General features: G+C 43.5%; 1 protein-coding gene and 1 pseudogene across 3 annotated transcripts; both read right to left on the bottom strand.

The window, feature by feature from the left end:
* Nucleotides 1-59585: 59585 nt before the first annotated feature.
* On the bottom strand, nucleotides 59586-139949 carry HMG20A (high mobility group 20A). 3 transcript variants are annotated; one of them, XM_068990852.1, is made up of 10 exons: nucleotides 139861-139949; nucleotides 88618-88710; nucleotides 81761-81908; nucleotides 78980-79192; nucleotides 76028-76160; nucleotides 74898-74929; nucleotides 67438-67513; nucleotides 66527-66742; nucleotides 64934-65076; nucleotides 59586-61991 (listed from the first exon to the last, which is right to left on the bottom strand). In XM_068990852.1, exons 2-9 carry the CDS (start codon nucleotides 88704-88706, stop codon nucleotides 64940-64942), a joined length of 1044 nt encoding a protein of 347 aa, XP_068846953.1. In that variant the 5' UTR covers nucleotides 88707-88710; nucleotides 139861-139949; the 3' UTR covers nucleotides 59586-61991; nucleotides 64934-64939. The 3 variants fall into 3 exon arrangements, with proteins under 3 accessions (XP_068846953.1, XP_068846952.1, XP_068846954.1); XM_068990851.1 differs by lacking the exon at nucleotides 59586-61991 and having other exon boundaries at nucleotides 64394-65076; XM_068990853.1 differs by lacking the exon at nucleotides 59586-61991 and having other exon boundaries at nucleotides 64394-65076; nucleotides 66564-66742.
* LOC138094979 (dnaJ homolog subfamily C member 14 pseudogene) lies at nucleotides 107253-109380 on the bottom strand (annotated as a pseudogene).
* Nucleotides 139950-144179: the final 4230 nt, after the last annotated feature.

The following is a 144179-nucleotide window of genomic DNA, read 5'->3' as shown; positions in this document are numbered from 1 at the left end:
GGAGGAGTCTGGAAGGGAGGCTGCACACTGGGGACTCTGAGGGTGGGAGTGGTTGTGTGCACACTGCCCTGCACACTGCGTGTGTTCACTCTGAAACAGCTGTGCTGAGCACTGGGCCTGCCTGTGGGTGGACAGTACACCCAAGAAGCTCACTTTGGTACTGTCCTCACTCCCGAGGGTCCAGCTGAGAGAGATGGAGCCTCTGGGATGGCTGGATGGGGGGAGTGGGCCTGTTACTAAAGGGTTGTGGGGTTGGGGAAAAGACAATGAGGATAAAAAGGACAGTGAGAGGTGATAGGGGCCAGGACCTCACTGACTTCCTTCTCAAGCCGGCACAAGTCAGCGTCATGGGACCCTCACTGCCCTACACCATACCATCGCTATCATCATGGGAGAAACCTCTTCTTGCATGTCCCCAACTCTGGGAAGCTCACCACCTCAGACAGTTCTGAGAGGGAGAAATTATCTTTGGCTCCTAAGTCTACTCTAGTCTGTATAATTGTTAGCTCTGCACCTAGGATGCCCTGAGAGTTCTGCCTGAGGGTCTTCTCAGGACATCCCCTGGCTCCTGGGGTCTCAGTACCCAGTCCCTCAAGCAGACGGAGAGTACTGCCTGTGATCATCTGTCAGTTAGCAACCCAGAGAGGCCAGGGGGATAGGCTGCATTGCTCAGCTGGCCCGGGATTTGAGGGGAGCCTTCCAGCCCTTGGCACTGTCCCTACAGGTTGGGGGAGGGAAGAAGGATGAAAATGGGGAAGCAGAAAGAGGAGAAGGAAAAGAGGGGAGAAAGGAGGACCAGGATGAGACCAGGAGCTTGGTTGCTAGGGACAACAGCAAGGCATTCAGAGATGAAACCAGATGCAGAGGAGTGTGGCAGGAAGAGAGGAGCTGGGGTCCGGATGGTACATCCAGAGCTTGTCCAGGCAGCAAGGACCCCAGGAGGCCCAGGTGTGTGGAGGCCCCTGGTGGAGGTTCCTGGCTGCTCTCACCCCAACCCACCTAGAGGCAGGCATTCGGGGTGGAAGCCAGGGTGGGGAGGGCTGGGCCTGCCATATTTGTAATCTCCCCACACTTGCTTTCACTCTTGGGGCTACAGTTTGTCTGGGACTCCAGAGTTCAAGCAGTCACCGAGGCTGGGGCTGGAGCAGGGCTGGGCAGGAATGCGTAATACAGCATTGCAGCCTTGCCCAGGGCCCCTGGGACCCACTGGGGCACCAGCCTGCCCTCGCCACCTCCCTGACTCTAACCAGGGGAAGAACAGCTGCAGAAAAAGTACAAGCTGAAGGCTCCAGACTTCTGAGGCTTCGGGATACTCTCAGCCCCTCTAGGGGCTTCATGTTCTGTGTTTATAAAATGAGGCAAATAACCTTGCCCTTAAATGTGTTTATCAACAGTTGAGTCTATACACATATGAACATTCCTTGTTAAAATTTGCTGTTTCTGTTGTTTAGTCACCCAGTCATGTCTGACTCTTTGTAACCCCGTGGACTTAGTAGCCTGCCAAGCTCCTCTGTCCATGGGATTTCCCAGGCAAGAATACCAGAGTGGGTTGCCCTCTCCTTCTCCAGGGAATCTTCTGGACCCAGGGATCAAACCCACGTCTCCTGCATTGCATGCAGATTCTTTACCATGGAGCCACCAGGGCATACACACATGAATATCCCTTGTTAAGATAAGAAATAAATGGAGAAAAATTGATAAAAGAAAGGGAAGTCACATTTACGTTGCATTTTACTCTGTGCCACGGAGGAATTTATATTCCCATTTTCCAGATCAATAAACCGAGGCTCAGAGAGACCTGGTTAGTGAGAGTACTGAGAACTAAACATAAAACTGTGAGACTCCAAAGCCCTCCCCACCTCTCACTGTTGCTCCCAGCAGGACCTCTCTGATGCCACCATTAGGGTAGCCCCCCAGGCCAAAACTATCTCTGACATTCATGTCTGGTCTCCAAACTCCAGCTTCCACAGTGTCAGCCGCTGCTCACCCTACCTTGCCTCCTCTCTCTAACCTGCCTGCAGGGTAAAGCATGCCCCTCCTTCAGATTGGAGGCCCCAGCCCACCATCCAGTCCAATCAACTCCCCATGTCCCTGCCACAGCCCCACATCCTGGCCTGTTTGCTTCCTGTTTGCTCCTGTTACTACTACTATTACATAACAAGCCACCCCAAGATATAGTGGTGTAAACCACTGACTATTTCATTATGTTCAAGGATTCTGTAGGTCAGACATTCAGACCGGGTAGGGAAGGGACAGCTTATATCTGGTCTGGGTGGTCTGGGGCCTCAGTGGCTGTGGGTGACAACATCTGGGGTCTGGAATCATCCAGAGGCTCAGCAACTCACATGTCTGACAATCGATACTGACTGGGCTGGGAGCTAGGCTGAGGCTATTGACTGCAACACCCACATGGGGCCCATCCACATGGGGCCCGTTCACATGGCCTGGGCATCTTCATAGCACAGTGGCCTCAGTCCCAGTAAGACTTCTGACACGATAGCTTGGAGCTCCAAGAGTGAATGTCCCAGCAAACACAGTGGCAGCTGTATTGCATCTTAACCCACCCTCAGAAGTCCCAGTGTGACTTCTGCTGTATTCTATTGGTCAGAGCAGTCACCAGCCTGCCTAGGTTTAAGAGGAGGGACACAGACCCCTGACCCCAGGAACAGGTGGCCAGGTCACACTGCAGAAGAGCCTGTGGGGTGGGGGAGATGGTGTGGCCATCTTCAGAAAATACAAGCTGCCCCATTGCCTCTCTGTCATCGCTGCCATGAGCTCCCTTCCTCTCTGAGCCTGGTCTTCTCGGTGCCCAGCTACTGCTTTCTATTCTCCAGAAACCCCACCTAGACTGGCAGCTACAGCTCCCACATCCTGAGGATGGAGCCACAGCCGCACGTTTGCCTCCAAAGGGGCATCTGGTCTCCCTGGCTCTTCCCTGGTTCTCCGGCTCCTTCTCTTCTCTTGGCCACGAACTCGCCCATGTTTTCCAGGGCGAGTTCCAACATCATCTTCTGAGGATGCTCCTGGGACCTCAGCTCCCCAATAGGACCTGCATTCATGTCTTTTTGCTGATGACCACTCCCTTTATTTCCAGCTCCAGCTTTCCCCCAGAGGACCAGGTGCCCTCACCTACCTACCAATTACAGGGTCTTGACCTTCCCTTACACTCAATACGGCCCAAGCTGGTCTCCCCCAGATTCCCTCCTCCCCCACAAAGGGCAGCCCAGATACCTGTCCCTCAAGCCAGAAGCCCCTCTCCCTGGGACCCTCAGCCGATCCAAATCCAGGTCCTCTCAGCTTAACTCCCAGGCCAGCAACTCCTCTCCACGGAACTCTTCCCTGAATGCTGGTACCTGCTTCCTCCCTGAGTGTTCCTGGCCTCCATGTTTGCTCCCCTCCAGGACACTCCCCAAGCAAGCTCTTCCAACATGAAAAACTGACCTTGCTACTTCCCACTGAAAATTCTTCCAAGGCTTCTCAAACGTTCAGGACCAAATCCCAGGTCCTTGCCAACACAGGCAGGCTTCAGCAGCTGTTTGAATGCTTCCCTCCTGTCTAGTCTCAGCCATCACCACCCGCCTTCCTCCTCGCACCTGTGTTTAGGGTGCCAGTCCCCTGGACCCTCTGCATTATGCTTCCTGGCCTTTACAAAGCTGCTCCCTGGAGCTGGAATATCTCTCCATGGCCCTACCCTAGGGACGATCTGTTTACCCTCACAGTGCTGTCCAACAGAACTTTCTGTGAGGAAGGAAATATCCTGTCTCTGCATTGTCCAATATAGTAGCCACTTGAACCTGGCCAGTGCTAAGGAGAAAACATTTTAAAATTGTATTTACCTGCAGTTAGGGCTTCCCAGCTGGTGCAGCGATAAAAAATCCACTTGCCAATGCAGGAGACAAAAGAGACGTAGTTTTGGTCCCTGGTTAGGAAGATCCCCTGGAGTAGGAAAGGACAACCCACTCCAGTATTTTTGCCTGGAAAATTCCATGGACAGAGGAGCCTAGCGGGCTATAATCCATGATGCTGTGAAGAGTCAGACATGACTGTGCTCACACGCATGAACCTTAAGTTAATGAAATACACAGGCTGCACGTGGCCAGTGGCCACCATTGGTTAGTGCTGCTTAAAGGTGTCACCTCTTTCAGGAAGTGCACCCTGACCTCCCAAGCTTGTGTTGCATGCCCGTCTACTCCCGTGGTGCTCTGCTCTCTAAAGTGTTGGTCTCTTTATCCCTCTGCCTGACTTGTGAGTTCCTTGAGGAGCTGCATCTTATTCATCATGGTATTTCCAACTCCTGGCTTTTACCTCTTACTCAATAACTGCAGAGTGAATGAATTTTCTAGATCCAGATCTGGGCAGAGGATAGACCTTACATAAAGACCAAATCCAAAATGAGTCTGCTGTAGATCCCGAGTAAATGAGAATGTGTATGGGTGTGTAAGTTTGCACGCAGGCGTGGGTGTAGCCCCACCTGACCTTGGCAGGACCTGGGCAGGCTCTCAGCCAGCAGGGGATGGTTATCTCATACACAGATGCTGGTGTGCTGGGCTGGACAGGAAGTGTGCCTCTGAATTGGCCTTTGTGAAAATCAAACCCTGTTTTCATCCTTGTTTCTAAGATGCTTCATCTGCATTGCAGATGAATCTTTGGGGAGTTGAAACAGAAAAGCTTCCAGTTTTCTGTGTGGGACCACCTGCACTCTCAGCTCTTTATTCTATAAACAAGGCCCTTGCAGGCACAGGGGAATTTGCCATTTAAATGATCCTTCACCTCCTGAGTCCAAAATTTGTTTCTTGGTTTATGGGGCTCTTGTTCAAGTTTTGATATTGGATTTTCTTCAGAAGGAGCCCTGGGCTTCCATTTTTTTCCCACACGCCACTCCCTTCCCATCTATTCCACCCTTCTCTAGAACCATCCACACCTCTGGCTGGGATGGGTTCTCCTACCTCACCACGCCAGAGTCAGGTTCTGAGCTAAAGAGAGGAAACAGGCGTGGTTCCTGCTGTTTAAGAGTTTGCTAGCAAAAGAGGGAGCTAGTTGTCTTTCTCTTCTGCCCTCAATTCCCTACAATCTCCTTTAAAAGGCAGAACTTCAGAAATCTGGCCCTGCCTGGAGAAGTTCTCAGAAGCCTGATCTCTTGCCCCCATTGCACCGACCGAGAGACTGAGGTCTGGGGAATGGGCTGGACTTGGCCACAGCGGAACAGAGGGAAGGGGACCACGAGTCCTTAGGCAGCCCTGGCCTGGGATTCTGGCTGCATCCACCCACCACCCCTCCCCCCACAACCATTTTCCTCCACCTGGGCTGCCACACTGGAGCTCCATGCCTCTCTCTCCTTGGCACAGGCTGCTGATGAACTGCCCCAGTTGTGGCTGTGCTCTTCAAGGAGGACACTTATTTAAAAAGTAGTGGGAGACCTCACCCTTTACAAAGCAGTAAACAGTTCCCCAACAAGGAGCACAGTAATTACCAAACCAGGCAGTGGGTGCCTCTATGACTGTTTTTGTGTTATGAGTCTCTTAAAACGGCAATGAAAGGGTGTGTCAAGATCTTGCAGCCTGCAGTGGGACCCCCACAGAGGAGTGAGATGCAGCTATGGCAGCAAAGTGCATGACTCAGCCAGAGCTTTCTGGAAAACTGAAGGGCTGGCGGTAGGTTAGGCAGAGGGCATCAGTCACTGTTTCTGTGGCCGGGATGAGTCCCTCCCACGCTCCATGCCCTCTAAGTCCCTCTTTGCCTTGGGGTGGGGACTGCCCGTGCCCTATGTAAGATGTAAAAGGTGCCCAGGGTCCTCTTCTCCCTGCAACAGGCCCCTCACCTGTGAGGCAAGCCCCAGTCCCTGAAGGCTCCAGCTGCCACAAGGAGATCTTCTTGCTCTAGAGGGCTCTGCTAGCTCTGTCCCCAAATTAGTCCTCCCCTGCATGGCCCTATGGGCTTCCCAGGTGGCGCTAGTGGTAAAGAATCTACCCACCAGTGCAAGAGCTGCTGGAGACACGGGTTCAGTCTCTGGGTTGGGAAGAGCCCCTGCAGAAGGAAATGGCAACCCACTCCAGTATTCTTGTGGGGATAACCCCATGGACAGAAGAGACTGGCGGGCTGCCGTCCACGGGGTCGCAAAGAGTCAGACACAACTGAGCGTGCACACACACTGGGCTCTGCCTTCCTTAAACGCTGAGAAGCCAAAATCAGAATGCTAGCGAAGCTCAAGAAAGGGTCAGAAGCGGCCAGTGGCTTCATCTGCTTTAACAATGAGAGCACTGGATGAGGCATTTTCCAGTCCCCGTCAGATATCAGGAAGGGTCTCCCAGCACCCAGACACACAGTGTGGCACCAGAAAAGAGATCCGTGAAAAGCAAGCTTGGGAAACCAACCAGGCAGGAATTAAAGGCTCTGGGAAGTTACACAAGAAAGCCTCTGTTTAGCATGGTGTTTCTTAAGTTTACCTGACCACACTCTTTTTCAGGGTATCGCCTTTGAATAAGTTGAAAGTTACATTTGCCTGCCCGTAACAGAGACTCAAGCATAATGGCCTGAATAAATTAGTTGTGTCTTTCACTGCTCCATAACTGGAGGCTGGCAGTCCAGGGTCGGAACGGTGGTTCCACATGTCATCAGTGTCCCGGGCTCCTTCTCTTTTTGGTTTCTTCCTCAGCACTGCTTCTATCTTCCATGTCACCTCAGGGTCCAACGTGGCTGCTGGGCTCCCTTGGGTATGCATTCCAGGCAGGAAGCAAGGAGGAGGGAAGAGAGGAATCTGCATGCTCTCTATCCATGTCTCTATTACAGAACTTTCCCAGGAGTCCCACTCGACAGTTCTCCTTCCTCATATCTCATTGACCTCTTCTGACTGCAAGGGAAGCTAGGACGTGCAGTCTTTTAGGTAGATACACTGGCCCCCAGAAGAGAATAAGCAGGCTGTCACTAGAGCAAAAAGGGGAAATGAGTACTGGGTAGACAAATGCAGTCTTCTCACTACTGTGTGTTTCTGTGTGCTAGGAACCAGTCGGAGTCTGGAAGAGCTGGGTCCAATCCCTCTTTCCTGCCTGTGTTTACAGGCTGTGTGACCTTGGATAAGCTTCTTGACTTCTCTCAGCCTATATTCTTGTCTTTAAAGTAGGGATTATTATAAGGACCAAAGATATGAGGTATATACTGGCATTTTTATAGACTATGAAACGTTACGGAAATGAAAGATAGTCTTGTTTTATTTGTTCCTCTAGGTAGCTTCTGGAAGCAGGCAGGGCAATTCTTATCTCACCATTTGACTGAAAAAGAAATTAAAGCTCAGAGATATGAACTGACTTCTATAAAGAGGAAATCTGAGCCGTGTCTTTGTTAATAGACTGAGCCTTGATCCCCGCCTGAGCCCTGAACTCACTTATCGACCAAGCCTTGATCCTGACATAAGTTTAAGTTCTGATCTTTGTTTTAGATGAACCTTAATGCTGGTTATAAACTGAACCTTGATCCCCACTTGAGTCTAAGCCCTGACCTTGATCTCTGAGCTCTAATAAACAGAAGACCTTTTCAACCATCTGGCAGTTTCCAAAGATGTCCCCTGGGCTCCAGAGGATTGAATAAGGACAATGCTTATTCCCAGGCCTGGAGAACCATCATCCCAGAAAACCAGGGGTTCTCACATGTCTCCCAGGTTTATCTACATCTTGCAAACCAGGAGATAGAACAAACCGTACCTCTGGACCCCGGGGGGAGAGCTGAGCAGTTGTCCAGAGAAACAGGAGAAGAACGAGGCCTGCTTCCCCCTAGTAATTTTCCCAGCCCAGACAGCTGTAATGGGGAAAGTATTGAAATTTAAATCAGAGCCCGGTAACCTCTCTGCCCGCCTGCCACCCGCTGCTGCTGCCACCGCTGCTGCGGTAATCTCAGGCTGGCTATCTCCTCCTGGGGAGAACGACAAACCAACTCAGGGATAGTGATAAATTTTCAATTTTATTTTAAAATATACCAGATGGGAGATTTTATTGGAGCCATAAATATGTCAAGAGCAATGTTGGTGTGTGATGGGCGATGCCCCCTCCTTGGGGCCTCTCTCTCTGTTTAGAAATTCCATCAGATTCTTAATAAGAGGCTCCAGTTCGACTGCAGCAAAATAGTCTCTATATTAAAGCAATTGAATTTCCATTTGCCAGACATCTTGTGCTTTAAGCTTCCAGGTTCCAGGGGTGTGGGGTTGCTAAGCCGATTCTAAATGAACCTAAACTAATAACTGCACAGCACGCTGGGGGCTGTGAAAAGAGTGGGAGGGGAGGGGAGGCGGGGAAGGGGAGGGAAGAGGAGGGGACACCACCAATCACAGACCTGGGGCAGGGCATGGAGGGACTACCTTCACCTCTCCGGATTCAGAGCCAGCCGGGCATGAATACCCCCGAATGACTGAAGGAACACTCCCTCTCTTCACCAAGGAGAGACTCACGTCCAGAAAGAAGAGCGATGTGGCTGAATGCTGGCCCCTCTTCTCCTATCATTGTTTTCTTTGCTGTCTTGGTTGATCTGATATTAAATTAGCCTTCTGGGGGGACACAGGGGTGGTAAGGTGACCTGGGGCTTGTTGAAACTAGGGCTGGGAGAAGACCTGGCCCTTCTCCCTCCAAACTCTCCAAGCACAGGAAAGTGTACTCCTCCCAGGGTTTTCCTTGTGCTCTCGTCCTTGCTCTCTCCCCACGCTCCATCACCCCGCCCCAACCCTGGCAGCTGGTCTCTCCTCCATGAAGCCACTCTTTGCTCTCACAGAGACCCTAACCCTTAACCGAGCCTCAAAGCATCTGGAATGGAAGAACAGCTCAGGTCACAAACTCAAGGACATCAGAGGTCAGAGGATCCAAAGAAGGGGAAAAGGAGGCTCAAAGAGGGGACACGGAATACAATTCCTCTAGAACAATCCAGGAGTGATGCCTACCCACAACCTTTCTGCCTCATCCTGCTCCAGCCAACTTGAGCCAAGGGTCTAGGTGACACCTGCCTGGGTCCACACAGCTCCAGACAACATCCAGGTAGTAAGAAACAGAGCCTCAGCAAGATATCACCTTTGTCAAAGGCAAGCTGCCTAACCTCACTGAGGCTCTTATCTCAAAAATGAGTACACACTTCTGGGTCCCAAAAGCAACCAAGAATAACAGATACAGTGCTACTTATACCTCGAAGTATCCAAGAGCTTAAATGACATAATTCATAAAAATTGTTTGGCTTAATGCTGGCCCCTAGCATAATAGCTCCCAAAATGTTGGCTATTATTATTATTATTACTTCCCTGGTCGTTTCTAGTGGGTTTTATGCTTCCCTTGGATCCGTGTCCTCCCAAGTTGTCTGACATAGGATTCTATACACAGGAGCTGCTCCATGTCAAGTTAAATTGTTGAGACTGTTCCTTCCACTGGGCTAAGACATGGACTCTAGAGGCAGTCAGAGCAGATTCAAATCCTGGTTTTTCATTTTCTTGATCTGCATGCTTGGTGTCTACTTTGAGCCTCAATTACTTATCTGTGAAACAGGTTAGTGATGCTTTCCCTGCCTTCCTTTCGAGGACCAGACCTAGAGAATCCTCTCTTAAACTGCACTCTTTCTGCTTCCCCCAGCTTGTCTTGTCACCTGAGTCTTTCTCAGCAGCCCCACATGCCTGAGCCCCAAGGTGGTCCTGAGAGAGGCAGGGCTGGGGGCGGCTCTCACCACTGCCCCATCTTCCCCACCCTAACCTGACCGTGCATGTCCAGGATGCTGTGTGCTGCCCTCCAGGGCCCCGCTGCTGAAGATGGACTCCTGGCCGATAGCACGGCAGTGACCCTCCTGGTTTTACATGAGGTGCTGGTGCAACAGATCTGATAATGCAGCTGGATGGCATGGACACATGGACTCCAGTAACAGGGACCACGGCCAGCGCCACCATGGGGGAACCCCCCGGATCATGACTAAATTCTCATTTATGGGGACAGTGGTTCTATCTTCTGAATGTGGAAATGTGCTTCTCTTTCAAGAGAAGGTCATGGCTTTCATCAGAGGGTTTCTAGAGCCCAAGACTGTTTAGAACCAGGAGTTTAATTCCCCACCCAGCGTCTTCCTCCTACCCCACCCCACACACCCTCAGCTGGTGAGGAGAAGATGTAGGGAGAGAATGCACACACGCCTGAAAGCGCGTGTATCCCAACCCTTGGCAAGCCTTGGACAGGACTGCGAGGGCTGCCTGACACCCAAAGACCCACGAAGTGAAACCTACAGGTGCTCGGGGAAGGGCTGAGTCTGAGTCTTCACAGCCTTGGACAAGCTCCTGTTCCTCTGCGGGGTCCCCCATTGACCTCCAAAGTCCCTGCTGGCTCTGTTGTCCTCTACTCTGGTGGTCCCCCTTGGCTAGGGAGGGGCGTCTGATGGCCCATTGCTCCTTGGTGAAGGTCATTCCATCCCAACAACTGAATAGAGTGAATGAAGTTTGCAGAAAGCTCACCAAATCCCAGGCTCAATGGCAGCTGCTCACAGACCTCAGTCTTCATCATCTTCCATTTTAGAAGTGGAGAAAGTGAGCCCTAGGGAAGTCAGGTGATCTGTCTAGCGTTGATGTCACATAGCCAGGATGTGGGGGGCTGCCTGGGATGGAGAGCAGCAGGGGGCCTATGGATGTGCTGGCTGCCAGGCCCCTCCTGGAAGCCATCCCTTCAGAAGCTGCAGTCCTGTGAGAGGCCAGGACACTTAGTAAGCTGAGGCTCCCTGAGTCGAGCCACATGCTCAAGATTACACAGCCGAGGACAGAGAGGAGGTTCCAACCTAAGTGTCGGAAGACTTCGTTTGCTGGTCCCCAAACAAACGAACACAGGGTTACCCTGCTTTGGGGTGTACTGTAATCTACACACTCATCCATTCATTTGTTCCACAAGTGTTCATTAAGCACCTACACTGTATTTAGATATTAAGTGCTGGGGAGGGATTTGATGTTGATCAAGACAAACAAAAGTCCCTGCCTTTTTGGAGCTTATATTTTAATGAAGGACAAAGAGGAAAACAATATAAATAAGTTAATTACAAAGTGGCAGAAGGTGATAAATCTGTGGAATGCAACAGAGCAGGGTCAGGAGGTGGGGAGGGCCGGGAGGAGGCAGTTTGAAGTCAAATGGTCAGGGCAGGCCTTGGTGAGAAAGTAGAAATCAAGAACAGACCTGAAGCAGCTTAAGCAGTGAACCAACAATGAGGACCATGGGGAAGGGGGATGGCAGAGGAGTGGTCACCTGTGCAAAGGCCCTGAGGTGGCAGTGGCCTGATGCACTTGAAGACAGCAGGGAGGTCAGTGTGGCTGGGACAGCGAACTGGGGATGAGTGGGAGGTAATGAGGTGGGAAAGGGGATCGAGAGATATCATTAGACCTTGGCATTAAAATTGTCATTGGAAGGTGGGCCTTCATGGGTTAATCTGAAGATTTCCACCAGTGATGGAGTCGTGGGCTCCTGACAGCCACATGTGGCAGCCAGCTGGGAGGAGAATGGGAGTTGGGGCGTGATCCCTCATCTCCTCTGGGGCCCCCTCTCAACCTTTCCCTTCCCCCAGCTCTGCTTGTGATATGACCTAAGGGGGGCCTGGTCGGCTGAGGTGGAAAAGGAATGTTGGTGCCTCCTGGGGAGCCTTCCTCAGCCTAGGAGGGTCTAGGTGCGAGCCCTCGAGGACTTGGCTGTTACTGGGCCCTGCAGGAGTACTAAAAACTATTAGCCGGCAGACAAAATGCTCTGGAGGCCCAGGAAGCCCACCATGGAAGGCTGCAGCTAGGTTTGCTTGGAATTTAATGAAGGGCCCAAAGCCCAGCATATCACTCTATGCTGCATATGCCTCATACTCTGCCCCCGCCCACCAGGCCTTCTGATTATCTGACCCCTGGCCCGAGGAAACACAAGCCCAGGGAAGGAAAGGGCTTGCCTGTGGCCACACAGCCCTGGAGTTTGGAGGCCCGGCTCAGGCTACCCTAGTAATCCAGACAGGGCAGCTACAGCCCAGAGGAGGCTGCTACCTGCAGCCCAGGCAAGACAGCGTGTGCAGAGTGGGAAGTGGACATCACCCTGCAGGTAAGGCTGAGACCGGTGGGTTCTTGGGTTGAGTGTCTCCCCATCTGCTTACTAGCTGTGTGACCCTGGAGAAGTGTCTAAACATTCCTGGGTCCTGGTCTTCTATTTGTAATAAGAGCATGGTCATACTTATCTCTCAAGATCGCTATAAGGGGTAATCCCCTGGTGGTCCAGGGGCTGAGACTCTGCCTTCCCACTGCAGGGGCCCGGGTTTGAGCCCTGGTCAGGGATCTAGATCCAGCATGCCACAAATAACAGTTCACGTGCCAATACTTAAGATTCCCCATGCCACAGCTAAGACCCAGCACAGCCAAAAAAAAAAAGATTTCTGCGAGTGTGTCAGGGAGTATGATCTTGTCACCTCCCCAGAAGCAGCCCAGCCAACATCAGATGCTGCAGCGATTTCTGGAGCCAGACGTCCTGGCTTCCCACTCTGGCTTGGTCACTTACCAGCTGTGTGGCCTTGAGTAAATTACTTAACCTCTCTGTGCCTCATTTTCCCAGCTGTAAAATGGAATTAATAATAGCCTCCCTTCAGTGGATTGGTGGGAAGATAAATGAATTCATCTATTTAAAGCACGTAGGCTAATGCCTGGCACAGGGTATGTGTTAAGCCTGATCACAGCACAACTCCAGGGGGCGCCTTTCACATACACATGAAGTACAGCTCACCCTGATTATTTTGTCTTCCTCCTACTGCCTGCCCTCTCTCAAGTGAGAGTGGGTGAATGGAGGCTGCCAGGCCGCCCCGTGGGCCGGGTCCCCAGGGCAGACCCTTGCCAGCTCATCCCGGCCATCGATCGGCCAGCCACCCGTGCAGGCAGCAAACCAGATGGGCACTTTTAACAGCTTTTTAATGTGATGGAGCTCACTGAGCTTAGAGAGTGGGGGCACGTCAGGGGAGGCAGAGGAAGCTTTCAAGGTCAGCCAGCGTCAGCCTGACCTTGAAGCCGCGTCCCCTCCCGGGGAACAGCCCAGCCAGCTCTGGGAACCGCCAAGCCCAAGGCTGTTGCGACTGGGACCCTGGGAGTTTCTCATCTGTCAAGGAGGCCCCAGGGGGCCTCAACTGGAGAAAAGTGTTAAAAAGAAAAAAAAGCAGCAACGAAGAGGCGTTAAATGGATTAAAGAGGCAGGTGGCTGGGGGACTAGGGGCAAAGACATGTGAGGGAGAGGAGCCACGGAGCCCTCTGCCCAAGGTTCCGATGTTGGCTTCCACTTCTTCTGTCACACGCCAGGAAAGTCCCCCAAGCAGAAGAGGCTGGCAAGATAAATGACTTCCCCTTCATCTCATCGCCTTCTCACAGTCTCCTCAGCAGGACAGCTCTGCTTGCTTTGTCCTGTAGATTAATAAAAATCAGGGTCGGCTCCCTGAGAGATGGCTCAATTATCAGCTCCCCCCACAGAGCATCTGGCTCCCTGAGGGCAGGAATCCGGTGGCCCCCGCCCTTGCAAAGTGGGGCCACTCGCCAGGCCATCCTGCTCCCTTCCCAAGGCCTGCACACTCCCTGGAGAGGGCAGGCATTCTCCAGAGACAGCTTAGCACCTTCACTGGGCTCCCCCGCAGGCCTGTCTGGGCAAGACGAGACCTTGGCCTTTCCCAGCTGCTGCTTGGAATCAGGTCCTTGGCCGTTGGCCTCAACTCCTCCGTGTGCTCCAAGCATCTTACAGCTCGCGTAGTACTTCTGCTCCTGTCGTTAGCCTCGTAAGGAGGCGGCTGTCACAAGTCCACTTTACACACAAGGAAACTGAGGCTCAGGGGTTTGGGACAATTTGATAGAGTTGCTAAGCCAGTGGGCAGGGGAGAGGGGAGTTGAAATTCAAATCTGAGGGTTGATTCCCAGGCCGGAACACAGTCCTCTCAGTGGTGGGTCAGGTTCCCAGGGACCCCAGAGAGAACAAGGGCAGGGGCGGCCCCCTCCCAACTTCCTTCTGCCCAGAGTCTGGGCCGTGGCCAGGGTACCGTGGGGAAGGAGGGCCAGGCCCCTTCCAGAGAGATGTCATGGGAAACTCAGGGCTTCAGACATCCCTGGGTGTCCACCCCACTCCAGCAAAGCCCAAAGGGATGAGGGGATTTCAGGCCCCGCAGAAGGCTCCCTGAGCTGGGAACCAGGCAGCCCCGTTCGTGCCCCAGCTCTGCCCTAGACTAGGAGAGGCCTTGAACGGGGAACTCTCTGCCCTTGGATCCCCATCTGTGAATCAGAAGGTGAGGAGTGTGAGGAGTGTGGACTAGAAGATCCCCCTGGCTCCCACACAGAGGATCTGGCCCTCCACTCTAAACTGGCCTAGGTAGAGGAGCTGAGCCCACTGCCCACAGCGTAGGAATTCAGCATAGGGACTGGGGGTGGGAATTCAGGGACTAGGGTCCTGGCAGCAGGCTGCAAGCCATCTGCAGAACCCAAACTTTCCCACAGACGCAGCCCAGCCCCCCAGAGCGGGCCCCACAGTTCCCACTGCAGCCCTTCCAAGAGGAAACCGCAATGCGTGCAGAAGCCAGGCAGAAAATAAACAGAAAGCAATGTCCCTAGGACCTTGAGGCCCTGGGCCCAGCCTGAGGCAGCCCAACAGAAGGCAGCCATGGCCAGAGTAGATTCCCACTGAACCTGTCCGGACTAGCCTGCCCACCCTCCCTCCCCCACCACCACCACTGAGAGAGGAGTCACTGCCTCCCTGCCCCCGGCTCGGACGTGCAAAATGCTCTGCTTCCCTCTATGAGCCAGAGAACAGACTGTGTATCAGCAGATGGAGTCAGCCTGGTGCTAACTCACTGGATGGGGCAAGCCTCATCCCTCCCTGGGCCTCACTGTTCCCATCTGAACAATGGGTGCAGCACATCAGCTGCTTTCTAAAGCCCTTCCTGAATTCTCAGAATTTGATCCTAGAAGCTGCCACAGGGAAGTCGGCTAAGAAGGGAGAATAGAGGGGTCTGCCTGAGGGACTCTATCAGGAGGGCCCGGCGTGGGCATTTAATCTAGGCCTCCCCGTCCACATCCTGTTGTGCAGATGAAGAGACCGAGGCTTTCCCAGGCCAGCCACACTGAGATGGAGTTGGGAGTTCCGGTTCCAAGGTTCTGAGCCCAAGGCCTTGAGGAGATTCTGGCAGGCTCTGTCAAGCACAGGGCAGGCTGGGTGGTGGGCAGAGCAGTGGGGCGTGGACCAGTTTGTCCCCGTCCTCTTCTGCCCCTCCCCCCAGCTTTTCTCCCAGGGCCTGGCCTCTGGCAGGGCTTCTGTTAAGTGGAGGAGGAAGTGAAGGGGGACAGGAAGTCAGCTGACCTCCACAGGACATATTCCCCCAGGGATGGGGTTGGGTGAGCAAAGGATGTGGGGGCATCTCTCTTCCCAAGCAGACACAGAGCCCCCAGTCCTGCCCCCCACCTCTGCCACCCGCCACCACTTGTCACTGCCCGGGTCATCCCTGGCCCTCCAAAGGACATTCACAAGCAGCCTTCTGAGTAGCAGAGTCTCAGCCAAAGTCCCTCAAGTGGACAGCACTCTCATTCCTGAGCCATCCTGTCATGGAGGACAGTCATTCCCATTTGACCACAGGGGACACCAGACTCGCCCGTTTCACAGAGCTGATGAGGCTCCAGCCTTCAAACTCCAAGTTCAGGTCTGAATCTACACAGAAGGCACCTGCTTCAGCACCCAGCCCAGGCCCAGCAGACACAGAGAAGTTCTGCCTGCATCACTCCTACCTGGGCTCAGATCTTTCCAGTGCATGTCTTTCTGCCCGTCTCTGCCCCTTCTCTCCCACCCCCCTCCCCCGACCCCTGAAAGTCCCCTTCTTAGGACTTTCATAGGACACAGATGCAGAGCACACGGACTCACCCCCGTAGGGAGGCTGTGGGCTGCCGCTCCTATTTCTTGCTGAAGTTCCTGCTGCCTGGAGTCAGGGCAGCCCTCAAGGCCTCGTGGACACAGGGTGGCATGGTCACACAGCCACAGAACTTGGAGCTAAGAGCCCTTCTCCCTGCTGAGCAGGCTAAAGCCTTAATCCCCTTACACAAAGCCTGCTGAATCCTTCCTGCGGGGAAGGAGGTGGGGGCACAAATTGGCTTATTTCACTGATGCAGAGAGGCTTGCTGCCATGAGGGCCAGAGGTTGCATCCCTGCACGTGGCTGCAGGCTCCCTCTCACCAGCACACACATCCCTCACTCCCCGTTACCCACCCCCACTCCCTGCACCCAAGCCTCCAGGGACCCTTGCAGTCAGGATTATGGGGATTCCACACTGGTGTCTTCCAGGATGGCTATCCGGGGATGGACAGGTCTGGGATTCCAAGTTCATAAATTGACCTGATGGTTTAGCCTAGGGATGGGTATCTGATAGGAACTGCTGAGGAAGACACAGTCCAAGAGTAACGTACACACTGAAAATACACACTTGCCAGAAAATGGTGACATGGGGGATGCTTCTGTTCAGTCCCTTCACCCACTTTCCATAGCCCCGTGCAGAGGCCTTCCTGGTCAGAAGAAAAATGTTTAGCAAACTCTCTTCCAATAAAATTTCAGACCAGCCGGAGCTAGAGTAGCCTCAAAGGAAGAGACAACAACGGATGGCAATTTAGGCATTCTCGAAAGAGATCATTTTTAAAAGAGAGAGAGAGATGCTTTGGGTCAGTAATCTTTTCTGGTGTTCTTAAAAGCCCAAGGTTATGTTTCTACCAATGTATGTGAGTGAGGGCAAGACAGTGTTGGTATCCACAGAGGGAGGCAGGCAGGGCCTTGGAAACATAGGTCCACACAAAGACTTGTATAGGAAGCTCCGTAGCAGGTTCATTCATAATAATGAATGAAGTAACCCCAAACTAGGAACAACCCCAGTGTCCATCAACATTGCCTAGACCGTGGTACATTGATACAGTGGAATACTACTCAGCTGTCTAAAGGAATGAACTGCTGATGGGTGTAAGCACATGGAGGATTCGCAGTCATCATGCTGAGTTTGAAAGCAGCCAGGCACCAGTGAGGAAAACTGCCTGATTCCACTGGTATGAAAAGCCGTAATGGGTTTGGTGATAGGAATAAGAAGACTGGTCACCTCAGGGTGGAAGAGGGGGTGACAGGAAGGGGGCAGGAGAGAACTTTCTGGAGCGATGTGGCAGAAGCATTCTGAATCTTGACCGGGGTGGTGGGTGTATGTACGTGGACCACTGTCTAGATACCCTTAAGGCTGCATAAAGATTTCATCCCCATAAATGAATATGTAAATAATATTACAAGCATGCTAAGTAGCATTTAGTCAGTTGAATCTTTATTTGAAATAATTGTAAATGTACAGCAAAGTTGTAAGACCAAGCCAAAGAACTCCCATTTGTCCTTCACCCAAATTCTTTAACAATTAACATTTACATTTATCCCACCATTCTCTCTGTATGTATATACACATATTATTATAATTGCAATATATGTACAAGTATACACAAATATGGGCTTCCCTGTGGCTCAGTGGTAAAGAATCCTCCTGCATCACAGGAGACACGAGAGATGTGGGTTCGATCCCTGGGTCGGGACGATCCCCTGGAGGAGGGCATGGCAACCTGCTCCAGTATTCTTCTCTGGGGAATCCCACGGACAGAGGAGCCCGGTGGGCTACAGTCCTTAGGTTTGCAAAGAGTCGGACACAAATGAAGGGACTGAACATGCACGCGCTTATACACATATACAGGGTTTTTTCTGAGCCATTTGAGAGTAGCCTGCCTAATCATTTTGAGACTCAACCATGTAGTTGCATGTATCAGCAATCCATTGTTTTTTATGGCTCAGCAGTGTTTCATTGTATCAAAGTACCAAAGTTTACCCATTGGTGATGGACATTAGGGTTGTTCCTAGCTTTTGGTTAAGCCTGCTGTGAATATTACCTCCCAACAGTTCAGTGCATACTTCCCAAAAACAAGGATATTTCCTTGTTTCTGTTATCAAAATTGGAATATTAACATTAATAAAATATTACCTAATCTATAAACCTTCTTATTAAAATTTTGCTATTTGTCCCAATAAGGTCTTCTATTAAAAATTTTTTTTCTGATCCAGGATTGGATCCAAGATCACAAGTTGCATTTAGTTGTCATGTCTTTTTAGGCTCATTTGATTTGGAATAATTCCTCAGCCTTTCTTTGTCTTTCCTGAGCTTGACATTTCTGAAGAGCACAGGCTGGTTACTTTAATGAACGTTCTCCACTTTGGGCTTGTCTGGTGTTTCCTCATGATTAGATTCAGGTTATTAATTTTTGGCAAGATTGTCACAGAAGTGACATTATGTTCTTCTTGGCACATCCTCTCAGGAGGTATCTGTTGTCTGTTTGTTCTGTTCCTAGTGATACCAACTTGGGTTGCTGGTTAAGGAAAGGTCTACTGCCATAGAATTATGACTTTTCCAATTGTATTTAGCAAATATTTTGGGGAGAATCACCTGAAGACTACGAACATCCTATGTATCAGACTTTTCATCCACTAAATTTAGTGTCCATTGATAATTCTTGCCTGAATCAATTATTACTATGATGATGGCTAAATGTGATTTTCTAATCCCATAATTTCCTCTTTATTAGTTCAAGTGTTATTATAAGGAAGAGCTTCCCCCTCCATATATTTATTTATATTCATTACATGATATTTGTATCAACTCATAAATTCTTATTTTATTCACTGGGTCATCATTCTTTCCTATCACTATTTATTTTGATGCTTCCATAGTCCCAGATTTGGCTGCTGGGAGCCCCCTCAAACTGGCACCTGTGTCTTTTTGACATTTCCTAGTTTTTTTCTGAGCATTTCCTCACTTTCAGACTCAGCGTGTACTTCCCCAGGAATCAGCCATCTGCCAAGGAGCCCTTGTTTATTTTAGCAGAGAATGGTCCAGGAAGTAGAATATCCATAACCATATCTATTCTAGTGAAAGCTATGGTTTTTCCAGTAGTCATCTATGGATGTGAGAGCTGAACTATAAAGAAAGCTGAGCGCCGAAGAATTGATGCTTTTGAATGGAGGTGTTGGAGAAAACTCTTGAGAGTCCCTTGGACTGCAAGGAGATCCAACCAGTCCATCCTAAAGGAAATCAGTCCTGAATATTCACTGGAAGGACTGATGCTGAAGCTGAAAGACCCTGATGCTGGGAAAGATTGAAGGCATGAGGAGAAGGGGATGACAGAGGATGAGATGGCTGGAGGTCATCATCAACTCGATGGACATGAGTTTGAGTAAACTCCAGGAGTTGGTGATGGACAGGGAGGCCTGGCATGCTGCAGTCCATGGGGTAGCAAAGAGTCGGACACGACTGAGCGACTGAAATAAATGGAACTGAATGGAACTAAACTGATATCTATTTTAATGTCTATTTATAAACTCATGAGCTCATATTTGTTACATCCTAGAGGAACATTCTTGTCTTCCCTGTTGCCATATTTGTAATTCACTTCTCCAATGGCAAAAACTTAGATCCATGACTTTCATCACATTTATTCATTTGTCCAGTCCTAGAACACAAAGAAAGTCATTTCGGAATTGATCACCTGAGCAGAGACATTACTTTGCCAACAAAGGTTCGTATAATCAAAGCTATGTTTTTTCCAGTAGTCATGTATGGATGTGAGAGTTGGACCATAAAGAAGGCTGAGCACCAAAGAACTGATGCTTTTGAACTGTAGTGTTGGAGAAAACTCTTGAGAGTCCCTTGGACTGCCAAGAGATCACACCAGTCAATCCTAAAGGATATCAATCCTGAATATTCATTGGAAGGACTGATGCTAAAGCTCTAATACTTTGGCCACTTGATGCGAAGACCCGACTCATTGGAAAATACCCTGCTGCTGGGAAAGATTGAAGGTGGGAAGAGAAGGGGATGACAGAAGATGAGATGGTTGGATGGCATCGCTGACTCAATGGACAAGAGTTTGAGCAAGCTCCAGGAGATGGTGAAGGACAGGGAAGCCTGGCATGCTGCAGTCCATGGAGTTGCAAAGAGTTGGACATGACTGAGCAACTGAACAACAGGCACTGTGAAGAGCAAAACTGCTAACTTGAGTCTGATGTTTTTGCAGCCCTTTCTCGTCCTTCGTCTGGGTGTGCTGTGCTGTCCTGTCCTGTGCTTAGTCGCTCAGTTGTATCCAACTCCTTGCGATCCCATGGGCTGTAGCCTGCCAGGCTACTCTGTCCATGGGGATTCTCCAGGCAAAAATACTGGAGCGGGTTGCCATGCCCTCCTCCAGGGGATCTTCCCAGCCCAGGGATCGAACCCAGGTCTCTTGAATTGCAGGCGGATTCTTTATCGCCTGAGCCACCAGGGAAGCCTTGTCTGGGAGTATGTAGTCAAAATACTGTGTTCAAAACCTTCTTAAATTATGCTTTTTTTTTCCCCTCCAGCATGGTTATGTTATTCACTTGAAATACAGTTAGGTTTGTTTATGTATGTATTTCATTTTAGGAATTTCCCCCATCTTTTATTATTGTTGCTGTTGTTGTTGTTATTATTATTATTATTTGAGTACATAAAGCTTTAACATGGTTCCAAAAGTCAATTCTAGTCCAAACAGTTATGCTGAGAGCAATACTTATAGCCCTCCCACCCCATTCCCACCCAACCTCTGAGGGTAATTGATCTCATTAGTTTACCCTTCTTGTATTTCTTTTTGAAAACTCAGTCATATAAAATTTCTTACTTCTCTTTCTTTCTGTCATGAAAATTTAGATGCTATAGGTATATTTTTGACTTTGAGTTTTTCATTTAATGTCACATCTGGGGATCACTCTGTATCAGTTTATGGAGATTGTCCTCAGTTTAAAAAAGTTCGCTTGTTTACTGAGAGTAACATACACACAGAAAATAGTGTTAGAAGTTAGGGATTGCTTTTTTAAAATTAATTAATTTATTTTAATTGGAGGATAATTACTTTACACTACTGTGATGGTTTTTGCCATACATCAACGTGAATCAGCCATGGGTGCACACATGTCCCCCACCCTAAACCCCCCTCTATCTTCCTCCCCAGAAGGTCGGGACTTCTGGAGTACTGGTTACCAGGGTGGCGGTGGGGGTTCACTTGATTAAGCTTTGCCTGGTTTGAATGCTGTGTATAAGTGGGTTCACATAATGTTCACTCTGTGGTACCTGCTTCTTCTGCTTAGCGTTATGTTTGTGACATTTATCTACCTGTTTCAATGCAGTTGTCACTTGTCCATTCATATCGCTGTTTAGAATCGCACTGTATAAATATGTTAGAATATTTTTAGCCATTATATTGTTAATGGGCATTTGGGAATTTCCAGGTTGCTTTTTGCTTTTTGGCTAGTGCTGCTGTGAACATTCTAGTACCTAGAATGTGTTTGGAACATCGGGGCAGAGTTGCTGAGTTATCAGGTATGCACAAGTTCAGCTTTAGCTGCTGCTGTTAAACACTTTTGTAAAGTGCTACTGTACCAGTTTACATTCCTGCCAGCCATGTGTAAGAGTTCCAGTTGTTCACTTCTGCTCCCAATTCTACTAACATGTGAGTTTTCTTCCTCACACCAGCAATTCTGTGACACTAGCTGGGCCATCCATAATTTAACTCAGTTCTGACACTATCTCCTGGAGATAGCATCAGATCCCCAGGGGTTAGGGGCTGAGTCTTACAAGACTGTTCCTACCACCCAGTCTCAAGTTCAGTGCTTCCGACCTGGTGACTACAGACTGGAGGAGGTTCCAATGGCCCCTCCGTGGTTTGATTAATTTCTAGAGCAGCTTACAGAACTCAAAAAATCATTTGTATTGTCCAGTTCCTAAGTCACGGCAAACTCTTTGCAACCCCATGGCTAGCCCACTAGGCTCCTCTGTCTATGGTATTCTCCAGGCAAGAATACTGGAGTGGCTTGCCATACCCTCCTCCAGGGGATCTTCCTGACCCAGGGATTGAACCCGAGTCTCCTGTGTCTCCTCCATTGCAGGCAGTTTCTTTACCTACTGAGCCACCAGGGAAGCCCCCAAAACATTTACTAACTAGATTATTGGTTTATAATGAAAAGGTTTAACTCAGGAACAGCCAGATGGGGAGAGAGAAAGGGTAGGGTGACATGGGGGAGTGCGCAGAACTCGCGTGTCCTGGGAGTGCTGCTCTCCCTGTACCGCCACATGACCGCCGTACAGAAGCTCCCTAAATCCAGTCCTTTTGGGTTTTTATGGGGATTTCATGACAGAGGCCCAGTTGGTTAAATCTCTGGCTATTGGCAATTGAACCTAATCTGTAGCCTCTTCTCTCTGGAGGTTGGAGATAGGAGAGGGCAATAGGGGTGGAGAATGGGACTGAAATGTCTAACTCTCTAATTACGTGTGGTTGCTTCCTCTGGTGACCAGCCCCCATCCTTCAGTGACCCCAGGCACTTTCCTAAAGTCACTTCAATAACATAACAGAAAACACGTGTATTCCTCTCATCCTTGGAAATTCTAAGGATTGCAGAACTCTGTCCTAAGAACAGGACAAAGATTAAATATATATTACTTATTAAAAATCTTAATATCACACTCACCAACATCAAACAAAGACCACATTTCCCCTTTATCACCACCAAACTGGCCTTCTGTGAGAAGCAGCCTGGTATGATGAAGGGGCTCTGGCCTTGAAATCAGAAGACCTGGCTCTGCCAACCCTAATTGGCTGAGTTGTGTGATCTTGACTTATCTAAGCCTTAGTTTTCTTCTCTGCACAATGGGAATAATGGCCCTCGTCCTGCTTTTGCAACAGACACCAACTGGCATCAGAAGTGGTGGAGTCTCCGGGCCACTTTTGCCCAACCCTGGCTCCCTACTTCCTGGGCACCGGCTGTGCATGAGACAGAGATATACTTACCCACATGCCAGTCCTATGCCTGTTCCTGTCCTGGGTCATTTTCTTCCATCAGTGGGATCTTGTGGATGGCTCCACCAGAAAGCTTCCCTGATCACCTCCATCTTTCTTCTTTATAATGGAGAGCCTAGACCAGAAAGAGCAAGGCTTGAACCCATTTGCCTTTGGCTGGCTCCACTGCTTGTGATCTAAGGCTGGTTTCCAGACACAAGGCTGGGGACCTGGGGACTGCCTGCAGCATCTCTGGGGCAGTTTGCAAACTGCTGCTTTTTGGTGCAGTGCTAGAGGAAGTCATCCAAGTGCGGTAGCAGATGAGAAATAGACAAGTTATCTTTGCATAACACAAGTTATCTTAGAGCGGCCAAAGAGAGAGGCAAGCAACTACCACATGCCTTCGTGTCAGTGAAGAAAACAGAACACCCCCCAAGCAAGCCCCCCGAATCCCTCAGAGAGCCCATGGGAGGAGTGTGTTCCCACCTTTCTATTCCTCAGCTCACCTGTATGTTCCGACCTGGGCCAGGCTTAGGTTTAGAAGCTCTGCCCCTGTCATCTGTAAGGAGGGATTGAGCGTGGCACTGTGCAGGCCCTAAGTGGGGTTCTGAAGTGTGTTCTTGCCACAGATGCAGAGGGCCTTGTGGGGAAGCTGAAACACAGACACAAACGACTGAAAACTACGTTCCAGCAGAGGCCCAGATGGCCTTTAACTAGAAAACTGAAAGCGAAGTCGCTCAGTCGTGTCTGACTCTTTGTGACCCCATGGACTATAGCCCACCAGGCTTCTCAGTCCATGGGATTTTCCAGGCAAGAGTACTGGAGTGGGTTGCCATTGCCTTCTCCAGGGGATCTTCCCAACCCAGGGATTGAACCTGGGTCTCCTGCATTGCAGGCAGACGCTTTACTGTCTGAGCCACCAGGGAAACCCCAAAACTAGAAGGTGGATGGCTAATGGGGATCAGCTAAGAGGGAGGAAAGTGTTCCAGGCCCAGGTTACAGCCTTAGTGCAGACACAGAGCTGGGGACCTGGGCATGTTCATGGGATGAAGGATGAAAGCAGATGGTGGTTCTATCACCAAGGGCCTTGAAAACCTGGCTGATGAGGTGAGATCTTATCCCATGGGTAACGGCCAAGATCTGCAAGGAGATCAAACCAGTCACTCCTAAAGGAAATCAATCCTGAATACGCACTGGAAGGACCGATGATGAAGTTGAAGGCCCAGGCCTCTGGCCACCTGATGAGATGAGCCAGCTCATTAGAAAAGACCCTGATACTCAGAAAGATTGAAGGCAAAAGGAGAATGGGGCAGCAGAAGATGAGATGGCAGGATGGCATCACTGACTCAATGGACATGAATTTGAGTCAACCGGGAGATAGTGGAGGACAGCCTGGTGTGCTGCAGTCCATGTGGTGACAAAGAGTCAGACATGACTGAACAATAGCAAAAAGGCCAGAGAGCTACTGGTGCTTTTGAGGCGGTGGGTATGGGGTGACATAATCAGAGGTGATCACACACGCTCACCTGTGGAAGGCCCTGAGCCAACAGTCTCCCCAACTTGCTTCCACCATTTGAGCTCCCTTCCTTAGGAAGACAAAGACTTTTCTGGCACCAAGAGGCCCTGCTGAAGGAAAAACTCTAGATATCAGTGCAGACTTTGATGTGATTAGCTACTCAGCCTGTGATCCTTGGAAAGCTGATTCCAGAGGCCAGGTCCAGTCTATGTGTTTGTGAGACTTGCTGTTGATCAGTCACCCATTTGTTTAGTCACTCAATGACTGACTCATTGTTCAGTCATTTCCAACTCTGTGACCCCAGGGACTGTAGCATGCCAGGCTTCCCTGTCCTTACTATCTCCCTGAGTTTGTGAGGGTGGGCGAAGGAAGTGTTTGTTAATCATCAGCCAGTGCCAGTCAGCACGCTCAGTGTCCTATGTTCAATATTTCACTGTTTGTAACAGCTCTGGTAGAAAGGGATTAGTCCTATTTCACAGATGAAGAAACTGAGGTCTGGGGCAGGCTAAATTATCCATGCAGTGAGTCTGTCCACACAGCCTGCCCCTGTGATGATGCCCCAGGCAAGGCGTGTGTGACTCCCTCCTCCAGAAGTCTGGTGTGGAGGGAAGTCTGGGCCTAGTGCCTACTTGGCCCCTGTAGTACAGCCCCAGAGCCTCCAAATGCCCTTCCCCAAAGAACTACCCTGGTGATCTCCCCAGCTGAGTGCGCCTGCCCAAAGGTGCAGGGTTGCAGCCTTTTCACAGCACAACACAAGACGTCAACAGGAAGAGGGAAATTGTGTTTAAATGAGACACAATCTTCTTGATGTCCCTGGGGTCCTCCCCCTAAGGGAGCACTTTCTGCAATGTTTTATGCTTTTAAAAAATGCTGCCACATAATTCTTCCAACTGCCAAGTTTGTGAAACAATATTCTCAGCACTGTCTTCAAATAGCGGACACTGGGTGTCAATTCACTCAAAGGGCTGGATTCTCTGGCAACTTGTTCAACAAGCTCTTAAATATCTGCTATGGTTGAGGTATGACAAAAACCATCACAATATTGTCAAATAATTATCCTCCAATTATAATAAATAATTTTTTTTAAAAAAAGAAAGCCTATACAGCAAGGAAAAAAAAACCCACTCTGCTATGGGCCTAGCACTGTGCTAGGATGTGAAACTCCATCTGGGTGTGCAATGGTCAGAGGGGAAGATGGACACTCTACAGGGTTAGAACAGTAGCAACAGAGGCCTGGGGTGAGCCATGATTAGCTCTTCAGTGATGGGCTGGGTAAGGCGGGAGGAAGGGTTCAGGGCCCTCGTGGGGGATTCAGACAGGTAGGTGGCCTGGACCAGGCCTTCAAGGAACATGGTTTTCTAGGACGGAGGTAAAGGGTGACAGTGGGGAAGGGAACTGTGGTCTAAAGACTTGCTTGAGTGGAGAGGAGAGGAGAGGAGAAAGGGCTAGGAAGTGTGGGAAAGTGAGATGGCCCTTCTGGATAGGCTGTGGGAAACAGCCGCAGTCCCATAGCAGTGCCCCTCCCAACGCCCTGCCTGAGTTCCCTTCGCTCACAGCCTTACTCACAACCTTTATAGACTCTTGTGGTTTCCCACACAACCAAGCTGTTTCACACCTCTGAGCCTTCGCTTGCACTGTCCCCTCTTCCTAGGATGCCCCCATCCTCTTCCCCTTCTTCCTCTAAAGACACTGTCTGATGCTCAGCCTGGTCTTCACCTCCTCACAAACCTCAAACTGAGAGCCATGCCTCCTTGGGCCCCATCCCTCCCTGGTCACGGGGTTGTTTGTTTTCTCATCTGTCTCCCTCCCTGGATGGTGAGTGACTTTGGGGAAGGAGTTGGGTGTTGGCCCCACAGTGAGTCATGAGTGGAGGGATGGCAAGCCAAAGAGCTGGGAAAATTCACAGCATTGATGATGCAGCTGTGTCCATACTCCAGCTTCTGTTTCTTCTGCCACCATGTAAAAGTCATCTATTTTTCATCAAAAGAGAAAATGAAATCAGAGAACCATCAATTTCTCTAATCTGTTTTCCTAAGCAGCATTTAGACTCTGCCGTGTTATCTAGGAAGTCCTAAGTGACCTTATGGCAGAAAGTGAAGAGGAGCTAAAAAGCCTCTTGATGAAAGTAAAAGAGGAGAGTGAAAAAGTTGGCTTAAAGCTCAACATTCAGAAAACGAAGATCATGGCATCTGGTCCCATCACTTCATGGGAAATAGACGGGGAAACAATGGAAACAGTGTCAGGTGACTGAAGCCATGAAATTAAAAGATGCTTACTCCTTGGAAGAAAAGTTATGGCCAACCTAGACAGCATATTCAAAAGCAGAGACATTACTTTGCCGACTAAGGTCCGTCTAGTCAAGGCTATGGTTTTTCCTGCGGTCATGTATGGATGTGAGAGTTGGACTGTGAAGAAGGCTGAGCGCCGAAGAATTGATGCTTTTGAACTGTGGTGTTGGAGGAGACTCTTGAGAGTCCCTTGGACTCCAAGGAGATCCAACCAGTCCATTCTGAAGGAGATCAGCCCTGGGATTTCTTTGGAAGGAATGATGCTAAAGCTGAAACTCCAGTACTTTGGCCACCTCATGTGAAGAGTTGACTCATTGGAAAAGACTCTGATGCTGGGAGGGATTAGGGGCAGGAGGAGAAGGGGACGACCGAGGATGAGATGGCTGGATGGCATCATGGACTCGATGGACGTGAGTCTGAGTGAACTCCGGGAGTTGGTGATGGACAGGGAGGCCTGGCGTGCTGCAATTCATGGGGTCGCAAAGAGTCAGACACGACTGAGTGACTGAACTGAAGTGACCGTGACACCTTAGGCTTTCCCTGTCTAGGTGCGAAGCCACCTCTTCTCTGAAGCCCCATCCTGGATGGTCCGGTCACAGATCTCTAAGCCACAGGTGGTCACCTCAGGGAACCCAGGGGCCTCAGAGCTTCCTCTTATCTTCACATCTTTAAATGAGACCCAGCATTCCCCAAACCCCGTCCCAGCTCTCTGTCCTCTAGCTCTCCACTTTCAATTTCTCAGTTTCCTCCACAACCTTGACTCCACAGACCAGCTACATGTTCCTTCTGAAACCTCCGCCTCATTTTCCAAAATGGTAGCCTCAGGTTCATGCAGATATGTTCCGTTTCGCCTGCAGTATCTTTCTTTTCTTTTCTTTCTTTTGGCCACACTGCATGGCATGTGGAACTTCCCTGACCAGGGATCGAACCCCCACCCCTGCAGTGTCAGAGAGGAGTCTTACCCACTGGACCACCAGAGAAATCCTTTAAACTTAAAAAGTTTAAATTAGTTGCTAAACATTTGAAAATCAACAGATTTGCATAAGTGAATTCACTTTATAATAATTTTTCAAACTGTACACTTAGAATTCATGCACTTTTCTGCATGTATACTTCAATTTAAAATGTTTTACTCTGCAGATTTCGTATTCAAAACCCTGATTCCCACCTCTTTTGAACACTTGGTAGGTCTGCACTGCTGGATCTCTATTCTACGTGAGCTCTGGCTACAGCTTCCTCCTTCACCAAAAACACCACTTCCCCCATTTTCCCATAGTCTCCACCACGTTATTCCACTCACAGCCACTTTCCTCATTTGTGTTCTTGCCCCTAGGCTCGGCATTCGAGCCAGTTCTCTTTGTGTGCTCCAAACTTTTATTTCTCACTGCCTCCTGGATGTTCTATGGGTACCTCAAACTCAGCACACCATGATTGAACCCACATCCTTTTCCCCTGTGCCCTAAACCGCTCCTAAATGATGAATCATAGCCCACCCAGTCACCTGAGGCAAAGGCCTGGGCATCTCCGGGACTCCTGTCTGTCTCTCATTCTACCAACAATTCATCAACAACTCTCATGATTCTGGAACCTGCCTGGGCCAAGCCTCTGTAGTCCTTGGCTGGGACCACGGGAGCTAGTGTGGCTGGATTTTCCTGCCTCCACTCCTGCCCATCAAGTCTGCTGAGCCCTTTGCAGCCAGAAAGGTCTTTAAAATACAACAGGACCATGTCACTTCCTGCTTAGACCTTTTATGATGGCTTCTTTTTCTTGTGGAAAAAATCTAAACTCCTTATAAGGAAAAGAAATCCAAACCCTACAAGGGCCTAGAACCAGGGTCTGTCTCTTTCCAGTCTTTTCCCACGCCCTCCCCTATTTTCTCTCCATACCATACATTCTCACCATATTTCAGCTCACTACCCTCCATATTTTTTTAGCTTTTTAAAGTAAGAGATATGATCTTTATATAGTAAACTGTATACATCTTATGTTACAGCCTGACTGATTTTTTTTCCTCCAATTTTTTTCATTGTGATAAAATACATAAAAATTACTATATTAAGCATTTTAAGCATATAGTTCTGTAGTATTAAATGCATTCACAATGCTGTATGACCATCACTACACCCATCTCCATGACTCTTTCATCAGGTGTAACTGAAACTCTGCGCACATTAAACAATAAGTCCCCACTTCCCTGTCCTCCCAGGCCCTGGCAACCACCGTCTGCTTTCCATCTCCATGCTTTTGACTACTCTAGGTACTTCATAGAAGTGGAATCATATGGTGCTTGTCCTTTTTTTTCACTTAGCATGTCCTCCAGTTTCATCCGTGTTGTAGCACACCGCAGAATTTCCTTCCCTTTTAAGGTGGGATAAAACTGCCCCGTAAGTGTGACTGTGGTTTGCTTATTCATTCATCAGTCAATGGACACTTGGGTTGCTTCTATGGCCTCAGCCTCATTGATTTTTACATATGTAAACAGCTATGTAATCACTACTCAGCCTGAGGCCCAGAACACTTTGGTACTCCAGGAGTCTCTTCATGTTCTTTGGAGGGAAACCTACCACTCCTGTTATTCAAACAACTTTACCATAGATTAGCTTTGCCTGTTTTTGGCTTTCATATACGTGAAAGCATACAGTCTGTATCCTTTTCTGACTGAAATGTTTGCTCAGTGTTATGTCTGTGAAATTCATCCATGTTGTTGTGTGTATTAGCAGTTCATTCTCGTTGCCATGTAGTATTCCACTGAATAAATAGCCACTATGTATGCATTCCACTGTTAATGGGAATTTGGGTACCATTATGGAATGAATTGTGTCCTGCCAAAATTCGTGAATTGAATCCCTAACTACCAACGTGACTGTATTTGGAAATTGGGCCTTTAAGGAGGTTATTAGGGTTAAAAGAGATCACCAGGGTGGGGCCCTAATCCAACAGGACTGGTGTCCTTATAAGAAGAGGGAGAAGACGTGGAAAGTAAAGTCCAGGTGAAAACAAGAAGGCGGCAGTCTGTAAGCTGGAGAGAGAGGTCTCATCAGAAACCAAGCCCACTAGTACCTTAATCTTGGACTTCCAGCCTCCAGGACTGTGAGAAAATACATTTCTGTTGTTAAAGTCACCCCGTCCATGGTATTCTGTTATGACACCCTGATTAGACTTATACAAGTAGTTTCTAATTAGGATCCATTACAGACAAAACTACTTACATATTGTTCTACATGTAAAACATACAGAACAATATTTGGTGGACATAGACTTCCAGTACGTCCCCTACACACGAACCTTCAAGTTGCAGACTTTCAGAGATGTCAGTGTGTGTTTGCATGTCCAGTCTAGTGAGTTAGCTCACGTGTCTGGTGTCCGTTGCCACCTGCGTGCATCCTCTAAAAGCGGTAGTGCTTTGATGTACTTTGCTGTGCAGTACTGGAGAGAGTGGGCTTCCTTGGTGGCCCAGTAGTAAAGAATCCACCTGCCAGTGCAGGAGACAAGGGTTTGATCCCTGGTCTGGGAAGATCCCCTGGAGAAGGAAATGACAACTCACACCGGTATTCTTGCCTGGAAAACCCATGGACAGAGGAGCCTGGTGGGCTACAGTCCATGGGGTTGTGAGAGTCAGATGCAACTTAGCGTCTAAACAACAACTGGGTAGAGTACAGTAGTACTCTACCATCTCCCCCTCCTCTTGCTCCTCTATCCAGGGAGTCTCCTCGCCTGTACACTTGATTCCAGACCCTGCATGCCAGCTGCTGTATTGTACTACTGTACTTTTCAAGGTACTGTAGTGTAAGATTAAAAGTGTTTTCTATATTTTTGTGTTTGTTTGCTTTTTATCTATTATTTGTGTGAAAAGTATTACAACCCCATTATAGTATAGTGGCATAAAGCTGATTGTGCTAGTTGACTAGCTAGGCTGACTTTGCTGGACTTATGAATAAATTGGACTTAACGAATATGTTCTTGGAAAGGAAGTTGTTTGTATGTAGGGACTTACTATAATTCGGTTGAGTATGTTTTCACAAGTGGGTAACAGAGTAGATGCATTGGTAAAGAGAAAGAGAGGAAGAAAGAAAAGAGGGAGGGAGGGAAGAAAGGAGAGAGGGAAAAAAGAACGGAGGGAGGGAAGGAGGGTGGAGGGAAAGAAGGGAGGAAGCAAAGGAGGAAAGAAAAAGAAAGAGAGCTTATTTTTTTCACAAAACCACATTAAAACCAGGGAAGTCAGGATACTATAATACTACAAACTAATCTACGGATTCAGTTTCAACAATTATCCCAATACTGTCCTTTGTATCAAAAAGGTCCAGTCCATGATCACATATTGCTTTTTTGTTATCAAGTATCTTTCGCCTCTTTCAGACTGAGACAGTCCCGCAATCTTTACTTTCATGACTTTGACACTTGTGAAGATTACAGTCTGGTTATTTTGTAGAATGTCTCTCAATGTGAGTTTATCTGATATCATTCACCTTTGGCAGGAATGTCACGGAGGTGATGCTGTGTTCTTCCCTCTGTCGATGAGTGGCACCTGGTCAATTTGTCCCATTACTGGCAACATTAACTTTCAACACTTGGTTAAGATGGCATCTGCCAGGCTTCTCCACTGTTAAATTAATTAATAAGAACAACAAGTAAATATTTTGTGGAGAAAGAGTTTAAGATTATGTAAATATTCTGTCCCTCATGATAATTTCACCTGATAACTTTAACATCCATGAATGAGTCTTGCCCACACCAAATGTTTCTACAGTGGCTGCAAAGTCTGGTTTTTCCAATTCCATTATTCCCTCTACATTTATTAGTTGGCATTCTGCTCTAAGGAGGAGGTGTCTCTTCTCCCCATTTGTTTACTGATTTATTTCTTTACATGAATACAGTCTGATAGACTGTAATCAGTATTTATTTTGATGTTCAAATTGTCTCAGATCTGGGAATTTGGAGCACTTCAAATTGATTTCTGTGTCCTTCAAAATTCTTTTAAATTAAAAAAAAATTGTGGTAAAACACACATAAAATAAAATGTATCCTCTTGCCTGGAGAATCCCATGGACTGAGGAGCCTGGTGGGTTGCAGTCCATGGGGTCACAAAGAGTTGGACACGACCGAGTGACTTTACTTACTTCCTTCAGATATTTTAGTGTGAAATTCATTGATATTAAGGGTGTTTGCATTGTTGTGCCACTATCATCACCACTCATCTCCAGAACTCTTTTTTAATCGCTGTTCCTTTTTTAAATTTTCATTTGTCTTTGGCTGCACTGGGTCTTTGATGGGGTGCACGGGCTCTACGTTGCTGCACACGAGCTTTCTCTAGTTGTGGTGTGCGGGCTTCTCACCGCGGCGGCTTCTCTCATTGCGCAGCACAGGCTCTAGGGCTTGCGGGCTCAGTAGCCGCAGCTCGCAGGCACGGGCCCAGTAGTTGTGGCTCATTGGCTTAGTTGACCTGCAGCATTTGGAATCTTAGTTCCTGGACCAGGGATTGAACTCATGTTCCCTACATTGGCAGGCAGATTCTTAGCCACTGGACCATCAGGGAAGTCCCCCAGACTCCATCCTATAAAATTGAAACTCTGTCGTCATTAAACAATAACTCCCTTTTTCCTACTCTCAGCCCCTGGAAACCACCATTCTCCCATTTCTTTGACTCTTGACTACTCTGAAAGTGAAAGTGAAGTCACTCAGTCATGTCCGACTCTTTGTGATTCCATGGACTGTAGCCCAGCAAGCTCCTCTATCCATGGGATTCTTCAGGCAAGAACACTGGAGTGGGTTGCCATTTGAAATAATACAGTATTTGTCCTTTTATGACTGACTTTTTTCACTTAACACCATGTCTTTAAGGTCCATCCATGCTATCACATATGTCAGAGTTTCCTTCCTTTTTAAGTCTGAATAACACCCAACCATATGTATGACCACATTTTGTTTATCCATCCAATCATCAATGGGACATTTGAGTTGCTTTCACCTTTTGGCTATTGTGAATAATGTTGCTATGAACGTACGTGTACAAATATTTCTTTGAGTCCCCTTCTTTCAACGCTTTTGAGTATATACCAGAAGTGAGATTTCTGGATCATATGGTGACTCTATTTTCAATTTTTTGAGGAATCACCATGCTGTGTTCCATAACAGCTACAGGGACAATCCGAGAGTGTTCCAACTTCTTTACATTCTTGCCAATACTTGCTATTTTTGTTTTTTCATAGTAGCCATCCTAATCCCAGTGGGACAGACTCTCACTGCAGTTTTGATTTGCATTTCTCTAATGAGCATCTTTTCAGGTACCTGTGGGACATTTGTGTATCTTCTTTGGAGTAAGTCTATTCAGGTTGTTTGCCTGTATTTTCATTGGATTGTTTGTTTTGTTGTTGTTGAGTGTAGGAGTTCTTTATATATTCTGGATATTATCTCATTTCCTTTTGACATGTCCCCATCATTCTTTGAGTACTTTCCAACTGAAACTGTAAGATGTTTCAGCTGTTTAACTATTTCCCCTGCCTCACCCTTGGGAGTAGCCATTTCTCCAAGGAGCCCTGGTTTCTTTTAGCGGAGAATGGTGTTAAGAAGCCTATCTGGGTTCCAGGTTTGCTCATTGCTCTTGTTGGGGAGGGCTGGGGATGCTGTTTCCAGGCCCTGTACAGTGGCCAGAGCTAGAGAATATTTGCACGTGTGTACTTACATTTATATTTATTTCTGTATCCATATGTTGAAAACTGTAAGTCATATCAATAACTCTATTTCTAATCCACCACTGGAGTCATTCTAGCTTCTTCCCTTGTCATATTTGCAACTTCTTTCTCCAACAGCAAGAACTCTGCCTCCCAACATCCTCAATATGTTAACCTCTTGCTCAGTCCCTCTGTGTATAGCCAATCTCCTGACCCCAGTGGCTGCCACTTCATTTGGCCAACTCAAGGTTGCTTCACCCCAACCCTCCTGCCGCCTTCAACAAGTATCAGGAAAGGGGTAGGGACCCTAATGCCTTTTGAGTGAATTCTGAATATTGTCATCCTGCTTATTTAACTTATATGCAGAGTACATCACGAGAAACGCTGGACTGGAAGAAACACAAGCTGGAATCAAGATTGCTGGGAGAAATATCAATAACCTCAGATATGCAGATGACACCATCCTTATGGCAGAAAGTGAAGAGGAGCAAAAAAGCCTCTTGATGAAAGTAAAAGAGGAGAGTGAAAAAGTTGGCTTAAAGCTCAACATTCAGAATACGAAGATATGGCATCTGGTCCCATCACTTCATGGGAAATAGATGGGGAAACAGTGTCAGACTTTATTTTCTGGGCTCCAAAATCACTGCAGATGGTGACTTCAGCCATGAAATTAAAAGATGCTTACTTCTTGGAAGAAAAGTTATGACCAACCTAGATAGTGTATTCAAAAGCAGAGACATTACTTTGCCGACTAAGGTCCGTCTAGTCAAGGCTATGGTTTTTCCTGTGGTCATGTATGGATGTGAGAGTTGGACTGTGAAGAAGGCTGAGTGCCAAAGAATTGATACTTTTGAACTGTGGTGTTAGAGAAGATTCTTGAGAGTCCCTTGGACTGTAAAGAGATCCAACCAGTCCATTCTGAAGGAGATCAGCCCTGGGATTTCTTTGGAAGGAATGATGCTAAAGCTGAAACTCCAGTACTTTGGCCACCTCATGCAAAGAGTTGACTCATTAGAAAAGACTCTGATGCTGGGAGGGATTGGGTGCAGGAGGAGAAGGGGACGACCGAGGATGAGATGGCTGGATGGCATCATGGACTCGATGGACGTGAGTCTGAGTGAACTCCGGGAGTTGGTGATGGACAGGGAGGCCTGGCATGCTGCGATTCATGGGGTTGCAAAGAGTCGGACACGACTGAGCAACTGAACTGAACTGAACTGATTAAATTATTGAGGAAGGAAGAAAGCAAGTGAGTGAGGACTGTGCTGGGTTTTAACGAGTGGGTGGACAGTTCCTGTGCATTTCTGCCCTGTGTAATTCAGCTGAAAGCTCGGGGACTTGCCTTTAATGGCCCCCAGGGCTGTGACTTCACCTGTGTGTCACTGTTCCTGGGAGGCTCCTGGGCTGGCCCCTGGGGCAGGGATGCCCACCAGACTGTGATGAACCAGTCTGCTCTGGCTCTGCACTTGTAAGCCTGGATGAATGCTGGCAGCTGCTGGAGGTGGTGATGCTGCCCTGGGCCCACCTAACACTTGAACCCTACCCAGAGTCCCTGGACCTGGTAGGGTCAAGCAGGTTGCTGGGGGCCTTGGGCCTCCCCCAACCAGCTAGGGGAACCAAGTAGGTCTGTCCTGGGAGATCAGGTTAGAAACTGGAAGAGATTTATAATTGATACAGAAGCTCTTAGCTGAGCACAACCTCTTCACTATATTCACCACTCCCCACTCCCATGCATTTAAGCTTCACTTATAGGTCCAAATTGTTTATAGGTTCCACTCTCATCCCAGCTACCAGAATGTAAAAGGTTTTGCCTGCCATTGTATCCAGCCGTTCCACTAACACGGCGACTTGGTAAGAGGATGCGTGCTAAGTGGCTTCAGTCGTGTCCAAGTCTTTGGGATCCTGTGGACTTTAACCTGCAAGGCTCCTCTGTCCATGGGATTCTCCAGGCAAGACTACCAGGGTGGGTTGTCATGCCCTTCTCCAGGGGATCTTCCTGATCCAGGGGTTGAACCCACATCTCCTGCATCTCCTGTATTGCCAGGCGGGGTGTTTACCACCAGCACCACCTGGGAAGCCTGGGAAGGACAGCACACCTCTGTCCAAAAGGAGCCCTGCTCAGGCCCACCACTAGGTTTCAGTCATTCTTGGCAGCCAGGCCAACTCATGCCCAGCCTGCCTCTCAGTCCAAGGAGGCCATAGGCATGAGAGCTCACTGAGACCTATCATGTGCAATGCCTTCAGGGTGCAAGGGGGAGAACCCTCACCCTCAGAGAACTCGCCACAGTCCATTGGATGTCACAGAGCCCCTCCAGTCAGGAAGCAGAAGCCCTGCCCTGTTCACCCAGAGATGCCCTACCAGGGACTAGGGCTGAGGGAGCAACACCCTCAGAGTGCTGAAAGCAGAGAAGGTGAGGGTGATAGAGAATCTGGCAGAGAGTCCGCAGAAAGGCAGATCAGGCTCTCCAACAGATGACTGAGGCACATTTAAGCAGGCCTGAACCGTATATAATTTGGGGGCCCTGAAAGGAAAATAATATGAATTCATGACCCAGAATTGATACAGAATCTTGGAAGATGTCCTGAATCTTCAGCCTCCTTGGCTGACTTGGAAACCTCCCCTGGCTAACAGCACATCCTTACCTAGAGATTTCTGGCTGTCCAGGACTCTCTGGGCCTCACCTCCTCAGGAAGACTTTCAGAGCTGCCTAAGAACCCGCCTCTCTATTCAGAGTATGTGGTTCTGTTCATTTTTCTCTCACCCCTTCTACAGTTCTTAAGGGCAGGTACTATGTCTTCCCTGGGCTTCCCAGGTGGCTCAATGTTAAAGAATCCGAGACACAGGAGATACAGGTTCAATCCCTGGGTCAGGAAGATCCCCTGGAGGAGGTCATGGCAACCCACTCCAGTATTCTTGCCTGGGAAATCCTACAAACAGAAGAGCCGGGTGGGTTATCGTCCATGGGGGCGTGAAGGGTCACACACGAGTGAGCATGCACACACCTGGCACTGTGCCTTCCTTACATTGTCTCTAGTAGAAAGCAGGTGCTTAATAAGCATTACTAGAACAAATAGAAGAAAGGGAAGAAGCAACAAGATTTTGTTAAGGGGCAGAGATATTTTTATTTATTTATTTTTAAAGTATTTAACTTATTTATTTGTCATTTTTGGCTGCTCTGGGTCTTCGCTGCTATGTGCTGCAGCGAGTGCGGGCTACTCTTCTCTTGTTGTGGAGCACAGGCTCTTGGCACATGGCTCAGTAGTTGTGCTGTACGGGCTTAGCTGCTGCTAGGCACGTGGGATCTTAGTTTCCTGACCAGAGATCTAGACCATGTCTCCTGCAGTGGAAGGCAGATTCGTAACCACTGGATCACCAGAGAGGTCCTAAGGGGAAAGATATTTTAAACTTTAATTATGTGCCAGGCAACTTGCATATGTTATTCTGTTCAAATAATCCCAACAACCCATTCTCTCTATCTTATAGACAGGGAAATCGAGATTTGGGGAGGGAAGCTGCTTGTCTGACTTGCCCAGATAGTAAATGAAGGGGCCTAGTTTCCAAAGCACATGTTCTGTCCCCTTTTGGGTAATACAAAGGAATGGAGTCTCAGGCAAGAAGGAGAAGCTGGCAGAACACAGACTACCAGAAAGGAGACTGACTCAGGGTCAGAAGGGGGAGCATGGGAACCAGGTGGGAAGGAGGGGATGGGAGCAGGTATGGAACACACACTCAAGAAAGAAGTGAGAAGATAATCGGAATCCAGCCAGGGAACTCTCCTAGAAAAATATGACTGCCTATGGCTCTGGAGTGACTGAGCTCAATTCAATTCTGAAAGCTTGAACCAACATTTCCTGAGTGGCTGTCATGTATGTGGGCCTGGGCTGGGTGCTAGGCCAGCAGACTGATGTTTCCTCCCCAGAGAGCTTGAGTAAACCTCTGTCATACTCAGCAGAGGGTATCAGGAGCCACAGGAAGGGGTCTTGTATGTTCAAAGGTGGTGTGACTGTGTGATCCTGTCTGGTCCTGGAGTGGCTTCCTATCAGAAGAGGTGGAGAGCAGGAGGGCCTATGGAACTGGGAAGTGAGTGCACAGCACTTTACAGTCTACAAAGCACATCAGTGTGTGTAGTTGTCTCCAAGAGCACCAGGTAAGGAAGGAGAAACAACTGTATCCCCTGCACGGTGCGGTGCACAGGGCCTGACAGGCGGAAGCTGCACAGTTTGTCTTTGGTAAGTTAACACATGGGCCAAAGAGACTAGGAAGCAGCTCCTCCCTGCAGGACCTGCCCACACCCTGCTCAAACTCACGTCCACTGAGTTGGTGATGCCATCCAACCATCTCATCCTCTGTCACCCTCTTCTCCTCCTGCCCTCAATCTTTCCCAGTATCAGGGTCTTTTCCAGTGAGTCGGCGCTTCACATCAAGTGGCCAGAGTATTGGAGCTTCAGCTTCAGTATCAGTCCTTCCAATGAATATGCAGGGTTGATTTCCTTTAGGACTGACTGGTTTGATCTCCTTACTGTCCAAGGGATTCTCAAGAGTATTCTCCAGACCTATGCAGGGTCAGATGAAGACCTTTATTTACGGGACCTGAGCCCGGAGAAAAGAATAAAACGCGCCCCACCCCCCCTCCACTTACAAACTACAAATTAAAATAAAGCTAATCCTAAATCACAAAATAAGAGTAAGTCCTGCCATGGTCTGAGTTCTTCCACCAAGACTCTACAGAGATTTTTCAAAACTGGATCATTTCTCCAAAACTTCTTGTCTGGGGCATGCCTTGCTTTGCTGGTGCCAAGGCACACATGAGGCCTGGCCCACCCAGCCCGAGCTTGGGCACTCCACCTCTTACTGATTCCAGTGTGGATTCCTGGAGACAGGACCTCGGAGATGCAGACTGATGTCCAGCTGAGGGGTCCAGGAGCCTGGATTTAGACATGACATCATCACTCAGCAATCATGCACATTCCGATAGATCAGCCGCTGAATCTCTGTGACCTTTGGATTCCTTATCCAAATAATAGACTCTAATAGCTACATTGTGGGGCTGGACATGAGGGAAAATGAAATGAGGAATGCAAGGGCCTAGCACAGGATCTTGGGCACCGTGCATGCTCAGGGAGTACCCTTAGATTTCTGCAGTTCTAGTTGGAACACTGGTGGCTCAGATGGTAAAGAATCTGCCTGTAATGCCAGAGGCCTGGGTTAGATCCCTGAGTCGGGAAGATCTCCTAGAGAAGAGAATGGCTACCCATTCCATTGTTCTTGCCTGGAGAATCCCATGGACAGAGGAGCGTGATGGGCCACAGTCCTTGGGGTTGCAGAGTTGGACGTGACTGAGCAACTCACACACGAGGTCAGAAGCAGACCTTGGCTGCGATGGAGCAGAAACTGGAAACCAGCTGTGTTAGAGCTGGTGGGATGGCAGGGTCTGCCTGCGAGTCAGGGTCTTTCCCACACCTGACCTCACCAGATGGCTCAGCCTTAATTCCTGGCCTAAGACGGGCCTTCAGTCCCTGGGCCTGCCCCTCTCTCCTCCAGGCCACACGGAAGGGATTAGTCAGGAAGTGTGCACAATGGGCTTATTGTTATTACGACAATAGGTTTGGATCTGGAGAATTCCAGGGGTGGGGTGAGGGTGCTGAGGGTAACTCAAGACTTTAGGGTAGGTTTTTTCTGAGGGTAACAGACTGGAAGGTGAGCTTTGAGTGGGCTGTCCAAAGGGAAGCCCTCCTTAACCTTCCCCTCCCCTGTTCTCCTGACCTATGTCCCCTACACCTGTGTGACCCCACACCCCCCCAAACTTCCCTCCACATTTTCCCTGCCTTTGCCCACCCCTGGGCCTTCACACCCTCTCTCTGTTGGAGGATTGCCCAACTCTGCCTGTAACCATCCTGAACAGGAAGTGCCTGGAAATTTGTGTCCCCCAAGGACTGGCCATGCAGAAGTATCAATACCCTAGCTCTCTTTGCCCCTGACTGGGACAACTCTGAGGTTGTCCCATGGGAATGGGCCAAAGTCCCCCTCTGTGTGACTTCCGCTAAATTGATACTCTTGGTCGGCTTCTTTCTTTTTGCTTCCCTGTCCCACTTCCCCGTTCCTCTGCTCTGCGTTTCTCCTCGAGAACTTCCTGCTAAATCACTCTCATAAAGATCCGTCACTCAGTAGGCCTCGGGGAACACAGGCCGAGGCCCAGTGGAGGAGGAATCTGGGAGACGCCTGTCACGTGTATGACGGGCTTCTGGGAATTGTGTGTGATGTGAGTGTTCGGCCCACCTCTGTCCTTGCAGAGGGGCCTCACTAGCCTGTCCCCCCTGTAGCCCTGGAGTGGATGGAGGTGCTGACTGAACCTTCTGCTGGCAGAGAGTAGGCTCTTAACATACACCCTTTGGGGTCAAGGTTGAGATTCTCAGTCACTTCCTTCTTCAGCAGAGCAGGTCTGTGAGAATCTGGGAGCCCCTGCTTGTGGCATGGAGCCAAGCATACCCGTTCCACAGGTGTGAGGCCAGCCTTAGGGAGGCGGGCCAGGCACAGGGAACTCCGTCTTTCGGAGGTCCTTCTCAAATCCTTGCTCCCTTCCACTTTGCGGGGAAGAAAGGAATAAATTGTGTTCTAGGTGCCCAGCAACCAAAGGCAAAGTGGCCGAGCGGTGGTCATGAATAGCGCGAGCAGGGAATCAAGAGGGCAGGCGCACGCCTGGAGCCTGAGCCGAGTGCTGAGACAGTAAACACAATTGCGACAGAGAAGGACATGCCCCACTCCAACACACACCACACACAGGCCTGCGGGAGGGGAGCCTGCTGGCAGTGAGGGCAGAGGCAGGCCAGAGCACTTAGAGGCTGCCCAGTAAAGCCACCCCTGAACAAAAGCGAGACCCTTGATGTTCTGAACCCTCACCAGCACCCTCACAGAGAGGGTTGGGCAGGATGGCCTGGGAGGTAGGTAGGTAGGGTTTCTAGATACAAGACACAGCTAAATCTGAATCTCAGAGAAACAAGGTAGTTTTAGTATAAGCTTGTCCTCAACATTGCACAGGATGTACTTACACTAAAAAGTTATTCATTGTTTATCTGAGATTTAAATTTAACTAGGTGTCCTGTATTCAGTAAGCAATATCCCCCCTCCCCCGCCCAAAATCTAGCACCCCTAGTGGGGAACAACATGGTTGAAGAAACAGGATGTTTCTCCCAGCAGCCGGCCGACTCTGGGGGACAGGTGCACTGGCTTTCAATTTCAGAAGGGCAGTCCTGGGAGAGAGTCAGAATCAGAAGATGGAAACAGTTGTCTGAAATAGCATCTGTATGGCCTGTTCTAGAAGAGACTAAGTGGCCGAGAGAAGACACGGTGCTGGTTACAGATCTGGTACCTGCTCCCATGAAAGCTTGAGCCTCTGTGGCTTGGTCTCCCTGTAAGAAATAAAAACTTAAAGTGGTCCATTTTCAAGGACAGCTAGCCCAGAGTGACAGCCTGCTGATATAATAGCCATTAGGGTACTTGCGTGGGAAAATCCAGACAAAAGGAGAATGGAATGCCTAGGATTTCAGCATGGACTCGTTCTATTGGTGAATTCAAAACATAAGAATGGGAAGAAGCGTGTGGGGAGAATAATAAATCCAGGTGACATTCAGGAAGATTGTTAACCCTTTGTACCCAGCCACTGAGGAGCTGGGGGAGGGACTTGCATGCCGAGAGGATGAAGAACCCATTGTAACGACTCTGGGTGTGCCTGCCCACGAGACACCCCATCTTGCAACACTGTTCTTAAAGCCTCGCTTCCGGCTGCACCTCATGCCTCTAAGTCCATTCTCTGGGTTTGGGCCGGTGAGTTTTATCTCCCACATCGCCATCTGTGTTCTCCGTGGACGTGCCTTCTATCCCAATCAGCCTGGCAGACCACATCAGCCTCTCTTCTGTCCTTAATCCTTCTTCCTCCAGCGTGACTGCTCTGAGGTGGATGCAGAAGCCACCATGTCTCCCTGGTTGGCCCGCCTGTGGACCTGGGAGTCAAGACGGTGAAGTGGAGCCTTGAGGCCATGCCCACAGGACTCACCAGGCTGCCCAGAAACGGCCCTGCCAGGCTCTTGCTCCATCTAGCCCTGCATCTGGTGACCGGGTAGCCCTGGGCCCCTGCCTGGAGGAGAGATGCTTCTGAATGGTCACTGGTTTCAGCCTTCAGCCCCAGTGGAGGCTGAGGCCCTTCACCTCCACCCTGGAAACCTCTGCCAGCTTAGCCTTGTTGAAGAGGGCAAAGCCTCAGAATAGATGCCCAATTCAGGCCTTGCTGGACAGAACGTGTAGCCATCTGGAGCCCAGGCGGGCTAGAAGGATACTTGCAGGCCATTCACACCTACCCCTCCCCACTATGCACACGGGGAACCAAGGCCCTGAAGCGAAAGGCATTTGTCCAAGGCCAGTGCAGGACTCCAGGCCAAGCAGGGCTCACAGCCCCTGCTCAGAGCTCAGCAAGCTGCCACACATGACCCAAGTCTTGGCATCAATGCACATATACTGTGCTATCAATATGTACCCCCCCAATAACCCAAGACACGTCCCAGTCTCTGTAGCTTCCTTGTCTCCATGTACACATGAGGCAAAGGAGGCTCCCAGAGCTGCAGATATGTGCCTGAAGCTGGTGAGTGGCAGGGCAGTGTTCAGCCCCAGGGCCCCACCTGCAAGGGGCTCCCCAGGTGGCGCCAGTGGTAAAGAACCCACTTGCTAATGCAGGAGACATAGAGACACAGGTTCGATCCCTGGGTTGGGAAGATCCCCTGGAGTAGGTCATGGCAACCTACTCCAGTATTCTTGCCTGGAGAATCCCCATGGACAGAGGAGCCTGGTGGGCTACGGTCCATAGAGTCACAAACTGTCAGACACGACTGAAGCAAGTTAGTACACACTCACCCCACCTGCAAACTGGCTGTTCCCTCTGTCCTCTGCTCTGTTTGTCTGTTCACCGAGCTCTCTTCTGCCAGTTTTCCCCAGGGCCTCCCTGGTTTCTCCTTCAAAACCCTTCTTTCACCGCTGCTCCTCTTAGGTCCTCCCCTACTGTGCCTCACTGCAGACTCACCTTCCACCCCAGCACTCCTGGCATTTGCACAGATCTCTAGAGTTTACAAAGCCCACCCCAGGATATTGTGTCATGATGGTGGCCCCAGCTGAGACTCCAGACTCTGGGAGCACCTGTGCCTCAGGCAATTACCCTGGAGAGGACAGAAGGAGACCCCATGTGCACAGGGTTCCCTGTAAAATGTCTGGCTGTTCCCCAGCAAATGGAAACAGGCCCTGAGCCAGCTCGGCTGCAGAGGGAAGGATCCTGGGAATGCAGGCTTCCCAGGCTGCAGCTCAGCCCCTCTCTCTGCTTGCGAGCAGCATCCCCACTTCTCAGCACCTGCACGGAGAACTGAAGAACGCCCTGCTCATCACTGCCCTGGGAGCTGCAGACTGGGAATCCAGCTGCCAGTCCTCATTCCTCCCGGCCCCGCAACCCTGTGAGGCCAGGCATGCAGCCCCTTGACTGCTCCTTGTCCCCACAGGGCCCCCACAGGGCCCCCACCTCCACACACATCTACCTGTGCCAGCTCCAAGGGGCCCCGGCCAAGGACTCCTGAATGGCACGGCAGGAATGAGGTCCTCTTTAGTAAGTCTTTCCTTGCCAAGCTTTCTCTAATTCTCCAGGGACCCCTGGGCCCAGAGCAGAGGGGCTTTTCACCAAGTTCTGGCTCACAGGCTGCCCTGGACTTTGAGTCAAAAGACCTAAAGTGAAGTACCGGCTCTGCTGCTTTTGAGCTGTAATTTGGCAGGGCTGCCAGGTACAGCTGTGCAGGTTGTATACCTGGTGATTCACAGCGGGGTTCAGAGACGAGGCAGCAGGTGTATCACCCGGGAGCTTGTTAGAAACACAGAAGCTGGGGCCGCGCCTCAGAGTGATAGGATCAAGATCTGTTTTCACAAGATCTCTGGGTGATTCAAACATTGAAGTCTGAGAATCACTGATGGATAACGCTCCTGGAAAACACCGCGCACACAGGCTGTGGAGTGAGTGACACCCCTGGAGCCCTGCGACATGCTGGCTGGGCTCAGGCAAACCTTCTCTGGGTCTCATTTCCTGGTCTGCCAAATGGAGCCTAAAAACGCCTCTCTCTCAGAGTTGTGTAACTCAATAGAATGAGGACAGAGCCTTAAGGGGGCTGGTCCCCAAGGCAGGGGGCTCGGGTGGGCACTCCCGCCTCTCCTGGGAGGTGAGCTTGGGAATGCTCACCATAATGAGGGCTTTTAGGAAAAATGGGATATTTTAGATTGAGGAGTTAGAAAGGATTTTTGAGACTCCTCTGCTCAAGCAGATACCCAGTGATCGCTCAGCAATTTTACAGATGATTAAACGGAGGAAAGAGAGGTGAAACAGCAAAACCTGATGGTCAGTGGCTGGGCTGAGATTGGAGCCCGGGGCCTTTTTCATTTTGCTGCTGCATAAGCCCAGGCAGTCTCCTAAAGCTGTTCTTGCCGTCTATCCATCTCTGCCTGTCTTCAGCACCTCGTGGAGATAAACTGGAGGGAGCTGGATACAATTTGCATCTTTTAAATAGAGAATACCTAAGCAAATAAAATGGATAGCTCTGTATCACGCTTAGACAGGGGAATGTCAGGATAGATGAGACCACGCAAGGAGGGTTTCAGCACCTATGTTCTAGCCACTTGTAATGTTGCCGGGCAGTGCGCTGGGCACACGATGAACAAGACACCTCAGCAGTCCTCACCTTTCACCCAGTCTGGAAAGGACACCTGACACAAGCATCAGGAAAGCTAACAGTCAGTGTGAGGCCTTGGGTGCCAAGTCTACCAACTTTCCGTGTTACTAGAGGAGTTTTGAGAAGCATGAGACATTATTGGGTGGAGCAGACATGGAAGATTCTAGAAGATGCTGGACTGGAAAGGCCTGAAGGCAGAGAATTTAGATGGAAAGGAGCAGAGAGCAGTAAGTGCAAAGGTGCACACTTGCAAGGTGTATTTAAAAGACAGGGGGTGGCTTGATTCATCTCAGTCTGTTCTGGCTGCTACAGCAAAATGCCAGAGACTGGGTGGCTTATAGAAGCTTATTCTCAAGGCTGGGAAGCCCAAGATTAAGGAAAGGTGGATTCAGTGGCTGGTGCGGGCCGACTTCCTGTTCATGGATGGTGTCTTCTTGCTGTGTCCTCGCACAGTGAAGAGGCAAGAGCACTCTGGCTCTCTGGGATCCCTTTCATAAGAACACTGACCCCATCCTTGAGGACTCCTCCTTCACACCTAATCACCTCCCAGTGGCCTTACTTTCAAATACCATCAGGTTGGGGGTTGGGATTTCAACATATAACAAGCATTCAGACCATAGCAAGAGGTCAGCAAACTTTTTCTGCAGAAGGATATTTCTGATCTAGGGGCAAGATAAAAATGGGGCTGAAAAGTCTGGGTATGGGGGATGGTACTCACATGATGCTGGGCATGAAATACCAGGTTAAAGAATCTGGTGTTTTTCCAAACCTGTGTCAGAAGTAGGAAAGCATAATATTCAGACCTCCTGAAACTGGATCCCTCTTCCAAGACACATTCTTCCTAGATAAGTGACTCCCAAGATCCCAGGAAGAGGACCCATAAGTATGCCTTTCACTGAAAGCAGTGGGACCAAGTGAGGAAGGAAAGGTTTGGGGGATAAAACTGAGAGTCTGAGATACCTAAGAATCCCCTAATTGGTTCAGTTGAATACTTGACTCTGGAGCTGAGCTGAAGATGGAGATAGTATTTTGAATTCTGGGAGAGGCAAGCACATCTGGGAAAGGAGCATTGGGAGAGAAGAGAACACAGCTTAGGACAGAGCGCTGAGGTGGTTCTATTCTGCAGGTTGGCTGGGGACCAGGAGAGCTGGAGAGGCAGGAAGAAAACAGCAGACTGTGATGCCCGGAAGCCAGGAGGAGAGGGTGACTGAAGAGGGGAGTGGCATCTGAGTCCAATGCTACTGAGAGCTTGGGGGGACAAGACAAGACAGTGAGGGCATGGTGATGTGGGGGTCTCTGATGACCTCACAAGAGCCGATCAGTGAGGAGGTGGGCGTAGGAGTCGGAAAGAACGGAGGTGACACACACCATTCTTTGGGAACGTTCTCACCTTTGCAAAACAGCCGAAATTAAGCATTAGTCATAGGGAAGGACGAGGGATGGAACTAAATCCACACACTTTCTGTGAGTGCCCACTCTGTCCTAGGCACAGTGCCAGGCACAGGGATACAAAGGTGGGAAGAGACAGGCCCAAATAACCACACTCCAATATGATCAGCATCCAAATAAAGTGCACACAGCAAGCAGTATTGGCAAGAGGAATGCTGGAACCACAGATTCTGTGTCTCGGGATCAGAAAAAGCATCACAGAGTGGGCTCTAGCTGACCTGATCCTTACAGATGAGGAAGATGGAGGAAGAAAAGGTTTGCCAAGCTGCAGGAAAATTTTCAAAGGGACAGAGTTCAGAAAGAACAGGGAGAGTTTGGGGACCAACAAGTGGCCGGATCTGGCCTGATGGGGGTGGTGACGGTGGATCACAGGGAGTGACAGGGAACGCCTTAGAAAAATAAGCTGGCCATGACAGAATGGGCCTCCACACCTTGCTAAAGAGACTGAAGTCTGTGAAAAGGAGAAATGGGAGGAAAAATACATTGGTTCATCTGCTGTGTGCCAGGCATAGAGCCACTACCTTATACGTTTTCAACATGGATTTTGCAATATAAGACAGACCAAATCCTGGTTTGCAAGGTATGACAGTTATGTGACCTTGCATCGTTTAACCCAGCAAGTCTCAGTTTCACGTGTAACAGGTCAAGGATAATGCTTATCATATGGAATTGTTGCAAGGCTTAAATGAGATAATAAAATAAAAGCCACTACCAAAATGATAATTTACAATAGAGTGATACTGGCAAGATTAGACTTGCATTTTAGAAAGGTTCTTCTTGTAGTGGTGGGCAGGACAGAAGGGGGTCTGCTGGGGAGGGGACAGATGGGTGGCAGGAGGGACTAAGGCCAGTGAAGAGCTACTGTAGAATTATTAATAATTAATCAAGAAGAAAAACAAAACAATGAGCTATTGAGGGAGCTCAGAAGAGAGCCGAACGCTGAGTACCTTACAGAAAATTGGCCTGGGGATGGTGAGAAGGACCACTTCATAGGAGGTTCCATGGCTGAATGAGGGGGGTTCCTGTGAATGAAGGGATGTAGGGGGACAGTGAGGGAGCAAGGTAAAGAATGAGGAAGAGGGATGGAGAATGACAGGCTTTTCTAGCTTGAGTGGGCAGTGGAGTTCTTAACTGTGTTGGCAGATGCAGGAGAAAATGTGGGTTTGGGGAGACTATTTAATTTTGGGCAAATTGAGTTTGAAGATTCTACAGAATGCCAGATGGAGAAGGCCTGAGGGAGCTGGAAATAGAGATCAGGAACTCCAGCAAGGAGGGGCCTGGAGATTCAGATCTGAGCTATTGACAGGCAGAGGGGAAAGCCTGGCTCCTGGAGAGAGAGGACCAAGGTCCAGATGGCATCTAAGCAGTGGTGATTCTGGAAGGTCCCTAAGAATCCAGTTTTTAGATCAGGTAGGAATAATTTAAGACATAGCTCATACAGAATGTTGGTTTGTTAGAAAGTACAGGTGCTTCAGTTATTTTGATCCAGACCCAGAGACTCAGAGCTAGAAGGGACCACCTCATCTTTTGTTTATTCATACCTTTTAGGGCTGGGCAATGTGAATGAGCAAAAGGAGACGGAAGAAAGCTGCTGCCTGCAAGTAGAGTCTTGGAGAGGCAGAAGGAAGAATGGAGTCAGAAAGTCAGAGCAGCACAGTGAAGACCCAGGCCTATCCGCAGGCTTCACTGTGAACCACCCTGGGTTTTAGTGGAGAGATGGTCTGGAGATGTTGCAAGGTGATATAGAAGTGGGGGTCTTTGTGGTACTCCTCCCCCAAAATGTTTATCCACTTTGGAATTGTGGTATGTCAATAGCTGATTAAAGTCCCCATTTTACAGATGAGAAAACTGAGTCTCCAGGCGATTCAAGAGACCAATGCTAAAGGGGGCTGCAGTGGATGTGAACCCAGGTTTCTTGGCTCCATCCAGGTCGTGTATGGCCACCTGAGCTGAGGAAAGGTGGGAAACAGGACCAGGGGTGCCTGGGGACTGAGACCCACAGGGTGGGGATGGGGAGAGAGGCACACCACTTCAAGTTCAAGCTGCTAGTTTTGCAGAGTGTAAAATTACTGCCCAAGTCCCAGAGAATAAACAGAGTTAACACCCCATTAAATACAATGGACTTTCAACGTGAGCTTCAGACGTGCCCAGATTGAAACTAGCTGAGCAGGAGCTGGCCCGTGAGTAAAATGTATCACAGGCATTGCCTTAACGTTTCCAAAAAAGAAAAACCCAGTGCGGGGAGAAGAAAGCGCCAGCAGCAGCTCTGCAGGCTCGGGGCTGAGAATCCGGTAATGAAGTCTTTCTGGAAGGTAAGAAAGGGCTGTGTGCTGCATGCTATTTTTAAACCTGCTGGAGCAGCACGTGTATCCTGCCCCGCGCACTTTCTCCAGCAGAGGAGGGGCCCCAGGGAATGCAGCCAGGAATTTAGATGCTATTTATTGTATTTCCTTTTATCAGTCAAATGATTTTCCTATTTCCCACATAGATAAAGATCTTCCGCTTACCGCTCCAGCTTGTTGACCTTGTCAGGACTGCTGTGCAGTCTGGAAATTGGTCCCAGAGAGAGAAAGGCATTGTTGTGAGGGGTTTGTTTGGTGGTTGGGTTTTTCTTCTCCCAACAGGGAGGAGATCCGTTTACCAAAAAAAAAAAAAAGGAAAAATTAAAAACCTGCCAAAAAACAATAAGTGATTGTTTTGTCCCTTTTTGCAAAACTTCAAAGTTGTCCAAATGGCAGTGCCATTTGCTAGCCTCCCTCTGACCCCCACCTGAGTATCTCCACCCTATCTTTCACCATCACACACACACACACACACACTGCAGCAGTATCTCCACCCTATCTTTCACCATCACACACACACACACGCACACGCACACGCACACAGACACACACACACACACACACACACACACTGCAGCAGCAAGCCTGACCCTGGGCCGCTGCTGAGCCGCTGTCTTGGCAAGCGGTGGAGCAGAGGGGGCGGCAGTTCGCTCTTAGCTTGTAAGCTGAGCCAGTCTCTCTGAGGTGCCAGCCCCTAGGAGATGCCAGCATGCCTGAGTGGGAGCAGTAACAACTTCCCCTCGGCTGGCAGCCTCCGAGCCAGCAAGGCCTCCAGAAGCCGCATTCCCAGGCGAGGGAGTGGCCGCAGGGCTGCTCTGCAGCGGGGAGGTGTCCTCCTGGGCCGGCCGCCCTCTTGATTTGGCCTGGCCCCGGCCTGCCGGCCAGGTTCGGGGATAGGAGCTGGCCCTGCTGTTCCTCACCTTCTCAGGGATGGGAACAGCGGATGCTGCTGGAGCCTGGAGTTTTATTATTATAAATCCTCCCCATTTTTGGCTCTTTCTCAACCCCCAAACATTAAGAGGGCCAGCTCGACGGAGGGAGTGCAGCCCCTCGCAGACCCAGCGTTTGGACGGCGAGGAGCTGCCTGGCCTCCTCACCCGCCGGGCTCCGCGGTGGATTCTAACCGCCGCCCGCTTTCCGGAGGCCCCGGAGTCTTCCCCACCGTCGTGGTGCTTCCGGCCTGGGACAGCAGAGGGCGCTGGCTCTCCTGACAGCACATGTGTCACTGCGGCTCCCGCATCTGGAGCCCGGCTCCACCACTCTTACGAAATACTGCTGGCCCGGGATCTGTCTGTGAGCCGCGCTGGCACCGAGTGAGCATGCACACACATCCAGAACTCCACTTTCTCATTAGCGCTATTTCTCCCTCAAGAGCACTTGTGGAATGCGGGGAATTTGTCTTGCCAAGGCGGCCAGCGCCTCTGAATCTGGGGCTTGGTCAGGCCTGGGTGGAATGTTCCGAGGGACCACCTCTGGTCTGAAGCCTTTGCCCTGCCCTCCCACGTGGGGTGAAAAAGAAAACAGAGGAGTGGGGACCACCCAGATCTTTCCCCTGAGGGGAAGAAAGCAAAAAATGTTTGGCCTTGACCTTCCACGCCTCCCTCCCAAAGAGAGCAAGTGCCCACATTTCCAGGTTCTTGTGAAACAAGATGTAATTCTAAGAAAGCATCTTCCTAAGTTACAAGTGATTAGAAATGCCAATGCGGTATGCAACATGGAGTCCGGAAAGGAGACACTGGACAGAGGAGGGAAGGGCTGGAGCCAGGAAAGGGACCTGGTTTCTATTTCAAGACGGCTCCCTAGACTTCCGAAAGCTGCATGCATTTAAATGTCCACATTTCCCCTGCAGAAGCCAGTAATCTGTACTTCTCTTGGACAAACAGCACATCAGTCTAATACGGTGTGGGAGAAATATGTTACATCCTTCTTATGAACAGAATGTTACCACCACCGAGAATCAATATTTATATCCAGGAACACAATGACCTGGCTTGTTTTGTGCTGCCCTAGTTTTAAGAAAGGGTCCTTTGGAAGCAGCTGAGAGGATCCCCCCATCCCCACCCTCTTCTTGCCCAGAAAGGCCGACCCACCAGGGCGAAGCAGCTCAGGCATCTAAAGGTTTTCAGCCTCTGTTCCTTCCCTTCCTGCCCCTGCCGCCCTGTGTCTCTTGGGAATTGCAAGAGGAAGCCAAAATGCAGCAAGTGGGGCAGGAATCTGCAGTGAGCTCCAGGACATGAGGTAGCATCCTGTCTGCTGTGGGGACAGTCAGTGAGGGCCTCACTGAGGGGGAAGAGGGTCAGGGTCACGTCTTGGCACTTCCTACTGCATAGCAATGTAGGAGAGGATCCAGCTTAACATAAATTCTTAGACAGGAGATTTCTGGGGGTTCGGGGTGAGATGACACTTTCTTTCATGCTGGTAATATTTTTTTTTTGGCCAGGCAGTTACCCGCATCTGAGACAGCTATTGTGATGGAGATGGAAGCCAAGTCTCCCCTCCTCAAAATGCTGTCTATTCTTCCAGAGGCTTTTGGGAAACTGCATCGAGACCCTTAGGCTGGTTTGTTCCTTGGTGCTGGTTTTATTTTACTGCCTTTAGAAGCTTCTGGGCCTGAAGCCTGGAGTCAGCGACTTGCTCCTTGCAGGTAAAATCCTTACCTAATTATAAAAACAAAACCAACCAAAGCCTTTCCCCCTTTCCCAGAAGATTTAAATTTGCCTGCATCAGAGCATCTAAGATTATGAGAGTCCTCTTCATCTCATGGACTGAATTGGAGAGCAGTCCCTCGTTTGGCAGAGCAAGCGGCCCTATTTCATTTTCACATTAGATGCTGAAGGTTACCACTTTTAACAATAGCACTTGTCTCCCTCATTAAATGCCTGAAGCTCATTATGGTATAACCTGCAGAAAAGTCTTTACTGCTCTAATAGGCATGATCTTTAGAAAAGATCCTTTGGCTTATGTATAAGATCAAGACATGATTAATTTTGGCCCCATTTAGCTATGGGTCAGGTTTCCAAGCTACAGTGAAGCTCCTTCTTTGCACGATCACAATTTATGATTTTCTATAATCTATAGCCCTTTCCCCCGTGTTGTTAGCATGTTTAGTTGCGGCAGTTCACTTGGTCTGTCCTGTTATTTTCACCCAGTTCTAAGAAGTGAGTAAATATACCAATCATATTTGCTACAAAATCAGCCACAATAAACAAATATTATTTCACGGTAGGCCACTAGGATGTTTAGCATCTTCTTTACAGATGCAAGCTTCCCTGATAGCTCAGCTGGTAAAGAATCCACCTGCAATGCAGGAGACGCCAGTTCAGTTCCGCTGGTGAAGGGATAGGCTACTCACTCCAGTATTCTTGGGCTTCCCTTGTGGCTCAGCTGTTAAAGAATCCGCCTGCAATAAGGGAGACATGGGTTTGATCCCTGGGTTGGGAAGATCCCCTGGTAGCAGATCCCCTGCTACCCACTCCAGTATTCTGGCCTAGAGAATTCCATGGACTGTACAGTCCATTGGGTCACAAAGAATTAGACACGACTGAGCGACTTTCACTTCATTTTACAGATGCAAAGCTCCCCTTGCATAAATCCCACACAAGAAACCTATGCAAGTTAAGAGATCAGATAACAAAGAATCTGCCTGCGATGCAGGAGACCCAGGTTCGATCCCTGGGTTGGGAAGATCCCTCTGAGAAGGGAATGGCTACCCACTCCAGTATTCTTGCTTGGAACATTCCATGGGCAGAGGAGCCTGGTGGGCACAGTCCATGAGGTCTCAAAGTGGGGCAAAACTGAGTGACTAACACTTTCTTAGTTTACGGATACAAAGCTCCTCCTGCAGAAATCCCATGCAAAAAAACCTATGTAAGTTAAATGCTCTGAACATCTTTAAAGATACTGCCTGATTTAGGCCAACAGAAAAGTTGCAGCTGGATCCAGATGCTATTGCTTGTGTCAAGGAGAAGGACAAAAGAATAGTCAAAGTTGGTAATAGGGTCAAGGATCCAACAGTGACATTTTTAGCCAGGATGGTAGAGGTTGGCGGGCTATGTTTGCCTGCAGAGCAGCACCAGGATCAGCAAGGAAAATGTTCACACAAAAAGCCTCCTTGGGGGCCTTTAGTAAGTGTCACCCCAAGTCCAGACCTATCTTTTAAGCATTAGAATTGTCAGTATAGATGCTTACTTAACACTTACTCTCTTGCATCTCAAATGAAGATGCCCACAAGGATCTCTGACTTCTAGCCACTCCCACCTGCCCTTGTCTGCTCCTGCTCCAGGCCACCTATCTCAATAAGTGGTTTGAAGCCTGAGATCCATCCACAGCTGCTCTCTTCCTCCCTCCTTCTCACCTCTAGCCCGTCACTCTTCCTGTTTAAATAGCTTTGTTCCGCCCTGTTCTCCCCTCGGTCTTTTCTGCCTCAGCCTCTGTTGGAGCTCCTACCATCTTTCACAGCCACAGCTGCCCTCCCTATTCAGTGCTTACTTTCTGCAACTCGCTCTTTAGAGAGCAGCCAGGAGAATCGTCAAAAACCACATGCTGGATTACATCATTTTCCTTTTTGAAAGCTTCAGTGGATTTCCCCTGCACTTCATACCCAAGATCCTCCCGTGGCTTGACAAGACCTCACGCGGCCTAGCTCCTCTCTTCCTCTTGCCACTCTTCCCCTGGCTCTCTGCCCCATTCCTTTGATTCTCAATCAGTTCCTCTAAAACACACAAAAGGCTGCCCATCATGTTTTCTTTCTGACTCTACCTGTATCTGACTGGTTTTTCAAGTCTCATCTTAAGTGTCACTTTCTTGGAGAGGCCTTGGTCCCTCTTCCCTGCCCAGATGCTCTTGTGTCCCACCACTCTTCATGCATTTGATCCAAATAGTAATAACCTATCTGTTTAGCTTTGTTCATCACGTTTCTTCCAACAGACAGAAAGCTCCATGAAGGCAAGAAATGTTCCATAAGGCTGTATTCCTCAAGTCTGCCACAGAGAGTAATCAATATCAGTTGAACAAATGAATGAAACTCAACTGTAATAGGGACAGCTGCTTAAAGGATTTCCTTCCTGGTGAACCTGCCTGGTCAGACCACATGTTACCCCCAGATTCCTCCTTGAGAGGATTCCTCATTGTGGGCTGACAGAAACCAAGCCCAATCCCAAATGTTTCTCCAATCTGCTCTTTTACTACCCCCAATACAGGCTCTTCTTGCTTCTTGACTTTTTTTTTCTTTAGAATTTTATTTACTTATTTATTTTTTGCTGTGCTGAGTCTTCATTGCTGCTCAAGCTTTTTCTCTAGTTGCATGTGGGACCTTTCCAGATCGAGGATCAAACCCATGTCTTTTGCACTGGCAGGCGGATTCTTTACCATTGAGCTGCCAGGGAAGTCTTTGACCTGAGTTTTTTGACAGTCTCATAACCAGTCTATCTCCATACTGTCTTGATTCAGGAATCTGACTAGGACTCAGAACTGCAAGCATGGACAGGGAAAAAAATTACATCTTGATTTTCAGAAACCTCTAACTGGAAATTTGCACTTTCTTTTATTATAAATGTTGGCACAAGCCCCAGTAGTACTGGCAAGACCTATGACTTTGGCACCAACAGAATCACAGATATTTTTACATCATAGTACTGCTGTTGCAAATGTTGAAATATCACTTATGATCAATACTACTGTAAGATTATGGTAGTTATTAGAGCTGTTGCTAGATTATGTTATTTAATTCTTTAGTAGTAAACACAGACATTCCTATTAACTTTTTTATATTACTATTATTTAATAATATTAATATTTTGATAGCTATTTTCAATATAGTTATTTTCCTCTTGGTAAAGCTATGTATTTTATTTTCTGCACTTGAAAACATTATTTTGAGAAGGTTTCACAGACTTCACCAGACTGCCGAAAGTGTTTATGACAGAAAAAATGTTAAGAACCTCTGGTCTAGTTTTTCTTCATCTCATATCTCTACCGTGCAAACACAGCCTTAATGCCTTCCCCTGGCTGCAACGTGAAAGCTAAATTCCTTCATATGGCACTCAAGGCCCATTTATAGCCATATTCAAAAAACCTTCCTATCTTCATTTTTTTAAAATCAATACTCTGAATACATGTGTTCCAATCCTGCTGAATCACTGGAGTACACCAAAAATGCACGCATATCTCCAGACCTATTTTTAAGCTTCTCTTAAAGAGCTATTTTTTTTTAAAGGCCTACCTCAAAATGTTACCCTGGTAAAACCCTCTTTTGACCTCTCCCAAGCACAACCACTGAATCCTTCCTTTGTATTTTTGGGAACACTTTGCTTACAGTGATTTGATAATTTGGGCTTCCCTGGTAGCTCAGCTGGTAAAGAACCTCCTGTAATGCGAGACCCCGGGTCGGGAAGAGACCCTGGTTCTATTCCTGGGTCGGGAAGATCCCTTGGAGAAGGGATAGGCTACCCACTCCAGTATCCTTGGGCTTCTTCAGTAGCTCAGTCAGTAAAGAATCTGTCTGCAATGTGGGAGACCTAGGTTCGATCCCTGGCTTGGGAAGATCCCCTGGAGGAGAGCAGGGCAATCCATTCCAGTATTTTTGCCTGGAGAATCCCCGTGGACAAAGGAGCCTGGTGGGCTGCAGTCCATGAGTCACAAAGAATTAGACACGACTGAGCGACTAAGCACAGCACATTTGCTAATTTATCAGATCCTGTGTTTCTTTTGTGTTATATTGTGAACTTCTTAAGGCAAGAGATGTCCTCAACTTTATACCCCAAACACATAGTAAGTACTTGCTTGAAAATGTTTGAATGAATGAATATATGTAAAATACTCATTCTCCCTAGGGATGAGTAAAATCCATAATGAACACATTAGTGTGTCCTTCAAAACAAGAACTTCTTTTAAAAAAGCCTTTTACACTATATTGCAGTATCAACAACATTGTGATAGTTTCAGGTGGACAGCGAAGGGACTCAGCCATACATATACACGTATCCATTCTCCCCCAAGCTCCCCCTCTATCCAGCCTGCCACATAACACTGAGCAGAAGGAAGTTCTTTTGATACATGTAGGTCCACTTGAAAAATCCACCAGCCCAAGAAAAATAGTCACTGCCTGGACCCAGCTGCCTTTGGTTAATTTCTGTCCTTGAAGATAGCAGAAGCACCCCTAGCAGGAACCTATTTGCTGAATCCATAAACCTTTTGGCTGTATCACTGATGTCTTCTCATATTTCCCTTCTTAGACTGATGCCAAATTTATTTTCATACAGTCTCCTTCAAGCAGATACTTTCTATTACTTGCCTAGGATTTTCTAACCATCAGGTTATGGTATGATTTTCATATCCTAGAACATTCAGCTGCTTTATGCCAATCTTAAACAAATACAGATGGATGGTTTAAAAAATTTTTTTTCTAAGGAGCTTGAAAAATTAAAAAGGAGACCATTCCTTAATTTCATAGTTCAGCGAACAGCTTGAGTAACCAGGTCTATGTGTATGCGCGCAGGCACTGAGGATGGAATGTTAGCAGCCCTGACCTGAAGTTAGAATCTCACAGAACCATAGACTTTCAAGAGCTGAAAGGAATCTTTTTAACAAATAGCAGAGAGATATGTCTTGCCCAGGGGTTGATCTGGTGGCTGAATCTCAAATTTAGCAACTCCAAACACAGAATTCTTACTCTTTTCCTCCACAGTGCTTCACCCTGAACTCTACGCTATCTCAGACAGTGGCACCTGTCTACTACCCAGTTGCTCAAACCCTTCAGAAGTCTAGGGGTCATTCTTGATTCTTTTTCCTTCATTCTCCACATGAAGCCCCTCAGCAACTTCTGTTCATTATACTTCCAAAATACATTCAGAATTCATCAGCAGCCCCTACTGCCTCCATGCTAGGCTAAGCTGCTGTCACCTGGATCCCTGGGCCAACCTTCTAATCAACCTTTTTGATTCCTCTCTTGCCTCCTAATTCCCTTCATAGCAGCCAGGGTGAGCCTTTAAAAATAGAAACCAGATCTTGTCACTTACTTTCACAGAACACTTCATGCTATACTTATGATACAATTTAAATTTTTATCACATTTTACAAGGTATTATTTGTATGCTATATAATCTCATTATTGCCTACCAACTTCAAAGCCCCTCTACTTCTCCATCTCCTGTCAGTCTCATTAAATATCTCTAAGATAGTATGGCTACAGTGGAATGTGGAGTCAGAATGATCTGGGTATAAATCCTTTCTTTGCCTCTTCCCAGTTGTAACACCTGCAAGTTGCTTATCAGCTTTGAGCCTTAATTTACTTACCTGGAAAATGGTATAATAGCCCTACTCTATAAAGGTGTGGTTCAAATTAAATGTGTGTGTGTGCTTGGTTGTGTCTGACTCCTTGTGACCCCAAAGAATGAATTAAATGAGACATATATATATATATACATACATATATATATAATTTATATAAAAACTAGATCAGAGTGCTTGACTTATAGTATGTGTCTAATTCTTCTTCCCCCTTGAGTCTTTCATAAATTATAATAGCTAAATTTAGGTGTCTGTTCTATGACTGGTACTAAATATCTTACATGGATTAATCCACATGAAAACTGTACACTATAGGGACTTCCTTAGTGGTCCAGGGGTTAAGAACACATCTTCCAAAGCAGGGGATGCAGGTTTCGATCCCTGGTCAGGGAACTAAGACTCCACCTGCTGCAGGGCAACTAAGCCCCCACGCTTCATCTAGAGCGCCTGCACAATCTAAAGCCTATGCTCTGTAGCAAGAGAAGCCTGTGTATGCGCAACTAGAGAAAACCCATGCATCACAGTGAAGAGCCCATGTGCTTCAATGGAGGTCCAGCGCAGCCAAAAAAAAAAAACAAACCAACAAAGCAAACAACCCCACCCCCAAACTGTACACAATAGAAACTATAAATATCCCTGTGTTACAGACTGAGCCACAGACCAGTTTAAGCAACTCACCTTAGATCACACAAGCAGAAAAATGGAGCGCAAACTCGAACCCAGCAGTTCAATCCGATTTTAGAGGTAGTGAAACAATCATTGATATCTTTATTGTGACCCCACAGTGTGAAATACATTTCACATTGTAACCCATCACATGTGTCTGCTCTAAAGTGGAAACAAGTTTAACAAAATAATATTTACCCTTACTATATGCAGTGCACTCTTCAATTTAATGAAAAAAGGTTTTGATCAACTTATTGATTTAATGACCTGTTAATGAGTCAAAAGCATACTTTGAAGAAGTATTATTGTCTAAATTACAATAATCCAACTACTTTCACCTTTCAATTACCTCAACTGCTGCTAGAAAACTTTGATGGTTATCAGTATAGACTTTATATTTCATTTACATTTCAGAGAAAGCCCTTATTAGGTAGTATGGTGATCCCACAAGACTTAGATTTCCCATTGCAAACTCTTGCAATTATGGAAAAATCAGCTCTTGTCAGGTGAGATTCAAGCAATACACTCTCCAAAAAGTATTTACCACCATTAAAACTCTTAATTACAGGCTGCCCTGTGTTAGAACTATTTATGCAGATATCTGTTCTTCCCACTGGACTGTCATGCCAAGGGCAGAAATATATTTTATAAAATACTTTTGTAGTTCCAAACAGTGAACTGACATGAAATGGAAAACACAGAAATAAAGAACTGGCTCTGGTGTTCGAGACTCAGACAAAAGGCTACTTCTATACCCACTGTCTTATATATTCTTATCTAAACATCTAAGGCATTTTCTTTCCATCCCAGTAGTTGCAAGTGGTTTACAAAAATCCTTCTATCTGGGCAATTTGCATTGACCCTGCTCTTAGTTTCCCAATGCCATCCTTATCTCACAGCTCCTCCTCCTTTCTGCATTTTTCTAGGCTAAGAGAACTGACATTTTATGCTTCTGGCAGACGATCCTCCCTATGGACCATGTTCCCCCAGCACTAAACTGAAATGGTTTCTGGGTAAGAGGAAGTACATTAACATTTTCACTTGATCTTTAAATTCTCAATCCTCATCTTTTTTGTGAGCTAGGGTATGAGCTAGTGTTTATTTCTATAGATATTGTAAAATATATTTTTAAGCACTGGCTATGTGTTAGCATGTAAATAATTAAAACAAAGACAAGGTCCTTGACTTGGAACCCTCAGTTGCAAGGCAGGAAATTTAGAGGGCAGGAAGTAGCTACGAGCTTTTCTGCCAAGCAATACTTCAATCTCCCCACCCGTAGGGAAAGATTATCCTGTTGTTGTTTTAATCCAGCAGATGCTGAACAGTTAGAGAAAGGGAACAAACAACTGGAGGAAATACTGCCACCTGGTTATGTTGACTTTTCCAGACAAGACTGGCCACCAGCTGTTGAGAGGGAAGGGATGAACTAAGGTGGCAACAGGAAAATGCTAACTCTGGTTGAATTTGGTTGTCAGCTTTTTGGCTGTTTAAGTGGGGGGAAGTACCAAGGAAGTACATGGTCATTCATGATGGCCAAGGAGCAAAGACAGGATAATACATCTTGCTCACTAGCAGAGCAGGGCTGGCCTTAGAGTCTGTGCTGGCCTATGCATACATACAGTCACATATGAGTCATGTAACTAACTCAGTTGCCTACTTGGTATTTATTTTCTCCTTCCTTACCGACTAAAACCTGTATATTATCGGAGGTAGTAATGCCCGAGGAAAGATGACATTCCATGGCCTCCCGTAGCTAGCTGTTGTCACATGACTGCGTTCTGGAAGCGTTGTGTGGTTTCTAGGAAGACTTTAAAGGGTGCTGACTCAGCTGAGTTTGCCCATTTTTGTCCGTGCCCTTTTTCTTCCTTTAAGCTGCCAGGAATTTCAAATGATGGCTGATGGTCAAGTGGCTGTTTTTGACCATGAAATGACCTTGAGAAAGGAATCTTCTTGTGGTGCAGACAAGAACCCCTATACTGGTCTTGGATTGCCTACCTTTGGAATACTTTTCAGTGAGAGAGATGTGTCTTATTTAAGCTTTTGCTGATTTGAGTTTCTGTTAAATGTAGTCAAGTCTGACCCTGAGTTGCCTCAATAATTCCTGGCATTCATTTAAGATTCTTCATAGCCTCCAAAGTACGGTCAATTCATCACCCAATTGTCTTTCTGACAAGTGTAAGAGAGCTGAGGCATGTCAGATGAGCATGTCAGATGAGGAAACTGGGAACAAAAATGCCACATAACTAGCTTACTAGGAGGGCAGCAGGCTTTGGAAGCCAGAAGAGCTCACCCCTAGAATTTTAAGAGCATGCTGGAAGTAGGTGACAAATTTCCCTGAAAACAGATTTTGACTAATGAAGTAGTGGTTACTTTTAAAAGCAAGTATTTAAGGAAAATTTCTCTCTTCAGTCAAAAGGAAGACTGTCTTTAGGCCTCCTATCAAGGGGGCTGAAGTCACTGACTTTAAGAACATAAGACTTCTTTCAAGTTGCCTCCAGAATACTACTGCTACCTTAAAATGAATTATAATTCATTGTATTCTTATAGCATACATTAGGAGAACTGAACCCTCAAACAGACTAAGACACATTTTGAATAAGCAATTAGTAAAACGAATGTTACCATTTTAAAAGTGTAACTGACAATGATTAATGCAGAGTTGACGAAGTCTTTAAGACAAGAAGGCAATGCAGGTAAAGCTGAATTGAGTGGATTCAACATAGAAAAGTTTTTAATGAGGCAAACATCAAGCAAGCATATCGACTTCTTTAAAAAACAAAGAAAATCTAAAAGTTTAATTACAAAAACACTTGTACAGAAAACTTGGCATTTCAACAGTTTCAAACACATGTACACATTTTTTTCCTAAAATTTCATTCTGTCAGAATCTGTCCCATTTTCTTCAGCTGCTCTTTGTGTTTTAATAAAAAGAAAGAAATCTGTAACACTGAATAGGCAACAATTTATTTCTTGAGAAGAACATATTAGTGCAATAATATCTACAAGTTTACTGGGAAATGTGAATTAGGTATTGTGTTAGCCTCTGAGCTCACTTACTACCTTCCTGGCTGGACACAGAGAAGGGAGCAGGCAAGACAGACCTGCTTCACGGAAACTTCTTGTTTTGTGGCAGTTGAATTCCAGCCACCAGGGAGTCAGGTGTAGCTGCTGGGAGGGCCAGCATGTCAGGAGCAGGTTGCTATTTTGTGAAAATGCTTTAAAATTGCCAGCTTTCTTGAGATCTCATGCATTCCCGATTACGGATGGCTTTCAAGTCAGTGTCAGGTATCTATCCAGACGAAGGAGAAGGATGAGCTCTGGACCTATTACAGCCTTCCCTGGTGCACAGCACTGCTAATAATACTGTGCAAAACTAACATAAAGGCGAGACAGAGAGAAATATGAGGATGAAGAAAGGAGACAAAATATTTGGCAGAAGGCAGACACAAACTCCAGAACTGGCTTGGCTGTCCTGCCACAGACAGTGCATTCCAGCTTGGACTGAGCAGGCAGAGTGTCTGAGAGAAGAGCTAGGAATGGCCAGTGAGAGTAGGAAAACACAGAAGAGCAGGTGAGTTGGCAGGTTTAGAGAGATAATGATGGGCTCTTATTCTCAAAGACAGCCAAGGTGGTATATGTATGGGCTTCAGTACATGAAAATTTGATGTGTGTTCACGTAAGAACTTTTAACAAGGTTTTTTTTTTTTGCTGTTGTTTTGTTTCCTTTGGGTTAAGAAAGAAATCAGGGGAGGAGATGCTGAGAAGACTGGAGGGTTGCAGCAACATGATGGGGGTGTCTGGCTTGCACCCTGGCCTGTGAGCATACTGTGAGGGGGCCACACTTCCACCTGCCCTTGGTGGCGTGGTGCCTGGACAGTGGGCTCAGCGTGCCCTGCTTTGGTTCCAAAGATCTCAGCTGCAACTGCCAGCCTTGTGCTTCACAGCATCAACATATAACACAACAAAACCAAACCCTGAGGTGAAAATCAGAAACCTTTCTTCCCTTTTGCTGTGTTTTTTTTTTTTTTTTTAAAATCACAAAAGGGCAGAAGGAAGGAAAGCCTGTCCCTTTGACACAGACTATGCAGTTATGATTAGAGAAGAAAGACAAAGGATGGAGAATTCCTCCGTGTTCTCTTCTGTCAGCTGGCAGTATTCTGATGACATTTCCGCCATCCGTATCCATAACTCAGTACACCACAAGCACACAGGGATTTCCTCTGTTTTCACTTATAAGAAACTTTAGGATCTTTTTCAATACCAAGTGATAAACTACTTTCTTGTTTTGTCCTGTTTACCAGTGACCTTTCCCTCAGCAAAAATATTCCACAAGTCACTGCCAACAGATGGGAACAGAAGAGCCTTGCTGGGGCCGGGACGCAGGGTACGTGCAGGAGCGGTGCTTAGAAAACAGCAGGCAGTACCAAGGCAGGAGGAAAGAGTGCTCTCCTTCAGGGCAGCAATCACAAAGCCTCCACTACAAGGGCTGGCACCCACTGAGCGCTGTGTGGGGTATGAGACACAGCCTCGCTCCACAGGACACTGTCAACAAGAAGCTCCTTTCTTTGGAGTCACAGCAGGACAATGATGGGAGAAGATTGGGCCTGTCCAATGAGAGAAACTCTCCTTCAGAGCCCTGCTGAGCAACAAAGCCCAGAGGTCAGAAAATGGAGACATCTAACTTGGTGGGGTGAGAAAATATAAAAAAATTAACTCCCAAAAGCATTAAGAAAAGAAGTGATAGCTAGGTAGGAAAACCACTGATAAAAACCACAGAGCCACTGATAAAAGAGTCCAATCTGAACGAAGCAGAACAAAGAGAAGGCTTCCTTTCTGCTGCAGAAGGTGCCTGTCTCGGGGGTGTCTAGTCAGCGGAGTATACGCAGGCCCGCTGGAGCAGAAGCAGAGACGACAGGAGACTGAAGACTCGCACACGGTCAAAGCTTCACAAGGACAATCCCACAGGAAGTTCCCACACATGCTCCTTCTGCGGCTCCCTCACATGGCTTCCTGGGGTGAAGGCATGTACCTCCTAACTGACGGTTCTTTCACAAGCAGAATAATCTGTACGCCCTCTCTGCCTCCACTCAACTCAAATTTCCATGGATGGCTTCTCATTCTGAACAAGTAAAACCACTTACAGAACATCCTGGAGCTCTAAGACCTGTAGAACTGGGAGAAAAAAAACAAACGAAAAAAGATACCAAAAGGGAAGCACAGATCAGAAAGGGTTCAGACTTTGGGTGAAAATACTGCAATGCTCTATTTTCAAAAGGGTTAAGGTGAGTAGCAGGGTGTATGTAAACCAAGGAGCTCATAAAACTGCAAGCAGCCAACCTCACTGAGGCATTTTAGACATTTCAACGACAAACGTGGCCCTGCTCCAGTTCAGCCACAATGGGGAGGTTGGAAAATTGCCAGCCAAACACAGAAAACCAAGTATCAGGGACAAATTTCATGATGAAAAATGAGTACTTTTGTCCTGGTCAATCAAACCAACTTCTTCAAGTATAAATCTAAGGCTCCCTGCATGTGTAGGGAAGTACTGTGTGCATAAGATGAATAAATTCTTACATCTATAAAAATGCAATCACATGAAAAAAGTTGTTTTCTTTCCAGTCCTCAAACAGGTAACTATTTATCATTTGGTTCAACTGAAATCAAGCAACATATGGCTTTTGATATCTACAGTAGTCACCTCTCCATGTGAAATCACCCCTATGGCTTCCTCCCAGCTCCACTTTTTCTAAGTATAAGTTAGCCACAAAGAAAAATGACAGCTGGGGTAATTCTTCCATTCTAATAAAAAATAATTATAAAATGGCTGAACAAAAATTTACATTATAATTGCTGGATTGTAACTTTTTTCCTAATTACCCCCCATTTATCTACTGCTTTCATTCTAAGATTTTTTAGTGCTCTCCCTTGACACCCATCCCTATTTCCTTGTATCAATGTTCTAGAAACTCAATTGCATTTAGATACATGTGTTCTAGTTCTAGAATCTGCACTTGCCTACTTAGGTATTTTTAGGCAAGACATCTCACCTCTCTGGGACTCAGTTTCTTTGTATGTACAATGATGGGATTTCTAAAGGCCCCTTCCAGCTCTAACATGCTCCTCTAAAACCACAGACCATTCGCTTCCTTTCACTTGCTGGCTCCTGACAAAGGAAGAAAACTTTGCCAAGCCCATGTCAGAGTAATGAATTGCACCATGAATGCTGGGGACATCAGGCCTAGTTGTCTGTACATATTTGTGTAATGAAGCCAAGCTAGAATTAATCACAGTCTTTATAACTGTTTCATTTGACAGTTTCAGGGTGTGGAGAACTAACCATTCTTAGTTATGTTTACATGGCTAGATTGTAAAAATCTGTAGTAACAAAACCGTTCACATTTTCAGCTACTCTTTCTTTTAGGGGCAAAATATCTGTAGGTTAAAATCAAGGATAATGATAACGTTCTAGGTTTTCAAAGACACCTCAGAAAGCAGATATGACAGTTTATATCCTTAAGATGGGTAAAGCTTTAGAAAAGTCTTACTGGTCAAATGCTCAAAATGGAAAACAATTTTGGCTCAAAACTCACAACAACTGCCCTTTACCTATGTGAGGAGACAGCATGTTATCAGTTATCGTGCTCTTCCATAGTCCTCCACACTGTTTCTCCCAGCTTTCTTTTCAAGCCTACCAGAGTGCTAACTGAAAACACTGAGTGAAAATGAGAAGGAAGATGAGCTCCTGAAAATCCCAGACCTAGATTTACAAGCTGTTTCCTTCATAAACAGCAGCAGAAACGCCGTTTCTTTATTCTGTAGGGAGTCCAGTCATCTCTTAGAAGTATGGTCTGTTCCATCTGGCTACTCACTAGAAGGACAGTAATCCTTTCACCCATCAGAGCACGACTCGGATAAAGTATGACGAATCGCCCTGTACAGTTACTGTTGGAGCCTGTGGCCAAGAAGGAGAGAGATGACTGCCTTTGTCTCTGCGGGCAGACACGACCTCATTAGATAAAGAATTATAGGCGTTATTTATTCTTGCACATGTTGCTCAAGGTCCAGACCATGTTAGAATATGAACATGTATATGAGTATGCTCATTTACCTGTAAGACAAATAAAGATATAAATCCATGACCAGCCTTGCTAAGAAGTGTATCCTGCCATCCACTCTTGTTTTAGGATCCATATATGGCCATTCACTGTGTGATCCAACCCTAAGATTTCCACATAGTTCATATGTCTGCAGGGATGGAACAATTTAATTGACAGACCAAAGGGGTGTCAATTATGGAATGACAAACTAAAGGGTACTCTATCTCTAGGAATCTGAGTGAAAAAATACCAGTTCCATTTAACAAATGATACTGATGACTGACTGTTAGTACCAAAAAATTTATAAAGGCAGGCCTCCTTTGGAAATGTATTTTTTCTCTTCCAAAAGGATGTAAAACATATTACAAGTCATTTCTTGAATGTATCTTTTAAAAGTTTATTTTCTCATTTCTCTCCTTTCACTTATTGAGAGTTTATATATTTTTAAATATATTCAATCAAGGCATTAACTGTTTCATTGTAAGTTTAGTCCACATTAACATTTAACACACAACTGTTACTCCGATATTGAGTGGTGAATGAAAAGCTTACCGACATAGGCTTGTACACATACAATGTCTCACTGACTATTGTTATTGTTAAATTATCATTTAATTTACAGAGAAAAGGAAGCTTAACAATTACGTGATACTTATTTTGTCCAATGTGTTCTTTGGGGGGTTATTTCCTTTAAATTTCTCACTCAACCTTCAAAACCCTATGGGAAACTAATACCTAAGAATACAACTTAATAAGTGACAAAGCTAGAATTGAGATCCAACCACAAAAATCATGCCCTTTCTATTAAGCCATATGGAGGCATGCATGAGGAAAAACTATCTTGATTCAGTTTTCCAACACTATTTACTACATTCAGCAACCAAGCAACAGGAATCTTAAGCCTCCAACTCACTTATTCAATGTCATTCCAGGATTTTAATAGTATTAATAAAGTCTAATGCCATCTTAGTTTTGATGATGTGCTGGCATGTACGAATCAAGTCAGTGAGCACTCACCATTCCCTAACGATCAAGCCTGTTCACAACTTCTCGAACTGTAGCTATGAAGTTTTCATTGTCTTGGGGATTAGCTAAAATAATACTGTGCAGTCTGTTCATATAGGAGTCGATAGTGTCCACTGTAGGTGTCTCTCCACTTCCTGAAGTGAGATAAGAGAAAGTAAGAAAAGCTTCCCCATTCAGTTCAATAGTAACACAGATCAGTGATTCCACAGCAAAAGAAACTTGATTCTAATGGGGTCTGCTCCACAGAGAAGACTTTAATTTCAGAGGAGAGACTTTTAGACCTCAAAGAAATGAAATTAATCCACATAATCTACATAAACAGATGGACTATTATTGCTGCACAGCATATAGGTGTAGTTGCATAAAACAGGTTAAAGACTCTCTTAGATCTGCTGTGACTATTTGCAACATGAAAACATATATAAGAAATACGAGTATTTATTTTCCTTTCCATTAAGACAATATCACAGAACCAGCACATTTATATCAGAAAAGTGCTCTGGGGGAACAGGTGACGTGGGAGAGGATATCAAGAAATAAAAACGTCCAGTGATGAAATAAATTAAGTCATGGGGGTGGAGTGTGCAGTATGGTGACTGTAGTCAACAGTACTGTACTACATATTTGAAAGCTGCCAAGAAAGTGTATCTTAAAAGTTCTCATCACAAGAAGAAAAATTTGTTTGTAACTTTGTATGGTGGTACAGTGTTCTTGCCTGGAGAATCCCAGGGACGGGGGAGCCTGGTGGGCTGCCGTCTATGGGGTCACACAGAGTCGGACACGACTGAAGCGATTTAGCAGTAGCACAGGTTTCCCAGGTAGCACTAGCAGTAAAGAACCCACCTACCGATGCAGGAGAGATAAGAGTTCAATCCCTGGGTTGTGAAGATCCCCTGGAGGAGAGCATGGCAACCCACTCCCAGTATTCTTGTCTGGGAAATCCCATGGACAGAGGAACTTGGAGGGCTACAGCCCACAGGGTTGCAAAGAGTAGGACATGCCTGAAGTGACTTGGCGTGCATACACGCATGGTAGCACATGGTAACTAGACTTGTGGTGATCATTTCACAGCATATATAGATATAGAATCATTATGTTGTACACTAGAAATTAATACAATGTTATATGTCAATTATAGCACAATTAAAAAAAAAGAAAAGCACTCCACTGAGGATTTATTACACAGTTTCAACTATTCTGAAAATCAAGTTAAGCTTAATAGAAAGTAGATTATGTTAAAATATAATTGAAGGAAAATTTAACTGAGCAGAGAGTCTGAGATTTTGGATTATTTTAACCAATGGTCTGTGCTGTGCTTAGTGGCTCAGTCGTGTCTGACTGTGACGGAATGGACTAGAGCCCACCAGGTTCCTCTCTCCATGGGGATTCTCCAGGCAAGACCTCCAGATTTTAACCAATACTGAGATTCTATTACATGACCTACAGAAAACTCTGGGGAAACGACCTCGGAGTTTATTGGTCTTCCCCTTGAAGGGAGACTTCAGCCTCACCACACCAACGCCAACATATGCAGCACCTCCCCAGCCCCCATCGCTTTCACGACTCAGGTGGGGATGATGTTACCAGGCAAGGGCATGCTGGCGAAGCTGCTGGTCAGCACCTGCCGCAGCGTCTCCAAGTGCTGCTGTAAGACGGTGTTGCGACTGCGCTCCTGGATCACGTCCACCTCCAGTTTCTCCACCGCTGTGCGCATGCTCTCCACGTGCTTTTGCAGGGCTGCGTTCCTCTCCTCAAATTCCATGTTGGATTTGCGAAGCTGACGGAGCTCTGCCTCCCGAGCTGAGGACGCAAGCCCCCCAAAACACAGGTAACACAGTGTCTCTGAGGAGTCCCAGTGACTCTTCTAGAAGTTCTGCTTAGCTAATTAGCTACCCCTCCTCCTGTCCCTAGTCTTATTATGGCCTTTCAGATAGCAATTTCAGCAATAAGACGCCTGGCTCTCCAGAGTTATTTTAATTCTTAAAGCTGGTCATATTCTATACTTAAGACTGCAAGGAACAGCTGCAATTCCCAGTGTTTGTTTGTTTGGTTTGTTTAAAGTTGTGCTATAAGAAGCCTGAGGGGTTTCACAGGGCGATCCTGGGAGACTGGGCAAGCACAGCTGTGGGTCCAAAGCTTTACTGCAGTGGGGTCAGCTTTGCTCTTATTTATTTTATATTTTGGACATCCATGCAAGCTTTCATTTGTACAAAGGGTTCTTGGCGAACAGCCTGAAAGCAACTGAATTAGTGATGTTTATTTATTTCCTCTGATTCAGAGACTAAAGCTACTTTGACAACACTGGCTGAGCTTTCCTCCACTGGTTTCTGAGTAACTATTTTTAATAGAGAGTGAAATAGAAGCAGTTTCCTTCTTTCAGACCAGTCCCAGGTTCGGGAAGATCGCTACCACTGCTTTCGAGCAATTAATTTCTCCTGACAACTAAATCCCCTGTCACAGATGTGAGGAACACAATACGATCCTCTGGTAATCACCTTTGCTGTGGTTCAGGAATTCCTCTGTAAATATAGGGATGTCAAAAACAGACCGTTCCTTTACTTCTGCTTCTTTCTGTGAATCAAAGTAACAAAACAGTTAATTCTTAAACTAAATTAAACAGTAGTACCTGCAGGCAAAATGGTCATGTTTTCATTAACGAAATAGTAAGATGAGCAGCAATCAGTCAGTCTAGGTGACACTGTGAAGAAACTGTATTCACCTTTCCTTTGGAACCAAACTTTCACAGAGCTCAAGCATGTTAAGTATTCAGATCTCTCAGGTGACAACTGCTGTGCAATGAGAAACCTTAAAACAAACCTACATAAATTTCCCTAATGGAGATGTTGGAAACCACTGCTTAGCTCTCTGCTCTGAATAGTCAACAGTGTACAAGGGAGAAAGTGACTGAGGTAGGTATCAGTCAGTTCAGTTCAGTCGCTCAGTCACATCTGACTCTTTGCAACCCCATGGACTCCAGCATGCTAGGCCTCCCTGTCCATCACCGGCTCCCGGAGCTTGCTCAAACTCATGTCCATTAAGTCGGTGATGCCATCCAACCATCTCATCCCCTGCTGTCCCCTTCTCCTCCCACCTTCAATCTTTTTCAGCATCAGGGACTTTTCAAATGAGTCAGTTCTTCACATCAGGTGGCCAAAGTACTGGAGCTTCAGCATCAGTCCTTCCAATGAATATTCAGGACTGATTTCCTTTAGGACGGCAGTTGGATCTCTTTGCTATCCAAGGGACTCTCAAGAGTATTCTCCAATACCACAATTCTAGGTTGGTCATAACTTTTCATCTAAGAGGTAGGTATAGAGAAACAATTTCTAGGTGATTTTTCCATTGCTTCTGTTGGTTATGCATATAAAGTGCTCTCTGAGATAGGATGATACAATCTAACTTTGCAGAGTGGACAATACGAATTTTAAGCAGAGATCTGCCAGCCACAAGCAATAATAACGGTATTCCATTAGGACGTCTACTTTTACTTCTCCTTATTTACAAGGGCAGCCTGTAACGGGGATCTTTCAGATTTTCTATGGACACAGGAAAAACAAACAAAACCAAAAAGTCAGTAATAACTAGGCTCTAAATATGAGAATGCCAAGGATTATGTGAGAGAAAAAATAATAAACCTAAAATTAATTCACCAATAAGCCATTAAAAATAAGTCTCACAAAACCACTGCAAAACATATTCCACAATGATCTTTGTGAAAAGTCAATATTTCAAAATGCTTTAGCAGCAATTTCTACAATGAATTTAAAGTTGAAAGCATTAAGAATATATATAAGTGTCTTGGCAGTATTTAAAATCTTGCATAATATAAGATGGTAAAGAAAACAGTGGGAAATGAGTACTGAAGAAATTGCTAGTGAAATCGGAGGATTTCAAAACCTTTATAACATAAAGAACAGTTTAAAAAGTCTAGAAATCATTCCTATAAAAACACATTTAGTGCCAGAGATAGAATGTATATTTCCTACTCTTGCCACCACTAGTCTTTTATCTTTGAACACAAATATGATTTGGTGCCCAGCAGAAAGGCTAAGCAGTTAACAGCCTATGAGGGAACTCTGACAGCCAAGCTCCTGTTTTCATATTGGTGCCTGCCTTGTTATGGAGGGTTGGGCTATGTGAACTGCCTGCCAAGGGCAGCTCATTAAGAGAGACAGCTAGGATGGAGGTCTGAAAAACTATGTATTTACCTGAAGAAACTTTCAGAGCACTTAATTTTTACCCTTTCACCTCTGAAAGAAAGAAAGTGAAGTTTTCCATAATGATTTAAAAACAACAGAATTATCACTGAAGGTCCCAGTTTCAACAGGCAAAGCTCTGCCTCTAGCCAGTTCTTCAGTTCAGTTCAGTCGCTCAGTCGTGTCCGACTCTTTGCGACCCCATGAATTGCAGCACGCCAGGCCTCCCTGTCCATCACCACCTCCCGGAGTTCACTCAAACTCACATCCATCGAGTACGTGATGCCATCCAGCCATCTCATCCTCTGTCATCCCCTTCTCCTCCTGCCCCCAATCCCTCCCAGCATCAGAGTCTTTTTCAATGAGTCAACTCTTTGCATGAGGTGGCCAAAGTACTGGAGTTTCAGCTTTAGCATCATTCCTTCCAAAGAAATCCCAGGCCTGATCTTCTTGCAGTCCAAGGGACTCTCAAGAGTCTTCTCCAACAACACAGTTCAAAAGCACCAATTCTTCGGTGCTCAGCTTTCTTCACAGTCCAACTCTCACATCCATACATGACCACTGGAAAAACCATAGCCTTGACTAGACGGACCTTTGTTGGCAAAGTAATGTCTCTGCTTTTGAATATGCTATCTAGGTTGGTCATAACTTTCCTTCCAAGGAGTAAGTGTCTTTTAATTTCATGGCTGCAGTCCCCATCTGCGGTGATTTTGGAGCCCCCAAAAATAAAGTCTGACATTGTTTCCATTGTTTCCCCATCTATTTGCCATGAAGTGATGGGACTAGATGTCATTTGTTTTCTGAATGTTGAGCTTTAAGCCAACTTTTTCACTCTCCTCTTTCACTTTCATCAAGAAGCTTTTTAGTTCCTCTTCACTTTCTGCCATAAGGGTGGTGTCATCTGCATATCAGAGGTTATTGATATTTCTCCCGGCAATCTTGATTCCAGCTTGTGCTTCTTCCAGCCCAGCGTTTCTCATGATGTTCTCTGCATAGAAGTTAAATAAGCAGGGTGACAATATACAGCCTTGACATACTCCTTTTTATATTTGGAACCAGTCTGTTGTTCCATGTCCAGTTCTAACTGTTGCTTCCTGACCTGCATATAGGTTTCTCAAGAGGCAGGTCAGGTGGTCTGGTATTCCCATCTCTTTCAGAATTTTCCAGTTTATTGTGATGCATACAGTCAAAGGCTTTGGCATAGTCAATAAAGCAGAAATAGATGTTTTTCTGGAACTCTCTGGTTAGGAGGGGCGGCGGTGAGGAGATACCCCTCGTCCAAGGTAAGGAGCAGCGGCTGCACTTTGCTGGAGCAGCCGTGAAGAGATACCCCACGTCCAAGGTAAGAGAAACCCAAGTAAGATGGTAGCCAGTTCTTGGTGGATTTCAAAGAGAATTAATGTATGGGTAAGAAAGACTGCTTCCAGAAGAGATCTTAGATATATTTCAAAGTGGCTTTCTCTCAACTCTGCTGGCTTACCATATGCTTTAACTCTGTTACTGTACAAGACATAACAGATATAAGTCCACAAATGACTTTAGATAAACGCTTATAATTTTATCATCCCATCCTGCTCAGTCTCTTACTTAACTGTACTGGCTTGCTGCTGCTCCTGCTAAGTCGCTTCAGTCATGTGAGATCAATTTACTTAGCTATAGGTCTGAATATATGCCAGTCAGATGGGTCGGTGTGGATGCCTGGCTCCCATTACCATGGTACCAAGAGCCCTCTCCAAGGCTTAGATTCTACTCAGACAGGTAATTCTGTTTTCTTCCTTGCCAGAGCAGTCCAGACCAAGCTAACTACATAAGGGCAGAGGATAGCACCACATAAGTGCATTAACACACTGCCTCTTGGTACAGATTCTTAAGAGTACAAAATAAGAAACACCACAGCAATTAAATGAAACTGTTCAGTCTCTGAAAGGCCAAGAGAGGAATTCTACTTAACTGAAGAGTCATCATGAAAACCATCAGCACTCTTCCATTACTGAGTACGTTACTTGGCATTGGAGAGGATCCTCTTGGGGGCTCAGATATACTTAAGCTGCTCCAAGGATCGCTCAAGGGATTAAAATCATAAGGATTTCATTACCTCGTCATTGGAGGGGTCTAATTTGTTCAGGTTGAGTGTCACTTTGTCATTTTTCATAAATTAAAGGAGAAACAAAATTATTGTTTCTATCTTAGTCCCCACATGAGACTTAGACACTTTCTTACTAGCTGCCTCCTGGGTCTAGCAGGCTGGCTTCTGATTTGAGAGGAGCAAGAATACTCTTCACTTTGGTTTTCATTCTATATATTGAGTGGAGGGTAAGAGAACAGAGGCCTTTTGAACTGAAACTATTTTGCTGTGATCCAGGCTCAGGGCCAGAATCTCATCAAGTGATACGCTTCTCTCAAGTGCCCTTTACTTTAAGGAACGCTCTCAGTATTGTGTACCAGGCTGAAGTGCCCCACCGCTATGCAGAATAGCTTGAATGGCTTTCAGGTCAGCATTTCTTGAGCTCTAACAGGGCTCCCCAGTATCTACCTCAGTAACAATGTCTTAGGAATCTAAGTTCCATTAAGGAATACAATAGGTTTCTTTACTACATATATACAAATCATTTCTGTCTCAAGTGGCAACAAATTTTGCAGACACCATAGGCAGCCAGGCCCATTTTAACTTGCAACACTGTTTATTCTATATAGTGTGGCGGGCACTGCCAAGAGACCTTAATAAGCCTGGGCTACAGACGCCTGGGTTTCAGTCAATTCTGCCTCTAACCAATTCCGTAAGTGATTCTGGGACATTCTCTCCTTTCTTAGGCAAGTCATTTTCCTCACTGGCAAAATGAGGGGGTCAGGTGAGAGGATTTCTGAGGTCTTAGTAATTTTGATGTGAGCTCAAAAACTGTTTCATGGCATTTGCCATTTTATTCCTAATAGGATAAGAAAAAGAATATAAGCATGTATTTAGAAATGTGATGTTTTAGGCATGTTGCAAGATACTTGCTCTTTTATTAACTTCCTCATAACTCAGCTCAGGCCACTTTATCCAAAGATATATATGTATATATATGAAATGCCCCCACAAAACCTAAGTCATCTTTAAGGTCTGATTCAGTTGCTCCTTTCCATGGGGCTTCTGTGGCTTTTTTTTTTTTTTTTCACTCATAGTGCTTTCTTATGTTTCTTAACTCTTATTATACTAAGAGGTTATGTGTGGCTGTGTTTAAAAACTGTCAAACCAGTTTTTTAAATTACAACTGTTTTGAAATTACCTAATTTAGTAAGCTATTATTCAATGAAAAAAAAACTGATAAAGTGAGTGACATTAATTGAGTCAACAACCTTACTAAGAGCTTTATCCTGACCTGGGCATACAACAGACAGGCTTATAAAGACTAGTGTATATATATTTGAGAAACTACTGCTGGCTTTCCACCTACTCCCTCCTTTTCTTTGGTTTTCGTGTCTAATCCTGAAACAGGAAAATCACAAAGAGACTTGTTCCTTTTCACATACTGCAGAAATTCCTATCATACTAAAATAACATATTTTATTAAAATGCTTAATTTCGTAAATCAGCAGCAGCTTCTATGACTGACTAAGTCTACTAAATCTTTTCTGATTGCAACTATTAACTTTTAATTAGAGGCAAAAAATGCCATGATTTGGCCAGCAAAATCCATATTGATGAAAGGAGTCAGTCAGTCAGTCATTGACCAGAAAATGTGAGATCTAAGATTTTATTGTCCATACTCTCTTTTGTAACTATTAAGGATACAGAAGCTATAAAAGATGCTTAATAGGGAAAAAAAAGAAGTTTAGAAAATTTATGATATTGGTGGGCAATAAGTAATTATACAAGTATCTGGCAGTATAGAAAACTTATAACAATTCAATTATGATTTAAAACATATAGTGTACATATAGTTTCTCAAGCAAAAAAAAATTTCATCCTAATTGGAACACAGAGATGTCATATATAACTACATTTATATAGGATTTATATGAAAAATAAAATGTTCATATTTACCATACTTCTCACTTTATAATTCATGGATGGTGATAAATCTATTTGAATTGTGAATCTAAAAGTTTTCTCTACATTTTGAAGGTAACCAATACCAAATTAGGTATGAGAACTATAACTCCACGATAAACAAGTTATTATTTTGAAGAAATGATTTTCCTGATTTAGTGAAAAACCCAGGGCATGCAAAAGAGTGCATCAGAAAATTCTTTGTGTGTAAGTTTCCATTGTTATTTCAACAAATGGGTTTTGTATAAAAACAAATGAGTATTTGTGGAATAACTCCTCCATATAAGAGCATAATGCAAGATGGTATGTGGATGGGTACAGAATGGAAACTAGACTACACATGCCTTCAAAGAGATTATAATCCAAGAGTGTTAATGACAGAAGCACTTGAGTAACTCTGGCACCTTAGCCAGACCAGCTAAGTGGATAAAAGACATAAAGAGAACTGTGAGGTTTAAAGGAAGTTGGAGGAAACAGCAAAAGCTTGAAGGAGAAAAATGGAACTTGAAATAGGGTTTGATGGATGACTAGAATTTAGAAGCAAAATTGGATGATATGAGAGGGTGATAAAAAAATGAGTGAGGGAAAGAAAGTATTCTTATGAAAGGAAGAATATGAGCACAGGCATGAGGCAGGAAAGGATGGGGCACTTAGAGAACAGTCAGTATTTTTTAAGTACATAAGATATATATGGACAGTTTGGCAGTCTGGAATGGACATGCACATACTGCTATATTTAAAACAGATAACTGACAAGGAACTACTATATGGCACATGGAACTCTGCTCAGTGGGTGGCAGCCTGGAGGGGAGGGGCGTTTGGGGAAGAATGGACACATGTATATGTAGGGCTGAGTCTCCTTCGCTGTTCACCTGAAACTATCACAACACTGTTATTCAGCTGTGCCCCAATACAAAATAAAAAGCTTAACAAAAAGTTTATATAGGACTTAGGTTATTTGGAAAGGGAAATTGGCACTTAATTACAGAAAACCCTGGTTGCTGAGTCTGAATGTGATTTGGTAAGCAATGAGGAGTCACTGAACATTTTCATGCACGAAAATGCCATACATTTTATTTTCGTACAATCATATATTAACCATAGGCTAAGTATGTATTTAAAGCTCTCTAGCAACACAGCCAACACACATAGGTCTCAATCCTATAAGGGAACACAGATCAAAATCCTATTGCTGAAACTGAACCAAATGGAGGGGAAAAGACCAGTAAACAAATATGTGCCAGGGAAGAAAGGAGGCACAGAAATCAAGATATTGTCACTTGTGCTCTGCAGATGCTGTAAGTTGAATAGTGCATTTTAACTAAATGCTGGATTTCCTAAATAACAACTTTCTGAGAGTCAGAATATAGTATCTGGTGATGATAAACTATGGTCAAGTTATAGCTATTAGTTGGTCCCCATTTCTATACATCACTCCAGATTCCAGCCATCTTCAGCATTTAAAGCCAGTAAAATTCTTGGACCACAAGAAAGGACTAGAGTTAGGGGCTTTAGTTCAAGAACAGACTCATGACATAAGTGTCTGCCATATGCTAAGAATCCTTAAGCTGAAAGGCAACTAACTCACTCCTAATTACAGGATAGAAAATGCTCTGCCATTCATTAAAAAACAGTCCAATAGCATTTCAAACAGCATCATCATTATATACATTACATACATATATCACATGAACACACACACACACAATGGAGACAGAAAGTTAGTTACCTCATGATCATGAGTGGCCTGTCGGGCTGCATCTAAAAATATGAAAGAACAAGAACATTAAGCTGACAAACAAAACAAAATTTAAAAAATACTTAAGGAAATGACTGTGTCAAAATACAGAAACTGCTGGTATATGTGGGTTCTCAAAACATATCATATTTTCTCTAATAGCTTTATTAATCAGTCAACAAGAGTTAAAGGGAACCCCATCTTATAGGTTATGCAATTAGATGGAAGAGAAAGAGCAGACACAGTCCTCACCTTTAAGGAGAACAGGGTGGGAGAGTGGACAGGAAACGCATGCCAAAGGCTGTTTGCACAACATTACAGTTTAGCAGGCAAGATGCCCAAATGCGGAGAAGACGCAATGGCTAAGGAATGACAGGCTGTTATGAGTGGGGCTTCTTTCTTTGGCAGTGTTCCCTGAAAAAGGGGAACTTTAGCAATACTTAAACAGTGTGATGAACAATTTTGCAGAAAACAAAAGATCCATGAAGACCAGGATCTTCTCTATCTTGTTTACCTTTGCATCCTTAATGCCTAGGTGAGACCCTGATATATAATAGGAAGTGTTCAACATATTTTTTGAATACATGCAAACAAGAATGAGTGAATTAAAAAGATTAATCACTGGAAGCTGGGAGAAATGATCACATGAAAGGCTTAGAGGTGTTAGTGAAAGTGTTAGTTGCTCAATCGTGTCCAACTCTTTGCAACCCCATGGACTGTAGCTTGCCAGGCTCCTCTGTCCATGGGATTCTCTAGGCAAGAATACTGGAGTGGATTGCCATTCCCTTCTCCAGGGGACTTTCCCAACCCAGGGATCAAATCCGGGTCTTCTACATTGCAGAGAAATGCCTAAAGTGGAGATAGAAGAAAAAGCACATACAACTAAAAGGGGCCTTGGAGTACAAGTCAAACTGTTGATCCTTGATATGGAAACCCAATTGAAATTTCTAAATGAGAGCAGTGTGATTTTAATAAATGTTGAAGATGATGCTTTGAGTGAATCTAGTATAATAGGGAAATGATAGAAACATACCTTTTATCTTTATTGCTGTAATTGTAGGCTTTATGACAATACACCATGCAGAACAAACTACAAATATATTTGATTCTGGTTCTGATACCTTGTCTATGAGATTTGCCTTTCTGACGGTCCTGGGTTTTCCTGCTGAAAACCTTGTAGGCCTCAGTCTTCTGATACTGCTCCAGTTCCTTCATGTAACGCTCCTTATCTCTGTCTGCCTCATCAAGGTAGCGCTAGGAAAGAAATGTGGAATTATTTTCAAGAAATAGATCTTACTGAGGTACAATACCAAATAACTCTTTGAAGAAAACAAAAGATAATTAGAACATGGAAAGAAAAGTAAAAGTGGAATAAGCTTTGAGCATTTAAAAAAAAAGTCATGTAAAAAAAAATCTCTCAATTATAAAAGAAAAAGGCAATTTTGACTTTTTAGACTATAGCCTTTTTTAACTTACTGAAGACAAGTTCTATTGAGGTCATTCTCATAAAAAATTCACGAGAAGATTATGGTCCTTCCTCTAATCTTATAGATAGAAGTACACATGGCCACTAGAGTCCTCAACACACCACACAGGCACACTTAAATCTTCCCAGGGGAGAGGATGGAATATTACTCTGTTTCTTTATCCCCAACCCATTCTGAGGGGATGATCTCATATATCAATTTGCCTTTTAAGAGCCAGGAGAAAGGAGACACAAAGAACATAAAAAAGAATGACCTCATCCTATGGACCTAAAATGGACTACTATGAGAGAGCCTGTATCTACATGCCTTGTGCTATTAATTATTTAAACAAAGTTAATTGATCTACTAGGATAATTTTGTTTAATGCCTTGTAGTTTTCACTCATCAATTAGGTTTAAGAAATAGAGTGTAAAAATACTGCTTCTAAATGAACACAAACTAGAATCAGAAATTATGTTAATAGCCTTACCCCACACAAAAGCCAGATAAAGAGGACACCCTGGCCAAATCTGGGACAATTTAAGTATCAAATTTACTTAGTAATAATTTATAAACCATTGGGGAAAGAGAGATTCATATGCCTATACCAATAGTAAATAAATAAACAAATACATAAATGGAGAGAGGAAGAGGGCTCTTGCTTAGAATGCTAAGGGTCAACCAGCACATGTAGAGTGAGTGCTAGAGTTGAAAATAATCATTTGCAATCATCATGGTAAAGATTAGATCAAGAAGAAGTTATTAATGACTGCTAAATCTAGGGAAAATTCTGAAATGGAACAGACTATTTGCATATTCTTAAAATGTCTCTGCATAGACTGCTTCTTAATTATAAGGGAAAGTGAAAAACTTTACTGAGTGAGCAAAATTAACATTACCAACGAGAAATAAATGACACTGTGTGCCTGCATATGTGATACGGTGAGAAGGGCCAACACCATCTATGCAGTTTTCTGACCAAGAATGCATGACCTCAATCTAATCATGAGGAAACATCAGACAAATATAAAATGAGGAATGTTCTGTTAAGAGTAAACAAAAAAGAAGGGGAGGAAGAGAGAGAGATGGTATTCTTAAAAAAAATCAATGTCATAAAAGACAAAGAAAGGTTGTGGAAATATCCTGGATTAAAGGAATCTAGAGATTTGACTGCTAAACACAGAACCTGAACTTGGAATGGAATCTGAACTGGAGGGGGAAATGTTACACAGGAATGATGTTAGGTCAACTGACAGAACTGGAATATAGATGGTAAGTTAGATAGAAGTATTGTGTTCATATAAAATTATGAGGTTACTAACTGTGGTTAAGTGAGAGAATGTGTCTAAGGAAATTCACACTGAAATATTTAAGGGTAAGGGGCCATGATGTATGTAACTTACATGAAGAAATTCAGAAAAAAATTGAGTGTGTTTGTGTGTGTGAGTGTGAGAGAGAGAAAGAAAAAGCACATGCCCAATCTTGCCCAGGAGAATATGTTGTGTTAATAATACATGAATCTGAGTAGGGGTATTTGGGCATTCTTTGCTTATACTATTCTATGCCTGTAACTTTTTGTACATTTGAAAAAATATTTTCAAATAAAAATTTAAGAACAAATACTTGCCCTAACTAGTTATCACTGTATTATCTGAAAAATTTTGAACAATGATCATGTATTAATTTTGAAATAAAAAAATTAAAAAAGAGAAAAGAGTAATTACTATGTGCAGCTCATGATCTCTGTCTAGCCCTTTATACATTAGAGCTAAAACAATGGATGATATACTGTTTTCTACTAGCTTGCTACCACAAACACAGAGCTTCAAGTTGCAACTCAGTCTGATCTCTTTGAAATTTTTTTGAATTCAGTTAATTCCTGAGTGTTTTTCAATTTGGTTTAACTTGTTTGGAATCCTTTTTAACGAGTGTAGGACATAAAAAGAATTACAGATATACTTCAGATGCTGAGAATGCTGGGAACTTTAAACCCCAAACCACTCCAACATCATTACCGTCACACTACTTTTGTGGCATTTCAGTCAGTTTGTGGCTATCTTGTCCTTAATTCCTCTCAAATCTCTCTAACAGATGGATTTGTTTCAGTTTGGTGATAGGGTTAATTTATGTCTTGGAGAGGAGAGAATTCAAATAGTTCTTGCTTTATTTGCCATAGTAGGTTAAATTTACCAGAACTCCAGTTATAAAAGTTTATTAAAGCAGTTAAATTTTTTTCTTATAATTCTTATGTGAACAGCAGAATTTTATCAAAATTCTCATTTAACTCATGACTTTTCACTTAACTCAGCAGGATAAATCATACTGATAGATTTGTTAATATTGAACTACTTTTTACAGAAGTCTTATATGAACTCAGCATATTAAGCAAATAAAAGTAGAGCTACTTTGGTTGAGGTTGCTCACATGCCTGCAGCAGACCCTGAAAGAGTATAAAAACTACTATGCTAAATAAAAGGACTAGGAAGGACCCTGCTATTCTGGTCTCCTAGGACAAAAGTGAAGAATCAGGAGTCCATTCTCTTTGCTTTTCTGACAAAATTTATTTTTAAGACAGAATCAAAACCAAGCAGAAATAGGAACAATTACCTGTTTTTCCTCCGGAGGAAGTTTACTCCATTCATTGCCTAACATCCTTGTAATTTCTGGAAATGGGACTTCTGGTCTCTTTGCTCGAAGCTGTTCTCGACGCTCATTCATGAATCGAACATATCCCGTAAGAGGGGATTTGGGTGCATTGCTGTCTCGAAGAGGTTTCTTTCTCTTTCTTCCTTTGGACCAACCTCCTCGTTTACTTCTTTGCTGCAAAACAAGTCAATATTAAAAAACCCCAAATCAAATTACAACAAAAATTTTCCCAATAACACAATGATGAACACTGACAAACAAAACAGGATTAAGTGCATTTTCCCACCATTAAGGCCCTGCATAGTCAAAGCTCTCCAAATCTGTTATAGGAACAAAAGACTGCAATGCAGTCTGCAGGAAGGGACTCCAGATGGTTCACCTGCAGACCTTTTTATGTACCACGCTACACACTGTTTCACTAAGGGGCCATTTTAGCGCTAATCCCAACAAATAAGAATAAGGAGTACCGGGGCTTTCCTGGTGACCTAGTAGTTAAGAATTCGCCTTGCAATGCAGGGGACACCAGTTGGATCTCTGGTCTGGGACGATCAGCCCATGTGCCACAGCTACTGAGCCTGTGTTCTGGAACTTGTGAGCTGCAACTACTGAGACCACGTGCTGCAATTCCTGAACCCTGTGAACCCCGAACCTGTGCTTGCAACAAGAAAAGCCACTGCAATGAAAAGCCATGAGCTGCAACTAGAGAGAAGCCCCTGCTCTCTGCCAACCAGAGAAAAGCCTGAGCATAGCAGTGAAGAACCAGCACAGCCAAAAAAAAACAAAGTGAATATTAAAAAAACAAAATAAAACAAAAGGGTAAGGTACCCCTGCCACAATCACATAAATAAGCTCTGGCCTTCATATGCACTTAACAAAGCCTGACTCCTGCCAGGGGAATATTCTAGATGAGAAAGGCAGCACATACACAGCACTATGCCAGGGCAGCTGACATTGCTACAGTAGATCAGATCAGAACAAGATGCTGTCGCGTGCACTTGTGACAACAAAAGAAGAGACAAACTGTAGCAGTGGGACTGAAATCATTATGAGGCTCTTTCTCACTGATATCATTCAAAGATCAGTTTATTTCCCACAGTAGGTAGCACTACAGAATTTAAAGTTAATATATAAGACTTAGAAAATTTTAGTAACTATAATATATCCAGAATGAAGACAATTTCTTTGGCTTGATTTATTTCTTAAGATGTTTATTTTATAAATCAGAGGTTTTATATGTTATTAAATCAAAAGATGAAATCACTGCTCCCCAACCCCGCCTCCCACCCAAAGTTTAAAGGACTGAAGTACCACTAATGTTTACCACAGCTTTTTTCTTTGTCCTTTTAAACAAGATAAAAGGTACTTTTGCTTCATAATTTTACAAATACATATAGCCTATCAGTTAATAAAGTTTTATGGATACAAGCATTTTTATTTCAGAGGAGAGAAAGATAATTCGAATGAGATGAAAATATCTAAATATCAATTACCATACTGTAATCCTTCAAATATATATACAATGGTATGATAATTCAGCACTGGGCAAACGGTATATTTGGTAACAATTTTTGTTGTTTTTGTTTTGTAACCCGAGTAACATTTAACATTAAAGCTACTAAGGATTTAAGATGTTTAAGGAGCTTTAAGCATTTATTATGAGGCTTCTCAGGTGGTACAGTGGTAAAGAATCTGCCTGCCAACCTGTAGGAGATACAAGAGGCCCAGCTTTGATTCATGGGTCAGGAAAATTCCCTGGGGTAGGAAATGCAATAACCCATTCCAGTTTTCTTGCTTGGAAAATGCTATAGACAGAGGAGTCTGGGGCACTGTAGTCCATGGGGCTGCAAAGAGTTGGACATGACTGAGTGACTGAGTATACAGCACACACAAGCATTCATCATAATCGTTAAGAATGCCAACATAGAAAGAATCAGCTTTTTCAAAATGAGAATAAAGACAAAAATCAATGGTGGTACTCTTCTATGGCTTAAAAAAAAGTACCTTAAAACACAGACAATGTAATCAGTCATTTGTAGGAACACTGGAAGTCCAACAAGGGCATTACTGCCCTTGTGTGAATTAGAAAAAGATGCTTTCTATGGGCGGAGAAGGCAATGGCACCCCACTCCAGTACTCTTGCCTGGAAAATCCCATGGACGGAGGAGCCTGGTAGGCTGCAGTCCATGAGGTCGCAAAGAGTCGGACACGACTGAGCAACTTCACTTTCACGCATTGGAGAAGGAAATGGCATCCCACTCCAGTGTTCTTGCCTGGAGAATCCCAGGGATGGCAGAGCCTGGTGGGCTGCTGTCTATGGGGGTCGCACAGAGTTGGACATGACTGAAGCGACTTAGCAGCAGCAGCAGCCTTCTATGGGAGAGAGATTGACCTGGCAAGTCTTGTGGACCCTTCGGGCACATATGCTGCAGGTGAGCAGTACGTGGTAAGGGCATGTAGACTCCTCGTTAATTACTTATTTAATTTAATCATTCAACTCATTCAGTAAGCATTTGAGCATCTAATCTGATGCAGGTATAAATTTACTTGGCAGGGGATAAAGAAGAGTCTACTTGTCTCTATATCATTAAAAACATTAATATGTTTCTATGTAAAAGAAGAAATATAAAAAAGAATATTCTGCAGAATGGAAGGCCAGAGGATGAACACCTCAATCAACTCCTTTGCTGACTGCTTCTTTAGAAGCCTCAGAGACCAGTAACAAGAGGAGATGCTTCAGCTCACCTCATCTTCATGCCTCTGTTCACTGCCTTCTGCTGTATTTGAAGAGTCATTCTGAAGCAGCTGACCTTGGGAGAGATCCTCTACAAATTCTGGATTATTGCTGGATGATGTGGCTCCACTACTATATGGAGCCTCTGGGTGGGTTAACCTGCAGAATGATCGGCAGAGAGAAGTTTAGTATCAGCAGCATCAAAACCTCCTACTTATCAAGGTTCAAGACACATTTCACTGCCAGCAAAATCACATGCCAGCCCTTGAATTAATTCCCCACCTCATTCTGTATAAATGTAAATAAATCATATCTCCATAGTAATTATAGAACACTTTTAAAAAGGTTTCAATGCTTGATTGGACTAGCTCAGTTCCAAGAAGAAGTCTCCTACTAAAAACAACTATAATCTTTCTCCTGCAAATTACCTCTCTCCTCAATGTAGACTTTACATTTTAGCTCTGAACATGCAGCTAACTTTTATGTGCTACTTTTCATGTACCTCCAATGTGATAAATGGAAAACAGTATTAATGGAAAAGAATAGGAATGGGAGTTGTAGAAGCAGTTTGCCCCCCTATCACAAAAGAGAGTTCTTTAAAGGCACAAGAAATTTCTCTTACAGTACATTCCATAGGCTATTCCTTCTGTAGGATTATAGTGTTTGTTGACAAAGAGATCATTTAAGATCAATATTATCAAGTTCAGAAATTCAGGTATAAACATTAATAACTCAGAGATACACACTTTCTGTTCCTACCATTCTGTTTCAGATGAGTCAGCAAACCTCATCTTTCTGAAAAGTGGATACAATGTACAGATGATGGTTGGATCTCAGATAGAGAGTTAAACCCTAACTAAACATTTAGATAAAGGAATGGAAATAAAGGTAGCACCACAGCTAGAGAATTTAGGGTTTGGGGCAGGTAGTGGGGAAGGTGGAGGAAGATGTATAAGAGAGCAATATTCAGTCATTATTCTGGAAGAATGTATACTTTACAGGGTTATAGAAAATACTTACAAGTAGTGAAACAGAGGTCTATAAAATGGGCCACAAAGGTACAGTAGAGGGGATGAGGACTTTTATATATATGGAGAGAATGTTAAGAAAGATTTTACAGAGGAGGACTTAAAAGATGAATAGGCATTCATTAGGTAAACAATGGATTGTAAACATGTAAATGTTAACTATAGCCCATCAGCCTCCTCTGTCCATGGAATCCTCCAGGCAAGAATGCTGGAATGGGTAGCCATTTCCTTCTTCAGGGGCTCTTCCTGACTCAGGGATCTAACCTGGGTCCCTGCATTGCAGGCGAATGTTTTACCATCTGAGTTACCAGAGAAGCCCTAGGTAAACAATATTATTACAGGTTATTATTACAGGTAGAAAGAACAGGGTGTAATAGGAGAAAGAACTTTTCAGGAGGCTACTGCAAAAAACTAAGTGAGAGACCAGGGTAAGTGGGAGAACAGGGGAGAGAAAGCGAAGGGATAATTAAGAGGCAAAATGATAGAATGAATATAAATAGTGAGTGAAAAAGAAGAGTCAAAGGTAATTCTCAGGTTTCTAGATTGGGTGATAATGTACTATTAACCAAGGTAACAACTGGAGAGTGTGTGTGTACACATGTGTGTCAGACACATTAAGATGGATGAGTTAAGACAGATGAGAAAATGATAAGCTTGAAACATAATTTCTGGCATAATTAAGTGGAGCTGTCCTGTAGACAACTGGACACATGTTCTGAGAGAACAGAAGTGAAGAAAAAGGCAGGAGACGTTTCAGGAGGCATCAGCTCATGGAAATACCGGGAAGTGTTAGCTATTTCTCCAGAAAGACAGTGAGAAGAAAAGCCACGATAGAACTCTGTTGGAACAATATTTTAAGATCAAGTGTTACACGAGCTGAGTAAGACTAAGGAAGGTATGAAGAGATCTAAGAGAGAAGAGAGAAAACTGTTACAGAGGCCAAGGTGAGAAGACTTTTGAGAAGGGGTTTTACACAAGCAAAGTTGCAGATGTCACATAAGATAGACTAAAAAGTATCAGCTAAATTTGAAGATTGAAGGAGTTCAACTGTACTCCCTGTACTTGAAGGAAGTACAGTTTTAGTAGAGTTATGGGAATAAAAACCAGATTACAGTGGGCTGAGAAATGAATGAAAGCAGATGCAGACTGTTCTGGAAAGGAAAGAAATTTTATTTTTCTGATCCTTTCCAGAAAAAATAGAAGATTTAAACTAGAAGGTTCCTACATTTTTGAGGTTCTTTGAAAAATGGTAAATAAGAGAAGTTATTAACTCAATGCTAATCATGTTCTCTGAAAAAGAGTTGCCATCAGAGATTCAGTTTGATCTTGGCAGCTTTGTTTTCCAAATATTTCAATCATTTTGGATAGTGTATGATGTCTTTTTCTTTCACTGTCATTCTTCATTTTAACTGTGCCATCAGATTTTAAGTTACTAACTCTTGCACATTCTTATTTTAGTAAAATAGGAAAACTAGGTTCGGGAACAAGTACCCACTCTGTGAGTGCCTTGACTGAAATGAACAGGAATCAGAGGGAGTGGTCAAAAGTGTCAAATGCTTAGAGATGACAAATTGAATACAGACTGGAAAAAAAAAGGCTCTTTAGTTCCAATGAATGAACTGTCCAAGCTCTTAGTCTTATCTGGAAAAAAACAACACTTTCTTGATTCCACTTCATTTTTCTCCCTTCCTTTATGGAACTGTTTATACAGAAGCTCCCGACCCAGGGGTGATATGTTCCAAGATCCCCAGTGGATGAGCAGATAGTACTGAACCCTGTTTTCTGTTCATGTCCTCCACCCACAAATTCAATGCCTTTCTTAACTAAGCACTTGTCATGCACTGTGGCCACAACTCTTGCAGTCTGATACTTGATAGCAAAAATGGCACAAATTTCTTTTTCCTTCTTCACAATTTCACAGAAGATTCATTCTTAACACAGATGTCAGATCTCAGCATATTATTATTTTTTTCTTTCTTTATTAAGTCAAGAACTCTCACCTTTTCACTTAAAGAAAGCACATTACAGCTTCTCTTTGGCATATCTGGATTGACAGCACCACTACTTTTGCTCTTTGGAGCCATTATTAAGTAAAATAAATGTTACTTGAACATAAGCACTGAGATACTGTGACAGTCAATCTGATAACAGAGGCAACCACCAAGTGACTAACAGGTGGGATATACCGGACAAAGTGATGATTCACGTCCCAGGCAGGACACAGGTGGGACAGTGTGAGATTTTATCACACTATTCAGAATAGTGGGCACTTTGAAACTTACGAACTGTTTATTTCCAAAATTTTCCATTTAGTATTTTCCAACTGTGGCTGATCGTGGTAGGTAACAGAACCCATGGAAAGTGAAACCATGGATGAGGGGCACTTACTGACTTTTAGTAGTTTGTATTGGGAAGAACTGTTTATAGTTATTAACTTTAATTTGTCTTGCTTCATTCTATCTTAAACCCAACCCAAAGGAGATAAATGTTTACAACTCTTGTCAAGATCACCAATGACCTCCATGCTAAATCCAGTGTCACTTCTCAGACCTCATCCTACCTGATCTTCCAGAAGTATTTGACACAGTTCATCTCTTCCTTTCCCTTGAAGTACATTTTTTACCTGCTTTCCAGGACCCTGCACCTCCCTGGTTTTTCTGATACCTTTTTAGGTACCCCCTTGAGTCTTCTTTGCTGACTCTTCCTCTTCTCCCTGACTTGTAACTGCTGGAATATCCCCAAGTTCAAGTGTCAGGTCTCTTCTCTTTTCTCCCTACACAGTGCTCGTTCGTCTGATGATCTCAACCAGTTACACAGCCTTACGTGTCAGCTGTAATATGCTGATCAACTCCAAAGTTTCTTTTTTCAAGCTAGATAGCCTGTAACTTTAGAGCTCTGTGTCAAGCTGCCTATCTGGCATCTCTGCTTGGATATCTAATAAGCATCTCAATTTTAAAATCTCCAAAACCAATCTAACATTCCCTCCTCCACTTGCTCAGTGTGTGCCATCTAATGTAATGGCAATTTTATCCCTTCAGGTTGCTTAAGCCAAAATTTTGGAGCTTGTCTTTGACTGCTTTTTTCTCCTTTCTCACATCTCATCTGTTTCTTTCAGGCAAATCCTGTTTGGTTTATCTTCAAAATGTATCAAGAATTCCATACTTTTCACCACTCCCCATTCCTATAATCCTTGAAACCCACTCTAATGAGGTTTTTCCCCCTACTACTCTGCCAAAAATACTGCTGTCACTAGTGAAGTCCTTTGAGTCATCTCTCGAGTTATTTCAGAACCCAAACTGGTCTCCTGCTTCAGTCCCTGCTCCCTTTGCTCTTTTCTCTATCTATCAGCCACAGGGATACTATTTAAAAAGGTCAGATCACATCATTTATGCAAAACCTCCTCACACTTTCGCACCTCACTCAGAGAGACAGTTAAAGTGATTACTCTGACCCACAGGCTCCTACAGGATCTAGTCCCTTGCTACTCAAAGTACTGGCCTCACAGCAGTGGCACTGGTATCTCTGGGAACGTAACAGGATGTAGAATCTCTGGTCTTAACTCAGACTTTCTGACTCAGCATTTGCATTTTAATAAGATGTCTAGGCAATTCATAAGTGCATTAAAGTTTGAGAAACACACTGATGAAGCCTATTACGCTTCCCCCTGGCATACTCTGCTCCAGTCATACTGGCCTCTCAGCTATTTCTGAAAGGAAAAAACACTCCTACCTCAAGCCTTTCCCACTCACTACTTCCCTCTGCCTAGAATAATCTTTGCCTATAATGCAGGTAGTTACTTCATTTTCTTCAGGTTTTTATTCGAGTCACTTGTAAAGCCTTTCTGGGCCATCTTATATAAAATGGCACCCCAAGCCCTTCCTGTTCCCCTTCCTGACTTTATTTTTTAATCCATAGTTCTTATCAGTGTACTATGCAGCTTACTTTACACTTAGGGGTTAGAATTTTTGTAATTTTTGTATGTTTTGGTTATTCTGCTTAATACTTAGTACCTAGAATGGTGCCTGGCACACACAGCAGACACTCAGAACATTTTTACTGTACGAACTGGATTCAGCACGTAGGCAGCTTTTAGCAAAGTCTTGGAGAACAGTTTCATCTGAATAGAGTCAGATGGCAGATATTAATGAGTAAAGAATGTCAGGGAAGAAAACAGAATTATAAAGAGTAGTCTATTTTTAAAGAGCTCTAAAGGATTTTAAAATAACTCATCTTAGGGATTAGCTAGCACTTCAATCTATTAGTGAATAAATTTCTTCCTTGGCAAATAATGTCTAAATAGAAAAGATAAACATTCAAGTGGAACAGAGATTGTCAATGGAAGAGGGACTATTGCTATTAGCCCTTTTCTATATTTCTTCATATATGTGCCCAAAAATACCAAAGAAAGGAGTTGGGGTGTTGGGGGCAGTGTGTGCTGGGAGGAAGAGAAGTAAGCTAGAGCTCCTCAGTTCAGATCAGTTCAGTTCAATCGCTCAGTCATGTCCGACTCTTTACGACCCCATGAATCGCAGCACGCCAGGCCTCCCTGTCCATCACCATCTCCCAGAGTTCACTCAGACTCACATCCATTGAGTCGGTGATGCCATCCAGCCATCTCATCCTCTGTCGTCCCCTTCTCCTCCTGCCCCTAATCCCTCCCAGCATCAGAGTCTTTTCCAATGAGTCAGTTCTTTGTATGAGGTGGCCAAAGTACTGGAGTTTCAGCTTTAGCATCATTCCTTCCAAAGAAATCCCAGGGCTGACCTCCTTCAGAATGGACTGGTTGGATCTCCTTGCAGTCCAAGGGACTCTCAAGAGCCTTCTCCAACAACACAGTTCAAAAGCATCAATTCTTCGGCGCTCAGCTTTCTTCACAGTCCAACTCTCACATCCATACACGACCACTGGAAAAACCATAGCCTTGACTAGACGGACCTTTGTTGCCAAAGTAATGTTTCTGCTTTTGAATATGCTATCTAGGTCGGTCATAACTTTCTTTCCAAGGCATAAGCATCTTTTAATTTCATGGCTGCAGTCACCAGCTGCAGTGATTCTGGAGCCCCAAAAATAAAGTCTGACACTGTTTCCCCATCTATTTGCCATGAAGTGATGGGACCAGATGCCATGATCTTTGTTTTCTGAATGTTGAGCTTTAAGACAATATCTGAGGTTATTGATATTTCTCACGGCAATCTTGATTCCAGCTTGTGCTTCTTCCAGCCCAGCATTTCTCATGATGTACTCTGCATAGAAGTTAAATAAGCAGGGTGACAATATACAGCCTTGATGTACTCCTTTTCCTATTTGGAACCAGTCTATTGTTCCATGTCAAATTCTAACTGTTGCTTCCTGACCTGCATACAAATTTCTCAAGAGGCAGGTCAGGTGGTCTGGTATTCCCATCTCTTTCAGAATTTTCCACAGTTTTGCTAGAGCTCCTATGCATTCTGGATAAAGGAACCATAACTAAAAATCTGATCTTAAAAAAATCTGATGTTTGGGGCAAAAATTATTTTAATATTTGTGGCAGTTCAGACAGAAAATGAATTTGCTTTTCGCAGCTAGCCCTGTGGCAGGTATTTCCTTAATGGTGATCATGTAGCCAGGAGTCCTGTTTCCTAGATCCCATAGTACTGCCGTTCCAGTTCTCAGGAACCAGCATTGCAAATGATGGCTGAATGCAGATATCAAAGCAGTTTACAATAGCTCCCATTCTCTTGGCAAAGCATAACGTACCTTCTATTTTTATGATATAAGACGACCTCTTTAGCACCTTATACATTATCAGAATCTGTTTTGAAGCCTAGGCAAAGGCCCAGTGTCCCAAAGCAGCTGCTTACCCAGTTGAAGCCAGATCATTACTCTCCTTGGAGCCATCTTCATCTGCAAAAAGGGGAGGCAGAGTGGAACTAGTCATCAAGGTTTCCATCTCTCTGGAAGGAAGAGAGAATTAAAAAAAAAAAGGCTTAATTATTTCCAGTTCAAGTTGCATATATTTAAGAGCCAGCCCTCCTCAACCTTTATCACATCAGTAGCAGAAGAGAAACTGACCTAAATATTTTCTTGACTTGGACACATCAATTTAAACTTTATGGTTAATGGGCTTTTAACCCTGATCTTACCAACTGACCAGGGTAAAATCATTTTTTAAAAATCAGGACACAGTTTGGAAAATTCCTTTTTGTTCATTCAGAATATCTTCAAAACTATTCTGTATTTGCTGTAAAAATCATTAAGCAGAGTAAACTCAGAAGCACTGAAACCCTGAGCAAGCTATTCAACCTCTTTGAGATAAAATTTCACCATCTTAGACACAGACCAAATTGCTGACTTAACCCACAGGGTTATTGTGAAGGATTAAACTGAAAGTGCTTCATAAATAGAGAAAGGCTAAGATGGTAAGTGCTTTGAGTATTATTATACAAAGAAAGGTATTGTTATTACAACATTATGAGTTCTCAGTCCCAGATGAATCATCCTTAGATTAAATGGTGACAAACTGAGCCTTCCAAAAGGAAATAATGCAAAGGAAGTGGAGGATGGACGGCATACTGATGTGGTTCAAAATTAAAGAAACCGCACTTCCAGGTCAGAAATATGCTCCACATCACCATGATGGCCAGCAGTGGAAACAGCATGCACCTGGACACAGGAAATAACTAAGCTTAACTGAAGAAAGCAAATAAATCACAAGAATTTGAGGTTATTGGACTGAAAGGATAAAAGGACAAAGTGACAAATAGAGTAATTTCATTTAGCATATCGCTACAAAGAAAGATTTTTCCCTTTCAAGGCTTAACACCAAGGGCTTCACCCCACAGAGCTAAAAGCAGAAGCCTCCCATCCACCGTGAAAGTGATATTCAAACAAAACATTCAACAGTGACCCCAAACATCAGACGCTTAAGTGGAAGTGCAAGCCACTCAAGAAAAAAAAAAGTGCCTTAATCAACTGGGAGAACGAGAAGCCGGTTATGAACACGCACTCAGGAGCTCCCTCTCAGGAGCTCCCTCGGCAGTTCTGTCGGGTGCCGCTGCTAAGGAGCCCTGTGAGACAGCAGCTGTGAGGGAAGCACAGGGCCCCCGGCAGAGCGAGGTGTGAAGAAAATGCTGACGACGCCGATGCCATATCCTGAAGCTCAGTATAATAATTTACTTCCAAAATGATAACACTGATGATTTATTTCTTATTCTTACTTATTTTCTTGTTTTCATTTCTTTGTTACTTAGCAGACCAAATTCCATAAATAGCTTAATGTGAAAAAAATGCATCTCTGTATATTCACCACTCATTATAGTGTGGGTAGAGCATGGAAGGCAGAGAGGAACTTCCCACTCAACCACAGAGTAAGGAGTTTGTTCCATGTGCAGGGATCTTGCTAACGCATTCCTTCAAGAGAAGGGGGCTTAAAAGGGACTCTAACAAATAGTGCACAGTTCCATTCATTCTAGGATAATCTTGACACAAGTGTGCTTATGTTTTAATTCACATTATGCACAGACTAGATGAGAACCCAGGCTTTAAGGGCTGTTAACATCACCTTATACCAATAGTCATTTTACCAAAAGAAAATTAATCAATTAGATGCCATACAGCCTAATTATAAACCACAAACAAACATTCAAATAACCAAGTATATATCCACAAACCTCAAAAGAGCTCATTTAACTGGCTTCTTTCTAAAAGTCTCCTTAGAAGTAAAGGACTTCTCAAGAGCCTTCAAGATTTAGCATTTGAAGCTCTTGACATCCCATCTAAACCTAAGAAGAAGATATATTATCTGGTGGGGGACAAATGAAGTTTCTTTTTTTTTTTATGAGGATCATTTTAAAAGTCATTATTGAATTTGTTACACTACTGCTTCTGTTTTATGTTTTGGTGGGTTTTTTAGTCGAGAGGCATTTGGGATCCTAGCCTGACCAGGGGTCACACCCACATCCCCTGCATTGTCTTAATCACCAGACTGCCTGGGAAGTCCCTGAGGTGTCTTTTCATTCACTATGCCAACGTGATCCTCTTAGAATGTTTCCCAGATATCTTCGGTCATTTTTGAAATATGGGGAGGCAGCTGGACAACACAAGCTTAACAACACATAAACAGACCATATAAACAAAGGAAGTTCAGAGAACACACATTTCTTGTTGTTGTTGCTTTCTTCCTCCCTCTTAAGTGTGTTTTACTCAACCCATATGGTTTCAGATATAGTTTCTCTAGTGTTATTGAATAGTCAGGTCCCTAAGAAATGAGTGAGTAATAAAGTGGGTGGAAGGTTAAGGGGCCAAAATCAACAAAAGAAGGAAATGAGGAAAAAGTCCAGTGAAACTCAAAGGCCTCTAAACTAGTCCAGTAAGTTGGAAAATAAAATGATTCCCGAGAATTGGCTGAGATCCTGTAAGAATATGCTTTTATATGGTCCATGAGGGGGTGATTCAAACTGAATCACAGTTACCAAGCCACTGAGGGCCAAAAGCCCTTCAGTGTAGCATCTGTGCCTGATAACGCCCCAGTACAGGGGTCGTACTGAACTCGGAAATTCTATGCAAAGCACTTAAGCTGTGTAATGAATACTGCTCTGGAAGGGGAAAGAAGAGAAATACGCACAAAGGCAAAGCAATATACAAGTTTGGTTTTCCACTTCATTTTATAGAAACAAGTATATCATGCAGATGTTTTCTTGCAGAAGGGATTCACCCACAGAAGGATTCCACCTGGAGGCTTCAAAAATAGTATTACCTTGGGGCTGACACTTCAACTGTGGCTTTGGAAACGAAAAAATGCCTTCTAGTACTAATACTAATACTCACTGAAAAAAAAAAAAAGACTGATGTATAAAACAGAGTGCCAATTTAAGATATTTGAATAGCAATTACAAAAACTATAACACAAATTACATTGAGCCACATGTCTTTGGTCAATATAGGGCCAGAATAAAGGAACTCAGGTAGAGCTTAAGAAGTGTTCTTCAACTAAGCTTTTTCTACTAATAGTAGCCTTTCCCAACAAAAGAATGATCTCACCAATGAGACTACATTATTCTGAATATGCTGGGCAATGCTGGAAGGAGAATTTGTACTTGTGTTTTCTGGAGTTGGCTCTTTGCAAGTGCCCTTTCCCTACTTCACATATGTTAATCCCACTTCATCAAGCCCTCTCATGGAGACACATCATACTCCTTCCCTACCACACCAGCCCCAACTGTACACACATCAGAGTTGAGAGGTGGGATTCTGCCCTCACTTCCCCATACTACAACCCTTATGTAAAAGGTCTAGTTCCTTTAAAAGTCATGTTACTTGGCTATATCAGTTTCTGATCATTACCTCCTGTCATTTCAGTTCTACAATGTGCATGAGTATGCACGCTTAATTGGGTCTGATTCTTTGCGATGTCATGGACTGTAGCCTGCCAGGCTCCTCGGTCCATGGAATTCTCCAGGCAAGAATACTGGAGTGGGTAGCCATTCCCTTCTCCAGAGGATCTTCCTAACCCAGGGATGGCAGGTGGATTTTTTGCCACTTCGCCACCTGGGAAGCCCCATTCTACTCAACTGACCTTTAACCTCACAAAACTCTATTTGTCGACTCTTAATTTTCCCTACTCTGTGTAGCTTAGATTCTATAGCTTCACTTCAATTTTTTTTTTTTGCCAACACTCTCAATTCCTTTGCCATGTTATTCTTCTATACCCTAGATATAGATCAACTCTGAGTTTTACCAAAGAGATCACACCAGGCTATCCTAAAGGAAATCAAACCTGAATATTCATTGGAAGGAATATTCCTTCCAATATTCCTTCTGAAGGAAGGAATGCTGAAGCTTTGGCCATCTGATATGAAGAGCTGACTCACTAGAAAAGACCCTGGAAAGACTGGAAAAGATGCTGGGAAAGACTGAAGGCAAAGGAGAAGGGGGTGGCAGAAGATGAGATGGTTAGATAGTATTATCGAATCAGTGGACATGAATTTGAGCAAACTCTGGTAGTAGTGGAGGACAGAGGAGCCTGGCATGCTACAGTCCATGCAGTCACAGTCAGACACGACTTAACAACTGAAAAACAGCAACATTCAAGCAACATACATTACATCCTTGTAACTTATTTTATACCTAGTAGTTTGTATCTCTTAGTCCCCTCAGCCTATTTTAGCCCTTCCACTTATTTTAGCCCTTCCCAGCCATTCCTCTCCTCTGCTAACACTAGCTTGTTATCAGTAGCTGTCAGTCTATTTCTGTTTTGTTATATTCATTTATTTAAAAAATTCCTCATATCAGTGAAAACAAACAGTATTTGTCTTTCTCTGTCTTATTTTATTAAGCATAACACCCTCCAGGTCCATCCATATTGTTGCAAATGGCAATTTTTTTTTTTAAATACTGAGTAATATTTCTTTGTATACATACCATATCTTCTTTATCCATTCACTTTTTGATGAACATTTAGGATGCTTCCATATCCTGGCTATTGTAAACATTGCTGCTATGAATGTTGGGGTGCATATATTTTTTCAAATAGTGTTTTTGTTTTCTTTAAATATGTATGGTAGTTCTATTTTTCGTTTTTGAGAAACCTGTATTACTGTTTTTTATAGTGACTATACCAATTTACCTTCCCACCAATAGTGGTCTAGGGTTCTCTCTTCTCCATATCCTTGTCAACATAATATTTCTTGCCTTTCTGACAAAGGTGAGATGATATCTCATTGTGGTTTTGATTTGCAGTACCCTGATGACCAGTGATGTTGAGCATCTTTTCAATGTGCCTGTTGGCCATCTGTACGTCTTCTCTGGAAAAATGCTTATTTAGGTCCTCTGTTCATTTTAAAATGTTTTTTTTTTTTTTTTTAAATTGAGTTGTATGAGTTCTTTATATATTTTGGACATTAACCCCTTATCAAACATATCATCTCCAGATATCTTCTTCCATTTATTTAGTAGGTTGCCTTCTGTTTTGTTGATGGTTTTCTCTCCTGTGCAAACGCTTTTAAGCTTGATTAGGTTCCACTTGTTGATTTTTTGTTTCCCACTTTTGTTTCCCTTGCATGAGGAGACAGATTCAGAAAAACATCACTAAGACCAATGTCAAAGAGTTCACTGCCTATGTTTTCTTCTAGGAGTTTTACAGTTTCAGGTCTTATATTTAGGTCTTTAATCCATTTGAGTTTATTTTTGTACACATTGTGAAAGAATGTTCTAGTTTCATTCTTTTACATGTAGCTATCCAGTTTACTGAAGAGCCTGTCTTTTCCCCATTATATATTCTTGCCTCCCTTGTCACAGACTAATTGTCCATATGTGTGTGGGTTTATCTGTGGGCTATTTTGTTCCATTGATCTATGTGTCTGCTTCTGTGCCAGTACCATATTGCTTTGATTACTGAAGTTTTGTAGTATAGTCTGAAGTCAAATAGCATGATCCTCCAGCTTTCTTTTTTCTCAAGACTGCTTTGGCTGTTCAGGATCTTTTGTGGTTCAATATAAATTTTAGAATTATTTGTTCTAGTTTTGTTACAAATGTCATCAGTATTTTGATAGGAATTGCATTAAATCTGTAGACTGTTTTGGGTAGTATGGTCATTTTAACAATCCCTGGTGGCTCAGTGGGTAGAGTTTGCCTGCAATACAGGAGATCCAGGTTCAATCCCTGGGAGGAGGAAGATCCCCTGGAGAAGGAAATGGCAACCCACTCCAGTGTTCTTGCCTGGAGAACCCCAGGGAAGGGGTTTGAACCCTTGTGGGCTGCCGTCTATGGGGTCGCACAGAGTCAGACACAACTGAAGCGACTTAGCAGCAGCAGCAGCAGTTTCCTTTATAAACATTTTACAGTTTTAAGAATATGAGTCTTTCACCTCCTTGATTAAGTTTATTCCTAGATATTTTATTCTTTTTGATGTCATTATGAATAGCAATTCTTTTTGACTTCTCTTTCTGAAGTTTATGACTGTTAGTTGCTCAGTCATGTCTGACTCTTTGCAACCCCATGGGTTGTAGCCTGCCAGGCTCCTCTGTCCATAGAATTCTCCAGGTAAGAATACTGGAATGGGTTGCCATTCATTTAGCCAGAGGATCTTCCTGATCCAGGGATCGAACCTGGATCTCCCACATTGTAGGCAGCTTCTTTACTGTCTGAACCACGAGTGGAGAGAAACACAATAGATTTTGGTATATTAATACTGTATCCTGCACTTAACTGAATTCACTTATTAGTTCTAATGTTTTTTTTTTTTTGGTGGGGTTGTTAGGGTTTTCTATATATCGTATCATGTCATCTGACAGTTTTACTTCTTCTTTTACAGTTTGGATGTCTTGTCTTTTTCTTGTCTGATTGCTGTGGCTAGGGCTTCCAATATAAGTTAATTAGAAATGGCCAGAGTGGGCCTCCTTGCCTGTTCCTGATCTTAGAGGAAAAGCTTTCAACATTTCACCACTGAATATGATACTAGCTGTGGGTTTGTCATAAATGGCTTTTATTATGTTGAGGTACGTTCCCTCCATACCCACTTTGTTTAGAGTTCTTATCATGAATTTTAAATGAGATTTTGAGATGATCATGTGATCTTCATCCTTCATTTTGTTACTATGGGGAAACATACTGATTGGTTTGTAAACTGAACCATCTCTGCATTCTTAGAATAAATCTCACATGATCATGATGTATGGTCATTTCTACATACTGTTAAATTCAGTTTGCTAATATTTTGTTGAGGATTTTACCATCCATGTTCATCAGGAATATTGGCCTGTAACTTTCTTTTTTTGCAATATCTGTGTCTGGCTTGGGTATCAGGGCAATGCTGGCCTTGTAGAATGAGTTTGAGAGTATTCCCTCCCTTTTAATTTTCTGGAACAGTTTGAGATGGACAGACATTAACTCTTCTTTAGATATTTTATAGAATTCCCCTGTGATGCCATCTGGTCTTGGACTTTTATTTGTTGAGTTTTTAATTACTGATTCAATTTAAGTACCAGAAATCAGTCTGTTCAGATTTTCTACTTCTTCCTGATTCAGTCTTTGAATCTAGCTATTTCTTTGAGGTTGTCCAGTTTGTCACTGTATTCACTGTATTGTTCATAGTATTCTCCTATGGCAGTTTGTATTTCTGTAATATCAGTTGTAATTTTTCCTTTTTCAGTTCTAATTTTGCTGATTTGGGGCCCCTCTTTTTCTTCCTTAATGAGTCTGGCTAAAGGTTTATCAATTGTATCTTTTCAAAAAGCCAGATCATAGTTTCACTGATCTTTTCTCTCTTTTTTTCCTGGTATTTTTACTGTGATTTTTCTTATTTCCTTCCTTCTGCTCACTTTGGGCTTTGTTCTTCAGTTTCTAATTCTTCTAGATGGAGAGTTAGGTTGTTTGTTTGAGATTTTTCTTATTTCTTGAGGTAGGCCTTGAATTGCTATAAACATCTCTCTTAGAAATGCTTTTGCTGAGTCCCATAGATTTTGGAAAGTTATATTTCTATTTTCATTTGTCTCAAGGTATTTTTGAATTTCTTCTTTGATTTCTTCATTGACTAATTGTTTTTTTAGTAGCATGTTGTTTAGTCTCCTCCTACACAGAGGATCAGCATCACTAAGACCCATGTTGTTCAAGGTTCAACTGTATATTAAGTTCAATTGCTTTTCTATATACTAGCAATGAATAAGTTGAAACTTGAAATTAAAAACACACTACCATTTATATTAGCATCCTCCCAAATGAAGTACTTATGTATAAATCTTACAAAATATTTTACAAGACCTCTATAAGGAAAACTACAAAACTCAGATGAAAGATATCAAAGAAGGACTAAATAAATGGAAAAATCCATGTTCATGATAGGAAGACTCAAAATGGTAAAGATGTCGGTTCTTCCCAGCTTGACTTACAGATTAGTCAATCCCAATACAAATCCCAGCAAGTAATTTTGTGAATAAAAATAAAATGATTCTAAAGTTTATATGGAGAGGCAAAAGACTCAGAATAGCCAAGTCAATATTGAAGGAGAACAACAAAGTTGAAGGACTGACACCACTCAACTTCAAGACTTCCTATTAAGCTACAATAATCAAGATAGTGTGTACTGGTGATAGACAAGACAAATTACTGAAACAGAATAGAAATCTTAGATAGAAATAAATGTATATAGTCAACTGATCTTTGACAAAAGAGCAAAGGCAAAACAATGAAATAAAGATAGTATTTTCAATAAATGGTGCTGGAACAAGGGACATCCATGTACAAACCTCCCCCCACAAAACAACAACAACAACAAAACTTGACACAGACCTTATACCTTTCACAAGTATTAACTTTAAATGAATCAAAATGCAAAACTATAAAATGAAAAACCTTTGCTCCGTGAAAGACAATGTCAAAAGAATGAGAAGACAAGCCATAGACTTTAGGAAGTCTATCTATTTGCAGAAGATAACATCTGATAAAGAAATTTATCCAAAATATACAAAAAACTCTTAAAACTCAACAATAAGGAAAGGAGCACCTCAAGTAAAATATAAACAAAAGATCTGAACAGACTCCTCACCAGTGCCTATGTACAGATGGCAAGTAGCATATGAAAAGATATTTAATATCATATGTCAGTAGGGAATTGAAAATGAAAACAAGATATCACTACACATCTATAGAACAGTTAAAATCCAAAACACTGTCAAACACCAGATACTGGTCAGGATATGGAACAATAGGAGCTCTAATTTATTGCTGGTGGAAATGAATGCAAAATGGTACAGCCACTTTGGAAAATCATTTGGTAGTTTCTTACAAAACTACTCATACTCTTACTGGCAAATGTGTTCCTTGGTATTGACCTAAAGGAGTTAAAAACTTATTCCATACAAAAAATTGCATGTGGGTGTTTATAGCAGCTTTATTCATAATGTCAAAATTTGGACACCACCAAGATATCCTTCAGTAGGTGGGTTTATCAACTGTGGTACACGTAGATAATGGAATATTATTCAGTGCCAAAAAGAAATGTTACTACTAAGCCAAGAAAGGACATGGAGAAAACTTAAATGCATAATACAAAGTTAAAGAAGTCAATATGAAAAGGCTACATAGTGTATAATTCCAATCACACTACATTCTGGATAAGGTAAAACTAGGAAGACAGTAAAAAGGATGAGTGGTTGGGAGGGGTTGGAGGGAGGCAGGAGTGAAAAAGCAGAACACAGAGGATTTTTAGGGCTGTGAAACTATTCTACATGTTAGAATGATAGATGTGTGTCATACATTTGTCAAATCCCACAGAAGGTACATCATGAGTGAACTAAACTATGAGTAAACCTAAACTATGGAGTTGGGTAAGGATTATGTGTCAATGCAGGCTGTTACTAACTGTAACTGACTGTAACTGGCTGTTACTGATTGTAACACAGGTACCACTCTGGTAGGGGATGTGGAGAGTGGGGAAAGTTGTACACATATGGGGACATGGAGTATATGGGAACTCTGTACTTTCTGCTTAATTTTGCTGTGAACCTAAAACTGCTCTAAAAGATAACATTCATTTATTTAAAAATTAATTTAATTATACAGTTTATTGTAAGATAGCCTTGAGGCTGAGGAATAAATACATCTGATTTTTATATGCACACAGTTAGTTTATCTGGGGCAAGTGAAAGAATGAAGGCTTACTACAAAACCATCTGCCAGCTGTGAACATTTAGCTAAGAACACTCAGCAGGCTGTGGGCATTGATCAATATGTTTTACAGAGGGAACAAGAACACTGGCTAATCCCACCAGGCAGTTAACTGGGGTTCAGTTAAGTGAAATTCAGTTAAGAACTCGCTCACTGTAGGTTTTGATGTGGGAGATGAGGGGGCAAAAGATAAGGTCAGGTAATTTGGGAGTAATTAAATACTTACTTTTGGGGGGTGGGTAGGTTGGGGGATATAATTAGAGTTTGAGGCTCAGGGTTGTTAAATAACTAATAAGTACATACAGGCGTGTGTTTGGCTGGGTATTGGATGGAGTGGGAAGAAAATGTGGCTCTCTATTCCTAGAATCTTGAGTGCAGGCTCTTATAACTATGACTATCATTAATTTCTTAAAAAAGGTAGTAGGCTACTCTAGGAACTAAATAATAGAGAAACCATTCACTCAACAAGTATTCATTCATTGAACAAGTTTTTTTTTTTTTTGTATCTAACATTCTAGGCACTTTATATGTGCTGGGGATACAGCAGTAGGCAAAACAGGCAAAAATTCCCACCCTTACAGAGCTTAGTATAGTGGAACACAGACAAAAAACAAGATAAAGTAAAATGAAAAATGTTACATAGTGATAAGTACAAAGTAAAAAAAAGACAGCAAAGAAAGAGGCCAGGAAGAGTTCAAGGAAGAGAACTCTGGAATTTTAAATAGAGGCCAGGAAAAGTCTTCACTGAGGTAACCTCAGGGGAAAGACCTAAAGAAGAGGAAGGAGAGAGCTATGTATGTGAGAGGACAGAATGGTCCAGGCAGGGGGAACACAAGCAAAGGTGTACCCTTGGGATGACTGAAGGAGGCAGCAAATCTGGCTGGACTGAACTACGGGCAAAAGCTGTAGATGAGGCTGACTGCTATAGGGGATCAGACCATATACAGCTTTGTAACTCATAGTAAAGACAGGCATTTACTCTGAGATGGTGAAGACACTAAAAAGTTCTGAGTAGATAAGGGATGGAATTAACCATTTTTATAAGATTACCATGGCTGCAGTTTTGAGAACAGAATGAAAGTTGAAGAGGATCAAGGACAGAAGTAAGGTGATCACTTAGGAATCTATTGAAATAATCCATCTAAAAAATGGTGGATTGGATCACAGTGATGATAGTGGAGGTGATGAGAAGTGGTCAGATTCTTGATATATATTGAAGATAGAGCAGATTTCTCAGTTCAGAATAAGAAATAGAATCTATCTATTGTGCCCTGCATTTATTTCAGCTGTAGTTTTATAACCTACTTAGTGATAAAGGGTGGCTTTTCCCATGGCTCAGTCATAAAGATCTACCTGCCATGTAGGAGATACAGGAGATCCCGGGGTCAGGAAGATCCCCTGGAGGAGGAATTGGCAACCCACTCCAGTATTCTTGCCTGGAGAATCTCATGGACAGGGCAGCCTGGCGGGCTACAGTTCATGGGGTCACAAAGAATCAGACATGACTGAGCAAGCACACATACTAACAATATATTAATTTGGTGGGGGCCATAAAGGAAGTAATCCAGACTCCTTTTAAGGTAAGTGCTTATAGAATTCATATTTCAACAGCAAACGTTTGTTGAGCATCTTTACTGTGTAACTAAGATTGTGCCTGGTGTCAAATGGTGTGTAGCTATGCTTTACAGAATTTTCCAGTCTGTTGTTCTCTTTGGTCTAGAGACAGTGTTCTCAGACAACATGATAAGTGGAAAGAAGAGGCCAGGGTTAGAAACAAAGATAAATTTTCTACTGTTGTTGATGATTTTTTGAAGCAAAAGTTTTGCAGACTTTTGAGTTAGATATTTTCTAAAAAATATAAGCACTAGATCAACAAAAGAAACCGAGCATGGTTTAGATTTCTTTCTAGACAGTCTTTCTAGACAGTATGATCCCTGGACATGTATTTTTTTTTCCCCTCAATGAAATCTTGCTGGAGATGTATTACCATTAGGACACAAAATATGGTGTCAAAAGAAAACAACCTGAAACATTTAGACATAGTGTTTGTATCACAGGTTAAAGCACATTGATAATATGGAGACAATAAAAAAACATTTTCCTCTGCCAAAGCAAATTTGTTATTTTACAAGGAGGGTGTTGACTTTCGAGGTCATAGTCCACGTATTTGGCTTCTTTTTCCTGGTGCCTAATGGTCCCAAGTTGCCCTTCCTATACAGTGTATTAAAGCACTGCTTTTATTATTAGTAAACAAAGAGATAACTGCCCAAGTAAGAAACTTCTGGACCAGTGCTGGAACTAAGAGTTAAAGTAACCCAATAAAACTTGGCACTACTTCCTTAGTGTACTTTCCCAAACAATATCCTGGGACAGTGGGGTACTATGGAAAGTACAAGGTGTATATGAGGTAAAGGAGGGGTGAGAGGGACGTAGATAGAGGAGGGCAATGACAGGACAGTCTTCCATCTAGGAAGCCATATGATGTATATATTTTCACTCACTTCTTGGTGATACCCTCATGGAGGGTGTATCAGATTAGAGGAATTTTATGTTTATCAAGAGGGAAATGAGTTTTAAAAAAGCTGAAAAGCAATGCTTTTCACAGTTTATTACAGCTCACTGTGTTATGTGCCAAAGACACAGAGGTAAATAAGATCAAGAAGAAATTCTTATCCTTTCACAGTTTGTAATCTAGTGAGGTATAGAAGGGCAAATGGTAAGAAAAAAAATGCAAAGGCTGTAGTAGCTGATGTGTGTACAGTTATTTATTTATTTAAATATATGACAAAACAGGGGAGAAATATAGATGAATTGAATAGATGGGGTGACCAGCTAAGACAACCACTAATAATCGTAATGAACTCACCAAAAATTGAGATCTGAAGGAAACAGAAACTACTAATTGAGTAAAACCTGAGAAGGAACACTCAGGGGTACTTTCATGTTTGGAATGCAGACTCATATTAAGGAGACAGACAGTATTCCTTTCTAGCTCTAAAACAAAATTATTTCAGCCTGCCATCTGAGGAAAGCTATATATGAGAAAGCAGAAGCAACAAAAGTCTTCAGTACCTACTGACCCAAACAAAAACTCAGCAGTTAACAGTTCTAGGGCAAGGGTTCTTATGGGTCCAAAGAACATTGCTTCTTTATTTTGTTATGTTTTCCACTGCTTCTTCAGCTCTAATTTGCAGCTGTGAAACAACACTGCAGAGAAGAGATGGAAAGAATGCTCCTTTCTGTTACAATCAATAATTCAAAACCTTTTACTCTTTTAAAGCTGATGAATACTAAAAGTAAAAGATGAAAGGAAAGTCAGAGATCACTTATACAAACTATAGTATAATAAGAGGAAATAGATCCCATCAAAGTGTTCATTTGAACCAACTTCATTTTAATCGGTTTAATCCAATACAAATTAAATTCTCTTTCTAGGAAGAATTCCTAAAAGGAAAAACAGAAGCTTTAGGTAGTAGGGAAGTTCTCTTCAGTCAAAAAGTGAAGACAAAAATAACAAAAAAAACCCAGGAGCTGTCATAAGTCAAAGCAGTTAATGGTTTTCACCACTTTGAACAATAAAATAAAATTCAGTTTTCCTCACAAAACAAATAGGCACAGTTGCAGTTCAACAGGACAAATTAACTGAAAGAAGAATAAAACTCAGATTTTGCTATATTTTCCTTTTAAAATTCACAGTTTTCCTTAGAAAACAAAAAGGCATAATTGCAGTTTAACAGAACGGTTTAAATGAAAGAGAGAAAACTTAAAACTCTGAAATATTGTGCTACGTTTTGCTTCTGAATCCTAAAGCTGACAATGCTCAAGACTTCAGAAAGTAAATCAAATAGTCACAGAATTCAAACGACACATTTAAAGCTCTAGAAGAGCAGTTTCCCAGGAACATTTTTCCTTTAAATACTCTACCCAATATGAAAAGGTTTCCGCCCTTCATACACTGAGCCTCCAGGCTCTCATGCTACCAATCAAGTGCTTAGATGTTATCTTTCCCATTTACAAGCTACTGATTTTGTTACCCTTGTTTCCAGGTGAAACAAAAACAAGTTTAAAAAAAAAAAAAACAAACCTATTAGCAGTGGTGTAACTCTGAGGGGTAACCAGACTAATCAAATCACCTCCAGGTTCTTAGTGTCTGAGTGAGTGTGTATTTACTAAAATTTGACAAAATTTGTATTTCCAGAGTTGCCTATTGCTTTTCAAGGCTCACTTAGTCCAGTAAGGCAGGATTGTGTCCAGGGAATAAGAATTTGTTTTGCTCTTCTTTCTACGTTAACCAGAGATCAAATTGCCAACATCCGTTGGACCATCGAAAAAGCAAGAGAGTTCCACAAAAACATCTATTTCTGTTTTACTGACTATGCCAAAGCCTTTGACTGTGTGGATCACAATAAACTGGAAAATTCTGAAAGATATGGGAATACCAGACCACCTGACCTGCCTCTTGAGAAATCTTTATGTAGGTCAGGAAGCAACAGTTAGAACTGGACATGGAACAACAGACTGGTCCCAAATATAAAAAGGAGTACGTCAAGGCTGTATATTGTCACCCTCTTATTTAACTTCTATGCAGAGATCATCATGAGAAATGCTGGGCTGGAGGAAGCACAAGCTAGAATCAAGATTGCCAGGAGAAATATCAATAACCTCAGATATGCAGATATGGCAGAAAGTGAAGAACTACAGAGCCTCTTGATGAAAGTGAAAGAGAGTGAAAAAGTTGGCTTAAAGCTCAACACTCAGAAAATGAAGATCATGGCATCTGGTCCCATCACTTCATGGCAAATAGATGGGGAAACAGTGGAAACAGTGGCTGACTTTATTTTTCTGGGCTCCAAAATCACTGCAGATGGTGATTGCAGCCATGAAATTAAAAGACGCTTACTCCTTGGAAGGAAAGTTATGACCAACCTAGATAGCATATTCAAAAGCAGAGACATTACTTTGCCAACAAAGGTCCGTTTAGTCAAGGCTATGGTTTTTCCAGTAGTCATGTATGGATGTGAGAGTTGGACTATAAAGAAAGCTGAGTGCAGAAGGATTGATGCTTTTGAAGTGTGGTGTTGGAGAAGACTCTTGAGAGTCCTTTGGACTGCAAGGAGATCCAACCAGTCCATTCTAAAGGAGATCACTCCTGAACATTCATTGGAAGGACTGATGTTGAAGCTGAAACTCTAATACTTTGGCCACCTAATGTGAAGAACTAATTCATTTGAAAAGACCTTGATGCTGGGAAAGATTGAAGGAGGGAGGTGAAGGGGACGACAGAGGATGAGATGGTTGGATGGCATCACTGACTCAATGGACATGAGTTTGAGTAAACTCCAGGAGTTGGTGAGGGACAGGGAGGCGTGGCGTGCTGCAGTCCATGGGGTCGCAAAGAGTTGGACATGACTGAGCGACTGAACTGAACTTCATTCACCCATCTGTGTTAGCAAATACTTCTGCAGAGAACAGAAATCCACTATAGGACCAAGTAGAGGCATTTCTGCTTGCAGTACTCTCATATGTAAAATGGTGCTAATAATACCTTTCCTATTTAACTCAAAAATATATTGTGTGGATCAAATATTATGTTATCTGCAAATAATAAAATTTTAAAGCTATTTTGGCTAATTATGACATATGCTAATTATGAAATATTTATGAGAAAGTATATTACACAGGTTATAGTGATGTCAAAAGAACAGATACATAAGAAAAGAGATTGGAAGGAAACATACTCAGTGCTCAAAGTAATAATAGGATGGTGAAATTATGAGTAATTACTTTTCAATCTTTGTTTTCACTCCCCAATATTCAGTAATATGGTTGTGTTGTTTAAAAGAAAGTACCATGAAAAATCAGACCTTTTCAACTTAAATTTCAATTTCACATGCAATATACTTTCTTTTTATGAATATACTTTATAAAAAGAAGGTATATTTATAAATATATTTGTAAATGTTCAGTTCAGTTCAGTGGTTTAGTTGTGTCCAACTCTTTGCGACCCCATGAGCCACAGCATGCCAGGCCTCCCTGTCTATCACCAACTTCCAGAGTTCACCCAAACCCATGTCCATCAAGTCGGTGATGCCATCCAACCATCTCATCCTCTGTTGTCCCCTTCTCCTCCTGCTTTCAATCTTTCCCAGAATCAGGGTCTTTTAAATTAGCCAGTTCTTACCATCAGGTGGCCAAAGTATTGGAGTTTCAGCTTCAACATCGTCCTTCCAATGAACACCCAGGAGTGATCTCCTTTAGGAGGGTCTGGTTGGATCTCCTTGCAGTCCAAGGGACTCTTCAGAGTCTTCTCCAACACCATAGTTCAAAGGCATCAATTCTTCAGTGTTCAGCTTTCTTTATAGTCCAACTCTCACATCCATACATGACCACCGGAAAAACCATAGCCTTGACTAGACAGACCTTTGTTGGCAAAGTAATGTTTATAAAAAGTTCTTCACTATACAGTGAACTAAAATTCTCTTTGACCAGACTCTTCCCACTCTCTTCTCTGGCAAATACACTAGCTTATTGCTGAAGGGAGCCTTAGAGATAATTTCTAGTGATATATTCATTCTTTCTCTCAAATGAGAATGAGTGCTTCAGGGCAGAGAAGAGTAAAAATGTCTAGCAAGAAGAGTATGAAAGCACAGTTTATAAACTTTCCATTTTATATTAAAAAATTCATTTAAATTCTGCATTCAATTTTATAAAACAGTGTTTACCTTAATGCAAGAATGAATATTTAAAACTGAAGGAGACCAGGAAAAAGGATCGTGGTTCTCTTCAAAACAATAGTATATTTCCCTATGAGTGCATTACCTTGTAGTACAGATTAGGTTCACCTTCCTGACAGATACCTGACAACTTCTGATATTGAGAGAAACAGAAGTGCTGACTTGCTACTCAGAAGTTGCTCAGTCGTGTCTGACTCTTTGTGACCCTGTGGACTGTAGCCTACCAGGCTCCTCTGTCCATGAGATTCTCCAGGCAAGAATACTGGAGCGGGTTGCCATTTCCTTCTTCAGGGGATCTTCCTGATCCAGGGATCGAACCCGGGTCTCCTGCATTGCAGGCAGACGCTTTAACCTCTGAGCCACCAGGGAAGCCCAACTCCTTCTCTACTATACAGCAACAGAATGAGTAAATCCTATTTTTGGCTAGAACTATACAGTTAACTCAATTTATATCCTGTTAATCTTTCAGATAAAATTATATGATAATACACTGCAATTACCATACAAAAGTCTCTTTTAATAATGGGAAAATAAACCATGACCACCAATTTAATATGGCTTGGCATTTCCTTAAAATATTTAATTCTGAAAACTACAATACATGTGAGGTTGACAAATGTTCATTATGATGTCACTGGTAGGAAAAGTAACAAGCTGCTTATGAGTAAACAGTCATTTTATTTCTTGCTAATGTATCTTGAGATATACCTCAAGTATGGTATACTTGATTCATTTCCAATTCTACTGTCATCCCTTTTCCTTCAGAAATTTGACTCCAAATCTGGCTGACATGAAAAAGCTCATCATTACAATGTTTTTCCATGGAAGCATTTTCTTTGGAGGCATTTATTCTTATTACACAACCTTTCCAAATATATAACTTGACTCTTGGTGTTTAGCAACAGGATATTTAAAAGACAAAATTGATAACTTAAAATCAAGATGTACCAATGTAAGCTATGAGGAAAGAAGCACAATCTCCGTTTTTTACAACAAATTCATGTAAATTTGGGGGGAGGAAGAACCAAAGCCCCTCAGATTCCTTTATAAAGGATTATGTGCTATATCAACTTATACAAACTACAAGGAGGTAATCCGAAGCATCAGGAAGAGCTCTGAACTGAAGTTAGGAAGTCTGATTCTGAGTTCAGGCATGTCACCAACTAGCTGTGTCTTCTGGGATCACTAAACCATTCTGGCCTAAGTTTCTTCATCTTTTTTTTTTTTTTCTTTAAGGTATTTTTTTATCCCCCTCCCTTGGTCCAGTAGGAGGTGCCCTTCACTCTAACACTTAGGAAGGAAAAGATTTTCAAATGAGAAAAAGGACTCCAGCTATATGGGCAAAGAAGAGAGGGAAGATACAGGTTGCCAGTTACGTATTTATAGAAAGATAATCCCCTGGCTTTAAATAGATATGTACATACAAATATGAACAAACTTAAAAAAAAATACAAACCCTTGGATCATAAGGGGGCTGCCGGGAGCCCCTTTACCCTTCCCCCTCACCCAAGGGCAGAGGGCATGAATCTTGTTTTTTAAAAATTATTAGTTTTGGCCATCCCTGCAGCAACAAGCATGAAGTTGGGTGATTACCCACAAGGTGAGAGTTCCCACTCTCTGAACTCTTATGTATCTCCTATAATTAGGGTTACAGGCTTTCTTGTTCTTTTAACTAGTATACTGGGGCAAAGGAGGGGGCTCCCTCCTGAAATGAGTCAAGAAATATAAGATAGACTCGTTTGGGGGTGGGGGGAGTGTCATCTGCTCTAAGAAGCAAAAGACAAGATAAAGGCATACAGACCCCAGGGAAATACCCAGTTCCCACACTATGGGAGATACCGTCCAGCCCAGGTCCAGGCCCCAGGTTCTTTGTTCTAGACATTCCCTACTTCTTTGGTATTGTCAGAAGAAAAGATTCAGTTCCTGGGTGCTGGTGGAGGAGGGAGAGTGGTTCCAGGGCTTCCTAAAAGTACTGAGTGAGCAATTTGAGCTTAAAATTTTCCCTTTTTAAAATATTTAAAAATAAACAAATCAAATTCCATCTGGTGCCGTACACAGCCCTTTTGACTCCCTGACATTGATTGGAGGAAAGAGAAGGGGTGTCAACATTGGAAGGGCCTCCTCACTTTCTTCTGCCCCTTCATTGGCCTCCTCACTTTCTTCCGCCGCTTCGGTTTGGCGTCTCCCTTGGGTACTGTGCTGTTGGGCTTGGAGGTTGCAGTGGCCCCAGGGCTGGGCTGAGGAGCTGCAAAGAAGTTCCCGTTGGACATCTGGCCTGGGGGTACTTGAAAGATCCGGCTCAAGAAATCCTGAAGGTCAGCAGGAGGGGCATCTGGAGTAGCTCTCTGCCGCCCACTGGTGCCTGGCATCCGTGAACCAAATGAGATGTGATAAGGGACTCTGTGGGTATCTGGGGAGATTCCCACACGCTGGCATCCAGCCCACTCTGTGATATCATACACCTTTCCATCCATCAGCGCAAAGTAGGTGATTTTGAGGCCCAACATGCTTGACTCTGCCCAAAAGTCACCTTCCTCAGCAGGATGCAGCCTATTACACTCAGCACAGTATCTGGCACTCTTAGGTTCCCGGTCCATTTCGAACTTCCTATGCTTTCCCTGGCATCGGCTGCACATCATAGTATTCGTTGCTTCTTGCAGCTTGGACAGAAACTCATTCACTGACCGGCTCAGCTCATTTTCAGCCATTCGTTTCATCTCACATTCCTTCTGTCTTTCAGGGCTGCTGACAATGTCCCAAGCTGCCCGCAAAACCTTGAAGGCCTCCTCAGCCCGAGGATGATGATTTTTGTCAGGATGAACCATCACTGCCAGCTGCCTATAGGCCTTCTTCAGTTCAACATCTGATGCTGTGGCTTCAGCCGCCAACACGTGAAAAGGGTTTAGCTCATCCTCAGGAACCCCAGCCATGGTCAAGAGTCAAGCCACTTCCTCTCCAGGCTGGCAGTAACGACCACCAGCTACAGGTGCATTCCCCTGCCTATTGGTCCTCTGTTTGACCCAAGGTAACTCCAGCCAACCCAACTGAACTATTCTTACCAGCTGCTGCCAGGGCCTGCTCTCTCAGCAGAATCAGGCAACGCTGCCAGGTGGGAGAAGCCAGCCAAGAGAAGAGCCAGGTGGCTTTACCCCTCCAGCCTAGCCGGTCACTCAATCCTACCAGAAACCGCCAGCCCAACTGTAAACAGCCCAACGAAAGGGCCAGAGCCAGGAGCAGCAAAGCACCCACAAGCCTAAGAAAACGGGTGAACAGCCCTGCCCCACAGCAAAACCCCTGGCTCAGAAACTGGAACATCACCTGGGCCCAGCCCCCCAGCCGCCCTGCCCACACTCCCACCCAGACACGTAAAAGGTCCAGAGCACTGCCTTTCAGCTGCCTGCATGCATAGATGAGATAGCCACAAGTCTCCACGTACTCCCCTACTAATACTAGCAGTTCGATCAGCCACCAGAAGCCTGCCTGTCCAGGCTGACACAGTTCCTCTGCTCCCCACAATCCCAGTCCTCTGCGTTTATCTGCCTGAGTCCGTTCCCGGCCCAGCCGATGTCGACCAGGGGATCTGGGATCTCTTCGTCCACCCTCCCGAGGGTCCTCCTTGGCTGGAACACGGTGCCGTTGTCTCCGGGGTGCAGGTTTCTTTTCACTGTGCACATGTGAAAGATCACTGGGAAACTTAAGAGGTTCCTCTTCATCATATTCCCCTTCCAACTCTTCATCTTCCCCCAAAGCTGGAGAGGTACAATGGTGGCAAAAGTTGCTAGAAGAGCTATCTCCTCCCTCAGAGTAAGGCCCTTCAGGGATTCCAGGGGTTCCCTGGCAGTTACAAGTAGATGGAATGGAAAGGAAAGCAGAGTTCCCATCATCCTGGTACCCAGCCTCATTCTCTCTTGAGAGTTCCTGGTCCACTCCTGACTCTTCTGAAGATGCCTCACTCTGATCAGGGTCCTCTTCAGCCAGAGGGGGTCCTGGACCCCTTGGGGGTCCATGGCTTGGATCCGACCAGTGGGCTGGATTTGGGGGCTGTGTGTACTTAGGACTAGAGTGCTCTGTGAGGCAGCGGGTACCATTAGGAGCAGGCCCCGCTGAGTCCCTGAGTCCTGAGAATGAAAGTATGTCAGGGTCCACAGAGGGTCCTAAAGTCCTGAGGGAGGCACCACCACTGTGGTGGGCTCCACACAACCCTCCTTCTCCAGGGTGCTTCTGGGCCATGACCCCGGGGCTTCCTGAGGATTTTAGGTCACAGCCATCATGGTGACTTCTGATGCCGAAGAACGGCGGTAACTCCTTCCCCTCGAGCAGCTGGGCCAAGGGCCAGGGGGAGCTAGGAGAGCAGCTCCCCCGGCTCCACCTCCCGCTCACGCTCTCAAGTTTCTTCATCTTAAGGACAAGATCAATTCTAAATTTGTCTAGATGTCAAACCATGAACAGAACACCATGAAATAATACCTTTAATTAAATGATATGAACTAGAAACAATTTTACAAACTAACAGAAAATAGAAATATATTGAAAGTTCAATATAAACTCATAACCATGAATATACTTGTATACAAACACACAGAATTCTCTAAGCAAAGGATGCACTTCTGAATTTTTCTGTTAATATTTACTTGCTGTCTGGGAGGGAGTCATGGTTATGATCGCAGACTCTGAAATCAGACTGCCTAAATTCAAATCCCATCTTTTATTTTTTAGTTCTGGTACCTGGGTAGTTAGTTAATATCTCTGAACCTAAATTTTCTCATCTGTAAATGAGGATAGTAATAGTAGCTATAATGCGAGTTATTTGAAGAATCAATCTGTGTAAAGCAGGTAGTATGGTGTCCCAGGTGGTGCTAGTGGTAAAGAACCTGCCTGCCAATCCAGGAGACATAAGAGACGTGGGTTCAATCCCTGGGTCGGGAAGATTCCCTGGAAGAGGAAATGGCAACCCACTCCAGTACTCCTGCCTGGAGAATCCCATGGACAAAGGAGCCTGGTAGGCTACAGTCCATAGGGTCGCACAGAATTGGACATGACTGAAGCAACTTAGCACACATGCATGTGTGGTATCCATCCCATAGCAAGAGCCTAATAACAATAAGGACAGGGCTTCCCAGGTGGCTCAGCAGTAAAGAGTCTGCCTGCCAGTGCAGGAGCCATGGGTTTGATCCCTGGTCCAGGAAATTCCCACACGCTGCAGAGCAACTAAGCCCATGAAAATGACTACTGAGCTTGTGCTCTAGAACCTGGGAACTGCTAGTACTGAAGCAGGTACACCCTGGAGCTCGTGCTCTGCAACTAGAGAAGTCCGCAGGGAGATCTCCATGCAAAGAGAAGCCCGCACACTGCGACAACGAGTAGCCCCTGTGCACCGCAACTAGAGAAAAGCCTGGGCAGCAATGAAGACCCAGCAGAGCCAAAAACAAATAAAGTAATAGAAGATAAAACCCAATGATGACAGCAGTAATACTAGCAAATATATCCTCAGTGTTCACTAAGTATCAGGCAATATTCTAAGAGTTTACATGTATCACCCCAGTTAATCCTCACAACTATCACGAGATAGATACTATCCTTAGCTTCGATTTTACAGTGAACAAACTGATCCATAGAAAGGTTAAGTAATGCGCCCAAGTTAACTGTGATAGTCAATATTACGGCTATTTACAAATATTTTTAGTTCTCCTTTTTGGAACATAGTAAGATTATACTTCCTCATGACCTCTGAAATTAGGTAAGGCTGATGGGAACTCATAGGGTCACCTCATAGTGGCACATGATACTTCTGGGCAGAAAGTTTGAGTCCAAAAGCAATTTTCCATGTTATTGGTATTATTGTTCAGTCACCAAGTCATGTCCAACTCTCTGCTACCCCATGAACTGCAGCACATCAGGCTTCACTGTCCTTCACTATCTTCCTGAGTTTGTTCAAACTCATTCCATTGAGTCAGTGATGCCATCCAACCATCTCATCCTCTGTCGCCCCCTTCTCCTCTTGCCCTCAATCCTTCCCAGCATCAGGGTCTTTTCCAGTGAACTGGCTCTTCGCATCAGGTGACCAAAGTATTGGAGCTCCAGTTTCAGCATCAGTCCTTCCAAGGAATATTCAATATTCCATGTTGCCCTCCCCCTATTATAGTGATTATGCAAGTATATATTGTACTGGAGTTTACATCAACCCAGATGCCAAAGTGTATAAAAACAGCATAGCTGCCCCCTCCCCAACTCCCCTACCCTGCACACTTTTGGACAAATATCATGATTGAGAAAAAAACCCACTGAGATTTTTGTGATGGTATTGTTACCATAGCAATAACCAAGTATCCTGATAGTAAATTTCAGATTTAATACCATCATAATTATCTACTTACTTACAGCTAATGCTGAAAGCTTAATTAAATTACAGGAGAAAATAGTACAATTCTATACATTTCTTTTTTGGGGGAATATGAACAATTGAAAGTTAAATATTGTCTAATTTAGTACACAGTTCAAGAATTATTAGTCTAAATATCTTCACGACCTTGGGATAGGCAGTCTTCTTGAAGAAGAAACAAAAAGCACTAACCACAAATGAGAAAAATGATAAACAACTAAAATTAAGAATGTCTGTTCATCAAAGTCCATGAGTTAAAAAGTAAGCCACAGACTAGGAAATTATAGTTGTAACACACAATTTCCTAAAGACGCATATTCAGAATGTGTAAAGAACAAATCAGCAAGATAAAGACAAATGATTCAATTAAAACTAAAAAGGCTAAAGATAAAAAAAAGCACTTCCTAAAAGAGACAATCCAAATGATCAATAATCATAGAAAAAGAAATACTACAACACATTTAATGACTAAAATAAAAAATACTGACAATACACAGTGTTGGCAAGGAGGAGCAGGAACTGAAATTCTTGTCATGTTGCTAGTGGAAGTTTAAAGGTGCAAAGTCACGTTGGAAAACTCCTTGGCAATAACTGCTAAAATAAACCTATTCTATGAACCAGCAATCCATTCCTAGTAACATATCCTGAAGATGAGTGCAGATGTCTACCAAAAGACACATAAAGACTGTTCATAGCACCATTATTAACAATATCAAAGTGCAACCAATGCATCAACAGTGGATTGGACACCAACATATCCATCAACAGTGGCTTGGTTACATTCTAATATATTCCTACAGTGACATCAGTGGAATACTACACAGACTGAACTACTGCTACATATAGCATGGATGAACCTCACAGATATGATGGTGAGCAAAAGAAGCCAGACCCACAAAAGTAAATGCTCTGTGAATCTAATTATGTAATGTGTAAGTATAGGGAAGGCTATTCTCTGGGGGCAGAAATCAGAATAGTGGTTATCTATAACAGGGGGAGAGAGGGTACTGACTAAAGAGCCTCCTGAAGTGCTGGAAATATTCACAGGTGCATATATACATAAACACTCACCGACTTGTACCTTTAAGATTTGTGCACTTACTGTATATACTGCAGTTTAAAAAAGTGAAAAGAAAAGAGAAACATTGGTCACTGGTTTATGTAAGAATTCAAGGATTACAAAATCTCATAAAGGTCACTGGATCCAACCACACATCCAAGGCTTGGCTCCCAACCTGAGTATCTCTTCTAGGGATGTCTACTCCCATTTCTGAATAGCCTGATCACTAGAAAATTTTTCTTAATAATGAACTCCAAACTTGTCCCCAAGAAGTGTCCATCCTTAGATTTTCATTCTACAGTGTGCTCCCTTTCCTAAATCACATCCCCTCAGGTATTCCACGGTGGCTCAGTCGGTGAAGAATCCACTTGCAGTGCAGGAGATGCAGGTTTGATCCCTGGATCAGGAAGATCCCCTGGAAAAGGGCATGGCAACCCACTCCAGTATTCTTGCCTGGAGAATCTCACAGACTGAGGAGCCTGGCGGGCTACAGTCCGTGGGGACATGACCGGAGCAATTGAGCACAAACGCATGCAGTTATACCAAGGCTTATTAATGACTGTTTAGATTCCTTTCAGCTCTAAAAATTCTAGAAACCTCTATCTTTACTTGTCCACATTCCTTTCATTAACCTCTTTCACTGCACCTCTGTTGAACTTTACTCTTTCAACCAAAGTATTCTACTGTTATGCATCAACTCAAGTAGATAACTAACTTGTAGCTTTTTACTCAAAATATGAATTTTAAATCACATCAATATTTACAGTGTATAGCTGGCCACATCTGTGTGCTCATGAGAGCAGAAAAAGATCTCTCTCAATGCTTAACATGTTAGCATATCACAGCTCCTCATGAAAGATGCCTAACTCACTTGGATTTGCAGAGTGTTTACCATCAAATGTTTAGACTAGGAAGATGAGAAGTGTATTTCTTAGATAAAAAAATTAGTCAAGTCAGTGGTGACTATTTTGATCTATCCATTTGGAATTAAGATGAATATATGAAAGCACTGTTAGGCCTAAAGCGTACCAGACTTCATGAACAAACATAAAAGTACTTCCTAACCTCAAAGAACCAACTGGACAATTAATTCATAGAATTGCATATTTTAAGGCATTGAAAAGCCTCTATAGTGTTAAAGTTTAGGAGATAAATGTAAAATCAGAATGAGATTTTTCTCACACTCAAGATTTCTAGTATTATTCATACTATGCAGGTCTTGTGTTTAAAAAGCCAAACACCAACACTTTGACCATATAATCATTTCATATCAGTGGCAGCTCTTTTACTATTACAACCTCATGTTCTTACTGTGTTGTCCTTTATTGCACAGATTAGAAAAATAATCAAGGACTTCCCTGGCGGTCCAGTGGATGACTCCGCTTCCACTGCATGGGCCATTGTTTTGATCCCTGGTCGGGGAACTAAGATTCTGCATACTGTGTAAAAGCCAGACTCAAGATTATCTACAGATAGATTATCTGCAACATGAATTATGCAAAGATAAAATGTATTTATTTAATGATTCTGGGGAATTTCTGAGACAGGATATGAAGTAATAAAGAGAAAGAAAGCTTAGTAAGTATTGTAATCTGAGAAATTCTTGCATGGCTGTGCTTTGCAAGAGAAATGGTGCCATGAAACTGATGATTTTATGGAGCTAACACAGAAACACAGACAGATTAAATGCCTGAAGACAGTGAAGGTCAACTACTGTCAGACTGAACCAGGGAAATCTTATACACAACTAGAGATTCTCATCAGCAATAATGAACTGAAGGCTTATACTACACACTTCTAAATGATGCACTGATTTATAAAGTAGAAAACTAAATGGAGGCTACGCAATGAGTTCAGCATTTGAGTCAAACTTTTCTCAACCCCTCTGGAACTCCCAGCCTTCTCTTTTTATTCATCTAACACTTGGCACCACTTTGAGTTGTAAGTTTTCCATGTAAGTGTCTTCTCCATGGAAGACATCATGCTCTGGATATCCTTTTAGCTTCTTCAAGTATTTCAGTTCTCTTATCATCATTTTAACCTCTTTTACAACAATGACTGATCTTTTTCCCATCAGATATAAATATACTCTATTCCTAAGAAAGAAAAAAACAAAACTCATAATAGAACCCTTCATTAATTCCTATCTTCCCTTCTAAGCAACTGCCCATTCATTTTTCTTTTCTTCATAACCAAACTACAAAGATTATCCTAGCCACTACCCACTCAATCTGAAATACCCAGTAATCTGGTTTCTATTCCTAACTTACTCTACTGACTTCTCTGATACCCAGTCATCTCTAAGTGCTGATTTCAATGAACAGTTTTTAAGTGTCAATCTATTTTGTTGCTAACTGGCATTTGATACTGTAAATAACTCTTCTTCCACTGTTTCCTGTTTACCTCTCTTGTTTTATTTCCCTGTCTCTTTAGCCATTTCTTCAGACATTGGCCCCTTTCTCTCTCTCTCACTCTGTATGTCTTCCTAGTGATCTCTTTCAGTCCCAGTGTTTTAATAACCACTTATACTGATAACATCTACAACCAACTCTAAAATTTCAGGCCTGTATCTTATATGGCAAAGATTATCTTCCTTTGGTGTGCCAGAGGCAATTCACACTTTACACACATAAAACTGCATCTATAATCTTTTCCTCAAAGTCTATTCCATCTCCTATGTTTTCTATGTCAGTTGAGGGTGCTTTACTTGTCACTCAGTCCAAAAACCTGGGCGTCCTTTCCAGCATTTCCCCTGCCTTTACCAAAACCTAGTTGATCCTGTCTCTTCTATGATCCCATGATTACTGTCTCGGTGAAAGCCTTTATTTTTCTTGGCCTGAGTACTCTGAACAACCTCCTGCCTGTTGTTCCTGCCTCCAATCTGTTTCCATACAGCTGCCGGTGATCTTTCTAAAATACAAATCGATTCATGCACATCATTCCTTGTATAAAATCATTCAAGAGACAACCCACCTGTCTTTGGGTGATTCTTGCTTTTTTCTTTTTAAAATTCTCTGTTTAAAAGCTTAAAAGTTATGCTTGTCTGTATGCTCAAAGTCTGAATGTCTTGCAGTAAAGATACGTTATTTTATTATTAGTATAAACAATAAAACTTGGTAGTGAATGACTACCTTTAAACTAGTTTCGGAATCAGAAAAAGGAATCTTGATATGTTCAAATGAACTAGAATACAAAAAATATAACTAAAAAGAATACATTAAAAAAACTAAAGTCTTCTCTACATTGAATTCTTTTCTTTGGCACCCTCTATTTGTTCTCACATGAAACATCTTACAAATTTATCCCTTGAGGGAATAAGATTCAGCTGACTTGCCAATTAAGACTAACATATAGATAACAAGTGCTCAGTTAAAAAAATGCAGTCCTGACCTTCTTTTCTCTTTTGAGTACAGGCATACTTTGTTTTATTGTACTTTGCCTTATTGCAATTTGCAGATACTATGTTTTTTTTTACAAATTGGTGGTTTGACCTTGTGTCGAGCAAGTCTACCAGTGCCATTTTCCCAACAGCATTTGCTCATTTTGTGTCTCTGGGTCACATTCTGGTAATTCTTGCAATATTTAAAGCTTTTCCATTATTATTATATCTGTTATGGTGATCTGTGATCTCTGATGTTACTGTTGCAAAAATTATAGCTTGCTTGAAGGTTCAGAGGATAGTTGGCATTTTTTAGCAATATTTAAAAATTAAGGTATTATTGTTTTTTTAAATAATACTATTACACACTTTAGTCAACAGACTACAGTACAGAATAAACATAACTTTTATATGCACTGGGGAACCAAAAAAATCTGTGTGCCTTGCTTTGTTGCAATTATCATAATATTGTGCTCGTCTAGAACCAAACCTGCAGCATCTCTGAGGTATTTCTGTAGATCAAATAGCCTATGTCCAGGAAATAAATACAGTTTTAAAGAAAGGAGATGAAACAAATTAGTATGATAAGATTTAATGGTCAATATACATAACTACTTATGATAGAGCTTTCTATTAATTTTTGAACTAGGAAGATTATTTTCGATTGTATCGTATTTAAATACATGCTTGAGGTCTTGAAATTAACAGGTTATCAGAGTAATTTCTAGTCTCTCCTATAACCCTTTAAATTACAGAATCTATGTTCTTTCCTGCAATGTATTTCTGTTGTAGTCAACCTCAAAACCTTTTGAGAGCAAATGCCATTCACCAGTTTTATACATGCATTACCAAGTAAGGCAGGATAAACTGTTACACCAACTGAGATCCCATGATGCCAGTTAAATTTTTTCTTCTTTCTAGGCTCCTCAAACATGACACTATTGACACAATTGTAGTAAATAGGTTCTAAGTTTGGGGTGATGTGATTTGCTTGAAAGACAAAGAGAACAGAGTATAAACAGACTATTATAGGTCAAAGCAAAGGAAGTGCAGAGCTACAGCTACAATTCATTTCTTATTATGTGTATTTATTAAGTATCGAAATGATAAAATATATAACCCAGGCAAGAGTTGGACCCACCAGGTTAAACATGCCTTCCCTACATGCTAAGAGGGCACAGTTTGGAAAAAAAGAGAAAATTTAGTTACCAATTTAATACTAAGGAGGAATAAAGCTCAATCATTCCACTGTATTCACTGCTTTCTAGAACAGTTCATAAAATGCCACACTACTGAACTTAAATACACTTTACCTATTTGAAAAATAGTGTTCTGAATTTGAAATCTCTGAATTCAAGCTTCCTACTAGATGATGATCAATTGTTAGCTAACAGGATATTGCTCTTGATATGTAAAAATGACTGCTGTTTCACCATTGGTGAAAGATTTTCTAATGTTTAAAAACAAGGATGCAGTTATTCCAATTCATCCTTAGTCTTCAATCTAGCACTCCTGAAGCACAGTATTTATCTATAGGGCATCACTCTAAGGTAAGGTAGAAACAGAGATCAATTCCAATCCTAGGCACCAGAATTATTTTTACTACAGGATCGAATTAAGCTGCAAACAGAAATTGAGTTGTTATTTCTAATGTGATAAGGTTTTACATAGCCAAGTAAACATTAAACTCTGCAGAATGGAATATAACTCTATGGATGGTGACACAGACATAGAAGATAAAGACTGTAAACAGTATATTTACCCTACTCTACCAATGAGATTGCTTTTTAGACAAGATTGCTAAACAAGTAAGAGAAGATACATAATTAGTAAAGGCTGACAGCTAGAAAGATATAGTTGACCCAAGTCTGTCTTTGTACAGTAAAGGAATCTATACACTATCTTCAGCATCATGTATTGCTAAGATTTTAATTAAACATGGGGGAGAAGAAATTGGCCAATTAGAATTCTGCAAGTAGTTTATTTTGCCAGGAAATTAATGGCTAGAGCTGACACTGTCTTTCTGGCAAAATAAAGCTGCTCTTTCCCCTTTCAAGAAATAAACATAAAAACTACTCTATTACATTTATTTAATATAGTCTTTAAATTGGCAATTAGCTGGAGAAGACTGTTTTCACATATGGCAGAGTTCCCTGTACTTAAAGGCTCCTCACCACTTCTATACCCATAATGCATCATATTTACACACTGCTATAGTACTACAGAAAGAATTTCAATACACTCATATTCTTTCACTAGCTCTAGAGTCAGTGATTTACATTTCAAAAATCGGAGAAAGAACCTACAATAGCAACCAGAGGATTATGAAATTCAGAAACTTACTTAGTCATACCTGTCAGCAGACATTTATACATTCTTATGACTTATAAACTCCCAATTTCATTGACCTGAGAACAGCTATGAATGTCTAGTAAATCCACAAATATCAATAACTAGATAAAGCTTTTAAAAATTATTGCATTAAGAATTAATAATTTTTTAAAGGCAAAATTAATAATAGCAATAATAATATGATGATGTGAGAAACCAGGCACTCAGAATTCTCATTCTTCTTGTTTTACTCACTTTCCCCATCATCACCCTGAACCTGCCAAAATGCATAAGAAACATTCATCATGCTTTTTTCAGTTTATGTGAGAATTCTAAGTATGGTACCAAGACTTTAGAAATAAATAAGAATACTTCATTTATTATACATTAAGAAATAAAAGTCCCTGAAACATTTTTTTTTTAAACTAAAGTATAGTTGACTTACAGTGTTGAGTTAGTTTCAGGTATATAAAACATTTTCTTTTGAAATGAAATTTATGCCTGAAATTGCTAGCAAACATTTTTTTCATGTGTTTCAAGAAATTCTAGTGGCCAAAAGCTCTTTCAAATTGTTGGACTTCTTAAAAATAAATATATTTTAAACAAAGAAAAAACAATTGTTGGACTTACAATTTTATATCAAACACACAAGTATTTCATTTTACTGAAATTAGCTTAAAACAAATTTTTAATTAAAAATTAGGTCTAAGATGAAGGAAAAAATGCAAGCTAAGAAAATGTAGATTTTGTAATAGCAAGTCACAATAGCTCTGTATGTCTTATAAAACATGTATGAAGATATTCGTATTGTGAAATGTGGTCATTTTTGCTTTATTGTGATTAAAAGGCATGTCATATACTTACTGTGGTAGCATTATGGCATACTTGCATGCCTAAAATAGCTAATAACCTTTATACAAACAATGCTGTTAACCTCTGCAGTAAGCAAATGCAATTAGACCACCTTTCCTTTGTAGGGCTAGATCAGCCCTGGGATTTCTTTGGAAGGAATGATGCTAAAGCTGAAACTCCAGTACTTGGGCCACCTCATGCGAAGAGCTGACTCATTGGAAAAGACTCTGATGCTGGGAGGGATTGGGGCAGGAGGAGAAGGGGATGACAGAGGATGAGATGGCTGGATGGCATCACGGACTCGATGGACATGAGTCTGAGTGAACTCCAGGAGTTGGTGATGGACAGGGAGGCCTGGCGTGCTGCGATTCATGGGGTCGCAAAGAGTCGGACACGACTGAGTGACTGAATTGAACTGAACTGAATGTTTTAAAAAAAAAGGAATTCTAGAAAAGACAAGTTGTTTAGCCAAGACTGCCACTGAGAATACTCTGCCAACAGTTTCCAAGAGCTCCGACCTAAGAAATGCAGGCAGGTGTATTCCTCTGTGGGGACTTAAATGAAATCTGCCCACAACTGCCAGTTTAGCTTAGCACATAAAATATACATCACTGGGAGGACAGGCTGATCATCAGAAACTGTCTCCAGGCATTACAATGATTACATGGTGCCTTTCTCTGAGAGTAATTCTGAAGAAATAAAGAATTAAACCAGAGAAAATAAATAATCCCTCCATGCTCCTATGGTACAGGGCACACCTATGAAACGGTTCCTGACCTATAGAGTTTACCTAAGGCGGCATGCTATCTTTTCTCATTCGTCTTGTATTTACCAAATGTGTAACATATACCAGGCACTTAGTTAAGACACCAGGACTACAACAGTGAACAGTCTCTGCTTTCACGAAAATTATGGTGTGAGGTAAAAGATTAAGCACATATACCAATGAATATAATTTTAAATTATGAAAACTGCTAGGAAGGAAAAGAACAGAATGCTATAGAAAAAGTGGGAGATGTCACTTAGACAGAGGACCACTCTGAAGAAGTAAAGTGAGAACTGAATGTTAAGCAGGTACATTCCACACTGAGGAATCAGGACTTGAATGAGAACTTGGTGCTTTGGAAGAAGTGAAAGAAGGCTAGAGGAGGCTGGAGTAAAGTGATCAGGAGAGCACAGCAAGGATAAGCAAGCAGGGACTACATCTGGCACAGATGTGGGATTATCTTAAACATTTGGGTTTTCACCAATGTTAAGAACAAGGCTTTTAGGAATTCCAAGGAGCAGCATGATATGATATTTATGCTTTTTAAAGGATCATTCTAACTTCTATGTAAAGAATGGCGTGACAAATAGTAAGAATGAATCTAGGAAGTTACTGTTGGGAAGTCACTGCAACAGTCTACCACAACATGATGGTGGCTTAAAACAAGATATGGCAGTGAAGATGTAGCACATAGAGTGGATTTGATATATTTAGGAGGTAGAGTTAAGAGAATTTTGTAGTGGTCTGCATGGTGTACGTGTGTGGTAGTGAGAGCTCTCAAGAATAATACCAAGATGTCCAACTGAGCTATCAGTAGATATACAGAGAGATGAGATTTATAGAAATAGGAATACTGGAGATGTAGAATTAGGAAAAAGATCGTATACTTTTACTGATTGGTATTGCTAGAGGTCTATACATTTTACTGAACTTTTCAAAGACAGACCTCTTGGCTTTGCAGATATTTCCTACTGTGTACTTGTTTTCTGTTTAATTGCTACTTTTTAATAATTCCCTTCTTCTACTTACTTTGGGTTTAATTTGCTGTTATTTTCTGGATTTCCTGAAAATGATATTTAGATCACTAGTTTTTGACTTTTTTCTCTTTTAATATAGGCATACAGGGCTATACATTTTCCCATCAAGTATAGCTTTTTTCCCATCAAGTATAGCAGAGTCACATATATTTTGATATATTGTATTTTCATTACTATTCTGTTGTGAATATGTTCTAATTGTGCTTTATTTTTTGATCTAGTGGGTCATTCAGAAATGTATTTTGGGGGGAGTTTGCTAGCTACTATTTTATAATCCATTTCTCACTGAATCGAACTATGTTCAGATAACAGGCTGGATGAGATTTGTTAAGACTTGCTTCATGGTCTATTGTAAGATCTATTTTGTTAAAAGTTCTATGTGAACTTGAAAAAATATTTTTTGAAGCTATATTACTAGAATTAGATATATACAGATTTATATTCTCCTATTTTCCCTGGTAGGATGACTCATCTATAATTATGAAATATTCTTCCTTATTTCTAGTTATTCTTGTACTCAAGTCTATTATGTATAGAGGGTGTAGTCCTCTAGGGAATACTATTTGAGAGCCTGGGCTGTTATACAGGTCCTTTCTTCCTTGGAGGGACCAGAATTTTAATGCTTGCTTGTCAACATCATGAGAATGAAAAAAAATTTCACTCTTTCTTTTTAGGGGTTAGCTTGCTAGCTTCTGCTCTTCAGCAAAATCACTTCTAGATACTTCCCTTCCCTACTAGGATCTTGAGCCCTCAGTCTTGGCCACTGGGGATCACTAAACTCCAATTTTTATGTACTCAGCCCCATGAGAATACTGGCTTCTCTGCTTATAGCAGAAATCCTCTGCTCCGTTTCACAGGTTCTTGTTCTGTACCATGCATTAAGCAAATTCTTGAACAGGAAAAGAGAAGAATAGAACATAAGCGTGCTTCTCTGAAGTTCCCCTGACTCCATGATTTTGATGGCTGCCTCAGTAGGTCTCTGATGCTTTCATTATTCTTTTTAAAAAGTTTGTCCTCTAATGTTCTCAGCAAAAGCATTAGTCTGCAGCAACCTAGAACCTCAGCGCAAGGAGAGAAGTCATAGCATGGGCTCTCAATCAAAAATCTACTGCATATTAGCTGCGTGACCTTGGCAAGTTATTTGACCAAAATATTTAAACATTCTGAGTTTCAATTTTCTCTTATGTAAATGAAAATAACACCATCTCATAAATGTTGTGAGGATGTGAAGATTACAATGTCTATAAAATGTCTACTAACAAAAACACATTAATGAGGGCATGCAATGTGCCAGACACTTTATATAGATTTAATAACTTAATATAGATATAGTTACTATCTCCAGTTTCTTTCTTAAGATCACATACTAGTAAGTGATGTTGCTAGGATCTGACTTTAGAGCAGGTTTCTTACTAATTACTCAATACTTCTGTAATTTGCATTAGTATTGTGCCTGACACCAGTATATGCTCAATGAATGTCAGTTATTATGACACAGAAAATACAAATGCTTCAGAAATACACGAATCACATGAAATTTTCTATTTTTTCTTGATTTCTCCTTTTTTTCATTTTGGCATAAACATTCTTAGAGCATCTTTTAATATATTTTAAAAGAAGCTATTGTGAAAAATTAATGTCTAATAGCCTATTGAATGAATAGGTAATAATTTGCTTAACCATTATTCTATTTTTGGGTATCTAGCAGGTTTCCAGTTTTTAAAAACAGTATAGATATCAGTGCCATTAACATTTTGTCCCTTTTACTATTTTCTTTATTTGAAGTATTTTCTCAGAATAAAATCCTATCAGTGGAAATCTGGCTCAAGACTGTGAACCTATTATTATTGCTGACACAATAGCTATATTGCTTTTGCAAACCGCTGAAGTAATTGTGGTATCACTGGCAATAAAAATGCAAGGTTTGTGTCAAGAGAATAGGAATTAAAGTTATGAAGTACAGGAATGAAGGAAGTGTGGAGATGGCATGAGAAAGGAAATATAAATTTTGAGGCTAAGAAATGAAAGTGGAGTATCTGGATACTATTTTGGGGGAAGCAGGGGTATTAGTTTCACTTAAAGGATTAGGGATAGAAGAAAAGGGCTGGGCTTTGTTGAAAATTCCAAATACTCATCTGGGATACAGATAAATACTGTTTGGGTATAACTTACAGATAGACTATCTGATACACTAGGGTTCAACCTGGTCTTCAGTATCACTTCTTATTCTAACCTATCACTAAATATTTAGTAATTTGGTGTGTGGATCTTTATTATATTATTATTATTTTAAAATACACAGAGAAATCATCTCTTTTAAGGATTGCATATTAAATTATAAAAATTATAACTTACAAAACAACCACATGGATTGTTGTTTCTACTTGGTTCAGTCAATTTAGCAGAGTGTATTAGGAAGCAGGTGGCTGATGTTCTAGGGTCCATTGTGTCACTGTATTTGGTATGTAATTCCGGGCCTTAATTGCCTTATCTGTATGTTGGGGTATTTCATCTGATTAAAGCTGAGCATTTGAACATGGCATCTCGTTTTATATTCCTTATCCTAAATCTGTCTAATGAGCATACTATACTGAATAAAAATGAAAAACGATCTCTCTTCCTTTGCTATCATGTACTATGCTTTTGAGTATCTCACTAACCTTGTTACCAATTTCGAAGTTATTATTTAAAAAGTTACTCTGGGCCTCTTTGAGGGCCAATAAAAAAATAAAATGAAAAAACCTGTTCTGCTAACTGCTTCATTACATACATATGTAAGTAAGTGCTTCATTGGCCAAGTTCCGTTTCAAATTTCATTTCCAGTTTCTATTAGCCCCCAGTAAATTTTACTAGTGACTCTAGGAGATCACAGAGTTTGAGAAAATAATAACTGGCTGCATTCAAATCCTGTCTCTTTCACTTACAGGTCAAGTGACCCTGGGCAAGTGAACTAGCCTCTATCTTCTCATATGCAACATGAAGTTAGTTAATACCTAAAACACCAAATTATGAGAATTAAGTTAGTTGAATGGGAATTGGAATTATAGCTAAATATAGTTTAAATGTGAATACCATTTAAGAAATAAGCAGAACACCACTGAGTAACAGTAGTTTTGAGCTGATTCAAATTAGGGACTGGTTTGATTCCTAGGGTCCTTAAAAATCCATATTCTTTAAGGAAGCTATTCCAGATGAGGGAGCAAATATAAAGGCTTTGAATTCCTTCATGCTCCCACAGATGCCAACTCCATAATATAGAAACACTATAATGGAAGCAATAATCAAAGAGAAGAATAATTTTATGCCTATCCAATTAGCCAAGAATTTTTACTGGTGAAACTGTGGTTAAGACAACACACTTGTATATTACTGGTGACATCAAAAATTAGTATAACCTTTTAGAGAAGTAATATAGCCTACTATATCAAGAACTATAAAATACCCATACTCTTAAAATGAACAATTTCGCTCATAAGATCTTATTCTAAAAAAATAATTTAAATAAAGAAAACAACTATGCTTTTATTTAATAGTGCCTGGCACGTAAAATGTACTCAAGCATTTCTTCAAATGAATACCTTCATATGTACTAACTTCTCCAAATCACTGCCCTTGTTTCCTTTCCACTATGACTTAACTATTTTTCATCATATGGGGATAGTCTTAGAATAAAATTCTAATATTTCTGTCTAGTCTCTGTTCTCCCATCTTCTCTAGTAACTTCATTGTTGATTGCTATCAGGCTCCCTATGATACTTTCCCCCTCTGAACTAAGCTGACCTTCATACTGAAACCAGGATGACCACACACCACATCCTTGACCCTATCAAGAAAAAAATCTGAAGCTTCCTCTAAGTTCCTAAAATCCTGTTCTCCCTTGTCAACACCCTTCTAGTCTAACCATTCACTTCACTGCCTGCTTCATAAGAAACATGATAGCCAGAAACCTATCCATCCCTACCTGATCTGCACCTGGATACATTTCCCTCTAGAATATGAGAATTATCACATCCTTACAACCGTAGAGGCTCAGAAAGTAAAGAATCTGACTGCAATGCAGGAGAACCAGGTTCAATCCCTGGGTTGGGAAGACCCCCTGGAGAAGGGAATGGCTACCCACTCCAGTAGTCTTGAATGGAGAATTCCATGGACAGAGGAGTTGCAAGGAGTTGGACACAACTGAGCAACTTTCACTACTACTTCCTTGTTCTAGCCCCATCCAAAAATCCAGAATCTTCAAGTTTAGGTATATCCCTCTTTTTAAAGGTATAATTCACATCCCATAAAATTCACCCCTTCAGTATACAGTTCAGTGGTTTAGTATTGGGTTTGCCAAAAAAGCTCATTCTGGTTTTTCTGTATCATCTTACTGGAAAATCTGAATCAACTTTCAGGCTGGCCCAATATATTTGTATACAGGTACTTTAGTATGGTTATGTTGTGCAACCATCACAGAACATTTTCATCATTCCCTCAAAGAAACTCCATACACATTAGCAGTCATTCTCCATCCGTAGCCCCCAGTTCCTGGCACACTAATATATTAACTTTCTGTCTCTATGGTTTTGCCTGTTCGAGACATTGCATATAAATGGAATCATATATGGCTTTTTGTGTCTAGCTTCTTTCCCTTTAGTGTAATATATTCGATTCATCCATTTTATAGCATGTACCAATGCTCCATTCGTTTCATTGATGAATAATATTCTATTGTATGACTACATTGCATTTTGCTTATTTATTCATCAACTGATAAACATTTGGTTTTGTTTCTATATTTTGGCTCTTAAAGATAAATGCTGCTAGGAACATCTGGGGAAAAGATGTGAACCCATTTCTAATTCTCTTGGGTATATAACTAGGATTGGAATTGCAAGGTAAGTATCTCTTGATATCTAAATCTATTCTGAGTTCAGACAGCCTGGGATATCTCTCAAAATGCAAGCAACTCTACAGTGAGTCCCCACCCCACCTTCACTGAAACACCTTCAGTCTTCAGAATCTATACATATTAATTACAACTTAGTTCTTTCCAATTAAATTGAGTTCTCATAAGTCTCATCATATAGCTACATGATTATTCATATATATATAAACATATATATAATATATATATATTAAACAAGGGGTATAAGTAGTGGATAAAAGTTATTGATCAGTTTCATCTACCCCAACTGCCAATTCAACTCCACAAACATTTACTGAATACTTATGATGTACATGGCTGGGTAGGACAGTAGACACAGTAATATCGTGTAGTCTGCAAACTTTTATGACCATTCATGAACTCTAGATATGACAATATTAGGTAGTTAGACTAGGAAACAGGAGTCCAGAATGGCGGTGGCTAAAAGACAAGGAAGGGAAAAGCCCGTGAAAATAGAACAAAGGGAGGTCCAAGGACCAGAGTGAGGACCTCGGGTAGAACAAGCAACACTCATGGCCAGCCCACTTTACATAGGGCAGGCCCAGGGGGAGAGAAAACACATAAAAAGAGGAGCCAAAGGGCTGGGGGGGTCTCTCCCTCCACCACACACGTGTGCGCTCTCTCTCTCTCTCTCTCCCTCCCTGCGCGCTGGGGGGCTCTTCTCTTCGCGTTTTTGGGTCGCCATGCCCTCACGCCTCAAGGATGGATTTTCCTGTTATTATCTAAATAAAATAGAGCTGTAACACGGAGCTGTAACACTGATTTGTCTAAGAGCTATAACATGGTCTGGTCTGTCCAAGACCTGAGAGCTATGACACACCGAGGGCTTTAATGTCCGCCACTCCAAATCTTTGTTGTGACGAGAGAGAACGGAAAAGTATACACTCGCCTGACAGTAATATCGTGGTGCCGTGTAATATGGTGCCGTGACTCGGATTTAACCTGGCTGTAACAACCTTGGAGCGGCCAGGCAAGGAGGGGGCCAAGCACAGCAGGAGCCCAGCAGAACGCAAAGAAAACCCAGTGCAAGGAAAGTGACAAGAGGGCCATGGTGCTGGAAACTGGGACAGTGAAAAACGAACTCAGCAGAAAGCTCTCGCGGCTCAGTCTCAGATTCCAGAAGACCTTCAGTTAAGGTAAGAGATCCTTGCTCCTATGGCTGGAGGGACATATGCCTAACGAAATCTAAATTCCTTTACAATTTCTCATTTCTTGTTTCCTCGAACCAACCCCCTCTGCCCCCCCGAAAACAGGCGGGCGGCAGTGGGCACAACTGAGAGACTCTGGAGGGGCTACTCCTCAGCATGTCCCAAAGGCACTATCTGCTGAGCCCCAGTAGCTGTTACCCAAGCCACTGGTTCTTCTGTCCTTACTCTTCTTTGTGCCAAGGATCAGGCCAATGAAAACTGTGAGCACCAGTCAGATATTTAGCAAATTTTCCTGCAGGCTATGAAGGGGATTCCTTGGCACATTTTTCCCACTGCTTTTTCCTCCTGTCCTTCAGCTCTCTCTCCTGGGACTTGAGCCCGGCCAAAACCCAGGATGCCTGGCTTCAGGACCTAATGAAGCTCAGGCTCTGATGTCTCATTGCAGAAATTCAGCGAGAGACAAGCCATAGGTAAGAGGTAGATTTGTTAGGATTCAGAGGGAAGCGCCCACTCTACGGGGTATGGGCCATGGAATGCGGCCTGGCTAGGTTTTGAGAGCCAGGTGAATTCATATGCTAATGAGTGGGAGGATCATCCCAGCCACTGGGGAACCACCCACTCCTCTGTCTTTTGACAGTGCCTTGGAGCTGTCCTGCCACCTCTGGGTGTGTCATTTAGTTTACAGATTGGGGATTAAGGTTTGCTTGAATTTGACTTGTCATCTTGGACCCAGTTGATTTTAATCAGTTTACATTATGCCCTTGTGCTGTGTCATTCTTTTCAAAGGTTGTGCCCTGTCCCCTTCCCTCGTTTCATGCTTTTTTCCTAAGTCCCATCCAGGCCCACAATGTCGCCTCTACAATCTTCTGGAGGGACACCCAGAAAATAGCTGGCCCTGGGGAGGGAAATACTGTATAATATCCAATCCCTCAGCCCTTCATCTTCCATGTTTCCTACAACATGTGCAACATCGACATCTCTCAGTGAACCTGCTAGGGCGGGTGACAGGCACACAGTGCCTGCTGGAAGTCCATCAGTTGGCATCCCTTCAAAGGCAACTGGGCTTCCAGGGATAATGTTTGCCACTTTGGGAGTTAGCCCCACAGGCCGTTTGGGCCCAAACCCTTACCACCCTTCTCCTAAAGTTACAAACAACCCCCTGGATCAAATCTCCACTCCACTTGTATGGAACATTTGGTCTGTTGCCTCTAAACAAATTTGTTCTCAAGCCAATTACTAACTCCTAAAATCAGGACCCTGCCGCCTTGTAGGCAACATTCCTCCACCTAGCCTACTATTAAAATACCTTAATGCCCCTAACAGGGCCAGTAACCCACTCCTTTGTCACTACTTCTGTTATTACCTAAAGTGGGTCTATGACAACGAAATGTTTACCATTGGAGACACCCTAACCTGCTCTTATGGAGGACTAGGGGAAGAAATCAGTGGTTTACAATCCCTTAGAGTACCCAACCCAGGGCTTGAACCCAGGTCTCCCATATTGTAGACAGAGGCTTTACCATCTGAGCCACCAGGGAAGTCCAGAGTAAGAAGATAAGGCTTATGACTGTTACCCTGTTTCCCAGACTCAGGGCACAGGCTTGGATTGCTTTACATCATGATATCTATTCCCATCCACGGTGGACAAACCAGCAATGAGTTAAGATTACAACCCCTTAATCTCACCCAGCACTGGTCACGCTGGAGATCTTGGGGATGCCCAACTCCAGTCCGGAGGGTCCCAGGAGGTCAACCTGCCTTGACTTGCCTAGGGATCTGGTCCTTGAAAGGCTGTCACACCTCAACCTGCTCAGGGATCCGCCAGTCCAGGGGTACCAGGAGGTCGTCATGCCTTGACCTGCCCAGGGACCCAATTCTCGGGAGGCTGTCATGCCTCGACCGGCCTGGGGATTCAATCTCTAGGAGGCTGTCACGCCTCAGCCTGCCTGGGGATCTGCACCCTGACCCGGGGATGCCTGGCTCTCAGGTTGCAACAGTACTGGGTAGGATAAGCTTCAGAAAGACTCACCCCTAAGGAAGTCCACCCATGGAAATAGAAGGAAGCCTATTACTTGTGGGACTGTGCCCAGTCTTAGCAATAACTCAGGAGCCCAATGAGAACCCCATTGCCTTTCTGGAAAGACTAAAGAGGCATTCCAAAAGTTTACCAATCTGGACTTAGACTCTTACGAGGGACAGGTGATTTTAAAGGACAAATTCCTGTCCCAGTGTGCATCAGATACCAGAATAAAATTACAACAGCTACAGCAGCAGGACCCTGCTTCCTCTTTAGATGAGATGGTCCAGACAGCCACCAATACCTTTTATAACAGAGAACAGGAGAAGGCCAAGGCCCAAGAGAGGGAGAGAAGGAAAGAGACAAGGCATGCTCAGATGCTGGCTGCCCTCCAGAGAAGCTCTATGGCAAACCCTGAGTCCTTGAAGGACAAGGCACTAGGCAAATGCCTAATCTGTAGACAAGTGGGGCATTGGGCCAAAGAGTGTCCAAACCATGACAAGTCTCCTAAAATGGCTTGCTACAAATGCCATCAATTGGGACACTGGGCAGCATTCTGCCCTTGGGACCCAAGAGCCTCAAGGTCAAGCGCCAAGCCTACCTTCACGATGGTTCAAGAGGACCAAAGCAGCCCGCTCCAGCCAGCCCACCTGTCACAGATAACCATCACGGGGCTGGAGCCAAGGGTGCAACTGGATGTGGCAGGTAGGTCCGAGAATTTCTTGGTTGACACAGGGGCTACCTACTCTGTCTTGATCTCCTACTCCGGAGCCTTCTCCTCCCAAACCTGTACCATTTTGGGTGCTACAGGAAAAGCAACTCCTAAAAGATTCACCCGAGCACTTCTTTGTTGCTGGGATGGACAAATATTTTCCCACCAGTTTCTGGTGGTCCCTGAGTGTCCTACTCCCTTATTGGGAAGAGATATACTCACTAAATTGGGGACCACCCTTGTGATGGGAAGTTTTTCAGCCCCTAGAGCCCTACAGCTCCTGGTTACTACTGAAGAACCTATTACACCTTCTCCAATAGAGGGACCAAAAACTATGGGAAGACAAAATTAACCCCCAGGTGTGGGACCAGGGGATTCCTGAACGAGCCCACCAAGCTGAACCGGTTATCACTGTCCTCCGAGATCCCACTTGGTTTCCTAACCAGAAACAATATCCCCTCAAAAGAGAGGCTCGGGAGGGACTACAGTCTTTAATAAATAAATTCTTTGCTTGCGGGCTATTGGTCCCCACCAGTTCACCATGTAACACCCCAATCCTCTCAGTAAAGAAAAAGGACGGAACCTGGTGAATAGTTCAAGATCTCCAGATCATAAATGAAGCTGTAGTCGCCCTCCATTCCACAGTACCCAATCCCTATGTAATCTTGGGAGAAACCCACCCAGTGCCAAGTGGTTTAGAGTCTTGGATCGCAAAGGTGCATTTTTTTGCATACCAGTGGCTAAAGAATCCCAGTATCTTTTTGCCTTTGAGTGGGAGGCCCCAGGAGAAAAACACCAACAGATGACTTGGACAGTATTACCTCAGGGGTTCAGAGATAGCCCCCACCTGTTTGGACAGGCCCTTAGCGGGATCTCCTAGATCTGGACCTGGGACCTAATGGGAAAATATTACAATATGTAGATGACCTACTAATCTGCTCTTCAGATGAGAAGTGCCCAACAACATGCAATTCAGGTTCTAAACATTTTGGCAGAAAGGGGATATAAAGTCTCCCATGCTAAGGCACAGACAGTCGAGACAAAGGTTACTTACCTGGGAGTTCAGATTACACACGGGTCCAGGAGGCTGTCCTCTGATCGGGTACAAGGAATCCTCCAGTTGCCCTCCCCCACAACTCGAAAACAATTGCGAGCTTTCCTGGAGCTAACTGGGTATTGTAGAATCTGGATACCCAACTATGGTCTAATTGCCCAGCCCTATATGAAAGCTTAAAGGGATGAGATGATTCAATCCTACTGATGTGGGGAACTCCGCAAAAGAAGGCAGAGGCTACACTAAAACAAGCCTTAACTCAGGCACCTGCCTTGAGGTTGCCAGACCCAGAAAAAGCATTCCAACTTTATGTCCATGAAAGAGAGGGAATAGCCTTGGGAGTGTTAACTTAAAGGTTGGGATCTGAGCCCCAGCTTGTAGCTTACTTATCCAAAAGGCTCGATCCAACCACACGAGGCTGGCCCCCCTGCCTTCGAAATCTTGCAGCTATTGCAATCATGATAGAAGATGCTTTAAAACTCTCCTTTGGGAGCAAACTAACTATTTTTACCAGCCACCAAGTAAAATAACTCTTAAATGGTTATGGATGTCTGATCAAAGAATCCTCAGGTATCAAGTAATACTGATGGAAAATCCAGGCCTCACTATATCCCCTTGTGAGGTTCTTAACCCAGCCACTCTCCTGCCTACCCCCGAGGGCTCTCTCCCCTTTCACTCTTGTCTAGAAACCTTGGACCACTGGACAACACCCCAAGCGGGATTGTAAGAAGATCCTCTGACCAATCCTGAGGAAATTTGACATACTGATGGAAGCAGCTTTGTCTTGGATGGAAAAAAGAGCCGGATATGCAGCAGTCTCCAATTTTCAGATCACAGAGGCTAAGCCTCTGCCACCAGGTACTTCAGCCCAATTAGCTGAACTCATAGCCCTGACTCGAGCTTTAGAGCTGGGAAAAGGAAAAAGAGGAGCCATTTACACTGACTCCAAGTATGGTGCTACATGCAAAGGCTGCTATCTGGAAAGAAAGGGGCCATTTGACCACCTGAGGGTCCCCAATCAAATATGGTGATCAAATTCTTAGACTCTTGGAGGCAGTTCATCTGCCCACTGAAGTTTCAGTCTCTCACTGTAAAGGACACCAAAAAGGGAGCACAGAAGTGGCACAAAGGAACCAAGCAGCTAATCAGGCTGCTAAGAGAGCTGCATTACAGAACCATAACCTAATAGGGGTTGCCACCTTAGTTCCACAGACTAATTTGCCAGAAACTCCTTCATATACTGAAGGTGACGCTCTTAAAGCTGAGGGCTTTCAAGAAGATCATATGGGGTGGTTGCAAAAGGAAGGACTTTTTCTGCCTGGAAACCTCCAATGGAAGTTGGTTAACTCCTTACACGCCACCACTCATTTAGGAGAAAAGGCCCTTCAAAGATTACTAGAAAGGTCCTTAAGAGGAACAGGCTTCCAAACAACTATAAGACAAGTTGTCTCCTCTTGTCCCACTTGCCATTTAAACAACCCCCAAGGAGCTCGAAGACCCCAGCTGGCCCCAGCCTGTCCAATGATGTGGGGCCTACCCAGGAGAGGACTGGCAGATGGACTTCACCTAGATGCCAGTTTCTCAAGGATATAAATACCTATTAGTCATGATAGATACATTCATAGGATGGATTGAAGGCTTTCCCACCCATACTGAGAAGGTTGAGGAGGTGGTAAAAAAACTGCTCCATGAAATCATTCCAAGATTTGGTCTGCCCAGGTCATTACAAAGTGACAATGGGACATCATTTTCTTCTAAGGTCACCCAAGGGGTCTCTAAAGCATTGGGCATTACTTATTATCTCCATTGTGCCTGGAAGTCTCAGTCTTCAGGAAAAGTAGAAAGAGCCAACCAATTCTTAAAATCAGCGATAAAATAAGATAACCCGGGAGACCTCCCTGGGATGGAAGGAGGCTTTACCAATAGCTCTCCTCTGCACCCGCATTGGCCCTAAGGAACAGGTTGGTCTTAGTCCTTATGAGATGCTATATGGGAGACCTTCTGTTTATGTCAATGACCTCTTCCTAGATCCAGAGGTTCAGACCCTCCAGTCTTATACCATGGCCACTGGGCAATTCCAACAGGATATAAGCTTGTGGGGTATGAACCAGGACCCAAAAGATTGTAAGGAGTCACCACTATATGCTCCAGGGACTCAAGTCCTAATTAAAGTCTGGAAAGATGGGTCCCCAAGGTTCAACTCCAGCCCACATGGAAGGGCCCCTACCCTATAATACTTTCTACCCCCACAGCAGTCAAGGTACCAGGACATGACTCCTGGATTCACTATTCACAAGTCAAGCCGTAGGAAAAAACAGAAGAAGACACTCAATACACCTGTGAGCCCCCGGGAGAGCTCAGATACCTATTCAGGACTACCAGTGACTGCCATTCTAATGAGCACCCCCAAAATCAATACACCTGTGAGCCCCTGGGAGAGCTCAGATACCTATTCAGGACTACCAATGAATGCCATTCTAGTGAACACCCCCCAAATCAATACACCTGTGAGCCCCTGGGAGAGCTCAGATACCTATTCAGGACTACCAATGAGTGCCATTCTAGTGAACACCCCCCAAATCAACACACCTGTGAGCCCCTGGGAGAGCTCAGATACCTATTCAGGACTACCAATGAGTGCCATTCTAATGAACACTCCCAAAATCTGGTTTCTGGGGATAAGATTTCTCAGGATAGCTCTAAAGAGCCAATACAGCTTGGCAGGGATAGTACTCCAAAACAGACAGGAGATAGATCTTCTGATCCCTACACAAGGATGGACTTAAGCCATCCTGGTGTGTGAATCTGGAACTGGCTAATGCCCCTACTAGTCCTTGTTATGCCATACTGATGCTGCTTATGATTGTTCCATGTACTGTCAATCGTCTAACCTGTTTCGTCTCTGCCCCAGTCAACAAGCTACAACATGCAGTGCTGGTTCAACAAAGATAAAACTACAGCCGACCACGGAAAATATCACTCACCCTTAGATGGACACCGCTATAAGGACTCTGAGGCTTGTGACTAGCAAGAGGGGGAGGACCAATACCCCTCGCCATCCCAGCTCAGTAGGAAGTAGCCAGAAAGAACTCGACACCCCTATTCCCAAAGAATTCGGCCTCCCAGCTCTTGAGGGGGGAATGTTAGGTAGTTAGAATAGGAAACAGGAGTCCAGAATGGTGGTGGCTAAAAGACAGGGAAGGGAAAAGCCCACGAAAATAGAACAAAGGAAGGTCCGAGGACCAGAGTGAGGACCTCAGGTAGAACAAACAACACTCCTGGCCAGCCCAATTTACATAAGGCAGGCCCCCAGGGAGAGAAAACATATAAAAAGAGAAGCCAAAGGGCTGGGGGTCTCTCTCTCTACCCTCCCACCCCCCCACCCCCCGCCTGCATATGCTCCTTCTCTCTCTCCTGCGTGCGTGCGCTCTTTCTCACTCTCTCTCTGGCACGCTGGGGCGCTCTCCTCTTTGCAACTTTGGTGTCGACATGCCCTCAACACCTTGAGGATGGATTTTCCTGTCATTATCTAAATAAAATAGAGCTGTAACACTGATTTGTCTAAGAGCTATAACACGGTCTGGTCTGTCCAAGACCTAAGAGCTGTGACACGCCGAGGGCTTTAATGTCCGTCACTCCAAATCTTTGTTGTGATGAGACAGAACCGAGGAGTATACACTCACCTGACAACAATAACAACAATAGAAATACACAACAACATCAGTCGTACTGGATTTTAAATGCCACAAGAAAAGAACAAAATGCTCTGGAGGGTCAACAGACACAGCACATATGGTTGGGAAAATAGAAGTACTAGAGGACAGACATCAGAAAATAATTTTTGAAGCTGAAGGTGGTATTTGAGAAAGGGCCAAAGAAAGTGGCATTCTGATAGATACATAAGGATTTTCCTAGGAAAAGACGAAGGTTTCACACAGAGAATGAACAACAGCATGAACCAAGACAGAAAAGGGTGGGTACAAGATACTTTTTATTTTACCCCCAGAGACCAGTTTAGTTGGGGACTGTGTAGATGGGTAACAAGAGAAGACTCCTGAATGTTAGGCTTAATAGTTAAATAGGTTTAGAAGACTGACTCAAAAAGTCTTCCTTTAACAATTCAAATTACTTTGGTGATTCCTTAACCTTTGCTAGAAACTCCTTCTATGTTTATTATCTAAAATAATCATGGAAATGAGTGATTTCTTCTGCAAAGAACAAAAACTAAAATCTTGACAGCTAAGTGGGCATGCTTAGATTACTTAGATTGGGAAAGGCTGAATTTGAATAATCCTATCACCACATCCCCATACTTCTGGGAGTATGTAAGGCTTACAACAGTCATGCAGGCATATCCCAATAGCTAGAATAATGAAGCAAACCAAAATAATAGCATTCATTAAGCTCCTAATGGGCTTCCCATGTCTGGTGGCTCAGACATAAAGACTCTGCAATGCAGAAGACCTGGGTTCAATCCCTGGGTCAGGAAGATTCTCTGGAGAAGGGAATGGCTACCCACTCCAGTATTTTTGCCTGGAGAATTCCATGGACAGAGAAGCCTGGTGGGCTACAGTCCATGGGGTGACAAAGAGTTAGACATGACTGAGCGACAAACACTTCCACTCTTTTTTTAAGCTCCTAACAACAGGCATTCTGCCAGGTGATTTACATAAAATAACCCTATTTAGGTTTATGGCAAGTGAGGCTCAGACAGCTTAAATAAACTGTTCAAGGTTACCAAGCCAGTAAGAAGCTCAGCTAGTAAAACGTAAACATCACTTTTGAACCCAGGCCTGTCTGATCCCCTATTTTCCCCACTGTTCACTTTTGTTTGTACCACACAAAGGTTAGAATGTTAGGGTTGTGATGTATGCATCGATGAAAAAGGTTGAATATTTAACACAGGGACTTTAATGGTCTGGAGAAAAGTTCTACTGAAATATTAAAAACTAGGTTTAGAATGCTTAGAGATCAAGACAGAAAGAGATCAAGTTTACAGCTGTCTCTTGATTCAGTTTGAACAATGATCACACTACAGAGCTTATTTAGGAATATCAAGGAGCAAAATCCCGGTTTTGATTTGGAGTATACCTGCTTCTTGAGAAACCCGTATGCAGGTCAGGAAGCAACAGTTAGACGTGGACATGGAAAAACAGACTGGTTCCAAATAGGAAAAGGAGTACGTCAAGGCTGTATATTGTCACCCTGCTTATTTAACTTATGTGCAGAGTACATCATGAGAAACGCTGGGCTGGAAGAAGCACAAGCTGGAATCAACACTGCCAGGAGAAATATCAATAACCTCAGATATGCAGATAACACCACCCTTATGGCAGAAAGTGAAAAGGAACTGAGAAGAAAGTGAGAAAGAGGAGAGTGAAAAAGTTGACTTAAAGCTCAACATTCAGAAAACAAATATCATGGCATCTGGTCCCATTACTTCATGGGAAATAGATGGGGAAACAGTGGAAACAAGTGTCAGACTTTATTTTTTTGGGCTCTAAAATCACTGCAGGTGGTGATTGCAGCCATGAAATTAAAAGACATTTATTCCTTGGAAGGAAAGTTATGACCAATCTAGACAGCATATTGAAAAGCAGAGACATTACTTTGTCAACAAAGGTCCGTCTAGTCAAGGCTATGGTTTTTCCAGTGGCTATGTATGGATGTGAGAGTTGGACTATAAAGAAAGCTGAGTGCCGAAGAACTGATGCTTTTGAACTGCGGTGTTGGAGAAGACTCTTGAGAGTCCCTCGGACTGCAAGGAGATCCAACCTGTCCATCCTAAAGGAGATCAGTCCTGGGTGTTCATTGGAAGGACTGATGTTGAAGCTGAAACTCCAATCCTTTGGCCACCTGATGCGAAGAGCTAACTCATTGGAAAAGACCCTGATGCTGGGAAAGTGAGGGCAGAAGGGGACAAGAGAGGATAAGATGGTTGGATGGCATCATCGACTCAATGGACATGGGTTTGGGTGGACTCCGGGAGTTGGTGATGGACAGGGAGGCCTGGCGTGCTTCGGTTTATGAGGTCGCAAAGAGTCAGACATGACTGAGCGACTGAACTGAACTGATACTCCAAGAGAATTTGGATATTTGTCTGTATTCACTGATGTATTTCAAGATCCTAAAACAGAGACTATTTCATAGTAAGCACTCAATAAACTTTTCTTGAAATAATGAAAGGTCATGTAAGGGGTATTCTCATTTGAATACTCTTGATGGCCCTGAGATGACAGGAGACCAGCAGGTTTAAGAACCATTCATGTTGTTAGCATATTCCCTTTCAACTCAATGGCAAAAATAAGCAACTATCAAAACAACAAATATACAAAAAAGCAACAGTTGTAAAAGAAGAGCATGATTGTACACAGAAAGGTAGACAAAAGAATGAAAAGATCCTTTTGCATTAGAGATAGCATCTAGCACTTCCTGGATAATCGAACTTCAGTGAGACAGAATCCAGAATTTTGACCTACTGTTTTATTTCAGACTGCTATGAGCAGTATATCTAATGACTGCTTTTTGAAAAAGAAAATGGTTATCTAATCTAAATATTATGAAAAAATGGACAATCTCTTTTTTCTTGATGGCAAGTAATGGAATGAAATTCATTTACTTAAAGAAGCAACAGAGTACACTTACAAAATTCTTTATTTTTCTAATTTTGATAATATGTCTCTATTAGAACATGAAAAGAAAACTGCAACAAAGAGCTGTAAGAAGAAAAAAAAAAGTCTTTGGAAGACAGCAATCTACTCTACAAAAACACTTTTAAAGAGAATAAAAGCAGGTTCCATGAACTTCCTTCTATTTTCCACAAGGTTTTCTAATATTTCTTCTTCGATGGAACCAATGAATAACTGCCACTTATCACAAAACATCTTTCAGATATGTGCTTTATAAATTGCTTTCTTCTGAACAGACAATTCTTCAAGTTGCTCAAGTCTCTCAGCTGCAACAATTTTTCTTATTTCTATTATACTGCGTTTCTTCCATGGAATGGTATAAAGACCAATTTTAAAAACTCCTTTGCTTTTCAAAGATAGTTTCCTAAAGGCACTACTACTGTATTTCAATCAATATTTTAACTTACTTTTTCTCTATTTCATCTAATTCCACAAGCTTTACTCACTTCAACAGTTCTTAATGCTGTAGTTTAATAGTTTGTCAGGAGTCTCATATAATATTTTCTTCTATAGTACACTAACAGAAGATAATGAACAGGTTTTTCTAATCAATTAATACTTGCTTGAGGCAGTCTATATGTTCCTTTTATTAACAGTAACACAGACATAAATGTGTCCTGTCTTTTCAGCTTTTGCAGAAACTCTGTAGTCCTTGAAAAGGTAACTCACTGATTTTGGGGTCTTAGCTTTTTTGTCTTTATGTCTATAAAAGGTCAAAACATATCTTTTTCCTTATTGTGACATTTCAGTTTTACAGATGTTTAAACATTTAGTGTAAATCAGATTTTCTAATAAACTCTAAACAAACTAGCTTCTGAAAAGAACTAGAATTAAAACAATTGCAAATTCTGAGGGTAGATTAGGTGAGAACCCTAAAGGAAAAAAATACAAAAGCCTTATTCTTTTAAATATTCTTGAAAGACATTACAGTTCACTTGATAGATATTCTAAAATTACTAAAGCTGTTGAAATTTTATAGTCACCAAATAGATTGATCCTTTCTGTACCCTCACCACCTACTAAGTATTGTGGTACTTGAAAACAAGCCAAGAAATCAAACTGTTAAGTGTTTATTACTTTACAAGTAGTTTCTTACAAAACACTGAGAATATAGAAAAATAGAACGTTCCGGTACGTATTTTTTGTCCTTTATGAGCCCAAATTTCCCCCTACTTAAATTTCAGGATCCCTGCACTATGCCTTAAAACCACAAAGTGTAGACACCATTTTAAAATCGGTGCTTGGGTATGTGTGCATGCATGTGCCTGCTAAATCGCTCAGGTGTGCTGGACTCTATGCGACCCCATGGACTCTGGCCTGCCCAGGCTTCTCTGTTCATGGGATTTCCCAGGCAAGAATACTGGAGTGGTTTGCCATTTCCTACTCCAGGGGATCTTCCTGACTCAGGGATGGGACCCAGGTCTCTTACAGGTTCTGTCCTCTGCCTGAAAACAACTTCCTCAGCTTTAAACATTCTTATATGTAACTTACATGTAACATCTGTGTAAGTCGCACTGTAGTACATTCTCCCCCCTTTGTAAATTTAATTAAATCGATTTTTAAAGCTGAGGAAGTTGTTTTCAGGCACAGGGCAGAACCCGTACCCTAAAAGCAACAGGTCTACGGATTTAAGACACCAATGACGTCAGTTAAGGTAACACCTGTTAACTGGGTATATTTTCACTTTCGTAAGGTGAAAATGTTTCATAGTTTATGCAAAATATCGAGTCCTGTAATAAACAAGCTCTTTGAGAATTGCTATAGAGTTCCTGTGGCACGTCAAGGCAAAGAATACCGCTATACCACTAAGTCAAGGTTGGACTTGAGTCGAGGAGCAGGGTGGGCAATTCATGAGTCACACCAGAAAGTATGTCATCTTGCACAGATGGGTAGAAAATTTTAACAAGAGGTTTCGAATTCTACGACAAATGCATTAAGAAAATTCTACTGCGGAGAAAATTTTCACCTTACCCATGGAATCAAAATTCACATACATTCTGACTGCAGACTGGTGATCAGCACAACTTCGTGGAATAACCTAATTTTTTCGCTTAAGACACAATCCCAAAGCTTTAGGATACCGTCTATGCATATGGCACCAAGCATCACCTTTTCAAGCTCTCGCCGGCACGGGAAATGGGTTGGACACCCCAACCTATCACCCTACCCCCACAGGAAGTGAGTTATGTTCCCCCCTCCCCCAGGATGGCCTTCCTCCCCTCCCCCAACAGGAAGTGAGGCGCCCCCATTCAGTCGGCCTCAAACTGAGGCAAACCAGTAACAGCAAAAGAGGGGTGATCTTCAAGGGGTGAAGGGTACCTCCACTGTGGCCACCCCCAAGCTCGCCTCGCTTACTGACCTGCTGACGATAGGGGTAGACAGGGGCCCGAGGCCTAAAGAAAGTCCCTGGCACACAGGACAATTCCCTGAGCCCCTCTCAACCGCCTTCACTCTTCTCACTCCGTCGTCTCACAGCTTGACAAAAATTCCTCCGCAGTACTTTATATTGATGCCTTTTCTTTCCCTTTACTTAATTTCTTAACTGCCTTCCATAGGTAACTTCTTTAATCGCTGCATTTAAAATTTTTCCAGTGAGGAGAAAAATGAAATATTATTCCCCATACCTTCAGAAAAATGAAGGGATTATTTTGTTCAAAGGCGGCGAAGGACTACGTGATTACGTAAGGTGAGACTTATTTTCGCCTAGGTTTCTGGGAGATGTAGTTTTTTAAAATTAAGGCCTGCAGAAATATTGGGCTTAAATTGGTGATTACTGTGTGCTGGAGTCCTTGAAGATACATATTCTGTATTCGACGGTAGGCTGACCTAGGGGGCTGAGGCACCAAATGAGGTAGTACTTCGTTCCCCTTTTCCGCTTAAACGTAATTGAACTGAAATTTCCCTTCACGCCGGCCGAACGTCCTGGTTGTCCCGCCCTCTTTCTTTGGCCACGCCCCCTCGGCCAATCAGACGTGCTCTAGGTCTCTCCCGGGAGGTAGGAACGCGAGAGGTGGGGCCTCATGGTGACTCCTCCCGCGGGGTTGAGGAAAGGGCCCGTGCGCGCGCGCGCGTGTTCGCTCCAGGAGCGCGGCGGCGAGTGCGCGCGCGGAGAGGCGGCGCGCGAGGCTAGGAGGAGGCGGGCTGGCTGGTGGGCCGGGCGGGCGGCGGGCGGCCGGGAGCGCGCGGTGGACTCGGCGGCGGCGAGTAGTTAGTTAGTTGTTGTTAGTCAGTGTCAGTTGCTCGGCGGCGGCGCTGGCGGTCACCAGGAAGGGTACGGGACGGTCGGCGAAGGTGGTCACCGCGGCGGCGTGTGAGCCCCTCAGGTAACGGGGGCAGGGTTGTCCGCGTCCCCTTCGATCCCTTCTGTCCTCTCGCGCCGGCTTGTGGGACTAGAGTCGCCGACGGGTAAGGGGGATGACCTGGGGGAATCCGGGCGGGGCGGCGCAGGGTCTGGGTGGCGCCGCCGCGGGGGCTTAGGCGGCTTGTGCCTCTGGCCCGGCGCGGGCTCTCCGGCCACGGCCACCCCCGCGCCCCGCCGTCCCCGGCGCCCGCCGGCGCCTCGCGCCCCCTGCCGCCCCCGCTCCCGCCCCCTCCCTCGGTGGCTGCGGTGGCGGCGGCCCCGGTGGCTCGGCGCCCCCCAGAGGAGGGAAAGTTGGGACCTGGCGGCGGGGGACACCCCCGGGCGCAGCTGGAAGGCTGCTGGGGAAAGTGAAGCCTGGAGGAGGTGGACGCGGTGAGGCTAGGGCAGGAAGGACGCCTCTCGTTACTGCGAAGTCTGCAGGGACATCCTCATCCACCTCCAAACCCGAGGATCCGGCGCAGCCTGGCCGACAGCGCCAGGGCGAAACCCGGTGGCTCTTTGCCTGCTCACTTCGCTTTGCGGTTTGTGAGCCCCGCTAACGTGCGGGTTTGCTTGGTTATTTGGGGGTTTTGAGTGGTTCGTGAGGTCAGTCTTGTATCTCCTTTGCCTTTTGATTCGTTCATTTTTGCAACTTTTCTTCCCCCCCCCGCCACGATGAGGACTTGCCGTCTGCGCCCCTTTTCTACCCTCTCCCAATCGCCTGCACCATCCGTCTGAGAGCTTGACTTCTTTTTTTTTTTTTTTTTTTCGTCCTTTGACTACATGAAAGACTGCTGAGAGCAACAGGAAAGAGGAGCCTTCCCACCATTAAATGTTACTTTTTTGCAGTCCGCTGTTTTTAAGATCCCCTTTTAGGAATCGGAGAGCTATGGAATGGAGTTACTGGAAGGCTGGCGTTGAGGGGATAGGAGAGGAGCTAAAGGAAAACTATGATTTCATTTCTATTGGCCTTGTATAGAAAACTCAATACATTTTTCTTCTGTGTCTGTTAAATATGGTAAGATTATATATGAAAGTCTGATTTTAGGTCATTGTATGGTGTATGTCATCAGCTTTTCACCTGAATTGGGATTGCCTTGAGGATTCTGTGTTGGGGCCTACCTCTTGACTTTTGTTCAGCCACAACGTCTTTTTTTTTTTTCCTTGATAAATGGAATGATGTGGTAATGTGTATAGGCAGGGAACCCATATTGCTCTCTGCAGTGTAGAAGTGAAAACCATGAATTACCCACAGGGGTAAAACTTTCTATGAGCAATCTTGAATACTTGCTTCATGATGGCTTCTCCTGTGATCTCAGAGTACTTCTAGATAGCTCAGTTCACTGACTACCTTAATTACTTTCTGAAGTGCCTGCTTTTCTTTGGTGACTCGTTTAGTAAACTATAATGGCATGTATGGTACATTTTCTTGGCTTCAGAGATGGGAGTTGTAGCCTCTGCCCAGAGATGAACAGTTAACAATGGAAGCAGAATTCATACGATTACTATGTGTTTTGGCTATGACCAACGCACAAACTATGTGAAAAAACAAACATCTTTCCATAACTGTCAGAGGGAAAGAGGGGGAAATATTTTATCATGTCTTTATTTTTGGAGACTCTTAACATGACTATATTAATGTGGGGAAAATGTCAAAGTATCTTTTTTAAGCCTTTTTGATGTGTGGTCCTCTTCTTCACCTCTGACCTTCCATTTAGGGTTTGACGTTTATGTTTGGCTGTGCTCCAGGATGGGAAGAAAAGTATTTTGGTGAAAGGAAAAGATAAAATTGCTTTGAACTATTATGATACTGTGACTATTCATTTTACCCAGTGATAGTACGGAGAAACCTCCTCCATAATTTTTGTACCCCATTAACATTCAGTCAAAATTTATTTTTAAGAGTTTACCACGAGGCCCATAAAGAAATAATGCCACTTCATAACTGTTCCTGACAATCATGTTTAAAAATATGTTCCTGGAATGTGTTATATGTGTTCTCATATAAACATTTATCTTTGTACATTTATGATAATGTAAATATTTAAGTCTGCGAGCTTAAAAACTTTTATTTGCTTATTTGCATACATGTTTTTCAACATCTAGCAGTGCCAACCATATTTGCCAAATAAGCATCAGCCATAAATTCATGCTTTGGCACATTTCATATAATAACTCTTCTAAATTGCTCCATGGTGAAGCATCATGAGATTAGCATTTGCTTCATGAGAAAGATTTGTTGTTGTTTTTAACTGTAATGATGTTCTGTTTAAGTGGAACAGGTGCTGGGCTCTAGCTGTTTGTGTTGAAACCTGCCAAATCATACTCTTTTGTTGGATGGGTTATTTGAGTAATTTAGGAACCAAACTGTGGCCCCCGGCATGCTAAGTTGAGTTCAAGGCTCCATATCACTGCTGCAAATTCCTGCTTTCACTGTAAGAGGTGTGTATGATGAGCCGTATTTTCTTATTACTGTTCTCTTTACTGTAATTCCTGCTTCCTAGCATCATTCTGATCCTTCATTACTGGAGCTCTTGGAAGAAATCTAGGTTCCTTCTTTGCTGATTTGTTTTCCTTGGAGAAATTCTAGTAACTTTCAGGCCAGGAATAGATAGTTCACATTTGTTCAGCAAATATTTTGAGTGCCTTAAAAGTGGTAGGCATGGTGGAAATCCCTGAGTATATGTAGAATGATATACCTTTTTGCAAGGAGCATATAGTTTAGCAGAAGAAGATAGCTGATAACCAATAATTATAATGTGGAGTGATGTATAACAGGTGTAAGTGAATTCCTGTGGATAGAAGCACAGAGGAGGATGGGTACTTGGGAGTCTTGGGAGGGGAGTGTCCTAAAATGCATTTTAGTGAGTTACCTCAGCTAATCTTCAGAAATAGACAGGGGTTAACTAGGTTGAAGAAAGAGAAAGGACATTCTAGACCAGTGTTGTTCTGTAAAAATATAATAATGTAAGTCACAAATGTAATTCAAAAAAATTTCCTATTAACCCCGTTAAAAAGTAAAAGATGAAATTAATTTTAATAATATTTTATTTGATATATCTAAAATATTTCAATCTGTAATTAATATAAAAAGTATTATTGAGATATTTGACATTCTCTTTTCAAACTAAGTTTTCAGAATCTGGTATGCATTTTACACTTACACCATATCTCAGTTGGGTCTAGCCTTGTTAAAGTATTCAATAGGCACATGTGGACAACACAGTTTAAAATAGGGGATGAATTAAAATTAAATAAAAAAATAAATAAATAATAATAAAAAAAAAAAACATAATGAATATGAAAAAAAAATAGGGGATGAAAAAGTGTTAAGAAGT

Source organism: Capricornis sumatraensis, chromosome 19 (assembly GCF_032405125.1).
Source record: "Capricornis sumatraensis isolate serow.1 chromosome 19, serow.2, whole genome shotgun sequence".
Taxonomy (NCBI): Eukaryota; Metazoa; Chordata; class Mammalia; order Artiodactyla; family Bovidae; genus Capricornis; species Capricornis sumatraensis.
The sequence above is the reverse complement of the archived record's forward strand: the minus strand, read 5'-3'. Positions and strand labels throughout refer to the sequence as shown.

Bases quoted from the DNA above. Each gene is read 5' to 3' on its own strand.
- HMG20A (XM_068990852.1), bottom strand. From the start codon at position 88,706: ATGGAAACCTTGATGACTAGTTCCACTCTGCCTCCCCTTTTTGCAGAT. The intron at 74,930-76,027 runs GTATCAGAACCA...TCATATTTTTAG, and splicing joins AGGCAAATCTCATAGACAAG to ATGCAGCCCGACAGGCCACT. The intron at 65,077-66,526 runs GTAACATCATCC...ATCTCACTTCAG, and splicing joins CGCCAGCATGCCCTTGCCTG to GAAGTGGAGAGACACCTACA.